Below are 144,179 nucleotides of genomic sequence, written 5' to 3'. Positions count from 1 at the left end.
TTGGCATTGGCCTTAAAAAGTGCTGGCACTAGGAATGAGCTGAGCAGCTGTGAGGTTTGCTGGTTTGGCTTTGAAGTCTACTGCTGTCCTGCTTTTCCATGTTCATATTCCACTACTTGTGGGATAAAAGCGAAAAAGAACAGCCACAGGAAAATGTATAGGAACAGAATGGAGACCATGAACACAGCAAGTGAGTGAGGCCTGGCACCTGAGAAGAAATGCCAAGCCAGCAGTAACAAAAGGGTAGGAGAGATCTCTGTGCCCCAGTCAGCACGTCTCACACTTTAATGCGCCCACCAGTCACTGCAGAGCTTGTGAAAATACACATTCTGATTCTGTGGGTCTCAGGGGAGCCCCAGAGTCTGCATTTCTAATAAGCACCCTGATGGGGCTGATGTTGCTGATCCACGGGCTACCCTTGGAGTCGGCAGGCTCCAAAGACGTCAAGTGGATATGATTAGGTTGCCCTCTAGCGATAATCCCATGGAAATCCAAGGAGTTTCTACTTTAACAGAAAACCTGGTCAATTAAGATTTTTTTAAGAAATTAAGATTATTAATACCAAATAATTAGAAATTTACACAACTTTACAGAAAAGAATAAATATTATGCTCTTTAGTATTTGTTTCACTTCAAACTCCCCGTTACCATGTATGAAAGGAGAATCTTTCACTCCCAGTCTTCTGCCAGCTTTCAAGACTGGGAATACCAGAGACATCTTTATCCCTTTATCCCATCTTTATCCCTTTAACCTGTATCCAAATAGTCACAACTACTTCCTGTAATACCATTTTCATCGTGTTGCTTCTTGAAAAACCTTCTGCAGCCCTCCTTGGCCACTGTGTTAAGTTCAAACTCCACAGTCTGGCAGCTATGAACCTCTGCGACCTGGCTCTAATCCTCTCTGGCCTTGTTGGAATTGATGCTACGTATGCATTATAATCTTGCAATACTATGTTAAGTGTTATACCCTATACAAATTTCTTCTGTTTCACACTTGCAGTGAGCGCCACACCTGCCACGGGCCAGGTGCTTCAGGACTGTGGATACATGATGCTACCATCAAGTAGTTGACATCTCTTAATTCTGCTCTTTTTTATGTACTATTAGTTTATAGAAACACTCCAAGGTATTGCCATAGTCCCTGTATAACTATGTATAGTGTCTGAAACTTTTTAATGTTATTAATGTGCTATGTACACATACCTATTTTTGGAGGAGAAAGGGGGAAAAACTGTCTTCTTGGGCTGTGTGTATACAACCTAAAACAGAATCATTGAATTAAATTATAGTGAATTTCATAGCTGGTTATGTATTGACAAATTTTTTTACAGAGACTGAAAATATTCCCAGACTACCCAAAAAATATTTATACTAGTTTTCATTAGTACCTACTTCATTGGGTTTTATACTTTTAAAATATTTTTGTTACTTTGACAGATACATTTAGTGCCACCAGTAGCCTATCAATGCCATTGTGCAAATTAGAAGAAAGCAGCCAGACAGGCACATTTTTGTACACAGGGCATCTTTGTGTAAAGAAAAGGCGCCCTTCCTCTGGAGGGACACAGGCCTGTGATGGGGCGGATGGCTTGGTGGATGGAGCATGGGCTAATTTCAGCCCCCTGCTCCCGTCTTTAAAGTGCACAGTCTGTATCATCATCTGTGGGGCTCTGTATTTATTTAACAAACATTTTGAACCTCTGCTGAAATAGGTAAAATAATAATTTTAATATAAATATATAACGAATGCATTTCAAAGGTTTTTATCCTGTGCTTTAATTAACAAGGGATCCAGGAAGATTTTAATGCTGGCTCAAGGAGCATTTGCAGAGCTGGGCGCTTACAGGCAGTTGAATCAAGGATTGTTAGGATAAGATTCTGGGTTAGATAAAAACTGTGTAATATCCTACAGGGCCATAAACTGTAAGTCTTGCGGTTATCTTTTCCACGAGACAGATTCGTTGCACCTCCGCCAGACCTCTTGAGATTAACCTTTAAAGAGCTGTAAAATAGCCCAATTGATAGAAAGTAAGTCAAAGGACAAACTTAGCACTGCTCTGAAAAAACATCCAGAAATCTCTTCTGTCTAGTTACAAGTTTTACATAATTATTCTGACAGTTTCCCTCACTTGCAATCAGAAATAATCTTCAAAAATTATTCTTGATACAAAAGGCTGGTCTCATAATATTTGGTTAGCTTGACTATTCACATAAGTATAGCAAAAAAATCAGTTAACTGTCAGGCCAACTTGAGTTTGCTCTGCAAGCCATACAATGTTGCGCAACTGCCGCATCCGGGACGCCGGATTTAGCAGATTTCACCTGCGGTTCCTATTTAGACCTGACGGAATAAGAATCGTCCCGAAATATGACACTCCAGGTATGGTCTTGATTGCACAGGAAATTTTCCCATTATTTTCTAGTAAAAAAGGAGGGCAATTTATTATTAAACCTGTACAAATAACTACATTGTTACGAAAAGCAAGGAGATTCCACAAAAGTGTTTGTTTTCTGAATTCTGAGGGGTCAGTGAGAATTGGATACTATCAAAAATGTAGGAAAGTTTCAAAAAAGTTTGTACATTAACAACTGGAAGGACCTGCAACTAAGATATACAACTATGTATCGGGGGAGGGGTAGCGGGGGGGGGTGGGTTGGGAAATAAAGCAGAAAAAAAAAAAAAAGATTGGCAACAGTTGTTAGCCCAGGTGCCAATCTTTAAAGAAAAAAAAGTTTGTGCATTAAAAATGTACAAAAGTTTCAGTTTACAAAAGCAGAGGCTACTAAATTGAGAGTTAGCTTAAAAAGACAGAGAAAGAGCTTCCTCCTATTACTAAGAAAACTAGAGTATTAAAAAAAATACCAACAATATTCCAAACAGAATACCATGATGAAATTTCCCTCAGTTCAGTCTTATGGAGTAGATTTTTTGTGTGGCTGCATCTTGGGTCAGCAATCTGTTTTCATTAAGTATGTCTGCATTTGGACTAAAAAGAGTCCTGGAAATCCCCACTCAGTTCCTGGAATAGTCTGAGTGTTATCTAAGGAGCGTCAGCTCAAAAGCCTGTACACAGGAGTCCATTCTGGGAAGCATCAATAGTTTAAGGTACTGTTATAGTACTTTCTGTAGAGTTCTGCAACTGTCCTTTCATGAAAAACAAGTCCTACTTATAGCAGAGCCTTCAGATAAGCATCTGCAGGAAGCAGACACCTGTATGTCATGAGACCAAATAGGTAAGTAAACAATAGTATCAGAATGGAAGAAAGTGAAATCCTTTATTGGGGTCAGTATATAACTATTTTGTAAGGGTTTCCCCTGAGAATAAGAATAGATTAGAGACGGCAAAATTTAGAAATCCCCAAGACCTTCTCATGAAACAGACACATTTTAGAATATTGATATTAATAACATTTTACCAATACAAACTTAATCTAGGGAAGGCTGAGGATTTCTTCTGATTTGACAATTTTTTTTTTCAGTGAGGAAGACTGGCCCTGAGCTAACGTCTGTTGCCAATCCTCCTCTGTACTTGAGGAAGATTGCTGCTGAGCTAACATCTGTGCCAATCTTCCTCTATTTTATGTGGGATCCGGCCACAGTGTGGTTTGACAAGCAGTGCTAAGTCTGCGCCCAGGATCTGAACCTGCAAACCCTCAGCTGCCAAGGTGGAGGGCGCGAACTTAACCACTACACCACTGGGCTGGCCCTGATTTGACAATTTTTTTTTCCATGCAGTTCTTACAACAGTGTTGAGCTAATAGAGAAATATGGAGCATACCGAACAAACCCAATTATTTCTAGCATCTCCTTTTATAAGGAGAATACATAGAAAGAATACATCTTTGTGATTTCCAAGAGCCTTCTGGGAAATTTCAAAACTAAAGTGTAACAGATAGCTCTTTTTCCTTTTTTAACTTTGAGGCTTGATCTTGGGAAGAGAAAAAGAATAATCAGAGGATATTTGAATACTTGATTAAGCTAGGATCATAGGGGCCTGAGAATCAGTACCTGACTCCTTATTTAACCAAGGTGAAAATGTCTTTAAATAAACATAGAAGAGGACAGCAGGATTATACGGAAACTTAGCTCTTTCACAAGTGAGGAACATTTTGTGCTTTGTTTTGAATAATCAAGGATATTATTCTGGAAAGCTTGGGAGTCTCTGTTCTCTGGGCAGACTACTCCGAAGGTAAAGGATGACCTTTTATTGCTACTTGGTAAAGGGCTCTAGGACCGATCTGTCATGTAACAGACAGAAAGCCAAGTTCTAGTTTTGCATTCATAGAATACAGGGAAGTAAAAGTTTAATGATGTTCCCCCACTTTTAAACAATTACTTAGTGAATAAACCCATCAAAATGGGCAAACTTTGTCAACATTTAACATACATCATGGTTTCTTTTGACTCAGCTAGTATAAACTACCACAAATGAACTCTGCTGCCCTTGCACTGTTATTCGCTCCAAGTTTATCTTTCATTATCATCTTGCATATTCCGAAACAAATTTATGTATTTTTTTTGGACAAAACTACTCTCTTTTTTCCTTAAAAACAAAAATTCATCCCATTACTTTGCACACACAGTTGTAATTTCTGTCACTATTGCTGCTAAGAGAGTCTCAACCACACGTATTAATTATAACCTGGAAACAAAGTAACTAACTTATATTTCAAATAGAAAACTGAGAGGCAGCTACCTGAGGACGATTTGTTACATGTAAGCGTTTCAGCAGACTAGCAAAGCTCATGGACACACATAACACAACTCTCTACAGTCACAGCCACACACGTATGCCTTATTTTCACAACTTCTTTAAGTTGCAAAATGAACATTCCTTAACATGACCCAAACATATAATCACTCATTGTGTATATAAGAAAATCCCACAATAAAAACCAAAACTTAAATCATGCTTAGTAATCAGTGTTCAGTATTGTCTTACTTAGAACTTATTCAGGTATCAAAATATTATTCGTGAATTAAATTGATTTACTGTTACCTAAGGATCTTGGAAATTATGTTTAAGCTGACATACTATAAAACATAATTATTGTTATAAAAACATTAGTTGAAATTATGATTCAACTTTCTTGTACGCAAATATACATTTTAATAATCTTAAATATTAGATAGGAATAATATTAGCTTATTTGATAAGCAACCAATATAAGAAAGTTATGAAGTTCAAGTTAACTAATCTCTTTATGAGAAAATAAACCTAAATTTTTTGAAAAAGTAAAATGTATAGTTATAGCTTACTTAATACTGAGCAATCAGAGAAAAAAACATAAAACTATTTATTTACTTTCTTATGCCAAAATTGTCAAACCAGTCTTATTTGTCTGAAGAGTCACCTTAAATATATAAACTTGGATTTTTAAAATGTTTCTGACCTAGCAGTTTCTATAAAAATGATTTTTTCCTAAAAGTTTGGTACCTTTAAAGTATTAAAATTATCATTTATTTTTTGTAAATGTTGAGACTATTTGATTTATGTAGGCACTTATCTTTCTCTATAAACAATCAGAACCGAACTCCTTTAACTTAAGAGAGATAATTATTAATAACCTCTGGATGTAGGGAAATATTTCACACTTGCACAATTAGCGGTTACCGCTATTCTAAATTATAGGCACATAGACTTTTAATAGATAGGGAGCATATAGCTTCAGTTCCATGACTTCAGCTACAGAGCAAAAGTAAACACAGAAATACAAAAACTCACCCAACCTGATCTCAAATATTTGGCTGATTGAATTGAGCTCACAAAGATACAAATAGACCAACAAACAATCAAACAAACCAGATTCTCTGTAACCTGCCATCTAATGGAAAATAAATCTGCACCTTCCATTCAACAGAGGTCCCCAAATCATCAGACCGTATCAGCAAATTTCCAATCATTGCTGCCATTAGTGGGGAATAATTGATTGGTCTTGCATGAACCAGAAACAAAAACTTAACCACAAAATAAGGAAGAAAAAAAACACCGGAATCAGTAAAGTTAGTTTTATCACTGCTTGAAATTCACTCTGGAAGTGAAGAAAAGATGAGTCTGGCTTAAGCAACCCATGGATGCACTTCTCAAGCAAGGCAGTTAATTGGCTCTGTCAGGTAAGTCCATTTGGATATCTCAGGGGGATGACCTTTGAAAGTGCTAAAGTAAATTTTCAGAAAGGTAAAAGCTTGACTCTCATGCAAATATGAAATAGGCACATGCCAAAAATGTTATTAAATCCATTAATTGATGTGGGAAGCAATGTTAATATTGGCTCACAAAGCGCTTGAGGAACTGGAGATTTGTACACAGCTTAGTATCCTGCAAGACCGTAAACTGTAACCTTTGGTGTTATCTTTTCCACTGGACAGAAATTATTTGCATCTCCACCAGAGAAAACCCACAAGTGAATCTCCCCCATGGAATGGTGAAACAGCCCAGTGAGGAGGAAGTCAATGGAAGGTGCAAGCCAAGCACTGCTCTGAAAGAGCACGTAGAAATCTCTTTTTTCTTGTGGTAGGATTAAGGTTATAAAGACAAATAAGAAGTTCTCATTTATCATGTAATAGTTTATTGTTGTGAGTACATTTGAGCCAATTCTAGTGACCCTGTGGACAGCAGAGAGTGTGACAGGCTCTTAACATCAGCCCTGATACTTCCCCCACATTGAACCCAGCCTACATGGGGTTAAAACTAAAACCCACCACCCCCTTTCCTGCTTCTCTAGCTCCACTCACATGTAAATACCTGTTTCTTTAAACTTTGACTTTTTGAGCTTTACAACTAAATGGGAGTTACAAATTGTTAAAAGCCCAGGTGGCCTGGAGTTGGAGGCACACTAAGGTTTAGCTAATCATGTGTCCTTGAAGTTTGCCAGGAAAGCCGCTGTCTCAAGAATATCAGGGAGCGGAGGCATCCGAGACCTCAACTCCTTGACTCCCTGCGCTCGAACCCGCCTCAAACAGGAAGATGAGACAAAGGTGAAGGACGCCCAGCTGCCATCCTCCTATCTCACCATTCCCCCCGCCTGGCTGCAAGCAGCCTCTCAAGGCCAAACTCAGGCTGGTGGAAAAGCGCTGACCTGCACAAGCTACATGTTCCCCCTGCCCTACCCAAAACCCCAAATAAAAATTCCTACCCCTTCCTCGTCGGGGAGCTAGCAATTTTTGAGGCATGAGCCCTTGCTTTGCTCCCTGTGCCTGGCATAGTAAAAACCTTTCCTCTTCCACTCAAGACTCTGTTCTTGTTATTTGGATTGGCATTGGGTTCGGGGACCGAACTTTCGGTTACAAGAGGAACCCTGCCCCATCTTTCTGCGCCATCCTCTCACCTTCCGGTGCCGTTATCAGACAATGTTCTGCTTCTATTCGCAGGGTTTTCATGACCAGTTTTTTGAAAGTGGGTGGCCAGGTCGTTCTTCCCATCTGTCTCAGTCTGGAACCCCTAGCTGAAACCTGTCCACCATGGATGACTCTCCTAGTATTGGAAATCCCAGTGGCACAGCTTTCAGCATCACAGCCACACGCAGCTGCCACTGTATGACAACCTCAGACGGGTGGTGTGGTTCCCTGACCGGGAAATGAACTCCGGGGCCAAGGTGGTGAGAGTGCTGAACCATCGGGTCTAAATACCTTTCCTTTAATTGTTACTGGAGCTAAGTACTTTTGTGGATTTCTCTTTGTTTTCCCCCGTGTAAACTCTTCTTTTAAAAAATTATTTTATGACAACTAGAAGGACCTGCAACTAGGATATACAACTATGTACGGGGGGTTTGGGAAGATAAAAGCAGGAAAAAAAAAAAAAAAAAGAAGATTGGCAACAGTTGTTAGCTCAGGTGCCAATCTTTAAAAAAATTATTTTATTGAGGGCATAATGGTTTATAACATTGTGTAATTCCATGTGTACATTATTATATATCATTTCTGTGTAGACTGCATCATGCTCATCCCCAGTAGTCTGGTTTTTATCTGTCACCATACATATGTGCCCTTTTACCCATTTTGTCCTCTCCCCAACCCTCTTCCCTTCTGGTAACCATTAATCTGTTCTCCTTAACCATGTGTTTCTTTATCTTCCATGTATGAGTGAAATCACATGTTGTTTGTCTTTCTCTGGCTTATTTCGCTTAATATGATACCTTCAAGGACCACCCATGTTGTTGCAAATGGCACAATTTTGTCTTTTTTTAAGGCAGAGTAGTATTCCATTGTGTGTGTGTGTATATATATATATATATACACTGCGTCTTCTTTATCCATTCATCAGTTGATGGGAACAGGCGTTGCTTCCACGTCTTAGCTGTTGTGAATAATGCTGAAATGAACATAGGATGCATGTCTCTCTTTTTTTTTTTTTAAAGATTTTATTTTTCCTTTTTCTCCCAAAGCCCCTTGGTACATAGTTGTGTACTTTTAGTTGTGGGTCCTTCTAGTCGTGGCATGTGGGATGCCGCCTCAGCATGGCTTGATGGATGGTGCCATGTCCGCACCCAGAATTTGAACTGACGAAACCCTGGACCACCGAAGCAGAGAGTGTGAACTTAAACTGCTCGGCCATGGGTCCGACCCCGCATAAGTCTCTTTGAATTGGTGATTTCAAGTTCTTTGGATAAATACCCAGCAGTGGGATGGCTGGGTCATATGGTATTTCTATTTTTAATTTTTTGAGAACTCTCCATACTGTTTTCCATAGTGGCTGTATCAGTTTGCATTCCCACCAGCAGTGCACGAGTGTTCCCTTTTCTTCACATCCTCTCCAACATTTGTTATTTTTTGTCTTGGTAATTACAGCCATTCTGATGGGTGTAGGATAATAGCTCATTATGGTTTTCATTTGCATTCCCCTAATAATTAGTGATGTTGAACATCTTTTCATACGCCTGTTGGCCATCTGTATATCTTCTTTGGAAAAATGTCTGTTCATATCCTATGCCCACTTTTGGATCAGGTTGTTTGGTTTTTTGTTGTTGAGTTGTATATTTTGAAAAATAACCTGTTGTTGGATATATGATTTGCTAATATTTTCTCCCAGTTGGTGGGTTATCATTCTGTTTTGTTCATGGTTTCCTGTGCCTTGCAGAAGCTTTTTAGTCTGATGTAGTCCCATTTGTTTATTTTTTTATTTTGTTTCCCTTGCCTGAGTAGACGTGGTGTTCGAAAAGATGCCGCTAAGACCAATGGCAAACAGTGTACTGCCTATAGTTTCTTCTAGGAGTTTTACGGTTTCAGGTCTTACCTTTGAGTCTTTAATCCATTTTGAGTTAATTTTTGTGTATGGTGTAAGATAATGGTCTACTTTCATTCTTTTGCATGTGGCTGTCCAGTTTTCCCAACACCGTTTATTGAAGAGACTTTCCTTTCTCCATTTTATGTTCTTGGCTCCTTTGTTGAAGATTAGCTGTCCATAGATGTGTGGTTTTATTTCTGGGCTTTCAATTCCGTTCCATTGATCGGCGTGTCTATTTTTCTGTCAGTACTACGCTGTTTTGGTTACTATAGCTTTGTAGTATATTTTGAAATCAGGGAGTGCGGTACCTCCAGCTTTGTTCCTTTTTCTCAGGATTGTTTTGGTTATTTGGGGTCTTTTGTTGTTCCATATAAATTTTAGGGTTCTTTGTTTTATTTCTGTGAAGAATGTCATTGAGAGTCTGATTGGGATTGAATTGAATCTGTAGATTGCTTTAGGTAATATGGGCATTTTAACTACGTTTATTCTTCCAATCCATGAGCATGGAATAGCTTTCATTTCTTTATGTCTTCTTTCATTTCTTTCAATAAAGCCTTTCAATGGTTTTCAGTGTATAGGTCTTTCACTTCCTTGGTTAAATTTATTCCTGGATATTTTATTCGTTTTGTTTCAGTTGTAAGTGGGATTGTATTCTTGACTTTTCTTTCTGCTGGTTTGTTATTAGTGCATAGAAATGCAAATGATTTTTTGTATGTTGACTTTGTACCCTGCAACTTTGCTGTAGTTGTTGATTATTTCTAATAGTTTTCTGGTGGATTCTTTAGGGTTTTCTATATGTAGAATCATGTCATCCACAAACAGCAAGAGTTTTACTTTTTCTTTTTCAATTTGGATCCCTTTTACTGCTTTTTCTTGTCTAATTTCTCTGGACAAAACCTCCAATACTATGCTGAATAAGAGAGGAGAGAGTGGGCACCATTGTCTTGTTCCTGTTCTCAGAGGGATGGCTTTCAGTTTTTCACTAAGTATGATGTTGCCTGTAGGTTTGTCGTATATGGCCTTTATTATGTTGAGGTACTTTCCTTCTGTACCCATTTTATTGAGAGTTTTTTATTATAAATGGACATTGGATCTTGTCAAATGCTTTCTCTGCATCTATCATGATGAGCACATGATTTTTATTCCTCAGTTTGTTAATGTGATATATCACACTGATTGATTTGCTGATGTTGAACCATCCCTGCATAGCTGCTATAAATCCCACTTGACCATGATGTATGATCCTTTTAATATATTGCTGTATTTGATTTACTAATAGATTGTTGAAGATTTTTGCATCTATGTGCGGCAGCAATATTGGCCTGTAATTTTCCTTCTTTGTGTTGTCCTTGTCAGGTTTTGATATCAGGGTGATATTGGCTTCATAGAATGAGTTAGGAAGCATCGCATCTCCTTCAATTTTTTGGACTATTTAGAGAAGGATAGGTATTAAATCTTCTTTGAATGTTGAATAGAATTCTCTAGAGAAGCCATCTGGTCCTGGACTTTTATCTTTTGGGAAGTTTTTGATTACTGTTTCAATCTCTCTACTTGTGATTGATCTATTCAGATTCTCTATTTCTTCTTGATTCAGTTTTGGGAGGTTGTAGGAGTCTAAGAATTTATCCGTTTCTTCTAGGTTATCCAATTTGGGGGCGTGTAGTTTTTCATAGGATTCTCTTATAATCCTTTGTATTTCTGTGGTATCCATTGTAATTTTGCCTCTTTCATTTTTAATTTTATTTGAGTCTTCTCTCTTTTTCCTTAGTGAGTCTGGCTAAGGGTTTGTCAATTTTGTTTATCTTCTCAAAGAGCCAGCTCTTAGTTTCGTGATCCCTTCTATTGTTTTTTAGTCTCTATTCCATTGATTTCTCCTCCATTTCTTTATTATTTCTCTCCTTCAGCTGACTTGGGCTTTGGTTGTTCTTCTTTTTCTAGTTCTGTTAGGTGTAGTTTAAGATTACTTATTTGAGATTTTTCTTGTTTGTTGAGGTAGGCCCATATTGCTATAAATTTCCCTCAGTACTGCTTTTGCTGCATCCCGTAAGAGTTTGTGTGTTGTGTTTTCATTTTCATTTGTCTCCAGGTATTTTTTGACTTCTCCTTTGATTTCTTCATTGATCCAATGGTTGTTCAGTAGTATGTTGTTTAGTCTCCATACATTTGTCACTTTCCCAGCTTTTTCTTGTAGTTGATTTCTAGTTTCACAGCGTTGTGGTCAGAAATGATGCTTGATATGATTTCAATCTTCTTAAATTTATGGAGGCTTACCTTGTTTCCTGGCATATTTTTGAGACTATTCCATGTGCACTTGAGAAGAATGTGTATTCTGCTGTTTTTGGATGGAATGCTCTCTACATATCCATTAAGTCCGTCTGGTCTTCTGTTTCATTTAAAGCCACTGTTTCCTTGTTGACTTTCTGTCTGGATGATCTACTCATTGATGTAAGTGACCTCTGCCATGTAAAGTCTTAATTCACCTGCTTTGAATCATTCCTAGAATGAAATCTGGGTATTTAATAAATAATTTTGGTTCTGTTATTTGCATCTTCTTAACAGACAACTTTTGTCTCTTGTATTATCACAAATGTAATTTCCTGACTTTTTTTCCTTTTGACATGTACAAAATATGTTCCTTTAAGCAATTATAAATTTAAAAAAATATCCGAACATCTTAGAACTGATAATATCTTTCATATCTTCATTCATAAGTTTATTTCTCTTTTCCAGCTGGTAGAGTTAGTACTTTATAGATTTCATATATTTAAATTTTTTTTGGTGAGGAAGATTTGCCCTGAGCTGACATCCATTGCCCATCTTCCTCATTTTTTTTTTTTTTTTGCTCGAGGAAGATTAGCCCTTAGCTAATGTCTTTGCCAGTCCTTCTCTACTTTGTATGTGGGATGCCTCCACAGCATGGCTGATGAGTGGACTAGGTCTGTGCCCAGGATCTGAACCCATGAATCTGGGCCATTGAAGTGGAGCATGCAGAACTTTAATCACCTGGCCACCAGGCCGGCCTCCATATGTTTTAACTTTTTAACCTACTTGTAATAGTTTGCAGTTTAGGAAGTCAAAAGTTTTGGCCATCTGCTACCCAGCTGTAGACTTGTTCCAACAGCATTCATTAAATAGTTTCCTTTTCATGTTTGTTGTACTATTCCTGGTTTATAATTCATTAAGTTCATTTAATTGTTGAAGTTAATTTCTGGAGAGTCTTGTTTAGTTTTTCTTGTGATTTTAAAGTAATTTTCTTTGTAGTATTCATTTTAATTAAAATTCTGAAAGAATATCTTCTAGAACTTTGTAAATTTGTGGTAAGGTTTATCCAGAAAAAAAAAGAAAGAATATAAAATATTTCTCTATACTTTAATGATGATGAACTCAGCTTAAATAGTTCCCACTTTGATTTTGAAGTTTTCATTGATAGATTTTCTGGTTCCCAAGTTAAATTAATGTCCAAGTTTTTTGAGTCTTCTTTTGGTGGCAATGGGATCATCGTTGTAAATGAAATCTCACTTTTTAGTTATATTTGCTAGCTGTATTTCATTGAAATAAAGAGTGTGGTAGGTTTTCTGGTTTCTCACACAGGAGACTCTGGTTAAGGTATAAACCCAACATAAGACTCCAGGCCCTGGGGTCACCAAGACTTCCTTCCCAGTTGAGGTGACAGAGCAGAGCTGTTAGGAGTCCTGAGGTCTGAAGCTTGACTCTGCCTCTCCCTAGCTGTCTGAACTTAGGCAAATTAGTCAACTTCTCTGTGCCTTGGTTTCCTCAGCTAACAAGTGTGAGTTAAAGTACTTGCCTCACAGGATTGTCAAGAGGATTAATTGAGGTAATATATGTAAAGCTCTTAGACCACATCTGGTTCATAGTAAGCACTCAATAAATGTTAGTTATTGCTATTATTCTTATGATTAGGATTATTAAGGATTACCTAACTCTTAATTGAAGGCAGAGAAATAGAGAAGCATTGCAGAGGATGGGAATTGCATGTGTTTGGTGATTGGCCCTGAACAGCCAGGTTTGTCTTGAGTCTTTGATATAGAAGATGTGCACACACTTGCAAGGCACCAGGCTGTCAAAGCACCTTCCGGAATCTGGAAAAACCTGGCCTAGGGTCCTTTTTTTGATCCTTACTGCTGTTTCCATAACCAGTGAATTTTTACTTTATAATGTGAATTTAGTAAACCTTCTTTATTTTTTGTTCATTGCACTTTAAAAAATAGAATTGGCCACATGTTTCATGAAGAAAATCTGATTTTATACTCCATATGCAAAGCTGCTGTCATAGTCACTGGCTTTGCCAATGTTTATTATGCATTGTGTTTTGCTTCAATCGGCATAATTTCATGCTACATTAGCCATATAAGGAGGATTTATGGCAAATGATTTCTAACAGTTTCAATTAGATGCCAGGTGTGTGATGTTGGAAAATTGTAATGGGAAGATTCTAACCTTGTTCACAGAGCACCCTAGTTACCCCAAACATTATTTTAACATCTGTTCAAGTGACATTCATTACCAAGCATTTGCAAAATTGTGAATGGAATACTGATTTCCAAAGACAAGGCAATCAACAGTTGCTTGATTTGGAAACCAAATGGCTTCTGTTATTTTGCATGACAGTGTCAGAGTGTGGCTGCAAAGAATGCTGTTCTGGTTTGACTAAAAGAAAGCGGAACTGACTGCAGGATTATCTAGCAATCTTCCCTTCCTCTCCACACCCCATCCATCAGCAAGTCTGGCTGACCCTTCCACCTGGCTGTCGCTTCTGTATGCCCATCCTCTCCATCAGCTCTGCCCTGCATCAGCTTTGCTCTGCCTTGCTCTGCGTCAGCTCTCACCTGGGCTGTTGCGCAGCTACCTACCACCCTCTTCCTCTAGCCTTGACCCCTCTGATGGCTTCTCCACATTGCTCCTGCATGAGTGATTTTTCTAACATACAGATCAGATTATTTTACTTCCCAGACCAAAGTTATTCATTGGTTCCCTGCTAGCCATATGATACAACTGAAACTTTCGCATTTGGCATACAAAGGCCCTCAGGGTTATCATGAGGTCCTATTAAACCTCATTTCCCTCTGTTCCCTTCCATAGGCTTCATCCTCTGGAGTATGGAACTGCTCGTGGCTCCCTTTACTCACCCTTCACATTTCTGATCAGTTGCTTTGTCTGTAAAGAATTCCCAGATCCTGCCTGGCAAACCTAGGGGGTCTTCCCTTGTGCTGCTCCTGCACTTTGCACATAACTCCATAATAAGAAATAAAACACGTGGTTACTGTCTGATTAGTATATCTCTCCACTAAAACTGCTCCCTGAAAGCAGAGGATGTTTCCTTCGTTTTCATCTTTGAATTCCCAGGTCCTGGCATGTTGTGGACAGGCAACATCAACAAGTTTTAAATTGTTAATAACGTAAATGTAGACTTTTACAATAGTTCACTAAACATCTAAGTAAAAATGTTTTTTAAAATAGGAAGTATCTTTCATCGTGTATTTACTATTTGCCAGGCACTTAGGCAAATGCTTTTTATTTTGTTACATCAATGTTTCCCAAATTTCAGTTTAATTTTCTTTAATTTGACTCATTTTTACTAGTATAAACGTACTTTAAAAGAAAAATCTATATTACTGCCACGTGTGGAAAACTAGTATCACTTGCCATAAACAGAAAGAAATAAGCATACTACGTAATATAAACAGAATATATAAATGTAATATAAACATATATCAAAATGTTCTCCAATGAGAAGAAGAAAAGTGTTTAAGATCATTCAGGAAATAAAGATATTCAGCTCAATTTCACATAGGTCTTTAAGAAAAGATTATGAGTATCTACATTAATGAGAATGTTTTAATTTTGATGAAAACTTGTACCAAGAATTCTAATTCATGTGCATTCGTAGTTTGAGAGGTGGTTACATATAATTTACTCCTTTGACAGTTCCTAACAAAAGTGATATAAGTGATTTTTGTTCCACAAATTTTGTTTAAAAGAAGCTATCTGAAGAGAGTGCCAGAATTTGTACTTGCATTGAGTTATTTGGTAATGACGCCCAAAATGATGAGAAAAACATTCGTTATTCACTCTAGGCTGCCAACAGGATTAGAAAGACACTTATGAGAATCTTTTTTTAAGTTTGTGTGTGTGTCTCTCCTTTTTTTGGTAAGGAAGATGATTGTCTCTGAGCTCACATCTGTGCCAATCTTCCTCTATTTTATGTGGGATGCTGCCACAGCATGGCTTGACAAGCGGTGCTAGGTCTGCTCCTGAGATCTGAACCTGCAAACCCTGGGCTGCAGAAGCAGAGCGCTTGAGCTTAACCACTACACCACTGGGCCGGCCCCTGTTTGTGTCTCTTTTTAGTTCAAAATTTTCTCAGCAAGATTGCTGGCTGAGTTCAAACCAATTTGTTCAACTAATGAAAGGAATCAAACTCACCATAATCAAAAAGTGCCCTCCCTGGGTCTGGTTTATGGCCGTTGTGCACACTTTGCCTCGCCCGTGGAATAGAGCTTTGTAGGAGTAAGTTCAAGTTGTTCAGATGAGCAAATGCATCTGCAGGTTATGCTACTTTAGAAAGTCATCCAGTCATGCATATTAGCTCGGAGAATAAAGATTTCTTTCAGAATGACTTTCTCCTCACGACTTGGATGGACACCAGGAAAACCAAAAGCTTCAATATGAAACATTAGCTGTTTGGAGTCACTGCCCATCTCTACATAGAGCTTTAAAAAGTTGAGAATTCAGTTAAAATGGACAAATTTAACAATTTAAGCAGCTTTATCAAATACCTAAGTACTTCTCTTTATCTTTAGACATTTGAGAGCATCTCTGTGTTTCTAACAGTGCATAAATCCTTGAGATTTTAGTTCTGGAATGATAGCTTGACTAGATAGAACCAATCCTCTTGGCTTTAGCCCTATCTGGGTTCGACATCTGATCATCAATGTAATAGTTCACACTAGTGAACCAGACCCACTGTGTTACACTCACATACTTGTGAAGAATTATAGCAAGAGATTCAGTTAGTGAAGGTTTAAAATGCATCATGTGTGGTAGGCAAAATCATGACCCTCCAAAGACGTCCATGTGCTAATCCCCAGGATCTGTGAATATGTATCTTATATGAATAAAGGGATTTTGCAGAAGTGATTACAGTTAAGGACCTTAAAATGGAAGATTATCTTGGATTATCTGTGTGGGCCCCATTTAATACCATAAACCCTTAAAAATTGAGAACCTTTCCCCACTGTGGTCAGAGAGAGATGTTACAACGAAAGAAGGATCAAAGAGATACAACTTTTCATAGGTCTATGAGATTTCATCAAAGGAATGTTTTGATTCCTAACTATTACTGATTATTACCAAATTATTACCAAGTAAAATAAAGTAATTAAACCAATAATAATTACCACCTCCTATTCCTCTGGCTTAGTTTGAAAGGAAATAAGCCAGTTAAAGCTGATGTAATAGCTTTAGAGGGGACAGACTGAAGTTGGGGGTGGGGAAATCCATCTACTCACTTCCATCCTTGTGACCTCCTTGCCCCTCAAGGAGCTGGGGAGCTCAGAATAGTCAAGATGTGGACCAGAAGGTGCCATTAAAATTCTCAACTGTCATCAGCCACACCCATCGTGAGGTGAAGAAAGCCCAGATTCTGAGTGTTGGGCTTTGGGAATAAGGGGAGGAGAACAGGGGTAGAAGGGGCCGGGGAAGATAGGATGGTAGTTGAATCTGTGTCAATTCTTTGTTCACAGGTCCCAAGAAATTGGCCTCTTTCTTTTTATAAGGATTTAGTGCTGAGCCTTATACATTTGGTGCATGTAGCCAAGTTAGGGAAAATTAAAGTAGGCTATGTATAGTTCTGGCTAATTTAAAAGTTGATCTCCAGTAAAAATGTATCCTTTTAATAGTTGGAAATAGCAATAAAGATTTCTAATGAAAAAATGGAGTAAATGTGGATGAAGAAATAGAGAAGGCTGCTACGCAAGGTAAGATTTCGGGGTTTTTTCCTGCTTAGGATTTAAGAAATGTGAGCATGTTTATTTAAGAGAAGAAGCTGATGGAAAGGGAGAGATTGAAGACATAGGAAGAAGAGGGAATTTGAAAAGCAACGTGTGTGAAGAGATAGGGAAGTGGATCTGAAGCACAGAGATGGGACTAGCCTTAGATGGAGAGGGCCACCTGTTTTGTTAGGGAGGAGCGGGTCAGAGAAGGAATGTGTGGGTGCAGATACAAACCATTCTGTGGGTCAAGGATGGAGAACTAGCTTTCATGCTTGCAAGACTCCATTTTCTCTGTGAATGAGAACAAAGTTGTAGCCGAGAGGATAGATGGCAAGAGTGGTTAGGAGACTCGTGGAGTCATGAGAGTAGAGGTGGAGGAGCCAAGTAGGGACAGGATGTAGGACCACTGAGTTGTGCTGAGGATACACCCAACATTGGACACCATAGATGGGAGATGTGTATACATCACCTGGGACAACAAACTGTTCTGCTCAAACAGCCTCGCACTTCTGAGTGTGGCAACTGTGGATGTTTTTTGGATATTATGAGACTTTGATGTATAATAGTCATGATGGCCTTGAAATTGCTGCTGATTTACATAGTACTCTTTGAGTCTTTTGATACCTCCTTGATATGTGTCATCAAAGTTTTATGATACTAAACTAGGTTGCAACTAACAAAAGTGGTCAAAGAACTAAGAGCGAGACTGTATTTACATGAAATCTCCCAGGACAATGTCTACAGTTGGGGGGGAGGTGACCAGGGGTCTATGAATGAGGAAAGGAAGAGAGCGCAGTATAGTCAGATGGTGTGGGTCTCAACAGAGCATGATTTTTTAAAATAAGGGTATAACAAGGAGCCAGGAGATGTTTATTGCTTGGGGGCCTCTTGATGTAAGGAATGGGGGAAGAGAATAAATATTTATTTAATTGTTAGTGAACCAGAGAGAAAAGAATGCTATTTGGCTCTTCTCTCTCTCTCTCTCTCTCTCTCTCTCTCTTTAATGGCTACTTTAGCTTTGTTCCTAGTTTAGTCTATGTGTTTACCAGGGTCTTTCCATTCTGGCAGGTTAAAACTCAGACATAGTACAATTTTTTATAAATTCTTAGGGTCAAATCTAGTTACTTGACCTCCATAATCAGTCTAATCCATTAGACCTTTGCTATTTCTCAGAGCTGGACAGTGGATCTCCGCTGTTGCAAACTTTTGGTTCAAGAAATTCCCACAGGCTATCCATCTGCTCCCCTCAGTCCAGGTCACATGACTGTGGTGGAAGGAAGTTACCCACCCCCCCCCCCCCCCATGTCAGGAGCCCAACACCACCAGGCTGCACAGGCAAGTGTCTCATCATGGTGTCATTGGTTCTTCTCTTTTCTTCTAAAGAACTGTTATAATTTCCCCTTGTACTAAGTAGCTTTTTGCTATGTAAAAAGCCTTAAGGATACAGTTTGTGGCCGAGAGAAGAGAATAGCCCTGGAAGGTGAGACCTGGTGAGATGGATTGCTCAGTGGGCTTGGGAGGGCATAAAACACAAGCTCCCTGGAATTTGTAGAATTCATTTGGAAGTCTTTGCTATCAAGCACATTTGTGATCCAGAGTTATAGTGTATGCACAGTTCAAACGGCAGAGTGGGTGTCCTCAGCTGACCTATGGGTTACTCTCTAAAAGCAGTACATTTTATTTAGTTTATTTCTGTTTCCATCTATGTAAGTAACCAGCTCCCTTTTTTCTTTTTCTGCTTCTCTGATGGAATCTGTGCCAGATCATTTTTTCTAACTTTGAGATGATATTTGTCATTAAAAGTTATCAAATACAGTGTATATATTTTTCTTAATCCTGATGCTTTTGATTTGGTATTTTTTGTAATTTTGTAGTGAGTATGTCTCTCAGACTGTAATTTCAGCTGTACAGGAAACATTGTTTTTTTTAACAACTCAAATTTTGTTTGAGATCCATTCTTGTTGGGGCTCATGGGAAATAAATTGCAGCCATTTTGGGGATTGTATCAGGGGTCCTGAGGCTTGTTACAAAGTGTAAAGGCTTTGGGTTGAGTCTGACTGGTCAAGTCACCGGTCCATGTGGGGTACCCTGAGAAGTCCACTGTCCTCCTGCATGTGGGCTTTCCAGCCCTGGCGGCTCTCTGAAGATTTCGTGCCTCACTTGCAACCAGGACTTTGCCTGCGTGGCCTTTGGTCCCGTCTGCAGTGATGTAGCCTACAGCCACGTGTCTCTCGAAGTCTGCTCCCTCTCTGACCAGCTGTCAGGAATTTGGGCCCTGATATCCTCTGCTCTGGGATGCACAGTCTCATTGCTCTCGTTTCCTCAGCCTGGGGAAGTACTGTTCTTGGCTCAGGATTTCTTTCTCCCTTCATGTTTCCAGCCATGAGGACATGTCCATGATCTTCAACACCTTTCCCAAACTTAGGCTTTTGAAAACAAAATCAGAAGGAGAGGATTTGGGTAATGTTAGTTTCGTAGGCCTGGAGTTTTCTTTGTGGAAAGTTTTTTTAGCCATGCATTCAATTTCTTTAATAGATATAGGGTTGTTTAGGTTATTTGTTTCCTCCTGATAGGCTTTGGTAATTTGTGTCTTTCAAGGAAGCTCTTCATTTTATTTAAGCTATCCAATTTATTGGCAAAAATTTGTTTATATATCCCCTTATTATTCTTATAATATCTGTAAAATCCTTAGAGATCTCTCCTCTTTCATTCTTGAACTTAGAAATTTTTTGTCTTCTCTTCTAGCTAGGTGTTTATCAATTTTATTGACCATAAAAAGTGAGCTTTTTATTATTTTTTCCTGTTGTTTTTCTATTTTATGTGTACTGATTTTCACTATTATCTTTACCATTTCCTTCCTTTTACTTACTTTTGGTTTAACTTGCTCTGCTTTTTCTAGTTTCTCAATGTGGGAGCCTAGATTACTGATTTTAGATCTTTCTTCTTTTCCAATATAAGCATGTAACATTATAAAGTTCCCTGTAAGCAGTACTTTACTCATATCTCACAAATTTTGATATGTTGTATTTTTATTCTTATGTAATTCAAGATATTTCTAGTATCACTTGTAATTTTTTTCTTTGATCCATAGGTTATTTAGAAGTCTATGGTTTAATTCCCAAAATTTGAGAAATTTTCCAGATATCCTTCTGTTACTAGTTTCTAATATAATTCCGTAGTGATCAGAAAACATATTTTGATTTCCTTATTTCAAATTTATTGAAACATATTATGGCCCAGAATCTCGTCTTGATCTATTTTCATGTACACTTGAATGTGTATTCTGCTGTTTTGTGGTGGAATGTTATGTAAATGTCAATAGGGTTGACACTGGTTGACACTGTTGTTTAAATCTTCCTTACCCTTATTGATTTTTTATTTGTTTACAGTCGCTTAGAGGAGTATTGAAATCTCCAACTATTATGGAGAATTTGCCTATTTATCCTTTCATTTCTATCAGTTTTTGCTTCATGTATTTTGGAACTCTATTATTAGGTGCATATAAATTTAGGTTTGTTGTGTTTCTTGAGGGATTAAGCCTGTTATCATTATGAAATGTGCCACTTTATCTACGGTAACATTCCTTGTTCTCTCTTCTACGTTGTGTGATATTAATATAGCCATGCCAGCTTTCTTTCAATTAGTTTTTGCTTGGCGTATCTTCACCTATCCTTTTACATTTAAACTATCTATGCCTTTATATTTAATGTCAGTTTCTTGTGGACAGAATATTTCTGAGTCTTGATTTTTTTTAATTCAATGTGATAATCTCTGCCTTTTAATGGGAGTGTCTAGACAATTTATGTTTAATGTAAGTATTCATATAGTTAGATTTAAATCTACCATCTTTCTGTTGTTTCTAAGTATCTCACCTATTCTTTGTTTCTTTTCCTTTTTTCTTGCTTTTCTTTGGATTATTTGAGTATGCTTTATAATTTTATCTCCGTTATTGGCTTATTAGTTATATCCCTTTTTATTTTTTTTAAAGTGGTTGCTCTAGGTTTTACAGTATACATCTTTAACTTATCAGTCTACCTTCAGCTAATATTATACCACCTCACATATTGAAAGAATCTTCCAATAGCATATTTTCTTTCCTCTTTGTCTATTGTAGTATTGCTGTCGAGTGTTTCATCTCTACATATATTATAGTCCCAAAATATGTTATTATTTCTGCGCCAAACACTCAATTGTCTCTTAAAGATATTCAATATTAGAAAAAATTATGTTTTATATTTGCTCAGATATTTGTCATATCCTATGCTCTTCATTCCTTTATTTATGTCCAAATTTCTGTATGGAATCATTTTCCTTTTATCTAAAGAACTGTTTTAAGCATTTCTTGTAGTGAAGTTCTGCTGGTGATTAATTATAGCAGCTTTTGCTCACTTGAGAATTCTTTGTTTCATCTTTAACTTAACTATTTTCTCTGGTTACAGAATTCTAGGTTGGTATTTTTAAAAATAATTTTAACATGTTGCTCCATTGTCTTCTTGCATGCATAGTTTTTGATGAGAAGTCTGCTGTACTCATCTTTTCATTCTGTGCATGGTATGTTTTTTTCCCTCTGGTGGCTAAGATTATATTAAAAACTATGTCCAAAACTTGTGAGAGTGGCAGAATTGCATGAGGAACTGAATTTATGGCTCCAGAAAGTCTCCTTTGATAAAATCAGGACCCTGAGATGTGAGATGGGGACATTTACACTTGAAAACATTGAAACACCAGAGTCTCTTCAACATTCTGCCCAACGGAAGCAGACCTCCTCTCTTGCTAGAGGATAGGAGACCCCCACCATCTGGAGACCATGCAAAGGTCTCATATGGAGCAGATACCTTTTAAGATGATGCATGTCCTTCTCAAAATCCACCTTTTTTAGTCTCATTGCATCTACACAAAGAACTAGGTTCAGTCTCAGAATGGTCTAAGCAGGCAAGTACTGTCCCTGCAATGAGAGAAAATGGATTATTCCCTCCTCCCCCAAAACCTGCAGGACTTAGGGACTATATACCATCAGGAACGAGGACAGCAAGTATGGGAGTGGATACGGAAGGTATTGTTTGAGGGGGCAGGGAATGGAATATAAATCATCAGGAGTTTATTGATATGGTAGTTTACATCAGAATGAGTCCCACAACTCAAGATTTAACATCCTGGCAAAGATGCCTGTGCCCAATCTTAATACACCACTGATGTGGCTCCTTGAAACTTGGAGATAGTGATGACCCACAATAAATGAGGTAGAGTTGCCAAAGCTGCCCTGACAGTATATTAGGAAGAGTTCAGAAGGTTTAGAAAATCATATTAGAATAGATTCCTCATGTAGGACCAAAAAACCCACCAGCTCATTATGTTCCCTGGGAGGACATTCCCTTCTCTAAAATGACAAAGAATGAAAAGGAGTGGCCAGTACACATACGGAAAAATACTCAATCAGGATATAATGATTAAGACCACAATAAGAAACAAATTTATATTCATAAAAAAGCTGACAATCCTTTTTACCCAGCTGAGATGATCTACTAAAGACCACCTTAAATTTTCCTGAACTTTTAACAAAGGGTCTTAAAGCCACAATTTTGATTTGATCTTTACTCTCAGGGCATTATTTCTTACTTGAAATTTTTTTGCCAGATGGAGTGATGTTTTTTACTTTCTAGCCCAGCAAGTCCCAGCTCTTCTATCTTTCTTCTAAATTGTGCTTCTAAACACAATTTAGCTCATTTCTTGTTTTCTATGCTTTCAAGTTAGTGTAGGAGACACTATCACTGATTGTTGAGCTGCCTTATGGCACAGATTGCCATTTTTCTTGCTGCTATATAGTAGTTTTCTCATTGCTTCTTCAGCTCCCATTATCAGTTTGCTTCCCATTTTTTGACTTCACTAAGAGATTTTTCAATACATTTCTAGCTTCTGCCCACTGCCTAGTCCCACCATTAGTGCCACATATTTTAGAGTTTTGTTATAATAGCACATCACTTCTGGTACCAAGTTATGTTTCAGTCATTCATTGCTGCATAACAAACACTCCAAAACTTAGTTCCTTCAAACAACAAGTATTTTATTTAGTGCACAATTCTACAGGTTAGTAATGGGAGCTGAGTGGTCTTCCTGGTTTGGGCCAGGCTTGGCTGTTCTCAGCTGGCCTTGCTTGTATGTTTGGGTCTTAACTATGATGCCTGGGATGGCTTGGATAGCTGGGTATCTGGAGCCTTCATTCACAACTCTCTCATCTTCCTGCAGGCTAGCCCAAGCTTGTTGCTTTGTCGTAGAAACATTACTAGCAGCAGGAGAGCAATTCCCCATACACAAACTTTTCACGTCCCTCCTTCCATCACATGAGCTGTTGTCCACTAGCCAAAGCAAGTCACATGGCTGACAGAATTGAAGACAGGGAGGGGAATAATGGGGGCCATGTGAAAACAATCTACCATAAGACACGTTTTTTTCTTTGTATTAATACATAATCTGGACATCTGGTGTCAAGATGGAGGCATAGGAGGACTCTGAACTCACCTCCTCCCATAGACACAACAAATTTAGAACTACTCTTGGAAAAATTATCCCTAAGAGAGAACTGAAAACTGGATAAAAAGAACCCCCACAACAAGGGACATTGCTGACTAAGGTGGAAGAGGTAGAAATTCCTTTCTGAAGAGGAAAAGGTCACATTTTAGCCATCACACTTCATGGCTAGGAGCAATCTTAAGGTATGAAGCTTTTCCTGGAGGAGTATGGGATCTGAGCAGGAGAGCTTTGCCACAATAAGCAGCTTTTGGACTCAGCAGAACCAAGATGAATGTCATAATATCTGGCTTTGCCAGCTCCTAACAACAATGGGGGGAAACCGCCAGAAAAGCTATTGGACATAAGGGAAACAAAAGCCTGCTCTTAAAGGGTTGTTTTGGAAAGCAACCTAAAATCACCAGAAAGGAAGGTACACAGTGTTTTGGTGAAAAGAGACTCACCTGATAGGCTCTGGGTGCACCTCACTGAGAGGTGAGATCTCCCCAGGGACTGAGACATTGGTGGCAGCCATTATTGTGGCCTAGTGCAGGTGTGCTGACACAGGCCCTGGCAGACCCATTGGAGTTCTTCCCCTGGCCTCTTAGCCCAGGATCTGCCCCTCCCACTAGAGCACTGATTTAGTCCAGCTCAGCCAGGGCAGGCTGCCTGCCCTAGGGACTGGCCCCACCCAACAGCAAGCACTCAGGCAACTTGTGGGCCTGCATAGGCGAGGTATGTGGGACCTCTGTAGCCAGGGCAGTGGGTCTGCCTCTGTGGGGCAGGGAATGTGTAAGGGGCAGGGCATGGACAGGGGGCAAGCCTGTCTTGGCAGAATGTGTTGGGCCTCTGCAGCAGGGTGAATGGGTCCACTTCAGTTGTGGGGGGTGTGCATAGAGAAGGACTGTGTTGAAGGAGTGTGTGGGTGTGCAGGCACTGGGGCTTGTCAGCTGCAGCAGACTTGTGCTTCTCAAACAGCCACATAGGGAGTTGGACCCACCTTCCAATGCCTGAAACAATTGGGTGCTCCCATGCCTGGGACCAGCCCCACTCAGCTGCAATCCTGAGAGACCTAACAACAGCCTTGCAGGCTGGAGGCCTACAGCAATTGTAAGCCCCTGAGCCCAGCAACCAGCCACACTGGGGGCCTACTCACTTAACAGAAAAACTGCAACAGGACTGTACTATTAGACCTTTCAGCCAACTGTGCAGGGGCTCTCCATGCCTGATAAACTGACTGAAGGGTCCACAGCAGCCACACACAGCTGAGAATTACAACCAGCCAGCCAGGGAGACAGCCTAGCCTCCCTGGGCACCTGAAGCAAGAGTAACCCGCCACAATGCAAGGACACACATATCCCACACAGGGGACACTCCTGGAACACTTGGCACTGGTCACAAGAGGGAAGCACAGTGCTGGGCCTCATAAGGCATCTCTTACATAAGGCTACTTCCCCAAGATTGGGAGATGTAGCTGAATGACCTAAAACAGATTCAAGCACAGAGAAAGAGGGAAATGAGGAAGCAAAAGAATATGTTCCAACTAAGGAAATAGGACAAAACCCCAGAAAAAGAACTAAAGGAAACAGAGATAAACAATCTACCTGACAGAGTTCAAATAAAGAGTTGTAAGGATGCTGACTGACCTTGGGAGAAGAATGGATGAACTCAGTGATAACTTCAACAAAGAATTGGAAAATGTGAAAAAGGACCAATCAAAAATGAAGACTACAATAGTGCAAATGCAAAATTCATTAGAGAGATTCAACAGCAGAGTAGATGGCACAGAAGAATGGATAAATGAGCTGGATGAAAGATTAGAGGAAATCACCCAAGCTGAACAGATAAAAGAAAAAAGAATTAAAAGAATGAGGACTAAAGGACCTCTGGGACAACATCAAGCACACTAACATCCATGTTATAGATGTCCCAGAAGGAGAAAAGAGAGACAAAGGGGAAGATAATCTATTTGAACAAATAATAGCTGAAAATTTTCCTAACCTAAGGAAGAAAACAGACATCCAAGTACAGGAAGCACAGAGAACACCAAACAAGATAAACCCAAAGAGGCCCACACCAAGATACATTATAATTAAAATATCAAGAGTTCAAGATAAAGAGAGAATCCTAAAAGCTGCAAGAGAAAGGCAACAAGTGACCTACAAAGGAAACTCTATAAGGCTATCAGCTGATTTCTCAGCAGAAACCTTACAGACTAGAAGAGAGTGGCACAATATATTTAAAGTGCTGAAAGGAAAAACCTACAGCCAAGAATACTCTATCCAGCAAGGTTATCATTCAGAATGGAAGGAGAGATAAAGATTTTCCAAGGCAAGCAAATACTGAAACTAGCCTTACAAGAAATGCTAAAGGGACTTATTTAAGTGGAAAACACAAGACAACAAATAGAAATGAGAAAATTATTTTTTAAAAAACCCAGAAAAATCACTGGTAAAGGCAAATATACAGTAAAAGTAGCAGATCAACCACCTATGGAGTTAATATGAAGGTGAAAAGACAAAAGTACCCAGATTATCTATTTCCATGATAAGAGGGTAGTGGATACACTTACACAAAAAAAGAGGTTAGGTATGATATCAAAAACATAAAATTTTGGAGGAGGGGAGTAAAAGAGTAGAGCTTTTAGCAAGAGGTCAAACTTAAGAGACCATCAACTTAATATAGATTGCTATATGTGTAGGTTATATATGAACCTCGTGGTAATCACAAACCAGAAACCTGTAATAAACTCACACAATCTTAAGAGAAAAGAACTCAAATATAATACCAAAGGAAAGCCATCAAACCACAAGGGAAGAGAGGAAGAGAAGAAGAAAGGAACAAAGAAGAACTACCAAAACACTCAGAAAATAAAAAGTAATAAAATGGCAGTAAGTACATTTTTATCAATAGCTACTTTACTTATTTATTTGTTTATTGCGGAGGAAGACTCACCCTGAGCTAACATCCACTGTGAATCTTCCTCTTTTTGTATGCGAACTGCCACCACTGCATGGCCACTGACAGATGACAGATGAAGGTCTGTGCCTAGAAACAGAACCCAACACCAAAGTGGAGAGCACCGAACTTAACCACTAGGCCACTGGGGCTAGTACCAATAGCTACTTTAAATGTCAATGGACTAATGCTCCAATCAAAAGACATAGGGTGGGGGCTGGCCCCGTGGCCGAGTGGTTAAGTTCACGCACTACGCTGCAGGCGGCCCAGTGTTTTGTTGGTTCAAATCCTGGGTGTGGACATGGCACTGCTCATCAAGCCATGCTGAGGCAGCTTCCCACATACCACAACTAGAAGGACCCACAACGAAGAATACACAACTATATACTGGGGGGCTTTGAGGAGAAAAAGGAAATAAATAAAATCTCTAAAAAAAAAAGACATAGGGTGGCTGATAGGATTAAAAAAAAAACACAAGACTCATATATATGCTGCATACAAGAGTCACACTTCAGACCCAAAGACACTCACAAACTAAAAGTGAAAGGATGGAAAAATATACTCCATGCAAATGGCAGTGAAAAGAAAGTTGGGGTAGCAATACTTATATCAGACATAATAGACTTTAAAACAAAAACTACAACTACAGAAAAAGAAGGGAACCACATAATGATAAAAGGAACAATGCAACAAGAGGATATAACACTTGTAAATATCTATGCACCCAACATAGGAGCACATAAATATATAAGCAATTATTAACAAACATAAAAGGAGAACTAGATAGCAACACAATAGTAGTAGGGGACTTTAACACTCCACTTACACCAATGGATACATCATCCAAACAGATCAATAAGGAAACATTGGCTTTAAATGACACATTAGACCAGATGGACTTAGTGAATATATACAGAAGATCCCATCTCAATACCACAGAATACACATTCTTTTCAAATGCACATGGAACATTCTCCAGGATTGATCACATATTAGGCCACAAAACAAGTCTCAATAAATTTAAGAAGACTGAAATAATACCAAGCATCTTTTCTTACCACAATGGTATGAAACTAGAAATACACTACAGGAAGAAAATCAGAAAAGCCACAAATATGTGGAGATTAAATAAAATGCTACTGAACAATGACTGGTTCAATGAAGAAATCAAAGGAGAAATAAAAAAATTCCTGGAGACAAATGAAAATGAAAATACGACATGCCAAAATCTGTGGGATACAGCAAAAGCGTTTCTAGGAGGGAAATTTATAGTAATTCAGGCCTACCTCAACAAAGAAGAAAAATCCCAAATAGACAATCTAAAAGCGCATCTAAAGGTACTGGAAAAAGAACAACAAACAAAGCCCCAAATAAGCAGAAGGAAGGAAATAATAAAAATCAGAGCAGAAATAAATGAAATAGAGACTGAAAAACAATAGAAAAAATTAATGAAACCAAGAGCTGGTTCTTTGAAAATATAAACAAAATCGGCAAATCCTTAGCTAGACTTACCACGAAAAAGAGAGAGAAGGCTCAAATAAATAAAATCAGAACCGAAAGAGGAAAGATTACAATGGACACCTCAGAAATACAAAAGATAATAAGAGAATACTAGGAAAAGCTGTATGCCAACAAATTGGATAATCTAGAAGAAATGAATAAATTCTTAGACTCATACAACCTTCCAAAACTGGACCGAGAAGAAGTAGAGAATTTGAATAGACCCATCACCAGTAAGGAGATCGAAACAGCAATCAAAAACCTCCCAAAAAATAAAAGTCCAGGACCAGATGGCTCCCCTGGTGAATTCTACCAAACATTCAAAGAAGACTTAACACCTATCCTTTACAAACTGTTCCAAAAAATTGAAGAGGAGGGGAGGCTTCCTAACTCAGTCTACGAAGCCAACATTATCCTGATACCAAAACCAGACATGGACAACACAAAAAAAGAAAATTACAGGCCAATATCACTGATGAGCATTGATGCAAAAATCCTCAACAAAATACTAGCAAATCGAATACAACAATACATTAAAAAGATCACATCATGATCAAGTGGGTTTCATTCCAGGGATGCAGGGATGGTTCAACATCTGCAAATAAATCAACATGATACACCACATTAACAAAATGAAGAATAAAAATCACATGATCATCTCAATAGATGCAGAGAAAACATTTCACAAGATACAGCATCCATTTATGATAAAAACTCTAAATAAAACGGGTATAGAAGGAAAATGCCTCAACATAATAAAGGCCATAGATGGCAAACCCTCAGGAAATATCATTCTCAATGGAGAAAAACTGAAAGCTATCCCTCTAAGAACAGGAACCAGACAAGGATGCCCACTGTCCCCACTCTTATTTAACATAGTATTGGAAGTCCTAGCCAGAGCAATCAGGCAAGAAAAAGAAATAAAAGGGATCCACATTGGAAAAGGAGATGTGAAACGGTCACTCTTTGCAGATGGCATGATTGTATATCTAGAAAACCCTAAAGAATCCACTAAAAACTTTAGAAACAATAAAGGAATCCTGTCAAGTCGTGGGATACAAAATCAACATACAAAAATCTGTTGCATTTCTATACACTAATAAGGAAGTAGCAGAAAGAGAAATTAAGAATACAATCAGGGGCCAGCCCCATGGCCGAGTGGTTAAATTCACGTGCTCCGCCTTCAGCAGCCCAGGGTTTCACCAGTTCAGATCCTGGGGGCGGACATGGCACCGCTCATCAGGCCATGTTGAGGTGGCGTCCCACATGCCACAAGTAGAAGGACCCACAACTAAGTATATACCACTATGTGCTGGGGGGTTGGGGGAGAAAAAGCAGGGGAAATAAAAAAAGGATGATTGGCAACAGTTGTTAGCTCAGGTGCCAATCTTTAAAAAAAAGAAAAAGAATACAATCCCATTTACAATGGCAACAAAAAGAATAAGATACCTAGGAATAAACTGAACCAAAGAGGTGAAAGATCTGTACACTGAAAACTATAAAACATTGTTGAAAGAAATCAAAGAAGACCCAAAGAAATGGAAAGATAGTCCGTGCTCTTGGATTGGAAGAATTAACGTCATTAAAATGTCCATACTTCCTAAAGCAATCTACAGATTCAACGCAATCCCTCTCAAACTTCCAACAATATTTTTCACAGAAATAGATAAAAGAATCCTAAAATATATACGGAACAACAAAAGACCCCGAATAGCCAAAGGATTCCTGAGAAAAAAGAACAAAGCTGGAGGGATCACACTCCCTGCTTTCAAAATATACTACAAAGCCATAGTAACCAAGACAGCGTGGTACTGGCACAAAAACAGACACACAGATCAATGGAACAGAATTGAGAGCCCAGAAGTAAACCCACACATTTATGGACAGCTAATATTCAACAAGGAAGCCAAGAGCATGCAACGGAGAAAGGAGAGTCTCTTCAATAAATGATACTGGGAAAACTGGACAGCCACATGCAAAAGAATGAAAGTAGACCATTCCCTTACACCATGTGCAAAAATCAACTCAAAATGGACTAAAGACTTGAATGTAAGACCCCAAACCATGGAACTTGTAGAAGAAAACACAGGCAGTACGCTTTTTGACGTTGGTCTTAGCAGCATATTTTCAAGTACCATGTCTGACTGGGCAAGGGAAACAAAAGAAAAAATGAACAAATGGGAATACATCAAACTACAAAGCTGCACAGCGAAGGAAACCATCAACAGAACGAAAAGACAACCTAACAATTGGGAGAAGATATTTGCAAACCATATATCAGATAAGGGGTTAATATCCAAAATATACAAAGAACTCCTGCAACTCAACAACAAAAAAACCAACAATCCAATTAGAAAATGGTCAAAAGATCTGAACAGAGATTTCTCCAAAGAAGATATACGGATGGCCAACAGGCGTATGAAAAGATGCTCAACATCATTAGCCATCAGGGAAATGCAAATCAAAACTGCAATGAGAGCATCTCATGCCCATCAGAATGGCTATTACTAAAAAAGACAAGAAATAACAAGTGTTAGAGAGGATGTGGAGAGACGGGAACTCATACACTGCTGGTGGGAGTGCAAACTGGTGCAGCCACCATCAAAAACAGTATGGAGATTCCTCAAAAATTAAGAATAGAACTACCATATGATCCAGCTATTTCACTGCTGCGTATTTATCCAAAGAACATGAAAACACAAATGTATAAAGATACACGCACCCCTATATTCACTGCAGCATTATTCACAATAGCCAAGACTTGGAAGCAACCTAGGTTCCCATCAATAGGTGAGTGGATAAAGAAGACATGGTATATACACACAAAGGAAGACTACTCAGCCATAAAAAAGGGTGAAATCTTGCCATTTGCAACAACATGGATGGACCTTGAGGGTATTAAGCTAAGTGAAATAAATCAGAGGGAGAAAGTCAAATACCGTATGATTTCACTCATAAATAGAAGATAAAAACAGCAACGAACAAACGCACAATGACAGAGATTGGATTGGTGGTTACCAGAGGAGAAATAGAAAGAGAGGAGGGCAAAAGGGGCGATTAGGCATGTGTGTGTGGTGATGGATGGTAATTAGTCCTTGGGTCACGTAGATTACATGATGTAATCCACACAGAAATCAAAATAGAATGATGTACACCTGAAATTTATATAATGTTATAAATGAATGTTACCTCAATTACAAAAATTAATACATAATCTGTGGGATGATTCTGTGAAGCCATGTGAATCCTGTTTCTCAAGTTTTATCTGATGGTTTTAGCATCCAGTGATGTTACATAAAGTGGTGACTTTTTTGTCATTCCTTCTACATTTTTTAGCCGACATTCAGGAAAGAAAAGCTCTTCCTTTCTCCCTCTTCTCTTTATCTCTTTTTATGACTGTCACTATGGACTTATGGGTTTTTAACATTCCATAGTTTATAATCCATAACTTTAATTCTTTTTTCTTCTGGTTTTTGTTGTTGTTCAAACGGTCTCCAGTTTGGCGTGTGGATCTCCTTCAGATCGACTTCTACGTCCTTTTGCCGTCACTTCATTTGTCTTTGAGCCCGTCCTTCTTTTGGGAATGAGATGTGGATGCTTCATGCTTACCTTGGACTTCCCCACCTTGGGTGCTGGAAACAGCCAGAGGATTCCTAGTTTCTCCAAGGACCCTTATTCTTTTTAATGGGCCATGGTCTTTAGAAAGCAAGAACTAGACATTAGACATGTTCAGTGTTCTGGAATGTTGTTTTTAGACCCTTTTTGTGGACAGAGCTAGGAAAAACACACAGACACACACACACACACAATCATGAATTTATATTGAGACCACTATTCAGAGCTGGCAGACAGGGTCCTCCTTCACTTTTCCCCATTTCATATCCAGGTGTATGAGGGAATTTAATTTGTGATAAAGATAGTACTTCAAGTCAGGGAGGAAAATATGGCTCTTTCAATACATTGTTTGGGGGACATTTGACTGTCAATTTGAAAACAAATGAACAAATCTCTACTTAACACTGAACAGATTCCAAAAGAGCTAGTAAAATAAGTATGAAAGTATTACAAAAAATATTGAAGAAAAAATGTATGATCTTGGGGACGGAAAGCCCTTCTTCAGAAAGATAAAACCCAGAAGTCATAAAGGAAAGCCTGACAGGTTTGCAGATGAACAGCCCTGCGCAATATTCTGGTAAGTGCAACAAGTGGGATCACTGGGTGCCACTCCTTCTGAGTTTTCAAGTTTGAGAGAGAACATCACGTATTCTAAATAGGAAATTGATGTTTAAATTTAAAAATTCACAACAAATCAAATAACTCGCTGTCTCCTTGAGAGCCTTAAAGGAAGGGCAGATTCCAGACAACCACTTTATTTTTCTTCCTTCCTTCCTTCCTTTCTTTCTTTTTGGTGAGGAAGATTCACCCTGAGCTAAGATCCATTGCCAATCTTCCCCTTTTTTTGTTGAGGAAGATCAGCCCTGAGCTAACATCTGTGCCAATCTTCCTCTATGTTGCATATGGGATGCCCCACAGCACGGCTGATGAGTGGAGTCGGTCCGTGCCCAGGATCCGAACCTGCAAACCCAGGCCTGCAAAAGACAGCACACAGAACTTTAATCACTCGGCCATGGGGCCGACTCTGTTTTTACCCATTTTTAAATTGCATTTTATTTTATTATTTGATTGTGTGTCCTATTTTTGTTGAGGTCACATTGGTTTATAACATTACGTATTTTTCAGGTGTACATCATTGCATTTCAACTTCTGTACAGACTACATTGTGTTCACCGCCAAAAGTCTATTTTCCACCTGTCACCGTATACATGTGCCCCTTCAGCCCTTCCACTCTGCCCACCCCTTCCCTTCTGGTAACCTCTAGTCTGTTCTCTGTGTGTGTGTTTGAAGATAACCGCTTCAAAATGCTGCAGAGCAAGAGCCACACAAGCAGGAGGGAAGAGGAAGAGTGTCCAGCAGAATTTGTTGAGTGTCCTTTGGCAATTTTGAAACCTTACGCCTGCTCCAGGCCTTGGTCACCTGATCAGGCCTCAGCCTCCAGGAGCCTGATTTTTCTTTATTGAGCCTGTTCAGCTTCCCTGGGAGGGGAAGGGCGTGGGGTCCATCGGGCACATCAAAGGGGCTGAAGAGGCACTCAGTGGACAGCACAGAGAAAGGACTAGGGATGCTAAACACATCTCAGAGAGAGAATGATAAAACTCTCCCTTTGTGACTCTGCCAGGGTTAGCCTGGGTAGAGATGATGTGACAGGCCTTGGAACCACATGGCAACATGTGCCCATGGCTCAAGAGTCTAAAGGACGTACGGTGGCTCCTCAAAAGATTAAACATAGAATTACCATTTGATCCAGCAATTCCACTCCTGGGTATACACATAACAGAGCTGAAAGGAGAGACTCAGTCAGATACCTGTACACCAGTGTTCGTAACAACCTCATTCACGACAACCAAAAGATGGAGAAACCCAAATGTCCATCCATGGATGAATGAATAAACAAAACGTGGTAGATAAATATAACAGAACGTTATTGGGCTTAAAAAGGAACGAAATTCTGAAACATGCTATCACATGGATGAAGCTTGAGGACAGCATACCAAGCAAAATAAGCCAGTCACCAAAGGAGAAACATTGTCTGATTCCTCTCAGAGGATGTTACAGATTGAATTGTGCCCTTGCGCAATTCACACGATGAAACCCCAGCTCCCAATGTGATTGTATTCGGAGATGGGGCCTTTATGAAGTTAATGAAGGTTAAATGAGGTCAGATGGGTGGGGCTCAGATCCTTACAAGAAGAGACACCGTCCTTGTCCGTGTGCTCTCCCCACACCCCCCCAGCATGTAAGGACACAGTGAGAAGGTGGCCAGGAAGAGGCTGTCACCAGAACCAAGCTGGCACCCTGATCTCAGACTTCCAGCCTCCAGAACTGTGAGAAAACAATTGTTGTGCAAGCCGCCCAGTCTGTGGTATTTTGTTATGGCAGCCTGCACTGACTAAGACACAGATGCAGGAGGGACCCGGAGCAGTCAAATCCATAGAGACAGGGAGCAGAACAGCGGCTCCCAGGGGCTGAGGGAGGGGGATGCGGAGTTATTGTTTGACTGGTACGGGGCTTCAGTTTAGGATGGTGAAAAAGTTCTGGAGCTGGACAGGGGTGATGCTTGCACAACAATGTGAATATACTTAATGCACTGAACTGTACACTTAAAAATGGCTAAAATGGTCAATTTTGTGTTATGAATATTTTACCACAATTTTTAAAGTAAAATTTTAAAAAATAGGAAAAACTCCAACAACAATGACAAAATCTAAGAGGCATCTTATGGACTTTCTGAAACCCTGATTCTGCATGATCATCCTAGGCCAAGGTGCCACCTCTCTTAGCTGTGGCCACAGTGAAGATGTCCTTCTACCAGGGCCTTTGGAATGCACACAGTTCAGCAGGTAACAAATTGGAGAACATTTTGACTTCTTTCTAAATGAGCTCTGCTGTCACTGAATTTGAAAGTCTTTTTCCCAAGAGGGGAAGGAAAATTGAGAAGAAAAAATGTTTGCAGCTGGAGCCTGAATTAGCAGTTTTGTCTCCAAAGACCGGAAGACACCTGGTCCCAGCAGACTTTCTATTGAATTTTATGTGGCTTTCAAAAATAGACTAATTCTTAGCTGACTAGCAAGATTTAGTTTTGTTTGGTTGTCTAACACAATTTTATCTAAGCTCAAGCAATCACAATATTTTATTTATTTTTTAGCAGGAAGAAGAATATACAAGATTACGGTCATATCCGTCCTACATCCAGTTGTGTAGTTTTGACAACTCAGGAAGCTTCTAACACAACAAAGCACATATTATTTGAGAATGCGTGAATCAGGGTGTGCAAGTGAAACAGTCTTCAAACTAGGGCGTCGGGCTACTCTGAGTTGGCTCTTGGACCGGCAACATCAGCATATTCTCGGGGCTTCTTAGAAGTACAGATCTTCGACTCCACCCAGACCTGCTGAGTCAGACCCTGCGCTAGGATGCTCATTAAGGTCTGAGGAGCACTGCCTCGGAGCGCTGTCTCTCTGAGGGTGGTCTTTAGCTCTCCCTCAGCAGAATTGCCTGGGAATACTTGGTAAATATGCATATTCCTGGGTCCTGCCCAAGACATGCGAAAATTACCCCGTGTGATTCTTAGGCAAACCAGCTTGAGAACTACTGCTGTGGTTCTCAAAGAAAGTAGTTAAAACAGCTACTCTCCTGATTCAGGTTCTCTCTCCCACCCCCAACCACCCTCTCCTGTGGGAACCCCGGTTCTAAGAAGGTGAGGTTCCCCAATGACCCTGCAATGAGGGGAGAGGGAAGTGACGCTGTCTGTGGGATTGGAGGGGCTTTGAGTCTACACACCCGGTTTGAATGGATTTTTGAGGACGTTTCGATCTTTCTCGCTTCCTTCTCTCAATCTCAGTTTCTGTCATAGGTGCGCACATGGTGGGGTAGGATAACGAAGGGAGTTAGGAGAAGACAACCTTTGCACGTAAATCTTCCGAGGGATAGGCTGATCCGACGTGAGGCTCAGACCTTTCCCCTGGTTTATCTCTGAGCCACTGCCTGGCGTGTCTTCAGGTCTAGGTGTGGCTGTGGCCACCTTCCTCCTGCCCACTTGTGCAACTGTGCTGGTGATCTGGCAGCTTCTTCCTCAAAGAGTCTGCTTAGGGTAGAGACACGTGTGACGAGACCAAAGGGGCCTGGGAAGGTTCTCGCACCAGCTTGCAGTGGTGTCCGTGTCAGCATGTGAGTGCCACTTCTCTGTGTTCACACGGTACACGCAGACGTCCTGGGAACACCACTCCAAAAGCTGTTTCAGCTAACACTGCGAAGTGGATTTGTCGATTCAGGTCTTTCTGAGCCAGGTGCCCAGATGAGATCAGAATTCTACTGGCCCAAGATAAAGGCCAGGAGCCTGGGAAGAGATGCTCGCAGCATGGGGATACAGGGAGGGCACGTGGATAAAAGAAAAGGGACACCAGTGAGAGCTGTCACATACTTCGTGCTTCTGAAGACTGACCTTGGTAGGCTTAGACGAAAGCACATAAGACACCTGCTTCTCACCCACCACCCTGACTAGCTGTGGGGCCTGGATAAAGGTGGCCAGGAGTTACCCAAACTGATTGCTGGAGCTTGAGGAGACTGTGCAGAGTCTCTGTCCTGCCCCTTCACTCTACAAATGAGGATCCTGACGCCCCCAAAGATCCAGGCAGCCTCAGTGAACCGTAGAGTGCTGTGGAAGTGTGTTGGAGGAGGTTGTCAAGAGGACATGACCACCAGTTGACCCAAGAGCTGGACCCGGGCAATTGGAGGCTCCTTACTGCCCTGCATCCTTGGAATGTACATTCCACCTACTATTCCCATACTAGCAGTGGTTTCAAGCATGTAGCCTTGAGAGAGTAAGGTGTTGTTGAGACCATCTGGATGGAATACATGGCTGAACCCAGTTACGGCCTCTTTATAAACTTTTAAGACTGGCAAGAGGGTGAGAGATCTACTTGCCTTGTGGCCGCCCGAGACAAGTTTCATATGCAAGTTCCCTTGCTTATTAAACCTGCCACCTACCAATCTAAGCGGTCTGCCTCTTTCTTTGGTCTCTCCTTGCCCTGGGTGTGTAGAGGCTGGTTTCAGATTTCAGCCAGGGAACTCCTGAGGCTGGGAACCAATGAAGTGGCAAGGTGTGACCAGTGCTGTGACTGGACTCTCAGTACAGTGCTCTCTCCAATGTACCTTTCTGCCTCCGCACTAGAAGCCAGAAGACAGGGTCTGTAAGGGCGGAGTCCTAGTCTTACACATAGTAGTGAATTTATATCTGCAACCCAGTGGCAGGTGGCCCATTAACAGCATGGGCTTTAGTGTCAGGAAGACATGGGTTCAGATCTGACCTTTCTACTTATTTTCTCATGGGACATATGGCAAGTGGCACTTCTGTGAGCTTCAGTCTGCACATCGTAAAATGGAGATAATACTATCTGAATTGTAGCGTTTTGGAAGATTTAATAAGGAAATGTGAGTAACGTTTGTTGTTTCTCAAATTTGAATGAGCATATTTATTACCTGGGAATCTTGTTAAACTGCAGATTCTGGCTCAGTGCTTTCTGGGGGCTGCTGAGAATCTGCAATTCTAACAAGTTCCCCGGTGCAGCTGATGCAGTTGGTCCGTAGACCACACTTCAAGTAGCAAGGATGTAAAGTACTTACCAAAGACTTACATTTTTTTTTGAAATTTGTAACAAAATTTTGAAATTTGTTCTTGCAAAAAAAAAAAAGTACAAAGAATACGCAGGGACTCTTTACCCAGCTTCCCCAAATGCTAACATCTTATATATAATCATAGTACAATTATCAAAACAAGGAAATTTACATCGACACTATACTATTAGCTAATCTTCAGTGATTTTTCAGATTTCATCAATTGCCTCACTAATGTCCTTTTTCTGGATAGGAATCCATCCAGGGTCACATGTCGTATTTAAATGTCCTGTCTCTTCAGTCCCCTTTGATCTGGGACAGATTACATGAGAGGCAGCTAAAACAGTGATAACCCACTCGAATTTCTTACTGTCTTTCTATTCAAGTGGTTCTCGCACATTAGTGTTCATAAGAAACACCTGGGGAACTTGGTGTACATGGTCACTCCCAGAGGAATTGAATCTGTAGGGTTTGGGTGATGTTTGGGAACATGCATTTTTAACGACATCCCAGGTGACTCTGATGCACGTGGTTAAGGACCAGACCTTGAGAAACAATGCCCAAGAGTGGCCCGCGCAGCCTCAGTTAACGCTTGCTGTGTGATCTCTCCTTGTACGAGGACAGGCTGTCTCCATTTCTTAAAAACATTTTTTAAAGCATTACATTGTCATGGTAACATTTCTATACAGCATATAGTCCTGATTCCCCATCGCTACCCGCTTTCATAACGCAGGTGGAAGCACAGCATCGTGCCCTGTTTTGCACTTTGCCTTGTCACCCAACGTGCCCTTTTGTTTTCCACATTTTCTGGGCATTTCTGGGTTGGCTCCTCCTCAAAGTTTGCCACAAGGGGGCACCAGTGACTTCTTCCTAGTACTAACAGCACTAACTCAAATTGCCAAATTAGCAAGTGTTTGAAGAAAGAGAACATTTTATGGGCCGGACTTTACCACCTGTGGCCTCAAAGATCTCTATCTTTTCCCCCCTGATTACATTAGGATGAATCCCAGAACCACTGACTTTGAACCATCTCTCCACTGATAATAATCTTTAATTCATCTGCATGGGGATGTGGCGTGTGCAGGCCCGGAGCAGGCCTGGGGACTGCTGCCTGAGGGGTTTCGTCTGGGCTGTCCTGGGCAGAAGGGACACCTGTGAACAAGGCAGCAGTTGTCTAGAGGCTCAAACACAGAATCGCAGGCTTGACACGCTTTCCCCGTCAGGTCCTAGTGATCTTTTTTCATCCCTTTCCCCTGGACCAGTGAACGGAAATAACACTATACCCACCCTCCTCATCCCCTAGTCCTGTCAAAGGGGCTTAGAGAAGCAGGGCCCCCCAGTGCCAGTGATTAGTTATCATTCAGTGGCAGAGAGGGCCCAAATCTACAACAGGGCTAGACTAGTGGTGTGCCAGTAAATGTTTAACAACCAGCACTCCAAACAAACAACCGTTTTTAGTGTTTACCAATTTCTCTGGAGATACATACTCCCATCATGGCTGATTTCAAACTATCAGCATGATGGCATTGGGCGCTGAGCTGGGAAGGAACGTGCAGAAGCCTGCCTGTAAATAGTATGTCTACAATGTAGATACAATAGACAGACCCTCAAGAGCGTGAACTAGAGTAAATATAGTAAAATAACCAGGAGGTAATGAAGTTTGACTGTTTATTATCTTTGATTTTTAAAAATTTTTAATTTTGGTAAAACATATATGACATAACATTTACCATCTTAGCCATCTTTAAGTGTACATTGTTGTGCAATCCATCTCCGGAACTGTTCTCACCTTGTGAAACTCAATCTCTATACCCATTAAACAACAACTCCCCGTTCCCCTCCACCCAGCCCCTTACAAGCTCCATTCCACTTTCTGTTTCCATGAGTTTGACTACTTTATATCCCTCATACAAGCAGGATCACTATATAGTGTTTGTCTCTTTGTGACTGGTTTATTTCACTTAGCATAATGTCCTCAGATTCATCCATGTTGTAGTGTGTGAAGGATTTCCTTCTTTTTTAAGGCTGAATAGTATTCCACTGTAGGTATATATAACACATTTTCTTTATCCGTTCATCTGTTGATGGACACTTGGTTTGCTTCCACCTTTTGGCTACTGTGAATAATGTGGCTATGAATATGGGTGTACAAATATCTCTTTGAGAACTTGCTTTTGGTTTTTTAATATATATACCCAGAAATGGAAATGCTGGATCATATGGTAATTCTATTTTTAATTTTTTGAGGAATTGCCATACTGTTTTCCATAGCAAGCTGCATCATCTTACATTTCCATCAATAGTACACAAGGGTTCCAATTTCTCCACATCCTGGCCAAGATTTGTTATTTTCTTTTTTTGTTTTCTTTTTATAGTCACTATCTTAATGAGTGTGAGGTAATATCTCATTGTGGTTTTGACTTGTGTTTCTCTAATGATTAGTGATGTTGAGCATATTTTCATATGCTTGTGGCTATTTGTATATCTTCTTTGGGGAAATGTCTATTCATTTGCTCATTTTTTGATTGGCTTATTTGTTTTTTGCCATTGTTGAGTTATGGGAGTTCTTTATATATTCTTTACATGAATCCCTTATAAGATATATAATTTGCAAATATTTTCTCCCATTTTTCACTCTGTTGATTGTCCTTTGATGCACAGAAATTTTTTGTTTTGAGGTAGTCTAATATATTTATTTTTACTTTTGTTGCCTGTGCTTTTGGTATCATATCCAAGAGATCATTGCTAAATCCAATGTCATGAAGCTGTTCCCCTTTTTTATTCCAAGAGTTTTATAGCTTTAGGTCCTACGTTTAGGATTTTAATCCATTTTGAGCTAACTTTTGTATATGGCATAAGGTCCCAACATCACTTGTTGAAGAGACGACTCTTTCCCCATTGAGTGGTCTTGGCACTCTTATCAAAGATTATTTGACCATAGAAGTGAGGGTTTATTTCTGGGTACTCTATTCTATTCCTTTAGTCTTTAGTCTATATTTATGCCAGTACCATACTGTTTTGATTATGGTAGCTTTGAAATAAGTTTTGAAATCAGGAAGTGTGAGACCTGCAACTGTTTTTTTTCAAGATTGTTTTGGCTGTTCAGGGTCCCTTGAGACTCCATATGAATTTTACGATGGATTTTTCTATTTCTGCACAAAGTGCCATTGGGAATTTGACAGGGATTGCATTGAATCTGTAGATTGCTTTGGGTAGTATTGACATCACAACAATATTGTCTTCCAATCCATGAACGCAAGCTGTCTTTCCACTTGTTGTTGTCTTAATTTCTTTGAGCAATGTTTTGTAGTTTTCAGTTTATAAGTCTTTCACTTCCTTGGTTGAGTTTATTTTAAGAATTTTATCCTTTTTGATGCTATTCTAAATGGCATTATTTTTAAAATTTCTTTTTCAGATTCTTCTTTGTTGGTGTACAGAAACACTATTTTTGTGTGTTGATTTTGTATCCTGAAACTTTGCTGAATTTGTTTATTAGTTCTAACAGTTCTTTTTGAGGAAGCTTTAGGGTTTTCTACATATAAGATCACGTCATCTGTGAACAGAGATAATTTTACCCTTTCCTTTCCAATTTATATGCTTTTTATTTCTTTTTCTTGTCTCATTGCTCTGGCTAGGACTTCTAGTACTATGTTGAATAGAAGTGGTGAAAGCAGGCATCCTTGTTTTGTTTCTGATCTTAAGGAAAATCTTTCTGTCTTTTACCACTGAGTAGGATGTTGGCTGTGGGGTTGTCATTATAACCCTTTATTATGTTGAAATAGTTTCCTTTTATTACTAATTTAAGTGTTATTGTTGTTTATGTTTTTTTCTGAGGAAGATTAGCCCTGAGCTAACATCTATTGCCAATCTTACGTTTTTTTTTTTTTTTTTCGCTTGAGGAAGATTAGTCCTGAGCTAACATCTGTGCCAGTCTTACTCTATTTTATATGTGGGCTGCTGCCACAGCATGGCTAATGAGTGGCGTAGGTCCACACCCAGGATCTGAACCTACAAACCCAGGCTGCCAAAGTGGAGTATGCCAAACTTAACCCTTAGGCCATGGGGCCAGACCCTGTTGAGTGTTTTTATCATGAAAAGGTGTTAAATTTTGTCAAATGTTTTTTCTGCATCAATTGAGATGATTATGTGTTTTTTTCCCCATCATTCTGTTAACATGGTGTATTATATTGATTGATTTTTGTATGTTGAACCATCATGGCATTCCAGGAATAAATACCACTCAGTCATGGAATATAATCCTTTTAATGTCAGCCAAATTCTGTTTGTTAGTATTTTGTTGAAGATTTTGCATTAACATTCATCAGGGGTTTTGTTCTGTAGTTTCCTTTTCTTGTATGATTACTTTGTTTTTATATAATTTATTTATGTGTAAGTTTATATAATTTACTTTTTAATAGTAGCCATTAAACAAGCAGTTTATAAAATTCCTGAAAATTTAACAGTTGAGTCCCGTGAGTCAACCTGAGCTGCTTCAGCACGTTACTGGCTAGACTTCCCACGTCTCTTCTCCTTTTGCAACTTGGGTCACAGTGAAATGAGAGGCTCAGTTAATTTCTCATAATAATAGGAAGAGCAAGAAACAAAAAGTACATCTGTATATCAACTTATTTGGCAAACAAACAAAAAACCAGAACATGGATTAACCTGTGAGTTATTTTCCCATTCCCCACCTGACCGCATCATCTTGACAGCATGAAATTCAGTCCTTTTTAGGGGACGGCACTATATTTTTTATCTTTTTAAAAAAAATGTTGGCCTGAGTGAGTGCCATACTTGCGTGATCTCATTTAATTCTCCCAACAATGTAAGTACTATTAGTTTCCTCGTTTTAGAGATAAAGACACTGTAGTTTAGAGAGGTTGAGAAACTCACACAAAGTCACACAGCTAGTTACAGTGGTACAGTCAGGATTTGAACCAGGGCTGCCTGGGCTTCAGTGGCTCTCTGGCCGCACACAGGCACATGCTAGAATGCACATCGCCCCATCCGATCCTTGGTTGTTGCTACGTAACTGTGCAGAGTTTCCGCAGCTCTGGCTGCATCTAAGCTCTGTCCACACCCTCTTAGAAGCATAGAGTAAATTTCAGCTGTCTTACAATGCCACTCGTGGACCATGGGAAACTCTGGAAGAATCTCAGGCATTAGTCACCTTAGTCATTTTTGGGGTGATTCCTACTTGGTCATAATATAGCATCCTTCATGTATATTGTTGCAATTGATTTGCTAAAATTTGTTAAAGAATGTTTTCTGTATTGATGTTCATGAGGCACATTGTCTGTAGTTTTCTTTTGTTGTAATTTTTTTCAAAAACCTATTTCTTTCGGAGGGAGCTTTGCTAATTTGTGTCTTTTAAGGAATTTTTCCATTTAATCTAAGTTGTCAAATTTATTGGCACATAGTTTTAAATATTTCCTTATAATTTTAATTTCAGTAGAATCTGTAGTGATGTTTTCTCTCCTACTTCCGATATTGGTAAATTGTGTCTTCTTTCTTTTTGTCCTAATTAGTCTGGCTAGAGGTTTATTAATCTTATTGATCTACGCAGAGAATGTGCTTTCGGTTGCATTGATTTCTCTACTGTTTTACTTTGTAAAAATTTCCTTGATTTCCATTCTGATCCTTATTATTTCCTTTCTTCTGTCTGCTTTAGGTTTAATTTTCACTTCTTATTCCAGTTTCTTAAGGAGGTACTTTAGAACTCTTCCTTCTCCTGATTGGGTTGTATTTTCCTGCTTCTTTGCATGCCAGATAATTTTGAATTGGATGCCAGAAATTGTGAATTTTACTTTGTTGAGTGCTGAATATTTCTGTATTTAAAAAAAATTCTTGAGCTTTGTTCTTAGAATTGGAGAAATTACTTGGAAATGACTTGATTCTTTTGAGGTTAGCTTTTAAGATTTACTAGGCAGAACCAGAGCAGCCTCCGTCTGGGGCTGATTTTGCCCCACGAGTGAGTACTCTAACTGATGCCTCACGACTTATGAGGGTCTCCATTCTCTCCAGTGGGAACAAAAACTGCTCCGAGCCCTGAGTAAGCTTTGAGAATCGTTCCCTCTAAATCTTTCTGGTGGCTCTTCCTCATCCTTGTGCAATTTCTTCACACACATGCATTGTTATGTTATGTTTACAACTGAATACTCAAAGAGGACCTCTGCAAGTCTCTGGAGTTCTCCTTCTTTTCGGCGCTCTGTGGTACTCGTCCCGTGAACTGGAGCCCTTTAACCTCTTGGACTCCCAGCTCAATCTCGTCAACTGTTTGAGACTGCGGGCTCTGTCTGAGTTCCTCCCCCCTGCAGTGCACCCTCAGGACTCCCTCCAGGGAGCTAGCAGGGGGAACCACAGAGCTCACTTCACTTGTTTCCTCTCTCTCAGGGCTCACTGTCCTGTGTTGCCGATGTGTAATATCTAAGTCCTTGTTTTATGTACTTTGTTCAGCTTTTTGTTTCAAGTAAGAGAGTAAATCTGATCTTTGTTACTCCATCTTGATAAGAATTAGAAGTCACATTCAGAGGTTTCAAGCATAATTTAGAGAATCTTTAACAATTTGATTTAGGAATAAATAAAGATTTCATAATGTGTTTTAGAAAAAAAGTACATATATGTTTCTGATGAATAAATACATTTTTGTACAAATTAGAGTTAATAAAATTAGTTTTAACCAACTGTATGTCTTCACTCTAATTTTATCATGATATAAAAATACTCATTTGTACATGATTTAAACTCTCTGAATGTCCTATATTGGTTTTATTGATAAAGTACTTTATTCTTTCCACAACTTTTTTCCCCACTAGATTACCAGTTCATTACAAAAGATATTAAGGGATATGAATCAACAGCCAGATGAAGAGATACATGGGGTGAGGTCCCAAACAAAGGAGCTTCTGTCCCTGTGGAGCTCGGGGCCCAGCACAGTGGCATGTGGAAGTGGTCTGGTTCCCCATCTTGGGAGCTCTCCAAAAAAGCTCCGCAAATTTTTTAAGATTATACAAACATAAGGTTTGGTTTTACTAAATGAGATTTAATAATTATATTTTTTAAATTTTTTGTCTTTCCCAAATTCAGGAGAACCACACTGTTAGGATTCATTTATGCCTCAACTGCTGTGTTTCCTGGAATGGCCAACAAGTACCACAAAGATTTATCACTTCTCTTTATTAAATGGAGGACAGTGGTGAGAATTTCTTCCACCTTCCAACCTCATAAAGAAAGACGGCAATATTTCTTCATGGAGGTGAAGCCTCTGGTTTTTATCACTCTTAGCTTTGAATTCACAATCTTCTACATATGGTTTGTATTATTTATCCACAAAAGCAATACTTTGCACTTGTCCTCTCTAAAGCTAACCTGTTACTTAAAACTATGGCCTTTAATTACCTATGTGGACTCAGGAGAGTGGCTCGGAGATACATGCCACCCGGGGCACGTTGCTTTATTCCTCTTAGTCTGATTTCTCATCTGTAAATTGGGGGGAAGGTGCCATTTACACGGGACCACACAGTTAATAGCAGCACAACCTATTGCTAACGCCCGGTGGCCTCGGTTCTGAGGATCACCTGAGATGACGCAGACGTTCTGTGCAGTGTGGTGCTGCCACTGAGTGCTCAGTAAACATTAGCTGCTATTAGGGCTGGAGCAGAGAAGGTGGAGGGGAAAGTGGTCAAAGCTGGTCTTTGTAAACCACGTGAAAAAGTTTGGAATTCACCCAAGGGCATTGAATATCGTCAGATTTGAGTTTTAGAAAGAACGCTCTGGCAGCAGAATGCGATGGAGAAAGGTTTAGAATTGAGACCAGAAGCAGGGAGGGCAGTTAGGAAATGGCAGCCGTATCCAAAGGAGAGGTTATGGCCCCTGAACAGATGTGGCACCCGAGGAGGTGGAAAGAAATATACCAATTGAACACATATAGGACATGAAACAAGGATGACTCGGGTTTCTGGCTTAATAAGATGGGTAAATGGTGCCATTTATTAAAACAGAGAACGCTAGAGAAAAACCAAATTGCACGCGTGGGTTCTTCTTTAGGAACAAGGAGGAAGAGGAAAGATGACCTTAGTGTGGAACATGTTTAACTTGAAGTGTGTTGAAGACATCCAAGTGGAAATGATCAATAGACAGACATACGTGTGGCTTTGGAACAGCACTGTCCAACAGAACTTTCTGCAGCGATACCTTGCTCTGTCCAATATAGTGGCCACTATGTCAAATGGCTAAGTATTTGAAATGCAGCGAGTGTGACTAAGGAGCTGAATCTTTAATTTCGATTAATTTAAACTTAAGTAGTCACATGGTTAGTAGCTAGCATATTGAACAGTACAGGCTTGGAGTTGAGCCTAGAGTCAAGAGTGCAAATGATAAACAATAAAATTTGACTTGAGTCAAATCAGATTAGTGTAAGGGAAATTAGAGTTGGTTTTATGATGGCTACCTTGGAAGATTTATTGTAGAGAATCCCTAGTTTGACCATAACAGCGTATGCATTTTAGTTCATCCAGTAAACCTGTTATGAACTTATTTAGCTAACTTCTACGCACAGTCAGTGCCTTAAATTCACTCACTGTAAACTTATATCGTTCTTCCTCCAATCATAGATATCTTCCAATCATAGATATCCTTCCTCCAATCATAGATATCTTCCCAGAATCAAATGTGTGTGTGGACGGGTGGGGTGAGGAGGCTTGTTTCTAGAATTTCAATATTTGGTGAACTGCATCGATGCTCACACTATGTATATCCCTTGTAAAGACTTTAGTCATAACCTGTCTCATCTTTCCAGACTAGAGACCAAGTGTTTTCAGTCTATCCACAATATAATTCTCTTATCTCCATGATCATTCTGGATGCTTTTTCTGGAAACCTGACAATTTTCTTTCTTGATGTAGGTAAACCAGAATTTAAAAACACAAAATTTCAGCTACTTGTAACAATGGCTTGATACAAGGTAAACATTTTTGTTTGTGCTTTGCTTTTTACTATCTTTTGGTTAGATATTTGGCGCCACGGAAGTATCATGGTGGAGAAGGTTGAACAGTGGCCTCAAAAATACATCCAAGTCCTAATCCCCAGAATCTGTGAATATTGCCTTATACGGCAGAAGATGTAATTAAATTAAGGATCTTGAAGGGCTGATCCTGAATTAGCTGGGTGGCCCCAGGTGCAGTCACTTGTGTCCTTGTGAGAGAGAGGCAGAGGGGATTTTCAGACACTCAGAGAAGGCAAGGTGAAGACAGAGGCAGAGTGTGGAGTGAGGCCGCCATCCACCAAGGATGCTGGGCCACCGGAAACTGGAAGAGGCAAGAAACGGACTCTCCCCTAGAGCCTCCAAAGGGAGCTCAACCCTGCTGACACCTTGACTTCAGCCCAGTGACACTGATTTTACTTTTGTCTTTCAGAACTGTGAGAGGATACACTTCTGCTGTTTTAAGCATCTTTAGTGGTTATTTACTACTGCAGCCACAGGAAACTAACACATGTGGTCAGAATACTGTTCAGTAAAGACTGATGCTGTGCAGTACTGACAGTCCTACATATTGCCCCCTTTGTTTTATATAACTACAAAGCTGGCCGGAGCATTCTAAGACTGGGTTCTCCTTCAAAATGCACTGTTTCACATTTGCCTATGAGAAACTTTTTTTTTGCTTTTGTATCTAATTTGTTCAGAATATACCCTTGTGACAAAATTCTGGAACTGTCATCCGGTTCTTCCAATAATGTATTCCACAGATAGTTTCCAAAGTTGGATAAATGTTACATTTACTTACAAAATCTCAAGTAAGATGACTCCATTAGACATTTAATCTAATGTTAATTCCAATTTTAATACCATTTAAAAAAATTCTGCTTAGCCTATTATTCAATGCATATCCTACTAGAATGTCAGCTACCTGAGGGCAGGCTGAATTAAACAGTGCCTGGCTTAGTTAATAAATATTTGTTGAATCAATGTGCTATTTGTCTATTCATCCTCTATTGCTGTTATTTTCAAACTTCTAAAACATAGCCTAATCCTTTTGTTGAATTTATATAGAATATCAATATATAAAATAGATTAACAGTATACCTGCTCGAGTATTAGTGAGGAGTGTGAAATCCTGCTTACCTAACATATTGCACATTAATATTGTAGCATATTGTACATTGTTATAATATTCATGAAAAAACCCCTAAATTTGCAGTTCAGAAAACACTGTTTACATAGTCCTTTTGGAAAAAAATGAAATTCTTATCAATGGTAATAGGTCACAGTTTGGGAAGTTTTTTGGGCTTCTGCTCATGAAATGGACAAAGGCATAATAGCAGTTTTCTTTATGCACACAACAGGAACAAAGGTTACAAATAAGTTATGTCAAAAATCTGTTGCCAGGCTTATCCACTAAGCAGGGGGAGACAAACCGCAGTGGCTTTGGAATCTGGCAAATGAGTTCAAGTCCTGGAGTGTCAATCACTGTATAACGTTGATGAATGTCACCTATAATACGGTGATAATCCTAGTAGCTACCTAAAAGGGTTATTGTGAGGATTAAGCGAGGCAATCACTATGCATAAGATGTTACTTTGTAAATATTCAGTAAGTGGGAGTTACTAGTTAGACTAGATGTCAAAGTTCCCTTGATAACCTATTTCTCTTTCTCTACGATCTGGGCGTTTAAATTGCTCGTTTGTATTTATGTCCTTCACCTCAGGCTAGTACAACATCGGTAGTGGAGTACATGGACAGATGGCAAGAAATTTAGAGACTGAAGGCTCAGTTTTGAGTAAATTTCTTTATTTTTTAAATGTGAGTGATACTATTTTGTATTTTCTCTGCATCCCAGAGTTGGTACGGTCAAAGAGAGTAAGTGCTACCTGGATGTTGCTCACCACCTGCCTGTCTGCCTCTTTTCTACCCAGTGCAAGACTTATTTCAAATTCCTACAGGGTATGCTTGGCGAGGACTCATTTTACTGTGCCCAATCCATTTATAAATTTGCCTGTGGTCAGTAGGCAAACTAGGTAGACTTGGGGAGGCCCAGGCCTCATTCTATCTGCTAGGCTTTGTTTAGAAATCTTAATCCTAATTATTCTTGAGTACATTTAAAACAGTAGTTTAAATTTTTTGTCACACCGATCAGCCACTAGAACTGAAGGGCAGTTTTTTATCTTTTCTCTTTAAAGAATGTAGAACAGAACAAACACAAGTAGTTATCACAACTGGAAGTCCACCTCGCTGAGACAGGGAATTCTCTTCAAGGTAGGTATAACTCTAAAACGCCCAATCAGTGATAGCTGTATTATCACACCAAGATTATCCCACTCTTGGTGATCTCTCCCAGATTCACACTTTAAACCTCATCTCTGAAGATGAATCTCAAGTCTGACCTCCAGCCAAGACCTCTCCTCCAAATTCCAGACTTACGTGCAGCTGCCTACTTGACATCTGTTTGGATGTCTAATGGATATCTTAAACAGTCCCAAACTGAGCTTCCCCCAGATGCACCTCTCCCACAGTGCTCTCCAACTGTGGCCAGTTGCTCAGGCCAAACACCCTGGAGTCATCCTTAAATCTGCCTTCTCTCATGGACCTGGCATCTATTAGACAGTGAGTGAATTTTACTGGGTCGAACTTTAAAATATAAACAGAATCCCACTGCTTCTCACTACCACCCTTGTCACCGTTGCCTCTCACTTAGATTATTGCCCTTTGCTTCCTACCCTGGCTCCCTCAGCAGTCTTTGCTGAACACCAAAGCCAGAGTGAGCCTGCTAAGATGACATCACTTCTCTGCCCCAAATTCCTTTCTCAAGTAGAGGAAAAGCCAAAGTCCTCAAAATCAGCTATCAGGTCCTCCACACCAGCCACACTGCCTTCCTTTAGCAAAGCAGGCACACTCCCACCTCAGGATCTTTGTACTTCTTCTTTCGTACTTCTTCTTTCTGCCTGGCATGCTTTCCCTCCTTCGAGTCTCTGGTCAAATGTAACCCCCTCTCTCTGTGAGCCCGTCCTGGCCCACCTACGGAAACTGCAACCTCTGCCCCACCCTGCCACTTCTCCCCCTTCCTTGCTTACTTTTTTCCTTAATATTTACCATAATACAAGTTAAAGTATACTTATTAATTTTGTTTTTATCACCCAATGAGATTATAAACTCCATGAGGGCAGGAATTTTTTCACCGCTGTAGGACCTGAAACAGTTCCAAGCAGAGTTACAATTCAATAAATAATTGCAGAAAAAGTGAACTTAAAGTTATCACTCCCATTCCCATGTCCCCCCTTCACTGAATAACTTTAATTAAAGTCACACAAAAGCTCTTGAGTTGAAAATAAAAGCAAAAGACCACTACACATTAGTTTGTCAACATGTAATGCCCTGGGTTTATTTTGTGAGAATTCTATCACAATTTTTCCAGGTGGGATTAAAAACCTTAAGGATAATGTATGCCATTGGACTGGGCATTCAGACTTCGGTACTGACAAAGCACTAGTAGTAGTCTGTTAAGTACCTTTCTCTTCACAGAAGAGAGGTCAAATATTTCCAAAGGAAGGCACCCGATATTTGTGGTTCTGGCCTTGCAGCCTTCTGGAGAATCTTAAAAGGAAAAAAGCTGGCTGGCTGTTTTTAGAAACTGGAATGATGATACACGTACAGCAATTACTGCATTCTTCTCCCTTATATCCTTTTTGTAAGAACAAGTAAAGAATGAAGTCTTTTAAACAATTCGACAATAAAAAAGTACAATTTTTTTGTGCTAAAAAAAGGGCAAGACAACATAAACTCCAGTTGTAAGGACTCCATTTGCATACTTGATTTAACACTTTTTGGTGTGGAAGGAAATGGGACTACTGGGCTGTTTGTAGAGCAGCAACATAACATTAGTGCTTTAAGTACCAGAAACTGCCCACAGCTTTGCGGGCAAGTGGGGATGGGAAGATTCAAGAGACTTCATTTTAGCTTGTTACTTGTCCTAATGATAGACCAGGAAGATCCCCATTCAATAGTACATTCCCCATTTTTTAAAAACTGATGCCTTTTTTTTTTGTAAAATTCTGTATGTATGTCACCATTTTTTTCACATGATACACAGAAAACTCAGGGACCCAGAGGGGAACCAAGTTATGTTATACCATTTACAAAATACCAAGGAGTCCACAGCTACCTAACACATTTACTACAGCACAGGAACCAATGAAGGTACAGTGTACAAAAAACTGTAAACACGGCACAATAAATAGATAAAACAGCAGGTTCCGCACCATGCACATGATGTGATGACACTTCATCTCTATACAATCTCACATCTCACACTCTTTGTTGCAGTTTATTTCCCTCCCACCCCCCGCCCCCAAGTGCAAAGCATCACAAATGAACATTTCTGTATTCAAGTAACATATATACAAGGGTATTACAAATATGCAGTACTGTACAGATAATTGCTGTATTCTTAATTTACAGATGTTGATTTTTTCCTATTAACAGTAAGAAAAGAAAAATTGAAGCATGAGAGATGAGCATTGCTGTCAAGTCCTCACAGCTGCCACAGAAACGCATGTGCTGCATTCCATCATCCCTTGCATTCAAAATGCTACTGATGCATAGCACCTAATCCAGTCCTCAGGCTGCAGGTCCATTCCTGAGGAAGCTACGTCACCTCCATCGCTACTGTGTTGTCTGCTATGTTGTTTAGTGCTGGCTTTTCTGATTCATGATTTTCCCTGTTGAAATAAAGTTCAATAATTTACTTACCTGAAACAAATTTAACAAATCAAGACTATCTACCCAATAAACAGCTTAAATATTTTTAATAATAGGAAGAAATTTGACTCTTTGGGACAAGTTAGCAAGTAGAGGAATATAAAAGTTTATAGCTTATCATCAGGAGTATACAACCAGAAGTCAGGCTCACGCCCACTATAAACTCCATGGTTAACTCTATCACCAACAAGTATAGTGGCACCCAAACAACCTAGAGGCTAAAAACACACGAAGAATCCCCAAGCTTGAGTTACAGTTTCAATTTCCTCCTCTGCTAAACCTTGCACAAGAGTGTAGAAAAAGGAACAAATGCGACTGAGGTCCACTCATGCTGGGACTGTAAGTCAGAGCTCTATGCACGGGGCTGAGGAGGACGGCTGCTGGGCCAGCAGGCGGAAGGGCGGGGTCTCAGACATCCCGGCACCTGTACTGCTAAGTGTGCTTAGAGAAGTCAGCAAACTTACTCTGGATCTCAGTTTCTTCATCTTTAAAACAAAGGGACTAAAATAAGTGATATAAAAGTTTACCACACACTGTGAGTGTTCTACAGTTACATAATTCTATAGCAATGAAAACTATGTATTATATATTTAAGTAATAACTATAATTGATGCATTAGCTATGACTAGCCCCAGAATACTAATAGGAATGGATTAGTATTGAGCAGACGATGATTATTACTTCAGTTCAGAAGCAGACTGGGATGCATGGGTTTGGAAACTACAGGCTATGGTCTGTTGCTACAAACCCTGCTCCTCTCTCCCGGCCACTCCTGGCTGAGGAAATCTAAGTCCGGCATCCAAGATTTTCTAAGTCTGGCTTCCTCCTATCATTCCAATTTCAACTACTAACCTTCTGAAACCTCTACACAAACTAGTTTACTTGTTAACCTCTGAACGCATTTATATTTCCCCAACTCTCTCTCTTCCTCTTCTCTGCCCAACCAAGATCAAATCTGATTTTATTTATTTATTTATTTATTTATTTTTGAGGAAGATTAGCCCTGAGCTAACTACTGCCAATCCTCCTCTTTCTGCTGAGGAAGACTGGCCCTGAGCTAACATTCATGCCCATCTTCCTCTACTTTATACATGGAACGCCTACTACAGCATGGCTTTTGCCAAACGGTGCCATGCCTGCACCTGGGATCTGAACTGGCGAACCCCAGGCCGCCAAGAAGCGGAACACGCGAACTTAACCACTGAGCCACCAGGCCAGCCCCAAATCTGACTTTATTCTGCAACATTCCCAGAATATCCCTGGTGTGAAAAGCTTTCTCCTTAAATTGAAATTATAGCCATAGACCATACAAATAATCTGACAAACATACAATGCTTTGCGATACCTCTAGATTGATTTTCATTTATGGTTTACAATTAACATTATTTAACTTTTCATACTTTTTGCTTATCTTCTAACTAAAGTGAAAACTCTTTTTTTTGTTTCTCCCTCAGTACTTTATAAACAGCAAGATTTTAATTACATTGTATTTAAGAAAGAATAGAGCCTGAGCAAACATTCTAAACCACCTACTGAAACCTAAGACGACAAGTTAGCACAGAAAACAATAATTGGATTAAAAGTTGACCTGCCACGAACACTGTAAGTGTTTACATTTACATTATCAAGAGTAGCTCAGCATACCAGCCCTGGTGGATTCTATCAATTCTGACTACATGAGAAACTGGGAAAGAAATCACAAAAAAGGGAAACATTCTAAAGAGAACTCCTTCCATCCAAAGATGGAAGAAAAATGAGAGCATTTATAAGCTATTATTATACTAAGAAAGTGATGTTCAAATCATGTATGAAATATGCGCTATACCATCTAGTTCAAATTCTCAACAATATGAATTACAACAATTATTGGTTTAGTCCTTGAATAAATAAGGAATTCTCATTTATACATTTCTCATGTATATAAGGAAAAGAACAACAACAAAAAAGCCACAAAAAAAATAAGTCGAGAGCAATATCAGAGAACTTAAGATAGATCTCTTATTTTTCAAACACTTTAGGCTTCAAATAACTGCTCACCTTGGAACTGAATCTACAGAGGATGACGATGGAACCTTCGAAACTTGACAGTTTGCTGCGGCAGCCAGCTTTAAGGCAGACGATGGAACAGCACTTAAAGTCCTGGGTAGATGTCGTGCATTTATGGGGGCAATAGAGTTTACAGTGGCAACTGATGAAGGTACAGTTAATCGAATGTTGTTCCCAATCAGAACCTGAGTTGTTGCAGAATTGGCAGCAGTTACTTGATGACTCAGTGCACTGTGGGAACTTGAAGTCTGTGTCATGTTTGAAGGCTGTAACAAAGTTGAACCTGCCGTTGATGGACTTGTATGTACAAGTGCTGTTGGTGTAGTACTACTGAGGTGTAAGCCCTTGTATACTCCTAGAGAAAAAGAAAGAAGCATCTAAACAACGTGCAACACTGCTGTCTATTACAGATCTATGTTACAAATATTATCACAACAATCTAAACGTCTTTATCCCTACCTGAGGCTGGAAGGACACCATTCACCCCAATCCCAAGCACCACATCATCCTTCATCTTGAATCCCATCAGTTGTTCTGACGTCACCAAAGCAGAAGCAGCAAATTGAGCACTAGCTGAATCCAAAGTCTTGGAAATAAAACCCTAAAAAGAACACACAAATCTAATCAGCATCACTTAGTCTCAAATTAATATTAAAGCTACAAAGGTTTACCAAAATCAGTCTGAATATAAATGAAAGTGGCAAGCCACTGAAATATCTGCATCTCTTTTGATACTCATAAATTTGAGGAATGCTCAAGTAATCTTATAACTCAAAGATTATGAATTTTCATCTTCATATATGACAATATTTAATGTGGACAAGTAAATTACCAAAATAAACCTTGTATAATGTGGAAACAGTAAACCTCCCATACAAAGTGTTGGACAAGAAATATGCTAGTAAAACATTTCAGTGATTTGCAAATACAAATAATGGATAAATGAGTACGTAAACTTTTTTCACCTTACTTACACATATATACACACATAGCCAAAGACATCTTTGGGATAGTAAGATAACTATGCCTTTAGAATGGAAGTAACAAAATATCACATCATATCTTAGCCCAGAAATTAAGAGGTCCCTTGAATGTTTTAAATGAATTTTTCCTCCAAGATGCTGAGATGCAAATCTCAGTCTTTAAGCCATAAATGTGTTTAAATGGCAAACACTTATCACGCTTTAGGTTTAAAAGTGATTTCTTTTAACAGTAAAAGAGGTTATTTTAGTATGATAATTTTAAATAAATTTTAATAATGATTAAATTACCCAAGATAATGAGCTGGGTAAGGTTATATTTTAAGAGGTACATTCACAGACTACAGGTCAGACTTGCAGACAGGGTCTCCATCTCATTTAACTATGCTTTTAAGCTTTACTTTTTAAAATAGGGAGCAGAGGCAACAGCTTCCATACTCACCTGCAATGTTCTTTCTAAACCCTGTATAGAATGGCTATGATGTAGATTCAGGCGAAAGCCACTTTTCTGCTGGTTAGATGCAAGGTTCTATGACAACAGTTGGTAATTAGAGATGAACTCTGGTGGGAAACAATGAGGGATAATCATAAGACAGACAAATCCCTCACCTGTGAAGTGTTGGTGGAGGAATTACTATTTGCTTGCTGTTGCTGAATTTGCGCAAGCTGCTGTTTCTGCATTAGAGCCAGCTGCTGTTGGTGTTGCTGGTATTGTTCGGCTGTAAATGCTGAACATAAAACGAAGAAATACTTTATGAAAATGTACAGAAATCATACATATCTTACAATACTAAAACAAATTTCAGCATTAAAAAAATTTGGGCAAAATTCCTGATCCTGCTAAAGATCACTTCCAAATGAAAATTTCAGCATTTTTACAACCACATTTAACAAGAGTGGCATGAGTTTAAAGAAAAGCAAAATTAAACTTCTAAACAGAGGAAAGAGAACTGCTCACTTCCCAAGTTTCAGAACCATTATTTTTAAAAGCTGTGATACTTGTGCTAGACAGTGTAAAAAGGTAATATCAGCTTTTTAAATCCACATATTTGGAATTCAACTTTGCACTGAGCTTGAGAAGAAATCTGATAATTACCATTTGGTTTCTAGTTTACTCAGATTACTGTCCCAATGCATTCAGATGATCCCTAACCATTCTGTGTATAAATACTAACTGTTCTACATATTTTTTAATTTCAGTCATTACAAACATTTTCTCTATATGACATAAGGTTGTTGATTTATTACCTTTTTTTTTTTTAAAAAAGAACTCATCCTTTAAGTTTAACAGGAAGAAAAGAGGCTCCAAATGTTAAGGTTAATTAATCTTTCCCCACCCAATTAACCCACCTGGAAAAAATCCAGTCAATAAGAACGGAGTTGTTTATGTTGATTTACTGTACAGAATGATGTCTGAGGAAAGACACTGTGTTATGCTACTTATGTTTGTCTATGGAGAGCTCAGTTCTAAAAAAAACAAACAAAAAAATGTTCATTTATTACCCCCCAAAAAAGTGTGTGCAGTTTTTAAAAAGGAAACCTTTTTCTTTTCTTTTCTTTTGCCAATTAAAAAAAGGAAAAAAAAGGCACATACAATTACAACATCTGACTTTAAAGGCTTCTTTAAGAAGCCTGTGATGTTTGGGTAAGAATTATTTAAAACAAAAAGAAAAGATTATCATGCATCCCTGGGTACCAGGGAATCTCTAAATCATGCAAATTTCCTCAATCTAAAGTTTAAGTTTTCAAAATACTGTTACCTAATTTGTTGTCTTTAACTGCCTTTTGATAATTTAGAGTATCATTTCATCAAGTTTTATAATTTTCACTTATAACTCACGAAGAATCTTTATCTCCCAGGATACAGCTTCTGCCTAGTACAACTTCAAAATGTTTAGGCAGAAATTCTACCATGTTTTGAATGGATCAGAAAACTGTGAAATAATAGTTAAGAAAACCTCAGAAGTTATTAGCATCTACACAGGCTCTTACACTTGAGCTGAACTAAGTTCTTGGGCTACAAGGGCAAAAAAATAATTTCTTGTTGGAAAAGTCCTACTATTGATTTTCTTATTTTGTGTGTTCCAAATCTGGTTAGTTGCCATCTGTCTTTTGATGAGTTTCTTTTCATATGATGGTTGTAAATCCTCAGATGTGAATTCTCAAGGAAGACATTTATTAATAGGATAATCCCTAAATATTGACATAAAGGTAACTTTCTACCAATGTGACCATTTCCATACAAGAGAAATGTGTTGAATCAGAACTTGAAGAAAATCTACAAAAATTAATGCTGCCCTAAAAGAATGTTTATAATTAACATATTTATGTTTAAAAAATCCATAAAAAGCAATTGTTTAAACCTAAAGATCCAAAATTTATTAGACAATTTTGCTAATGTTTTTGAGATTTACACTTTAAACTTCCTAAGTTTGAGTGAGTTGTCTAAGTCTTGAATTTCCCAGTAGGAGATGATAAGTAAATGTTTTTAAAAAAAGACCATTTCTGGAAGGTCAGGTGGTTACATATGTAGAAAAATAATAATTTAGCACTCACTGAAGACCTATATACAAAACTCCATTTATATGAATGAAAACATTCTTTTGTAGAACTTTGCTCGTGTTTGTGTGTATTTTATAAAAAATTTAGCAATAATAAATCGGAAATCAATTTGAATGAAGGTTCCTAATATTGTTGCCCTATTTAAATCAACACTTTAATCCTTGGTCTCTAAGGGTCTTGTGAATTTCACTTTTTTCACAACTGTTAACTTCCTCCTAATACAGATTTAAAAATAAAAATGCAACCAAAATTTTAGATTACTAATACTCATCAAGACTTTAGATCACTATGTTAGCCTATTTCTTAGATATCTCTATATTCTAGAGTCTAGTTATGAAATTTTCCCAGGACATTTTTGATAAATGATCTAGAAGAAATGTACAGAGCAATATGCAAGCTGGAAGTGGTGGTAATAAAAGCCAGGGGTCTGGGGGCCAAGAGATCATGATTTTCTTAGTTCTCAGCTCAATCATAACTAGCTGAGTACATCTAGGCAAGTTACTTAACCTTTTGGGGCTGAGTGTGCTCATTTAAAATCTGAAAGAGATTAAATTAGGTGATCATTAAAGTCTTTTTCAGCTATCAGATGCTAAGATTTTATATTTCTTCTGAGAAATAAAATTCCAATTCAAAAGGCTGTATGAATAAATAGGAAAGCTTGGACAAAGGTAAGGCAATAAACTGGGTAAATACAATCTGAACTCGGCATTACAATATTATTTATACAGAAAACTGAGACGATCATGGAAGCCATTATAATTCAAAATCTAACCAAATGCTAAGTGGAAATAAACAAAAATGATCATATTTCCCTAAATCTTTATCAAGGTTGAAAGTTTCTAGATTGTATGTCTATTTCCAGATATGGTGTGGTAGTCAAGTTTGTAGTTCACACAGTTTGCAATTCACACAAACATGGACAAGATGGTTTTGTAGACAGATGACCAAACCAGTCTCAGAATCATTTCACAGAACCAAACATATTAGATCAGGAGGGATCCTGGGTGGGCTCCTCCTCTAACCTTGTCCTAGAGATGAAGACACTTTCATCTGAGGCCACAAAGATATTCAGTAGTGGAAAGAGGAAAAAAACCAACCCTGAAACCAACGACATTTCAAATATTGAAAACAGGCAAAAGTTTTAGATTTAATATTATTCATAAGAAATAATCCAACTTTTTATATAACAACAACAGTATGAATCAAGTGCTTTAAAAAGATCTCATATATAGAGCACCTGACCAACAGGAGTCCAGGTAGAGAAGAGTCATGTGAGGGACATGATTAAAAGCTGAGGACAGGGAAGGAGCATGACAGGACGTCAAATATTTGAAGGACACTATAATGTTGGAGAGCAAGAAAATTTACTCAGTATGCTTCCAAAGCCAAAATGGGAACCTGTAGATTTAAACTTTACGGAGGCAGCACTTGTTCAATATATGGACAAACTTTCTAAATAAGATTCTCAACTGTAGAATAACTTGATCTGGAAAGCTGCTGAATTTGCCCTCACTAGAAGTGTCTAGGCAGAGGTCTGAAACTACCATTGTTTTGGTGTCTTCTAACAATTCTCTAGGGTAGGAACTGAGATGACGTAGTCTAAGGTTTTATGAGTCCACTTCTTATACAGGGAAACCACCATGTGGTACACCAGCGCCTGGAAGAAACTACAGTTCAGGCTGCTGTCCTTTAAGCCACATTTCTGTGGCTGGAGCAGATCAACCTCAATGACCAAAGAAGTGGGGGTGGGGAGGGTAACAGGTACTTAGGAAAAAAATAAACAATTTTAAAATTCAGTTTGAGAAGATGGATTCTAGATTATCAAAATGTACATTTTGTTTAAAACAACAAACCCAAACACCTATTTTAAAAGATACCCGCCAATCATAAATTTCTTTGAGTCGTACACAGGTCAAAAGTTATTTTAATGCAGGAAAAAAGGTAACTTTAAAGAAATAAATATAAATGAAATGATTCCAGACAGTATTAAAGTATGATCCCTTAATCAGTAAGCTTGAATTGATAGTTTTGAGGTTCATGAGCACCTATCAGTCACCCAGAAATCCAATCTGAAAACAAGTTTGTTGTAATTCATTTGATGGCAAAACATGACCAAACCTGAAAGCATTTGGCTGCAAATGACTTAACATGAGATTATTTGTGGTCAAATATTCCACTTAGTGTGAATATTCTTGCACTTTACTACACAACTACAGAACTATTGATGTATTTTACTACGGGTGTCACTCCAGTCTCTGACGAGGATATAGTGCTGAATTTTGAAACACATCTGGATAAGGATTAAGGTCTTGAAGACTTACAAAATCTAACAATGAAAATATACCCAGTGCTCAAATCTAGAGTTCCTTTTCTATAGTAAGATTAAAATGTTATGTTACAAACTGAAGTAAATTACATTAAGCCACAGATATTGACACTTAATACATATCATTCTAGCTACATATTTCCTATTCACTTATGAAAATAAACCAAGTCTTTAGCACAGATATGTGAACTTAGAAAAATGACTTAGAATGCTGATGAATTTTACTGGGAACTAGGAATTCAAATCCTGAACATAATGGTGGTTTTAAAATCACTTTTCTGTTTTTCGTCTTTCTGAATTACATAGAGTCCTTTCTTTAAAAAAGTATTAATTTTTGTCTTAATGAAAAAAAGTATTAATTCTGATGTCCGATATCCCCCAAACTCAAATACATGCAAATGAATACCTAGTCACTGAATAAACACTAAATTTTCAAATTAAAAAAAAAAAATTAGAAAATTGTATTTGGAAACTGTCTAAATAACATATTAACCAAATATTAAAAATATACAAATTATCTTTAAGTACTAAAGCCTAGTCCTAGAAATTCTAAATACCTATATAGAAAGTCTTCCCAAGTTCTTCAACATTGTCATTCTGTATTGTATCCAGAGGACCAAACATTCTAGCACCTGACTAACCAGACACCTAACACCTGACTAACCAGACTATCCCCTGGCCATACAACTAGGCAAAATGCCCCAGACCAGAAGCAAACAAAAAGATTCTGAGTAGTTGAAATAAAGGCTACAGAAGTTGGTAGGTTAAAGCTCATGCCCTTTACTAAAAATAATGGGCTCCTGACATCCTCATTTAGAATTTCCTATTTGAAAATGAGAACAAATAAGCCCATATAGATTATTTAGAAAAGGGACAATCAGTCCAGAGGGTATCACTTTGTTACAGCATAGGTATAAATATTTATATTGAAAACAATGATAGAATAATCAAAAATGGCTAAATCAAAATCCACACATTTGGGTTAAGCAGCAGGCAAGTGCATTAACTGACTTGTATCTCATACAATGGTTAAGTTCTAAAGTCAGCAGGGTAAAAATTAAGCCTTGAAAGTTCCTTTAGGGTGTACCACGATGGAGACTCATCTCTTTCAAAAGGCCCGACCACAGCCCGTTTTTCCTTTGGCAGCAGACTCGATCAGAGTTTCTGTGGCTGAGTACCAGATGAAATAGTTTGGTTTATATCTGGGGGCCATGTTATATGAAAAAAAATTTATCTTTAAAACTATAATCACACTAACCAAGGTAAGATGCTTAACCTGTGGATGAGGAGGCAATGCAGGCACTTATGCTGCAAGGGGAGTAATAACAGATTCACTTCTCCCATTCCCGGAGTGGCCCACACGGAGAAGACATTCTTTTGATAGAACTGTATTCAGAATCCTGTATAACATTTGAACTACTAACTTTTGGTTTTTTCTCCAGGGGCTTACAGTTGAATTCATTTAAGTTAAATGCACATATGATACGACTCCACTGTAATATACTTTATAGAGCATAAAGAGAAAAGCTTTCAGTTTTTGGAATACTCACAAATATAAAAGAATAAAGCATTATCCTATAGCAATCTGTAGGCATCTATTCTCTAGAAAGACAGGAAGACCTAGTAAACTGAGGGAAAACTGAAAATGATTGCCACAGAAAAAAAATTGATAAACCCATTTTTTAAAAGTTGTATCACATTTTAGGGGAAGGAAAATGATTAAAAAGAAAATTACACAGTTACTAAAGATTTTTTTCAGCTAAACTGTGGGTAACACCACCGTTCAATGTTCACCTTTTCATATTCTTTGGCAAACTAATCAAGTAAGTTTTACAGTATCAGTGGTTAAGTAGTACTAGAAAACAATTCACATAAAAAAGATCATTAGAAGATTCTTATGATAGTTACACAATTCAACTTCTCTTTTTAAGAGGTGAGGAAGATGGGGATTGATGGAACACGCCAATTTTCTGTGAAAAGTCTCAAAAAATTTTATGCAGTTTAAAAAAAGGTATATACTAGTTTATATCTTTAAAATCTCTATACTCACTATATATAACTCCTCTTTCATACTGAAAAATTCTTCATTTTGATTTTTAAGACTATAAAAGCAGAGAGAAATTAACTCTTCATGATACACACTCTGAAATTAGTGGGATTATATATAACCTGTTAGGCCTCAGAATAATTTAGATTATCGTCTAGTTGATTTCTGAAACGTGATTATTTTTCTTATGAGCTGAAAGACTTCCATTTCATAGAAGTACGTTTTATCTAACTACAAAGTAAATCACTTTATGGAATCTCTGGAGGTCTTTAAGAATAAGAAGCATGTTTTCATATTTATTAGAAAGTTTAACTGTTGCCTTACCAGATGATTAGCGGGGCAGAATAAATAAATTTATAGTCCTTTCAAAAACTATATTTAAATTGTCTTTACAAAAATCTGTAGTAACATAATTTTAAGTGAATTTCTATAATCTATATGCCTCAAATAACACAAATTTATGCTTTAAAACAGAAAGCTAAAATTTTAGGAATATTTTAAGTAGACAGTATTTATTTAGACACATTTCACATTGCAGCCATAATGCTAAGGTAGATATTATCTGAAAATGTTTCCAAAATTACTAAAATAATCCATTAACTTAAATACTCTTTTCTGAAAAATTAGTTTCTTTCTTATAAATTATTCTGAATTACTGTGTCAACAGACAGGGTTTTGCATATCTATCAATAAGCTAAGTAAAAGACTAGAGAAGTGTACAAGTATAAAACAGTAACAATTTATGGTCCATTTTCTTCTCATATTATTTGAAAATATAACTGCTACATCTTGTGGTTCACAGAGTGCATCCAGGAAACAAATGTCATACATTAAAGAGTAATAAACCACCTTTGTATGTGGGTATGTTTAAATGAAGACACACGTACAAACAGACTCAAATAAATACTTTAAACTTAGGTCTTTTTTTTTTTTTTTAACTATTTTGAGAGAAAAGAACTTTTAGGTGTAATATAATAGACCACATATTCAAAAAATTGATGAACCTGACATTTCTACAGAAACGTACATCATAATAAGTAAACGTACCAAAGTGTGCTGAACCACTGCTACTTTTACTTTGCGTAGAGGTACTGCATGTCTGGGTCCCAGGTTGTGCTGTTCCTGTTCGATTTATACTCCTATATAATTTTCTACAGGAGAGTTCATCATTGTCACTGTCATGTAGGGATGGTGTCCGAGGCCTAAAATGCCGCCATCTACATGATTTGATATTGACTAGTATCTGACTGAGGTCTTTAGAGAAAGATTTGTCCGAGGTATTTGTTTCTGAGGTATTGGCAAACTGATTGACTGGAGAATGTTGTGGTGAGGAAAGCATGTCCAAATCCAGACGGTGAAACACACTGTCATAGTCCGAGTGAGCTCTGTCCAGTAAGACCCTATGAAAAACAAGGCAGGAAACAGAGATTGAAATAGCTATTCAAAAATTACATAGAAAAGGTTTTTCTTTTTCCTCCCAGCTCCCAAAAAGCCATCTCATACTGAATATTTAAAAGTTATAAATTTGATTATTTCAATATTTGGTTCTATAGGCTAAAATCTCAATTTCTAATAAAGGTTCTGTATTTACTTTATAACGATCCAATTAAAGAGAACAATCTATCTTAAAGAATAAGGTATACTGTCTATTTTACAATAGCAAGAGTCTTCCAAGAGTTCTATGGGTTTCTCTACCAGTATAAGTTACTGATAACATAAGAGTATTTTTCTTTCCAAATTGCTTTTCATTCAAAGATTTTTACTTCCATTACAAAGCAACAGAACACTTTATAAAATGTTGCTAACATCCCTGTTCTCTATTTAAACAAAAACTTCATTTTGGGGTGGTGGTGGGGGGTAAGGGTATTTAAAATAAGTACCCTTAAAATACCTTAGGGTATTTTATACCATTAAAATTTCTTATAGACGAAATATTGGAGATACACAACTCCAGAGGACATATTTTTGTTATTTATATAAACTTTATAAATGACTCCATCTTAAAGGCTAACACCCTAACATTGATTAACGCTTAATGCCAGTATAGAATAAAATACAGTCAACATAGAGAATTTTCACTACTATTGAAGTCAATGTAATGATGGGGGAAAAAGTACTAAATAAAATGTATTTTAGTGCCCAGATAATTCCAAGCTAATGTTTAAGTGATAAAAATTGCAATTAAAATTCAAAAGTGAAAGAAACATATGTATAAGCCATTAATTTATCATAAGCTATACCCTTAGGCTTCTTCCTGAAAACACCTTGATATTTCACATTATATATGAAGAAATTTTTCCTCAATTTTACGCATTCTGCAATTCCTTCCTTCCCCCCACACACCTTCTCACATAAAGGCAGCTAGAGTACGAAGGGGTTCTATCATGTTTAAACAAAGGAAGAAGAGCGATTAGATGCTGACTGGGAGGTCAAAATCAGATCATGCATGCAAACTCAAGCCTTTTCACTGATGAGTTAAACAACTCAGTAATACTAGATATACGACATTTCTCAGCCTATTTAATCATTTTTCTCAATTATCTCCCAGAACTCTTGAACAATATTTTTTTTTCTGAGGAAGGTTCGCCCTAAGCTAACATCTGTTGCCAATCTTCCTCTTTTTGTTTGTGGGCTGCTGCCACAGCATGGCCACTGACAGACGAGTGGTGTATGTCCACACCTGGGAACTGAACGTGGGCCACCAAAGTGGAGTGAACCAAACTTAACCACCAGGCCACTGGGGCCTAGTGATATTTTGTAATTCTTTTAACTTAATGTGATTTATGCAATTATGACTTACACTTGCCTTCATCTGCTGCATTTTCTCAGACTTCTATCCCTGAGGACACAGATATCTGAAGTTTACAATCTTGGGAAGAAAAGCAGATCCACGAGGGACCCACTAGTTATGCATTAAAACCTATGGCTGTATAAGAACCAGGTAGCAAAGTGGCAAAATATTTCAGTCAAAAAATCAGTGAAGAATGGCAAATTGGAACAAAATGAGCTATTTAGAAGGATTACCTCACTTTAAACTTTAGATTTGATTACTCTACTGTCTAAAATATCCCTATGCTAGGAATACAGAAAATACCTTACCTTCCCCCGCGCCCAACCCGTCTTCGTGCAAATCCAATACACCTTTGGGGTACGGTGAGGGTAGTTAAGCAGTATCTATATCGTACATCCCCTAATCCTCCATCTTTAGGACTAGTCCAAGGCCAGTTGCCAGTTTGGTCTAAGTGAGGCTTAAAAGAGAAATCCAAATTATTTTATTGTCAGTTAAACGTAAACAGTTTATTATTTAAAAAGAAAGGCTGAAACTTACAGCATAGTACTGACAGCCTGCTTTCCTACGGAAAGCAAAAGGACCATCGGGGTCATTCTCTTCCTCAGCTTCCGAAGAGCCAGACAAAACCTTTAAACAAAATGAAGCGAGTCAAAACATGTGAGTTCCTACATCCCCTCTCCATCTTCCCAGAGAGACCCTTACACTCGCCTGGGAAGGAGGCTCTTCATCTGAGCTGGGAAAGTCGTACTGATTCACGTCTTTAGCAGTAAAGACGGGCAGTGCAGCAGGACCCGTCTGCTGAGCAGCAGCAGCAGCAGGCGACGGTGAGACTTTGGGCTTCTTTTCATATTTACGTTTAGGTCGGATAAGATCAGCTTTATCTTGCTGTAATAAAGTCATGAATTAATAAAACACTAGTACAGCTTGGAACTGTGTTCAACAAACCTGCAGTTTTGGGAAAGTTTTAAAAAGAAGTCTAAAAAGAAGGCATTCATACTCATCAGAGATACAAGACTGATGTTTTGTCATCTTATAAAGCCTTGGAGGTTGGTCTCTGTGAAAACACGAATATGCTCCTATAACCTAAACATAATCTCATAAAGTATTTTGTTTCAATTAAAGTACAAGAGACTAGAAGTATTCTAGCTTCTGAAATCTATAACTGCAATTAAAATATTTACTGCTGGTTGTGTATCTTTCTCTTAATTTTTTATGAAAATTCTACAGAGAATTTAAAAAAAGGGACATCTAGTCTTTACTCTAAAGAATTAACAAATCAATATGGGGAAAATAATGAAAATGATTTTATATATACACAAAGCAAACTTCAGATAACTGTGAACGTAGCAGAAAATAAAGCCATAATGCTGAGGTGTTACAAAAATAAATAGTAAGGATTTGCCAGCTGAACGAGGCTTCTTGGAGTGCTGAATTTTGAACAGTTTTAGAGCATAATGATATGAAACCATTAAACAAGAAACAAAAATAAAATATAGATGCAAGAGTGATTGAGCTAATGAATATAGTGCATGTTAGAAACGTATGGCAGGTGATGGCAAAGGCTAGGTGAGGTATGAATTTGATGTGGAGGAAGCAATAGTAAAGAAAGATTAGAGGCAAAAATGATATTTGTTGGGAAGAAAAAGATCATGGCAAGTGTGGTTATGTAAATATGTTAAATATTTATATCAGGTTTTATGCATTTATATCAAATTTTATGGCATTATGGTTTTTTGGGAAAAATTAATGATTAAAAATTGAATTATTACACTAAAAGATCTCTCTTTTTACAATTTCCACTGTTGTATCGACAGGCCTATCTTGAATCAAAAGCTGGCTTTGCAGCAAATTTCACGGTAGAGTTTATATGTATTTTTCTTTTTCACTCTGATTCTAATGATAAAACAGCACTCTATTATCAGGTACTATTATCAAGAAAATTTTTATCACCTTATTAACTTTAAACTCCTTCACATCCATTGCTTCCTGATGTTTAAATTGACTGCTATTAGTAATAGGGATGATGGGGATGGCATAAGTAGGTTTCATTGGCTGTCTCTGTGCCATAACCTCAGACATGATCTCTCCATTGTAGTCACCCAAATTATACCTGAAATTATAAAAAAGAAAGTTTAAAAAGTTAGTTCTGTAAGTACTTATCCTTATGACTATTAACAACTAACAGATATATAATTATAAACACTGATTAGACTTCAGGTAAGATTACAGTTAAACTTTGACTATTTGCTGAATGCTTACTAAAATTAAAGACTACGTAAAAATTCCTTTGTTTCCTCCTTTACTTTTTGGCTTACAGCTTTATCTTAAATAAATAGATGAGTGTGGGAAAAAACCAAAGGTTTGAATTTTAACTTAGCAATTTTGGTGAAAGATTTGGTAAAGATGTTGAAGTTAATGCCTCAAATGGCAAGGAGGAACTTTCTACTAATTTGAATTGCCTGTGCTATAAAACTATTTTTTCTAAAATGAATCACAAGAATTTAATAGTGGTTTTCTTTGGGCATAGGGACTAAAAAATAGGGGAGTGAGGCTTGAAGTTTTTATTGTATGCCTTGCTGAATGGTTATTTGAGTGTTAAGATTATGGGCCGTTTCCCTTCCCTTCTATATATTTCTGCTAAAAAACCCAGTATATGTTTAAAAAAAAAAAAAACCCTCAGTACCATCTAGTGAATGAAATAAAAACTTGAGAATTGACAAATGTTCTCCCTCACTGCCCCACACACAACTCAAATAAGGACAAAAGAATAAGATTTCAAAATGGAAATACTTGGTGTATATTTTTTTCTTTTTAAAGATCAGCACCTGAGCTAACATCTGTTGCCAATCTTCTTTTCTTCCCCCTTCTTCTTCTCCCCAAAGCCCCCTAGTACGTAGTTGTATACTCTAGGTGCAGATCTTTCTGGTTGTGCTATGTGGGATGCCGTCTCAGCATGGCTTGATGAATAGTGCCAGGTCTGCACCCAGGATCCAAACCAACAAAACCCTAGGCCACTGAAGCAGAGTGCACAAACTTAACCACTTGGCCACAGGGTCAGCACCTACCTGGCAGATTTTAATTTTACTGAACCGAGTCACTTTTAAAGAAAATAAAGAGAGGAACATATGCAGAAGTATAGAAGGTACACCATACCACACATTTAAATAGTTTCTATTATTAAAAGAAGATATTTCTGGAGTTACAGATAATTGCTTATGAAATAAATCAACTCAATATAGAAAATGCTAATGGTACTATACTTTCTAACACTATTAAAATAAACTTTACCTCTTTTCCATAATTTCCAGTGTTAAGTGCAATAGCTCCCTTTTACTCTTTTCTCTTCTTTTTATCATCTCTAGAATAGTAACAGCCCGACTTAGATCTCGACGCAGCTTAAGCATTTTTTCATAAGATGCTTCATCATTTTTGCGATTCTGCAAACATGAAGTTGCTTGTTTAATCTCAATAAGCACTTCTAACTAGTGGCATTCTAAGCATGGCTGTTGATATATAAGAATATATATATTTGAAGGATTACATTAGAATTTAAAGACACTGAAAGGGAGCATGAATCACCAGGAAATCAATTTTGTATATGATTTTTAAATGGATTAACATTAAAATATGTCACTAACAGCTCCATAATGAATCTTAAGATTGACTTATTTTAAATTAATATTTTTCATTATCTTGTATAAAAGTCTATTTAAAACACAAATATAATTATTATTAGTTTTTGGGTGGTGAACATGACTGTAATCGACACAGAATTGGAAATATATTAAATATATTCAGATGAAAGTTATATAATGTTATAATCCAATGTTACTGCAAAAAAAAAAGAAAAAAAAAAACCCCACAAATTAAAACACGGCCTTCAGATACTGAGATATTCATGCCTAACAAATAATTTTTCTCACATCTAAAGGAATTACAAAAAATTTTTCCTAAATTCACTTACTTTTCGAGTCTGCATTTTTTCAGTACGTCTTCTAAAAGCCACATAAGGATCATTTGTGCTAGAACCATCTCGCTTCTCTTGTTTTACTGATGGGATGAGAGACGGCCCTCGACAGTTTTTTCTCTTTTTAATCCAGTATTCATAAACTTCTCTAATTAATTCATCATCTTCTTTTAGCAGCAGTTTGGCTTCCTGCAGACTGACTGGCTAAATGTAAAATCACTATGTCATTTTCATATAATACATATATAAGATTCAAAAGTACTTGTAAATTTAAATGACAATAATCAAAGTAACAGTATTAACAACAGCGAACATGTGGACTCATTATACATGTGAGACACTGAGCCAGGTGCTTTATATACGTTATTTTATTTATTTTTCACATCAATCCTATGATGCTTATCTCTATTTTACAGATGGGGAAACTGAGGCAGAGAAATTTAAACATATTGCTCAAGATTACACAGGTTAGTAATGAGTAGAGATGGGATATGAATTCATGCTAATTAACTCCAGAGCCTGCTCACTTAGCCTTTCCCCAACATTATACTGTTTCCACAGAAATGTAAGTGTTTGCAGAGATATATACACACACACACTTATTATATATACAATGAAGTTGTACCTGCTGACCACTGCCTTTTTCTAGACGGTCAATCATCTCCTCAAATTGCAGTGGGCAGATGTCCATTTTCTTTTTCAGTTTATTCACAAATACTTCATCTTCAGAATCCAAATCATAATCAGGCTGTTCAGCATCCAAACTAAAAGCTGACAGAAGAAACCATAAGCAATCATTTACTGTGCGAATCCACTAACAAAAACCTCTCCCAGATGTCTACATAAGAACAGGACCTAGATTTTCCTAAAGAACTAAGAAAGAATTATTTTGGAGTTTGTTTTCAGACTCACAATCTAAGCTTACAGATACATGTTTCCCACATTTAAAGTTTAAGAAAGGAGATTATCTTTACTGTTAATATGGATACAAGTGATAAAAGACAATGGATGAGACCCCTTTCCCCCACCACCAAAGGCAAATAATCTGGAAGCCCATTACGAACATAAGAGATTATTAAATATATTGGGCTGAACTATATGAAAGTTTTGTAGCTCAAAAGTGATAAAATATCAGCAGTTTCGTATGATTCGACATAATATAAAAAGATAAGGTATTTAAATAAGATTGTTTCCAGAGTAAGTCCTATTTTATAGATTATTTAACTACTTTACCAAAAGCTTAGGGAGTGGTATTTAAAGCTGAGGTGTTAGAAGCCAATGCCAATAACAGTACTAGCTATCATTCAGTGAATGCATTCCTGCTAAGGAGGTTTGTTCCCTCATGAGAACCAATGTCATGGTGATAGAAATGTGAGGTATTTCTTATCTTTGTCAAGATTTGGAAAAAAGGGCAAGAACCACTGCTCTACACTGTATTATCAAATGTCATTCAATTTCTTATCAAAATTAAACTAGATTGAAGATAATTTAAGTAAAATATTAAGTAGCATGATACTAAAATTTGTTTCACATCTTCCCCTCACTTAATTCCTCCTCTTAACTTCTCATCACCGCAGAATCCAAAACCTTGGAATTGTTTGAGGCCCTTCTGGACCCTGCCTCTCCAGTCTCACCAGTACTTTACGACTGAGCAGGATCAAATTTCACACAGCATGCTATTTCACGTCTTCAGGCCTTGACATTAACTATTTTCTGCCTGCCCACCTAGCAAATGAGTATTTAATCTTTTTAAAACCCAATCTGACATAAACTCCTGTGGAACCCTTTTTTGACTGCCCCTTACCCAATAAGTGGTTCCTAACCATTTTTATCTTTTTTAGAAGCTATGAACCGTCTCCACAGAAAAACAGACTTTATTAACATTCAACATCTTGCAATTCAAATATCCCTAAAAGCTTGTGGCAACCAGAGTTAAAAATTCCCATTCTAGATCACTCCCCTTCTTTTGTACTATTTTCTATACACACCCCATAATCTACTTGTACAGTATTAGAATATGATTGATCCCCGTGAGAGAAGGCATTATTGTGTCTTTTTATTCATCTCTGTACCTCTAGTGCAGAGACATTAAACATATTCTCTTGTATGCCAACTTGGCTTGCAGTACTCTACTGAAAAGCATTCTGATATTACCTCTATTCAAGCACGGGAAAAAACCTGAAGAACTCTGCAGTCATCTATTAGTCATGTCTGTGATAGGTACAAGAGGGGATCATTTGCCCGCCCAAAATCTGCCATCCCTGCTGCAAGTTTAACATAGTATCTGGCCCAGAAGAATCCAATAAATACTTGTAGAACTGAATATATTATACCACTATGTTTCATTTTCCATTTTGACCTATACCGCACTTCTAATTAAAATAAGTATTTTGGCTCCTTCATAAAAATCTCTATATGTTAACATCTCTGCACTCATGTTTCTCACATCCATAGGCCCTCTATGATTTTCCATGATCTAATTCTGTTTGTTACTGCTATGTAAACAGAGCTTTTAGAGATCTCAAAGTAGATTAAAACTGACTCTTGGATTAAAAACACTTTTTTTGGGTCCCTAACTAAATTGTTCAATAAGGTACCCACTAGTCACATAAGGCTAATTAAATTTAATTAAATTAAAAATAAGTACCTCAGTCACATTAGCCACATTTCAAGTGTTAAATAGCCACAGCAGCTGGTGGCTAGTGCTGTACCAATCAGCACAGATTACAGAACATTTCTATCATCAGTGAAAGTGCTATTGAAGAGTGGTGATCCACACAATCCAGAGGCAACTGATAAGGACCAACTAGCAATATTCTGCCTTCGTAAGGGTATATTTTATATATTTTTAGGGTCTCATTTATACATTACTTCGGCATCCTCCACTATAAAATTTATTTTTCTTTAGATCAAATGACATTTACAAAGCTTAATTATTTATAAAAACTAATAAACAAGCTCGCCTAGTATCACCTTACTTTTTTGCATTATCAAAATACATTTGACATACCTCTGGCATACATTATATGATCAATGACAAGTCACATCCAACATATTATGGAACGGAATCAAGACTGGAAAGGAAGATTCCTATCCTAGGGAGCTCAGTGAGCGCCACTGAGGTTAACGAGTATCTGAGAGTCAGACTGCTCTTGCCTCTGCAAGAAGCTTTTCTTTTGGTTGGTGCAAACACGAAGATCTTAAAATATAAGGAGAACCAAATCTTGTTCAGATATAAAATATTAAAGCCCTAGAGAAAAGCTAACATGCAAAAACTCACTTTAGGAATTCATTTGACCAAAATACTATAACCAATGATTAAAGCGTAATTTAGCTTCAGCCAAACCTGCAGCTTCCAACTGACAGCTCAACTGCAGCTGATAAAGACGTAACCTATTCATCCCGTTCCTAGAAACAGGAGTATCTTCAAATTTTCTGGCCCATGTTATTGAGTGTGTTCAAAGTAGAAAACAGGGTCTAAAGAGAAACAGGCAAATGTGTCGCCTCTTCCAATTAGGTTCTGCCAGTTTGAAAGAGACCTAGCTAGCCAATAATTGGTAAATAATAGGAGCCATACGGTAGAAGCTGACTCCTTTAAAAATATCCTGATAGGGATAAACTTAGATACATGTATGGTTACACAAAACACAGTATACTATACAGATGGAGGAGAAAATGCTATAGAAAATAAATCCAAGCAACAAGAACGCAATAGTACATATAAATTGATTAGACTACTTTTAAAGGAGATACAAAGTGGTAAAAACCATAGTATTTGCCCTCTTACTTAGAGTCCAGTAATAGAGATGAAATATATATATATATATAAATGTCTATGTAACAAATGCCATATTATGGCTCAGACTAAGTGTGCATGGGCGCGTATATCCATAACTCCAAATAGTGTTTTAAAAATACAGGAAGCAAATAGTTAAAGGATATTTGGGTCCATGAAATGGCATAAAATGTGGATTAGGAACAGAATGTAATCCCTGACTAAAAAGAAGGTACACTATCCAAGGTTAGGGGGAAATTTCTCAGACCAGGAATGGTAAATAGGTTTCAACTCAAGGACTAACTCTCAATGACTGGTAATATCTACTTACAAAGCTCCTGAAATAAATTCTGAGCAGTAGAAAAAACTGCTGTAATAGTGATATCTACTATGGGGTTGTAGGTATTTGACATCTTTGCCTTAGACCTAAGAAGACAAAGCTATCACTGGCTAGCTGGAATATGAAATTGTTCAATTTCTTTAGATTTATAAGCAACAGGGCTTCAAGTTACTTCTAGAATATACTTGGGGAGAATAAATGGAGATTACCAGATTTGAAAGATTTGAAATCCTTTGTAGATAAAGTTTGTGGTTGATGCTCTAGATTTTATGTCAGAAAGTAGTGCTAGAATAACAGGAGAGGAATGTCTGTTGTAGGGGGATGTGGAGGCAGGCAAAGAGAAAGAGAAAATGCAATCTTTCAGAATAAGGGCATAAAGACAGGATACATCTATTCTGAGAGGTAATAAAAAAGTAGGTTCTACAAGGATCTATTTTTTTAAATCTTTTTATTTAAAAATAAATTCAAACTTAAAAAAGGTGCAAAATAAAAATAGCACAAGGAACATCTGCATATCTTTTACCCGGATTCACCTACTGTTAAAATTTTATTCCGTATGTTTTATCATTTGCATGTGCATGTTCCCTCCGTGTGTATCTGCGTGTGAGTGTATTTATTTTTTGAGCCACTGGAGGGTAAATTAGATTCATATTGGCTCTTTACTACTAAATAATTCCAAGAGTATTTCCTGAGAAGAATAGAGAGATTCTTTCATATACTCACAGTACAGTCATCTACTTCAGAAATTTATACTCACACAACAATTTCATCTCCTGCCTATATTCCAATTTTGTCTGCTGATCCAATAATTTATAACATTTACCTCCGCCAGCACGGCCAGTCTAGGATGAGGTATTATTTTTGCTGTCTCTTTATCCTCCTTGAATCTGGGACATTCCCACAGCCTTTCTGTGTCTTTTAAGACACTGACAGTTTTTTGAAGAAACAGCTCTCTCTGCAGGACTGTAGTAGTAGCAGTCATAGTTCATTCCTCAGACTTTGCGTCTGTCTGATTTTTTCCCATTGTGATTAGATTATACACTTTTAGTTGACATTCTCAACCTGCTCAGGGTACCAGATCTAGAGGGATACAATGTTCATCTGTCCCTCACAAGTGAAGATAATTTTGATCTCCAGTCAAGAAAAGCCCGATTATTCCACTGTTAAAAACTACTGGTTTTTCCCCCTCCCTTGTAACTAACAAGCAGTTTGTGGGGAAAGCTTAAGACCATGCAAATACCCTGCTTCTCATCAAAATTTCCTCTTATATTGAGCACAGATTGATGATTCTTGTGTGAACCAATCTTGATTATGGTGTGGCAAAAATGAATTTCCAACTCCAGCACTCTCTCCACATTGTGCCATTCAGCTCTTGGCACTCTGCTGTAAAAGCATGAGACTGCTCTTCTCTACCATCTATCTATCTATTTATTATCGGTGTGGACATATGAATAACTACTTTTTCAATGGTTTAATAATTCATTATTGTACTTAATTATTCCATTGCTTAAATTGTCCCAGAATTAGCCAGTGGAAACTCCTGTGTCCTTGCAATACACCCTTGTCATTTGAGTGCTTTATTTCTGGAATAACAAGACATTCCAGGTTCGTCTTGTACCTACCCTGCCCCAGCCTTGGAATCAGCCCTTTCTCCACAGATTCTTGGTCCCATTTAGTGGGGACTGAATTAAAGAACAGGTGTTAGGTGTTCTCATTGCCACTGAATATTTTTGCTTCTTGGCCATTCCAGTGCACAGAACTAGAAATACATATATCTATATCTATACACAAACATATACACATACAAATATACACCCAGACTGCCCTTTTAAAAAAGCTTTCCTGTGAGGATTAACAGGAGAGCCTTGAGACTCAAGCGGAAGGGAGAGAGAATTGTTCCTGTCTATTCTCATCAGAACTGCTTTGTCCTTTCTTCCAATATAAATAGGAAAGGAGAAGTCGTAGCTGTATAATCTGGAAGCCTTACAGATCACCAATAAAACAGAACCAACATTAAGACCCTTCAGATGAGGAGGTGTCGAGTAGCACTCAGAGAAATAGCATAGAAGGTTACCTACAGTCTGTAATTAAAGAAAGGGATAATGGTTCTAATATGGGTTTCTTCCTTCAGAGCTCTGACTAGGATTAAAGGAAGGAAATTATGATCTCTTTCCTACGCCAACTGAAGACAAGAATAAAGTTGAGATTTCCAAATTAATGTTCAATGAAATGTTAACAGAAAACATGTAATGAATACATTTAGAAAATGCTGGGTTAAAAGAAACGTTTTTTCCCCTGCTTTTTCTCCCCAGTGCCCCCAGTACATAGTTGTGGGCCCTTCTAGTTGTGGCATATGGGACGCTGCCTCAGCATGACCTGATGAGTGGTGCCATGTCCGCACCCAGCATCTAAACCAGCGAAACCCTGGGCCACTGAAGCAGAGTGCAAGAACTTAACCACTCAGCCACGGGGCCAGCCCCCAAAAGAAACTTTTTTTAACCACAAGACTCCCAGAATCTACAAAAATGGTAATACGCATTATGACTCTGGGGGTGGGGAGGGGAATATAATACACAATAATTCTCAACCATATTTGATCATTGCTTTTTTAGAGAATACTAATTATCATCTTAAAAACTCCAAGGAATACTTTGTGTACTGTTAGTTTAAGAACATTACAAAATAAAAACTAGGGGAACTGAAATGAACAAGTCCATATATGTAATTTGAGGCAATGTACCCTTCAGCAATTTACTGGACCACCTAGCAGTCAAGACTCAATTTTAACTTTGCAGAAATTTACATTATAATTGGCTTTTTCTTATTTATTGTAGAATACTAAAAGCGAATACCAATTTTTAAAGAATTAATATCAATTTCACACAATCTCTTCCAAAAATAGAATAAGACGGAACACTTCCCAACCTGTTTTATGACGCCAGTACTACTTTAACACCAAAGCCAGACAAGATAGAACACAAGAAAAGACTACCAACCAATATCTTTCTTGAACTTAGATGTAAAACTCAATAAAATTTTAGAAAATCCCACCCAATAACGTACAAAAAAGTTAATAAATCACAGCTAAGTGGGATTTATTCCAGGTATGTAAAGCTGGTTCAATATTTGAAAATCAACCAATGTAACCTATCATATCAACAGGCTAGAGAAGAAAAATCACATGATCCTATCAACTGATGCAGAAAAAGCATCTGACAAAATTCAACATCCTTTCATGATAAAAACTCTCAGTACACCAGGAATAGGAGGGAATTTTCTCAATATCATAAAAACTAAGTACAAAAAACCTACAGGTAACATAATACTTAATGGGAAAAGACTGAATTCTTTCACTCTAACATCAGGAACAAGGCAAGGATATCTGCTTTCACTATACCTTAATACAGTATTGAAGTTCTAGCCAGTATAAGGCAAGAGAGAGAAATTAAGGACATACAGATTGGAAAGGAAAAAATGAAACTGTGTCTATTTGCAGTCTACAACATGATTTTCTATGTAGAAATTCCCAAAGAATTTGCAAACATCTCCTAGAACTAATAAGTAATTTCAGTTAAGGCCACAAGACAAAGGATCAACACACAATTCACTTGCATTTCCACATACTAACAAAGAACAAGTGGAAATCCAAATCAAAAATGCATTACCATTTTCAATTGCTCCAAAGAAAATAAAACACTCAGGTATAAATCTAAGAAAACATGAACAAATCTGTATGATGAAAGTTATAAAGCAACTTTTGGCCAAGAAGCAAAAGCAAATCAATGGAGGAGGGATAGCTGTTTCAATATATGGTGCTAGAGCAAGTGGACATCCAGAGGCAAAAAAACCCCACAAACAACAAATAAAGAAAAAAAACGAACCCTCGCCCTAAATATCACACTCAAAATCGATCATACACATAAATGTAAAACATAAAACTGTAAAACTTCTAGAACAGAACATAGGAGAAAATCATTGGAACCCAGGACAAGGCAGAGTTCTTCGAGCTGATACCAAAATCACGGTCCATAAGAAGAAAACTGATAAACTGGATCTCATCAAAATTAAAAAATTTTGCTCTGTGAAAGACTCTGTTAAGAGGATGAAAAGACAAATTACATACCACAAGAAAATATTTCCAAATCACATATATGACAAAGACACTGTGTCTAGAATACATAAACAAAACAAAATCCTCAAAACGCAAGATGAAAACAATCCAATTAGAAAATGGACAAAAGACACACAATCATTCCACCAAAGAGGACATAAAGATGGCAAACACACAAAAAGATGTTTAACATACTAGCCATTTAGAGAAGTACAAATTTAAAGTACAATGAGATATCACTGCACCTATTAAAATGGCTAAAATAAAAAACAGTGATAGGGCCGGCCTGGTGGCATAGCAGTTAAGTGTGCACGTTCCGCTTCGGCAGCCTAGGGTTCACTGGTTTGGATCCCAGGTGCAGACATGGCACCACTTGGCAAGCCATGCTGTGGTAGGTGTCCCACATATAAAGTGGAGGAAGATGGGCACAGATGTTAGCTCAGGGCCAGCCTTCCTCAGCAAAAAGAGGAGGATTAGCAGATGTTAGCTCAGGGCTAGTCTTCTTCAAGGAAAAAAAAAAACAAACACCAAAAATAGAACAAAGAATCCTAAAATTCATATGGGGCAACAAAAGACCCTGAAATGCTAAAGCAATCCTGAGAAAAAAGAACACAGCTGGAGGCATCACAATCCCTGACTTCAAAACATACTACAAAGCAACAGTAATCAAAACAGCATGGTACTGGTACAAAAACAGGTGCACAGATCAATGGAACAGAATTGAAAGCCCAGAAATAAAACCACACATCTATGGACAGCTAATCTTTGACAAAGGAGCTGAGAGCCTACAATGGAGAAAAGAAAGTCTCTTCAACAAATGATGCTGGGAAAACTGGAAAGCCACATGTAAAAGAATGAAAATTGACCATTCTTTTTCGCTATTCACCAAAATAAACTCAAAATGGATCAAAGACCTAAGGCTGAGACCTGAAACCATAAGGCTTCTAGAAGAAAATGTAGGCAGTGCACTCTTTGACATCAGTATTAAAAGGATCCTTTCGGATACCATGTTTTCTCAGACAAGGGAAACAATAGAAACACTAAACAAATGGGACTTCATCAGACTAAAGAGCTTCTTCAAGGCCAGGGAAAACAGGATTGAAACAAAAAAACAACCCACTAACTGAGAAAAAAAAAGTGTTTGCAAGTAATACATCCGACAAAGGCTTAATATCCATAATATATAAAGAACTCACACAACTCAACAACAAAAAATTAAACAACCGGATCAAAAAATGGGCAGGAGACATGAACAGACATTTCTCCAAAGAAGATACAGGGAAGGCAAATAGCCACATGAAAAGATGTTCATCATCGCTGATCATCAGGGAAATGCAAATCAAAACTACACTAAGATACCACCTTACACCCATTAGAATGACAAAAATAATTAAAACAAATAGTAACAAATGTTGGAGAGGCTGTGGAGAAAAAGGAACCCTCATACACTGCTGGTGGGAATGCAAACTGGTACAGCCACTATGGAAAACAGTATGGAGATTCCTCAAAAAATTAAAAATAGAACTACCATATGACCCAGCTATCCCACTACTGGGTATCTATCCAAAGAGCTTGAAGTCAGCAATTCCCAAAGTCCCATGCACCCCTATGTTCACTGCAGCATTATTTACAATAGCCAAGATGTGGAAGCAACCTAAGTGCCCATCAACAGAGGACTGGATAAAGAAGATGTGGTATATATATATACAATGGAATACTACTCAGCCATAAAAAAGAACAAAATCGCCCCATTTGCAACAACATGGCTGGACCTTGATGGAATTATGTTAAGTGAAATAAGCCAGATAGCGAAGGACAATCTCTGTATGACTCCACTCATATCAGGACTTTAAACATGTGGACAAAGAGAACAGATTAGTGGCTACCAGGGGAAAGGTGGGGTGGAAGGTGGGCACAAAGGGTGAAGGGTTTCACCTACAACATGACTGACAGATAACAATGTGCAACTGAAATTTCACACGATTGTAACCTATCATTAACTCAATAAAAAATTAAAAAAAAAAAAAAAGACCAAAAAAACAGTGATAACCCCAAAGGCTGGCAATGAAACAGGAGAAACTGGTCGCATATACATTGCTGGTGATAGTGTAAAATGGCACAGCTACTCTGGGTAATACTGTGGAAATTCTTGTCAAACTAAAAATAGATGAGCCAGCAACTACACTCATAGGTATTTATCCCTGAGAAATAAAAACTTATGTTCACACAAAAACTTGTACATGAATGCTGACAGACAGCAGCTCTATTTGCAATAGTCAAAAACTGGAAACTACCCAAATGTCTTTCAATGGGTGAATGGTTAAACAAACTGTGGTGCATACGTATTACAAAATACTTCTCAGCAATAAGAAGGACTGACTACTGAGAAACGAAACAACTTGGATGAACCTCAAGGATGTTATACTAAGAGAAAAACGCCAATCTCAAAAGGATATATACTGCATGATTCCATTTATGTTACAGTCAGAACTAACATAATTATACAGACGGAGAACAGATTAGCGGCTGCCAGGGACTAGGGATAGGTTTGGCTATAAAGGAGTAACAAGAGGGAATTTTGTGGTGATGGCACACCACTGAGGATCTTGATCTTGGTGGTGATTGTACAGGGCTACACATATCCTTTCGTGAATCTATAATTATTCAAAACCAACAGTTAAAACGAAATTCAATGGCGGCTAACTAATTTAGCTGATGGTCTATATTAATAACGCAATGTATACATATTTCCAAAGACAACATACTTCAAATTTGTACTGATTAAAACATTTTTTCCTCTAATAAGCTACAATTCTGCTGCCATTTTATTACTATTATTTGATTACCATGTCAGCAAAGTCAATTCCTTTTTTAATACAGCATCTTTTGACTTTTCTGACCATAATTTAATCTACTAGTTACCAGCAAAATGTGTTCTGTAGATTTTGGTCATCAATAAGCAGTCTATCCATGAAACACACATTCAAATTCTTTTTCTGATAATAATGATAATGTAAATTGATGAATTTTTTTTTAATTCTATATATTTTTCTTTTTTTGAGGAAGATTAGCTCTGAGCTAACTACTGCCAATCCTCCTCTCTTTGCTGAGGAAGACTGGCCCTGAGCTAACATCCATGCTCACCTTCCTCTACTTTATACGTAGGACACCTACCACAGCATGGTTTTTGCCAAGTGGTGCCATGTCCGCACCTGGGATCTGCACCGGTGAACCATGAGCTGCTGAGAAGTGTAACGTGCGCACTTAACTGCTGCGCCACCGGGCTGGCTCCTGATTAACGTAATTTTATGTTACCCAACCCTGCTTAACCCCAACCTAACAGCATGCATTTGTATTCCACAGCCACAGGCTATATCATCTTACAATGTGGCTCCAGTTAACATATATAGGAAGGATCAGATGTGTAACTCACATTGACATGATTTTCCAGAGAACTAATTTTTAGGTTCTAATATTGATCAAATTTTTTAGAATGTCTGGATTTTATATGTAATTAAATATGTGAGTGGGCAAGAAAACACATACCACTTATTTGGCTCACTTCAAAGTAACCTTTAGTAAATCGGAAAAATAAATTTTTTTCCTAAAGGAAATCAATAAGGTTAGGTTCAAGTCACAGTTAGAGAGAAAAAATACCGCAAGTTTAAAATTTCAAATGCCAATATAGTACTGATAAGAGCCAATATGGGCACCATGTTTATTTTTGGTTTTCATATTTAAGAAATAGTAAAATAAGTGTTTAGAATTCAGGACAGAAACTAGATCATATGAAGAAAAGGTTAAATGAGTTAGAAACTATTTAAAACTACACTCTATGTCCTTAGCAAGAACAATAAAAATTAAATGATTTATACTGTCCTGAAAAAAGTTCAGACAGGTCCCTGGAATAACGTCTTGATCACAAAGGTCAACAAGACAACAATGAAAGCTGTAGCAATTTTACCTTCGTAACCTTTCAACTATGTGTCTAAATTGTCAACCACTTGGGGATTGGGAGAATGAAATACATTCCCTTAAGTCTACAAACTCTCAGCTGTTCATCACCAAAAGTGATAGCTATTACAGGATCATTTCTAATAAAGAACTATCACTGTCGAGTGAAACAAGCTACCAATTAGAACACTAAACTAAAAAAATTAGTAGCAACAAAGATCAGGGGTTGACAAACTATGGCCCATGGGCCAATACTGGGTTGCCGTCTGTCTTTGTCCACAAACTTTTACTGCAACACAGCCACGTCCATTCCTTTACGTGTTATCTACTGATGATTTTGCCCCACAACAGCAGAGCTGAACCGCTGTGAGAGAGACTGAATGACCCACAAAGCCTAAAATATTTACTATCTTGAGAGAAAAGATTTACTAACTTCACAAAAAAAGTCTGCTGACTCCTGACTTTCATTAAGTTCTTTAAGGCTATTAATATAACTATTTCTGAACAGTAAAAAAAACTTCTATACCTGAGGTATATTCTTTATCCTACTTGTCTAAAGTAGCATAAGATCCCATGTTGAGATGAAACGAGAAATCTTAGATGAAAATGCTATCCCTTTTTGTCAGGAAGAAATCTCAAGCACAATTTTAGAAGTTGAAAATGGGGCTCTAATAACTTTCAAGCTGATGCTGGTCAATGAAATGGGTACCGACAATGGCCTTGAACAGATAAAAATCTGCCAAGAGTTACATAAGATAGTAAATATAGAAAATATAATTATTAAAAGAGTAATTACTTACGCTGTATGTGAATGAGCTGCTTTGGCATCTTAAATTCCCCAGGATATATAGACTCATAGTAAGCAATATTACTTTCTGCCTCTGGAACTGGTATAACCATATTATCCCTCTTCTCGCCATACACCTGCTGTGCTGAAATAGCCCGCTGAAGATGGTGTTCCTAAAAAGAGGAAAAATTGGTACATTTATGTATTAAAAAAACAGCAAACAGAATGTATAGCTTTATGAAGAGGTTTTTGTTCATTTGTTTAGTCTTGAAAGGATGCTGCTAACAACACAGTTAGTGGTAAAAACATTTTAAGTATAAATGAGAAGACTTTGTTAGATATGCTGTATATTTCCTCAATTTAAGAAAAGGTACTACACCAAAATTGAGTTAAATTATACAGAAGATTCTAAAAAGTTGACTAAAACTGTTACTTAAACTGTGCATTTGATAGATGAGATTAAAAAAAGAAAAGGGTTAAAACATTTGAACTTACTGTATGAAGAAAGCAGGCTACGTATAAAAAATATTTTATTGATTCTCATCTCCTATTCAAACACTGCTTTATAAACTTAGAAAGTACTTTCATACAAATTAACTAATACAATCATTTCCAAGGGTGGAGATTATCATCACCATTTTTAGTTAATGATACTGACACAAATTCAAGCCTGGTCTTTTGTCTGGAGTAATAACCTTTCTTATGAACTTCCAGAGCCTTTTTTTGAACAGTATTGAAGTAAGCACAGGGAATGAAAAGTTCAGGCTCTGCAGTTTGTGCCTCCAGGCAAGGCACTTTATCCAGCCTTCCAAATGTATTTCCTCTAGTAAGAGAAAAACAGAATCGACTTTATAGAGTTGATTGGAGACTTAAGTAAGATAAATGCGCATAAAATATTTAGTTTAATGCCTGGCATTTAACAGGTGCTCAAAATAAGGTTTGGTTTAGTCACCACACAGGAAGACTTTACCAGTTTCTGATACCACTAGCTGTCATAAAAATATCTGTTCTCACTCAGCCTGATCATCACCGATTTTTGGCCAACATTTTATTAACCTTAAACTAGTTTTTTAAATATATACAAGTTCAAGGATGAAAAACATTCCAACAGTATGGAAAAATTCCAGTCCTCATAAGTAGCCTCTGTTAATAATATATACTAATAAAATATATATTTTTTAATTTACAGATAGGACTCTACTACGCAACATACAGAGCTTTATCCCTAGGGCTTTGGTTCACTCGCTATATCCTGGAGATCTTTCACACTGATACCTCTACTACAAATTTTACAACAGCTGCACTGTATTTCACTATATGGATATACCATAATTTATTTAATCAGACACTAATTGATAGGAAAAATACCCTGGAAAGAACCTAAATGCCTACTCTTGTCCCCAAATGATGCAAAAACCATTCCTGTACTTTTGAATACAAGACATCTTTGTGGACTTGTGAAAGCATCTGGAGGACAACTACAAATGGAAGTGCTCAAAGGGTATATGAGGTTACAACAACATATATCCCCATCATCCTTGTAGTAACTTCTTACCATCCCTTTTGAATTCTGAAATCACCCATCTTGTTATTTCAGGTTAACTTTTTGACAATGATAGTAAAGTTGTTCTTCCTTTAAACATTGCTGCTGTTTGCTCATTTTCAAAAGAGCTGCTTTTCTTTTTCCCATTGATGTTTAAATACGTAGATTATTTCCTTTTTAACATTAAGGAAATTAGCCTCTTGTAATAAATTTTACAAATATTCTCCTAAAGTTTGACTTCTGATTTTGTTTAGGTATTTTTTCCAGGCAGGAAAGTTCTATTAGTCAAATTTATCAATCTTTTCCTTTACGGTTTTGCCATGTTTACTAACAGGTATAAGTCATACAGTCACAAACTAGGCAGTGTAAAAAAAATACTTTTTATAACTCAATGTGATCTTTGATTCAGGCTGCCTAATGGCTCCTGGGATCTGGTAGAAACTTTGTGTAGGGGGGTGGAAGAGATGACTGATGGCTGATTGTACCCTCACACACTTTGGTATAGTTTGTTGTCATATCTACTGGCCCTTAATGCCCACGAACACAGAGCGCTTCTGTGAGCCCCAGCTGGGAAGTCAGTCGTATACATGCATCCTCTTCTACTCTCAGACACTCTTAAATGTCAAGAGAAATTTTCTTTGACCTATGTCCCCAATACATATATCAAACTCAAGGAGGAAGTGAGGAAGCAAGGCACGTTATTCTTGATTTGCATTTTGTTCCTAGTTTAGAACACTTAATCTATCAGCATGTCTTTATGTAGGTGAACATGTGAGAGAGATGGTTTATCTTTTTATTTTTTGTATGAGGAGAGATAGCGAGCCACCTGTCCTAACGCCATGCATAAAATCACCTACTCTCCCTAATGATTAAAAACGTCCCTTTATCATAGAATAAATTCCCCATGCACTTGGGAGTATTTCCGGGTTCTTTTTTCCTACTTAACTGTCTCCTATGCCAGTATTTAACAAGTTTTAAACAGTGTAGCCTCGTACTACATTTATTATCTAGTAAGGCAATTCTCTCCTAATTCTTTTTTTGAATTTTCCTGGCTATCTCATTTATTTTTCTAATTAAACCATAATAAAAAATACTTTCTAGGTGTAAAATGGGACTCCTAAGGTGTTTTGATTTTTATAGGCAATGCAGTATGGTGGTTAAGAACATGGGACTTTGCAATCAAGAGTGCTCTGGATTTAAATGCTGGCTCCATGGTTTACTAGCTCTATGACTTGGGAACTTGGGACAAGATATTTATTCCAGCAAATTTTATTATCTGTTAATGTACACTGTGTACCTACCATATGGGATTGTGGTTAAGATAAAATGTGAGACATACTAACTACCCAAAACATGGTAGCAAACGTATACCTTTCATTATGAGAGAGACAAGCTAAAGGGTTTTCCATATGCTTAGTTACCATTTATAGTCTCTCCAGTGTGAAAAGTCTTCTGTAGAAAGATTTTTTCCTTCTGTTTATATCCATTTTCCCTAACTGTGAAATCAAATTATCAATATTAAACACTCACTGCTTTAAAAAAATCTTATTTGTGGTTTTTTGTTTTATAAAATATTTCACACAATTTCCTCCTATCTTTAACAGTCAAGAAAATGATTTCCCCTTAATACATGGCATTTGGGGTCAAGTGTCATGATGTGTGCAACATACTTTCAAATAGTTCAACCCAAAAAAAACATTTTATCATAGAATAAGGAAAAAATACTTCAAACCATTAACAATTATAGAATCTAGGTCAAGAGTATACAGTTGTTCATTGTATTATTCGTTCAGCTTTTAAGTTTGAAAATTTTTATAACAAAAAGTTAGATAAAGAAGAAAAGGGTACTAAGGACCCAAGATATGTGCAATATACAACAAATATGGTTAAGTTCTTCTAAGTCTTAAAAATCACTCCTCAACAACTGGCGTATAACTGTAACCTTATATATTCTTATTTACTCTCACCTCCTCTATGTACCAGGACTCTAAGACAGGAAGGAGACCAAACAGAGAAGGCCAGTGAGGCTGGAGTATGGTGAGGGAGGGAGGAGAAGAACAGAGGCATCTGCACAGGCAGTTAGCACCAAATCATGCAGAGTCACAGGTCATGTGAAGGATCTGTCCTTTTACTAAGAACAATGGTTGCTGAAGGGTTTTAAAAGATCACCCTGGTTGCTGTATAGAAAATGGATCATATTCCATAAAATGAAATATACATAGCCTTTAAATGGCTCAAAATAATATTTAATGGTATGGGAAAAATGTATCTATTTATTAAGTAAAAATGACATCTGAAAATTGTATGTTCAGGATATTTATTGTGTTTAATCTTTTTTAAAAGAAAAAGACAATTGAACATACGCATATATTAAAAAAGTCTAAAAGTAGAAGAACATATATATAACAGCCCCTCTCTATACTTCTGTATTCCTCTCCCCTGGTTTATTTTTCCATAGCACTTACCACCCTTTGACACGTCGTATACTTGGTTTTTTCACTGTTGTCCCCCTTTCCTCCCCATCCTACTCCTCTACCCCTACCCCAATCAAAGCATCATGAAGGAGGGATTTTTGTCTATTTTGTTCACTGCTAAATAGCCACCATAAAACAGTGTTGGGCACAAAGCATGGTGCTTAAATATTTGTTGAATAACTGAATATGGATTTACGTATCTGTGTATGTACATACACACATATGCACACATGCATGCATACACACATACACACAAAGTTAAGTATATACACCAAAAAGTTAACAGATTATCTCCAGTTGCTATAATTTTGAAATGCTCTTCTGTAAGTTTATTTCTTATATGGTCTAAAATGTACTAGTACTACGTTTTGACAAAAAAAAAATATTTGAGTACATTTCACCAAATGATTTTCTGAAAACAATGGTATTTTCTAAAAGACAATTTATTTGGTTCAGTAAAACCTTCCCCATTTAAGTCAGTTTAGTTCAAGAATAAAACATTATACTTGTAGCTTCCCAGGTAAAGAAAGTATTTTTAAAATCCCAAACTACATACATCTATTTCTAAGAAAGAGAACATTAAATTACATAATAGTAACATTATAAGTGAAAATGAGATTTTTGCTCTGAGTAGGAAGATGTAGAATGGTGAAACAAAGTAACAAATGAAATAAAGTAGAATGAGTTCTGAATTCAATTCAATAATTACTTATTGAGTGCCTTGACTAAATACCTAAAATGATCCAACTCTAAATTACAATTATGTAAAAAATTAGATGTTCCATAAAGATAATATCTTTCAGAGAAATTTTTGAATAAATCTACTTGCAGCATTGAGTAGGCCAGTATTCCCAAACTGTGTTTGCTGAAATACTTAATTTCAAATTATCAATAGATGGTCCAATAAAGAACGTGACAATAAAAAAAAAACAAAAGAAAACAAAAAGCTATAGAGAACATCTGATTCTACACTTAGATGTTTTTACTTTAGGACTTCTAAGAGCTTTTAACATGCTCATGTAAATTGTGGTTCTTCCTGAAGCAAGATAGAGTCATTCCAAATCTATGACCACAGAATCACTTTTTCAGAAAATATCTATTAACTGCTCATGGAGAACTTTGTAAGGGAAATGCTGGTATAATACAAACACTAGTGATATGGAGCAGAACATCTGGGTTTAAGTTTGTTCATCACTTAACAGTCTGCATTTATTGAGTGCCAATGATGTGCCTGGCACTGGGAATACAATGATATATAAAATAGACATGGTTCCTGATTTTGTTGAGCTTACACTCTAAGAGGGAGGACAGATACTAATAAAATAGTCTTAAAGTTAAATTGCAAAGTGTGATAAGTGCTATGAAGGAAAAGTACAATGTGTTATGGGAAATATACACATACAGGAAAGGGATTTCAAGGACAGTGTCACTTTCACTAATGCAAAGTGACATTTAAGCTAAGATCTGCAGGAATGGGAGTTATTAAAAGATTGTTTTGAGAAAAGAGAATACCTCCATTTGAAGATCATGTACTAGTTTGATCTCGGGTGGGTAAAGTTTCTTTATATTATAGAATATTTATAATAATTGGGCTCAGTTGCAATTTAAGAGTAAAATCACCAAAACACCAAGAACAATTTCCAGTTTTTCATAAAACAACACAGGCATAAACTCTCAAATAGGTCTGATCTTACAGGGAACAAAGTAAATAAAATTAAATAATCTAAAGAATTTTTTAATATTAAATCTCATATAAAATGGAATCAGATGAACCATAACTTATGATTAAGGAAACTTAAAAAGTGAGTAATTCTAGATAGTATGTTTTCTATACATAGCAATATAAATAAAAAAGATGATCAGAAAAGACTGAACAGCGGTCTTTGGAAAGTTCAGAGGCACACTTTCGTGTCTCCATGAACCCTGCTCCTGTGGCACTGGGCTCCTAAATCACTCTTTTGCTACTTCCACTGGCCTAGTGCATTAAAGAGCATCGGCTTTACAGACAGGCCCAAGTATGAATCTTAACTTCCTCATCAGACGTCAAGTCCAGCAGGTCACGCTGCTGTTTTTTTGCATATTATATATATATGTGTATGTGTGTGTGTGTGTATATACATATTTTCTTTTTTACCTATCTTTCCCTCTCTTTCCAGCAGTTAATGTTTTTTTTCTTTTACTCTCCTCTTTGTTATTTTTGCCTACCTCCAGAAAAATTTTGCCTTTTCAGATGGCTTTTTACGGTCTCTTCGTTAAATGCACTGGGAGTCAACCCTAAAGGGTTAACTTGCTCTAAACTGGGCATATCACTTACATTTGAGAAATCAGAAAACATCACTATTGATTAAATAAGAGTGACATTAGCTCTCTGTAGATAAAATCTATCTGAAAGGACAATATTACAAATGCGTCTTAACCTTCTCCTCTGTGCCTCTGCTCACACGGATGGGTCTCTGCTGACATGACCATTCACCACGCCCCTACCCTACCATGGAAAATCCCCAGTTTTTCATAGTGTGGTTTAAAATTATCTTTCCTCTGCCTCCCCTCCGGGCAGAAGTGCTCCCCCATTTGTGCTTCTACAGTACTACATTCCCTACTCAGAAATCATGCTCTAATTATTTGTTTACATACTGATCTCCTAAATGTGAGCTCCTCAGGATTAGACACTACATCTAATTAACCTCTGTATCTTTTCCTTTAAAAGATATATTCTCTTGAAGTATTTGGGGACTCTAAATTCTTTTAAGGATGAGGACTAAATAATCTTTGTAACCTGCTCAGCATCTAGTACTATATTTTGTTTTACTGCAGACACAATACTTTATAAAATATCATGACAGAAAAATGAGACGGATCAGTCTAAAGAAAATGCATGAAAAAGATATTTCTACTTGCTCTCTAATAAGTTCTAACAATTACTACCAAACCAAAAAGAGCTATTCAAGGCTATATTTTGTGAATTCCCAAACAAAGATTAAATTATATTCACTTATTCATTAAATTTTTATTTAAGCAAATAATGACCTTAATACTTAGCCATAACAACAATTAAGACCACATTTAGACCTTTTGGGTTACTGAATTAAAAACAGCTTATTAAAAGCAACAATAATGTATAAAACTCCTTATGGGGAAATAAGTGATGAGTAATTTGTAAAAAGCCACTTAAGAAGTTTAAATGCCTGATTATCTGTGTATGTAGAGCTAGACTCCATTGCTACTTGAACAAAAGGGCTGAACTGAATTATTTTCTCTCCTGTTTTCTAATGACATTTCTAAGAACCAAAACATCAATGCCTATTCAGGAACACTGCTCCAACAAGTATTCCCTAGTACATCCAAACACCCAACTCTTGCCTGGCTCATTATAAACCCCTTCTCACTGGTTTTCCTTCTTCCATTTTTGTCTATTCTTCACAGGACAAAGTAATCTGTTAATATACAAATCAGATCATACCATTCTTCCATTCAAAATATTCCAGTTATTTCCCACCTCACTCAGAATAAAATCCAAAGTTTTAAAAATTGCTTACAAGGTTCTATATGATTTGCATCCCCTTTCCTTGTTACTTCTCTGGCATCATTTACTATTCTCCTCTTCACTCACTCTGCTCTTGTCATACTAGATTTCTTGCTCTTTAGCCAACTCATAATAGCCTGCTCCCTCACCTTCTTCAAGTCTTTGTTCAAAAGTCATGTTTGCCGACAGATCATTCCTTACCAGCTCTCCCACTATACACACACCAGAACGGCTAAAATTGAAGAGCCTGATGTCATCAAATGATGGTGAGGATGTGGAATAACTAGAATCTCATATACCATTAGTGAGAAAAAGGTGTGGCAGATCTCATAAAACCAAACATACACATTTCACATGGCCCAGCAATCCCACTCCTATGTATTTACCCAAGAGAAAAGCAAACACAATCCCACAAAAAGACCTGAATATGAATGTTCATACAGTTTTATTCATAACAGCTGCAAAGTGGAAACAAACCAAATGTCCATCAATAACAGAGAGATGAATAAACTGGTATAATAATATAACGGAATACTATTCAGCAACAAAAAGGAACTATTTACACACACAACATGAATAAATCCCAAAAAACATTGGGATGAGTAGAAACAGCTTTACAGAAAAGTTTATTTGGGTGAAGTTTTCAAACAAGCAAAATTAACCTATGGTGAAAAAAGGTCAAAACAGTAGCTGCGTCTGGGGAGTTGAGCACGGACTGATTGGCATGTGGAATGAAGAAATTTTCTGGGATGATAGTAATGTTCCATATCTTAATGGAGGCTGGGTTATGCAAGTATATGAATTTGTTAAAATTCAGTTAATATACACTAAATATTTGTGAATTTCCTTGCACGTAAATTTTACCTCAAAAGAAAAAAGTAAACAACTACTTAGAACTCTAGCTAATGATACGTAAGCTGAAGTATTTAGGGAAACATGCAGTGATGTTTGCAATTTACTTTGAAATGCATAAAAAAAAATGCTTTGATGGATGGACAGATGGATATGTGTGTGACAAAGCAAGTAGAGTAAAATAATGGTAGAATCTAGCTAGTAGGAATATGGATGGTCACCGTAAAATTTCTGAAACTTCACTATACGTTTGAAAACTTTCATAATAAAATGTTGCAAAAGATACGGAATCTCCCCCCTCAACCCCAGAACACTCTACCCCCTACCTTGCTTTATTTTCCCTTATAGCACTTACCTCCCTATAGACTACTGAATTTACTTATTGTTTTATTTATTGTCTGTCTTCTCTCCCCAGAATATAAGACCCATGAAGACAGAAATTTGTCTTTTGCTTTGCTTTATCCCAGGTCTAGAACTCTACCTAAGACATACAAGCATCCAATAAATATCTGTTGAATAAATAAGACAGTGAATTTTGCGCCAGTTATTTTGGGTTCACAAACTACACTGGTTTGGAATAGACTTCATAAAAAACTAAGATTAAATTTCATAAAAACGAAGAAAAAATTAAGCTGAACACATTTTGCTCTTGTATTTAAATACTCGGGGGGAGTGAATAGTTAAAATAGTTGAAAAAGTACCGACTATTTGGCAAGAAAAAGAGCAATTCAATATTTATTATTTTCTACAAGAAATAAATGGTAAAAGAGTCTAAGACTACTACCCTTTACTCCTCCTCCCACTTAAAGCTAAGTACTCTGAAATTAATTTCTAGAGTATCAAACAGTAAAGGAAGAGCTTTGCTAAGGTACAGGTAAATAGTCCAGTCTTGTTATTTCTCCTCAGCGTGAAATACTTGTCAATTTAGTACTTTCCTTACAAAATATTCAGGGCTTAAAGTTACTAAGTAGTAAGGACAAAGGCAGTCCTGGGCAAAATTAAGTTTGATTTTGATCCTTGCCTCCCCTCATGTCCCTTATTTGTACCCCTTACATCCTTTCAGACTTGGGTGGTTTATGCTGTACTCAAGAGCCCGCATACCCAACGTGATGCCTGGCAATGTGAAGGGGAAGGACAAAAATTAACTTCTTTCTACTCTCAGAACAGTCCCAATCTAATCAGAATGTTTCCCTAAAAATTAAATTTAAAAGAACTCAAAAAGCTCTTATTTGTGGTTATAAGCTCATGCTGATGATTTCTATACGTCCAACATACCTCTGGACAGCTAGTCATCTGCCATCATTTAATTCCTTTTTAACTCATGCAGTCAAAATATAAGTGATGTTTCTCATTCTTTTTGGATTCACATCCTAAAGCAACAGTATTGAATAAACTGAACATCTAATTTAGACCTGTCTAAAACTAAACAGGTTTATATAACCTAATACAAACAAAAGCTGTACCAAGACTTAGGCCATAGCCCTTGTATATACTCACTCTTGGAATTCCATCCACTATCGTGGCTTTAACTATTATTTGTATGCTGATGACACGCTTCAAAAATCTTAATTTCTAGCCCAGATTTATGCTTAACTTTAGGCACCTCTTACTATATGTTCCAGACATAGCTCACACAACATCAACGTCCCCATTTGCCGACTCTCCAAATCTATTCCTCCTACTGGATTACCTATACCAGTGATTTGCACCATCACAGATCCAGTCTATCACCCAAGCCAGAAGCCTTGATTTTTCCAGCTTCCTCTTGGTTCCTACTTCCCCATTTCCAAATCAGGCATCAGATCCTATAGATTTCTCATTCACTTTATGTCTAGAAACTAATCAGGGCTTTTTCATTTCACTGTCACAGTTCAAGCAGCAACTAGCCTTCTTTCCAGTAGTATCACACTATTGTTCAATTCCCTCCAACAGCTACTGACAGTGGTCTTTCTGAAAGTTTGATCACGTCCCTCTCACACTTAATCCTTGGCTCTCTGTTGTCTCGTGGTGAAATCCAAACTTCTTGGCATGGCAAACAAAATCCTTCATGATCCAGCTCCAGCTAAGTCTTCCAATCCAACATCTTACTATTTTCTACTCTGAATTTCATACTCCAGCCACAGGGAGCACCTAATAGATCTTTCTAGTAACACAGATATGTGATGTTCCTTGTCTTTAAGTCCATCTAAACCTCTCTCTATTCTTTATAATTCTATTGGGATGTCTACCACTCTTTTAGAAAGTTTTCCACAACTACTACACAACACTATCACAACGCTAACAGAAAACAGGTAGAGGTGATTTTTAAAATGTCTATTTCATAAAGATTTCATTAAAAATTTTATGAAATTAAAAACTGAGTAAGTCAGAATCCAGAAAGAAAAAAAAACTTCCTGAGAGGGGTTTCACCCCTAAACTACCTGGCTCACACATACCAGCAGGGGCAGGGCACAATAAGTAGGGAAGAACACCAAGAGTAGGAATAAGCTCAATAACAAGATATTTTAAAAAAGGCATTCATCTTGGAAAAAACATTAAGCTACTTGGGAGAAGTGATTTTGTGAAGTCCTTTTTAGCTTTGGGTTAGGAAGCCTTAGGCTTTAATAATGCCACCTTCCCAGGACTAAAATATTAACAGCTAATATATACTGAGAACTTATTGCATGCCAGGCCTGAGCTTCACATACCTTCGTCCATTATTTCATTTCAAGCTCACAATATATATTATATGTATAATATATGTCGAAAAAGAGGGGCAACTATCATGCCTATTTCACAGATCAATAACCAGTTCACACAGTTAGCTGAAGTTACACCCAGCTGTGACTTGAGTTTGAGCTCTTAATAATTTCACTATACTGACTCTCAAAAAGATGTAGATTTGTCATAGATTGCTTATTAGCTGCAAGGGAAAATTAGTAACTATATGGTGGAGAAACTGGACCACATCTTCAGTGGATGATCAAAATTAACACTGTCAATGAGGGATTATAGACAAATGTGCCTCCAGAGGTGATGCTATGAGAATACAACATCCCTTATGCAATATTTTAGCTAGGAATGCAAAATTTGAATCTGAGAAAACATGAGACAAACCCAAAATGGGATCACTCTATTAAAAAAAAATCAAAGGGATTTTAAACTTCAAAAATGTCTACATCATAAAAAATTAAACACCCACCGAAATATTTAGGGGTAAGGGCCATTATGTAGGCAATTTACCCTCAAATGGTTTGAAAAAAATGTATGCGTGTACATGTGTATATGTATGGCAGAAAGAGTGTGAAAAAAGATAAGCAATAAAGCAAATGGGAATGTTAATATGGGTGTACTCTTTTTCTTGTAACTTTTCAGTATGTTTGAAATTATTTCCAAATGATGGCTTTTTTCCCTTTTTTTAAAGCTAAGAGCAAAAGGCAATTAAAAGAAAAAAGTAGGCTCTGTAAGCAAGAGGAAGAGATGCAGCTACTTTTCCCAGAATTGCTGCCAAGTGACTGCATGATCAGTGAAAGTTTCTGGCTCTTAATTTCCTTATCTAAACTAGCTAGTTTTTGATTAGTAGTTCTAGGAATATCATCAGGTACTATGTGAAGAGTTCTGCCATTAAGTAATTTGGGGAAATGCATAGAGAGGGATAAACAAGGTTGAACACTTTTTTACAGAAGAATCCTCATAGATTTTACAGCTGCCAAAATGTAACATGATTTCCTAAATGAGGAATACAGGCGTCAACATTTTCTAATTCTTTATTGACTACTGTTAGTGTGATTTACCTAAATGTTTGGTGGGACCAAGTCTTTAATTTTCAGTATTAAAAAGAATGGTGAGTATTAAAATAAATCATGTGGTATTAAATTAAACTATGGTATACAAAAACCATTCTCTTCTACAGTAATAGAGTTTATCAATTTTGGGAAACATAACCTTGTGACTCCACTGTTCAACTCATACTGAGGTATTTTTTGCTAAGTTTATTTTTGAAAACGGGGACTGCATTTAGACTATGAAATCTGACAACAGACTCCCTTTTATGGATAATAATACAGATTACGGGTTGGCAAACTATAGCCAGGGGGGTAAATCCGGGCCACCACCCATTTTTGTAAATAGTTTTATTAGAACACAGCCACGCTCATTTGTTTACATATTGTCCGAGGCTGTTTTTGACCTAGAATAGCAGAGCTGAGCGGCTGTGACAGAGACTGGAAGGCCGGCAAAACCTAAAATATTTACTATCTGACTCTACACAAAGTTCACAGACTCTTGAAATAGATATAGTTGCTTATGCTCAGTTAAATTTTTCAGATTCCAGTTTTTGGTAAGGTGGATCATCGGCAGACACTAAAGCATGCTCTCCCATTCACATGTGTGCAAATGACAAAGAGGGAAATGAGCTTATTAAGTAAAAATTGTATCACTACGTTCAGACCCTAGGTTAGACACTTTATCTTCATTCTGAAGATGTACTAGAATCCCTATCTTACAGGGAAAGTGAAGCTCAGTAAGATTAAGTCACTGGCCTGGAGCAGTGACAGCAGGACTTGGATTGAGCTCTGACTCCAGAACCCCATGATCTTTCTACTGTAGCTTAATTCCTCCTTCTTGTCTTCTTTTGCCTTCCCCATGTATGGCTCAGTTCTGGCTGGTATTCAGGGGAGGACTCAGAATACTGAGAGAGAAGCAGAAAGGACTTTAAACAGCTGAAGAGATGAGCAACAGCATCATGGCTACAAGGATCACTGGGAAGCTACAACCAGGCAAATTAAGGAAGTAATCACAGATTTCCTAACTTCTCTTTAGAGGATTCTCCCGAGAGTGCTTCACTAGATTAGAGCTCATAAAGCTTAACTGCTGGTAACACCCAGGCACCCTGGATATGAAGGATGGAGCTGAGGAAGATTAAGTCACAGCAGAGTCAAGACCAGGTACACAGGCTTTCCTGTGTAACTAACTACTCTTAATTGCCTATCATCCCTACACGTACAGAGGTTCACTAGAAACGGTAAAGTACATTTTTCTTTAACAAGTATTGTTTTATCTTGCTGAATGAACAACAGAAAAACAGTAAAATTTGTTACTTCTTCCTCTGGACTTCCAACACTTTGCTTCTATCTTTGACACCACATTTACCATATACGGAAGCAAAATAATCCTCTTTTTACAGAAATACCAGTAATACGAATTTCCCTCTATGAAGGGAATCAGTTTTTAATTCAAAGAAAATTATGAAGGAACTCACGTGACTTTAGAAGTACTTTACTTAGGTACTATCATATAATACACCATAAAAGAAGTCAGAGGATACTAAATGATTTACCACCCTGGAGAGATAAGGACCTACACGATGAACTAAGAAAGCTGAAACAAAGTCTCAAGTTAGCCTAAATTTGACCATGCCCTGTTTTTCTATCAAAAATAACAAATTTATCTACTGTATCTTCCTGTCAGTCAGAGTAGCAATCAAGACTTAGCTGTTGTTACATGGCTTTTATTAATACTTTGTTTTACCCATCAAAAATATAAACCTTCAGCGTTTGTTTGAGTGCTAAGATTTGTGCATGTTCAAGGTAATTGTGGAAAAGTCCTATAACATGGCTAAGTGATAGTTCATACACTGTACTTATTATTCACTTCAGACTAAAACTAAATAATCTTCCAAAATTTTCTTCCTTTTCTTAACTAACACCAAATCCCTTGTTTCACCAACGCCATAAAACTTCCAGTGTAATTTCTAAAGCTGCATCTTCCTGTAGTGGCTAAAAAATAAAAGGGGCTCTGATAGTCTACTCACTTCCCCTTTATTTGAAGTAATTTACACAGCGGTACATGAAAATAAATCATATTTCAAAATTTCAAATTATTCTAATTAATTTACTATTACTGGGTGCCACAAATTATTTTCGTGTGTGTGTGTGTGAGAGAGAGAGGGAGGAAGACTGGCCCTGAGCTAACATTTGTTGCCAATCTTCTTTTTTGGCTTGAGGAAGATCACTGCTGAGCTAACATGTGTGCTAATCTTCCTCTATTTTATGTGGGACACTGTTACACAGTGGCCTGACGAGTGGTGCCAGGTCCACACCTGGGATCCAAACCTGCGAACCCGGGGCCAACGAAGTGGAATGTGCAAACTTAACCACTATGCCATCAGGCCGGCCCCCGTAAGTTCTTTTCTTATTATAAAACATACAGTACAGAAATAAAATTTCTGACTTTATTAAACTTCTCAGCACAGTACCTAGCACACACTTTGTAGCTCTTCATAATATACATAATGATATAATGAAATATAAATTTAACCATTTTTCCTTACCAGTAAAGGGCAGAAAACGCTACCTGACTTCTAAGGTTGCACTGAGGATTAAATGAAGTTCTGTCCATAAAGCCCTGGTGCATTATTATTGTAACAGGCAAATTACAATAAAAAATAGCCTAAGTTATTAATAGAAATTGTTTTACTGTAGCTATATATGAATGAATAAATAAGACTAATTCCAAATTTACCTTGTGTTTTCTTAAAAGATATCCTTTCTCCTACTAATCCTACAAAAGACATTTTAAACCTCCAGTTAATTTTTACTGGCAGATTGTCACTGTTAACAAAACACTCCTAACCTCTGAAGATAATCAAATCTCACTGCAGAACTTAAGGACTTTATATAACAAATTCAGGCACCATACTATAGTGACTATAGTCACTTTTTCAGCTTTTACAAGAAAATGAGATCTCTCTACACACTTTAAAGTACCAAAAAAAAAACCCAAAAAGCCCCAGCACATTGTAGTCATAAGCAAGCCTCGTTCTCCCAGCTTTCCGGATCAAGTTAAATTAACGGCAAATAATTCATTTCAAAGATTATTTATACCACACAGTTCATCCCACAATGGATATGAGACAACTCACTGGAACATTTTAAAACTTTTTTTTTTAAAGATTGGTACCTGAGCTAACAACTGTTGCCAATCTTTTTTCTTTTCCCTGCTTTTTCTCCCCAAATCCCGCAGGACATAGTTGTATATTATAGTTGTTGGTCCTTCTAGGTGTGGCATGTGGGATGCTGCCCCAGCGTGGCCTAACGAGCGGCACCATGTCGGTGCCCAGGATCCGAACCAGCAAAACCTGGGGCCGCAGAAAGAGAGCGTACGAACTTAACCACTCGGCCACAGAGCCGGCCCCCATTTTAAAACTTTTAATGCTACGTGAAAGAAACCTGGTTTCTTCTTTCCCAGGGAAATAAGAGAAAAATGCATAACAACTTTTATTTGAGGAGGAAGGGCAAATAGTTGCAAAATTTGAACAAAATACCTATAGTAGTAGTTTCAGGTCCAGTCTTCACACATTTAAATTAGTATCGCTTTAGTTGGTATTTACAGCCATAGGAGAAAGGAAATTATATTTATTCTCGCAAAGTTCTTTAGGCTCATATAAACATCACACAAATTCTGTTACTTCATAGCAGAGATGAAATAACTAAATAAAGCTTCCAGATCATATTTAAGACAAGTTTACTATAAAAACATTAAGGAAACCATGCAAAGAGTTTATTATCTCAGGAGCTGCATTAAATTGATCAGAATGAAAGGTTGATTCTTCTAAATCTAAACAAGAATAACTAACGTACTTTTTGTGATCTCATTTCAAAGAAGTAAACTGTGGCAGACACTGACAGTTGGTTTTTTTTTAACCCTATAAAGGCAAATGAACTTTCCAGTAATAAATGGTAGCAGGAGCGGTGTTACACCTGTAATTAATTAGGAATTGTTTTTCCAATCAGGTCATATTAGCCAAAATATGTCTTCTAGTGAGATATTCATATTTATATTATAATCTGACCAGACCATGGTCAGAATGCAAAACTTACTTTTTGAGTGAAAGATAGACCTTAAGCTCAGAAGAGATTAAACATGGTCTAGTGAAGCTACACCTCTTACCCACCTTCACAAATGTCCTCTAAAAACCAGAGGACAGTTAGTACACCACCAAAAGTGTGAGTTATAGAATTTAATCTACAATAAACATCCTCTTTTCCTCATCTTCTTTCCCCAATATACAAAGATGAATACTGAAAGTGTAACAGACAGTCTGTAGTTCTGTTCATCAAATTACTTCTGACTGCCTTCTGGGCACACAGTACCATCGTGCTTCCCGTCCCTTCTGTAATGGTGGCCATAGGTGACTAATTCTGGCCAATGAGTTATGAGTCAAAGCGACTTATGTTACTTCTGGACCAAATTATTTAACTGCAGGTGAAAGATGTGAAATCTTTCAAAGCACTCCTTCCACCTGTCACCATGTTTGAGCCACTGACTGCTGCATCAGACTGGTCTCCCAGCTGATCCATGATAAAATGTGACATAAACTAGAAATACACTTTTGAGGCTGTTTGTTATCATACCATAACCTAGCTTACCCTGACTGACATAAATTGGTCCCAGAAGTGGGGTACTGTTATAAAACAAAGACTAAAATATATGCCATTAGTTTGGAAGCCAGGCAGCAAGGAAACTTCTGAGAGGCTGGAAGAATGGCAATCCATATTAGGTAGTAGAAAATATTTGGTATAAGTCAGATATGATAACTTGAAAAGCAGACAATATATTTAATAAACCTGTAGCTCTAGGAGAAGAGGTTAAAAAAATGAACATTAAAATGGTGTGTGGATTGCTCTGTGTTTGGTATTACAAGACAGAAACAACATATTTAAACTGAGTAGTTTGTAAGCAGGAATAAAAGGGAAGAGTCCCAAAATTTGGGGACTTGGCAGTGTCTGAAGAGTGGCTCTCAACCCATGCCATAAATTAAAAAATCAAGAAGGCCTTTGACTGCGGCCGGCCCCGAGGCCGAGTGGTTAAGTTCGCGGGCTCTGCTTCGGCTGCCCAGGCTTTCGCCAGTTCGAATCCTGGGCACGGACATGGCACCGCTCATCAGGCAATGCTGAGGCAGCGTCCCATACGCCACAACTAGGACCCACAACTGAAAATACACAACTGTGTACCCGGGGGGCTTTGGAAGAAAAAAGGAAAAATAAAAAAAAGAAGGCCTTTGACTAACAAAGGAAGAGTAATCAACCTTGAGAGTAAGGTTCAAATCACGGCTATGGCCATAATACTCACACTTAAAACACCCGAATTGGTTAGTCTCAGAGCAGAGATCCTACTCAAAGTGTGACACTCAGTTAACCCTTTCAGCTGAACAAAATGCTCAGGGGACAAAGAGGTAGACAGAGACACTAAGGGTGTAGCTCTTCAAGCAAAAGTTACTAGGTTTATGGTATTAGCATTCAGGAGACAGACATCTAGCAAAGAACTGTGAACACAGGCTATTGGCACACTGAGCTAAACTGAAACACATTAAAAGCCTAGAAAAGTTGTGCTGCTAACAAACAAAAATCAAGAGCCCAGATTAAAATCTGATTGATTTAAAAGTACACTTAGGTCTCCAACCTTCTACAGGCAGGAAGCAGGTTGTACAGTGCCTTAGCCTCCATGGGGCATATTTTCCAATACCTACTTCAGATGAGGCTAAGAAAGATAATGGAAAAGGAAGAATCTAGATATCAATGCCAAGAGCCAAAAAACCAATGGACTGGGGAGCACCTCCAGGAGAGTGGACTTAGTACCTAAACAATATTCCCCATACCCAAGGGAAGGGGACCATATAAAGTCAGCGTGGTGGGATTTTTGAGTTTCTATGGATTAAGGATTGCTGTGTTTCCCTCAATCTTCCACTATCCAAATGGGAGTGTTTACTGTGGTTAACATGTCCCTATTACTCCAAGGTATATTGCGTGTGTGTGTGTGGGGGGGTGCAGACAATACTTTCATTCATAGATCACCAGATCAAGAGGAAATATATCCAAACCCGATGTAGACAATTATGCGTAGCACAAGGAAATTCTAATACTTCAAGCTTGATGCTGTTTAGCTGGGACTTTTGGGGTGAGTTCACTGCGGGAGGAAATGAGTATATTTTGTGGGAAGGAGAGTAATCCAAATCTTTGGTTGACCAGAAGGGCAGATCTGTCATTAGCAGTGTTTGCTAAATTTTTTTGTTTTTTTTTTTTTTTGGTGAGGAAGACAGGCCATAAGCTAACATCTGTGCCAATCTTCCTCTACTTTGTATATGGGACACTGCCACAGCATGGCTTGACCCAGTGTCGTGTAGGTCTGCACCTGGGATCCAAACCAGTGAACCCCAGGCCACTGAGGCAGAGCGCGTGAACTTAAACCACTACATCGCCAGGCTGGCCCCAGTTTGTCAAATGCTTTTGTTCTTTGCCTTCTGGTCATATGGTAGGATTGCACCTCCTGGTCCCTTTATGGTTAGGTGGAGCTATGTGACTTGTTCTGGCCAATAAGCTGTGCACTGAGGTGACATGTAACTTCTGGCCAGAGCATTTGAATAACTGACACAAGACATGAGATCTTCCAGAGTTCCTTCCTCTATTACAGTGCCCAGCATGTGCAGGATGGAGGCTGCTCTGTGCAACAGATCCTGGAGCAAGTTCATGTACAAGAGAATCCCCAAATCAACCCGATGGACAACGCAGTGTTAGAATCAATCTGTTATAAAGCCACTAAGATCCTGGAATTGTATATTTACAGCACAACCTTGCTATCCTGTCTTATAAATAGAGAGAAACCCTTAATGTCACTGAACATTTGAGTCACTGAACATTTGAGTCAGAGACAAGCTTATAGATCAACTAGTTCAAGTTTCTTCTACAAACATTAATGGTGAGGTCTGGTGGTGAAGTGACTTGTCTAATCCCATGGTAACCACATGGGGTAGGAAAATCTGATGGAAACACTATTATCCTCATGTAATTCTAAATTACAATGGGAGCTATGCTCCTAATCTCTAAACACAGCCCTGGGACAGACTGAACTGAAACATATGAATAAATTAATACTAAGCCAATCCAGTCATTCATTCAACAAATAATGGAGGCATTAAATTCCAATGCTAAAGGCACCTGGAACTTGAGTCATGTGGTAAAGACTAATCAAATAACCACATAAATGAAATGGAAGTTTACAAGAGTAATTGCTAAGAAAGATACGATATGAGTATGTAACAGACCTATGCTAATGGATAGATACCTAAAGAAGTGCCCTTGAACTGAGATCTGAGAGATCAGTGGGAGACTGCTAAACCAACCTGTAGGGGAAAAATGTTTCAGTACATGGGGAAAAAAACAAGAAATGACTGTGTGGTTGGAAGGAACTTGAAGGCTTTGGAGGAACCAAAAGGAGGTGGCGGCCAGATCACATAAGGCCTAGTATATAAGCCTCTTTAAGAGCAATGGGAGCACTTCATAAGTTTTTAGCAGGAAGTGACACAATAAGATTTCAGTTTTCAAAGGACCATTGGTTGTGTTAAGAGTACTGGAGGAGGCAGTAACTGAAGTCTCGAGAAGACTTGTTAGGAAGGTACTGAATGAGATAACAGTACCTTGAATTAGGAAAGTGGCAAGGGAGATGAAACCATTTGAACTATTTAGGAAATTAAAAACCACTATACTGGAATTTTTACTCAGGGTATTTTAAGCTCTTGCTAGTCTATCTGAACTTTCATCCTAGTTCTCTAATTTCTCTACTGTGATTCATAGTAAATCTGAACACATTAAACTGAGTGAAAGGACAGCATAACACCAATACGTTATGGCTAGCATAATGTATTTACATCACAAGGATGCCTCTCCAACAGGCCCCAGCAACACTTTTAGAAGATACACATATGTGAAGGAGGAATGGTCATCTTGTTTCATGCCACTTCACATAGCAAACAATAGATTATATTCCATTATTTCCCAACTGATAAGGCAGGCTACATAGTGAAAACTTTCTAGATCTGGATCTTAGATATCAGAAATGCTTTTTATTCAAACTTGAGATTCATTCCAGAAAGGCTATAAGGTAAGCTGGGCCCAGAACTAAAGAGATATTATAGTTACTTAATTGGTTTCTTGCTAGTGATACAAAGTATTAGGCACCCTTGAGAAATAAGAGTTTTAGATATGAATAAAAATTAAGGTTCAATGGAGAAATTTCACAGCAAAAAAACCAGTCCCAAAAATACAAAGATCAGGAAAAAAAAAGTTAATCCTATCACAAGCATTTCTTTATTATTTCTATCTTCAAAAAAACAGACCAAAAATGTTTTATCACTACACAAGTTAGGAGGAATTTCTGAAGTGTATTCTATAAAATCACAGCATAAAAGTTTAGACAAAAGATAAAATAGAACTCAACAGATGTTTTTAAATAGTATATAGAAAAACCCAAGACAAAGGAATCAAGGAATATACTTTCATGGAGTTGGTTCTATGATATTTCCTGGTATACAGGAAAAAAAAGATTGCTTCTATTTTATTGGAATTGTATTAAAAATGAAAAATTCATTAAGGGAAAAAAATTCACTACTGAATCTTCATATATAGCATCAAGAGACCCCCATGGCAGATGAAAAGGAAACTTCAAAGACGGTAATAAAAAGGCAATTGCAACCAAAATCTTGATTTTCAAAACAGTTTCAGATCAGAGAGAAGAATTTCAAATGTAAAAACCTTAGAGTAAAATAATTTATTTTGATTTCACATGATTTTACTTATATATACTTCAAAAGGGGGGGAAATCAGAGGATTTTTCAGGAACTTAATCTTAGAAGTTGGCTTACACGGTTTTATTAGACTCTGAGTAACAGCATATAAACGACCCAAACTAAACATAGGTATTTCTGATCTTTACAACAGGGACTGAAAAAGATTGCCTCAGATTATGATTTATTTACCATGTGAAGTGTAAGCTCCTTGAAGGGAAATACACGTCTGTGGACCTTATAATATTTAGCATTATACTTTGTAAGTCTAAGTTTACAAATATTTGATAAATCAACACAATATAAAATAAGTACTTTTAGTGAATTTCACAAAATCTATTTTTGGAAAGGCCATGATATTTTCTCTGGCTTAAAATTTTGGCTTAATTATTAGAACGTCTCATGTACTTCCCAATCTTACAAAAACAAAAACCCATAGCTTAAATCTTATTTTATTAGCCTTACTCCAAAAACTCAGTTAAAACAGGAATCTGATTACCATTTTAGAACACAAATGATCATATCATAAAGTATCTAGATTTTTCCAGAACTATTTAAACATTAAAGAAACATTTGTGCCAGAACAATATTAAGTTTTTATGATACAACACTTTCTGCTTTCAAAAGGCTTGTAGTGTAGTAAAGGAAACAATCACATCAATGAATTTGTTTTCTAAAAGTTCAGGTGCAGTAACAGGGCTTTGAAAGGGTAAGTCAAGAAAGGCTTCATAAAAGTTGAAAGCAAACAGGAGTTTGCTGAGTGAACATGGGGAAAAGCAAGGCATTGGGGATAAAGAGGGGTGATGCAAGCAAAGACAGAGGTGAGGAACTAAGAGAACATTAAGTACAATAAGTAGTTCAGTTTATTGAGCATAGAGCTTGCGGTAGCCAGACTCCAAGATGGCCCCCAATGATCCTTACCTCTTGGTATTCACACCCTTGGGTAGTCCCCTCCCACACTGTACCAGTGTTGGTCTGTGTGACCAATAGCATACGGCAGAAGTGATGGTACGTCACTCTTAAGATTAGGTCATAAAAGACGGCAGCTTCTGTCTTAGGCACTCTCTTACTTGTGCACACTCTTCTCTTGGATCACTTGCTCTGGGGAAGCCAGATGTGAGAGCACACAGGTAGTCAAGAGATGCCAGTGTGATGAGAAACAGAAGCCTCTGGCCAACAATGTGAGTCAAGAGTGGAGGCAGATTCTCCAGTTGAGATGACTGCAACCCTGCAGAGCTTTCTGCAGACACTGAGCCAGAACCACCCAGTAAAGCTGCTCCTAGATTCCCAGCCTTCAGAGTCTGTGAGAATAATGTTTGTTGTTTTAAGTTGCTAAATTTTGGATAAGTAGTTGTGTAGCAATAAATAACACATATGTTGGTACTAAGAGTCCTCACTGTATAACAAAAACCTAAAATGTTGAAGTGGCTTCGGAACTAGACCTGGCCTTTGAGGACAGGACTAGTGAAGAAGCTGTTAATAAAATCCTCATGTTTCATAAGGCTGCAGGTGAGGGCAGAAAAATGAGGTAGATCTATCGGAAACTAGAGGAAGGAAGGGATATCCCTGTTAGGAAGGGACAGAAAGTTCAGGAACACTTGTCACCTTTAGCTATGTGAAAAGCAGAATATTTACCTAACGAACTGAGTGATTTAGCTAAGATTTTCAAGCAGAGTGTTGAAAGCGCTGCCTTGTTTTTCTGCTATATATGGTAAAAAATGAGAATAAACTAAATGAACTGTTTAAGAGGAGCCAGAACTTGATGGTTTTGAAAAGCTGTAGTCTCTCCAGATTGCAAACAACACTAAAGTTGAGAAATGGATTCTGAGCCAAGATCAAATCCAGGGCACTGACAGAAAAACATGAGGGAGTGACCGTAATCTTTTGTTAAGACCTCAGAAAGATCAAAGATGGTGCCTCAGAGTCCTTATTCAGTTAGATAAAAGGCCTGCTAAAGAGAACTACATGCTTAAAAGATTCTCTCAATCAAACATTAGGGCTTTCAGGAAGCTTAAATGTTGTCTCTCAGCAGGAGTTTATGGTAGTAAAAGGCTTATCTCAAAGAGATTTATGGGTATAACTTTCAACTAATGGAACAGATCCCAATAAAATTCATAGAAGACCCAAAAAGTTTTTAAAAGAATTATTCAGAAACATTGCCAGCTTGAACTAAAAGAGACAAGAGATGATACCAAATGAAAAGAGGCCTTCAGAGTCCCAAAATTTTGGCAGGTAGCAAACATATTCTATTTTTCATGAAAAAGGAAGGGTGAAAAGAGTAAAAAACCAAATATTCAAAGGGCAAACCTGAGAGCTTTGGCTGAATTATACCCAGGAACTGCCACTCAACCAAGGAACCACCATCATTTCCCTGACTGGATTTCAGAAATGCTATGGACCAGGGGCTTCCTTGTGCCTACTACACACACCCCCCCCCCCGCCCCCGACCCATCTCCCTTTGAATAGGAATAGTTATTGTTGTTATCTAAAGCCTGACCCAATACTATATTTTGGGCATGGGGGGTGAGGGGCAGATATCTCTCTACAGCTTCCTAGGTTAAGAGAAATTTGTACTTGAGAAGCTGTACTTAGGAACTACATCTGAGAAGCCTCAGTTGTACCTGAAACCAATCTGGATGAGATTCTGGACTGTGAGCTGATACCATAATATGATGAGACTTTTGGGGGCTTTGGGAGGGGGTGAGAATGTTCTACATGAGGAGACTCTGGTATGATCCCTGTCTCCTGGCATTCACAGCCTTGTGTAGTCCCCTCCTACATTTACCAGGGTTGGTCTGTGTGACCAATAGCATATGACATTAAGTGATGGTATGTAACTTCCAAAATTAGGTCCTAAAAGACAGTGGTTTCTGTCTTGCATGCTCTCCCATTTGTGCTCTTTCTTTTGGATCACTCCCTCTGGGGGAAGGCTGCTGCTATGTTGTGAGGACAATGAGATAACAATGGAGAAGCTCATGGATAGAGTTCCTCCAGCAAGGAACTGAAGCTTGCTAACTATGTGATTGAGCTTGGAAGTGACATTCTCCAGACTCAGTCAAGCCTTTAGAAGATTGCACCCCTAGCCAAGAGCTTTACTAGGACCTCGTGAACGACCCTGGGCAAAGTAACAACCAGACTCATATTTTAAATAGATCACCCTGATGACTTTGAGAAGGTTGTAAATTTAAAAAACTAGAGTAGGAAGACCAATTAGGAAGCGACAATAAACCTTTCAGAATAAGAGGGCATGCTAATCTTTTAACAGGAATTCTTAGATCCAAATCCATTGATTTACCTGAAAAAGCAGCTTTTAGAACTAAAATTCACTAAAATGTACAGTATCTGTTAAAATGTGCAGAAAACTTTTTTTTAAATAGCTGACAAATTCTTCAAAACATTTTATACATCTTAGACATCCGCTGGGAAACCGAGCATGTATTTAAGTTGAGAAAACAATCCATTTGAGTTGACATCCTTGTTGACTCAAGGCCATGTTTTTTGATCCCTTCCTTGCTTATTATCTCACATTGTATAATAAATACAAGTAGATATGTATAAAAATCAGTATTCACTTACTATCAAAACACTCCATAACAGAAATCATTTGTTATGATGGAAATTTGTTGAAAATTTTTAAACCTACCTAAAAAACACATTTCTATTCTTCAAGACCTAAAAACGAAACTAAGAAGTTAAAAAGATCTGAGCACTTACTATATGTAAGGCACCATGCTATACACTGTACACAGGATTTTTCTTACACCATGCTTCAAGAGACCTGGGGTAAGTATAAGTAGAATAATGACAACTTTAACTGAAACTCAACTCCCTAGCTCATGTTTTGAACCCCAGAGAGTAGCTGTTTTCAACCCCATCAGACCCAGGGCTCCCTCTTTTCAAATTCCTTCACTATTTTACTTATACACGTTTTTCAAATAATCAACCCAAGGATCTAATTGCAAAACAAAGGAGAAATAGAAGGAAAGTTATTTATAATAAAATACATATTTCAACATGTAAATGCTTGGGTATGTACCCAGGAAGACAAAACGAAGTAATCACAGATGCTTATGCTCTACAAGCAAATCATTGTAAACGTTATAGCTAAAACCCAGACCTTTATGAGGTCTGTACTACTGTTGCCTCAAATACCGCAAACGGTATTGATAAAGTTATTTCCAAAACAGTAACAACTCCTGTCAAAGTTTTCAACAAAATAAAGTACAACATTCCTAACTTTATATAGAAGTTGCAGTCCTGGAAATTTCAGTATACATCAAAACTGTACAAAAAAAACTTTACATGTAAAATGGAATTAGGTCCTAGACTCAGAGAACTTACAAGTGGAAATTTCACCTACTGGGATGTTCTGTGAGACAGTCAAAAGTCACATGGGCAATTCTTTGTTTTGCAGGACTATCTTTGGTGTGGTAGAACTTACACTGTCCCTGGCCCCAACAGCATCTCCCCCAAATTGTGACAATCAAAAGCATCCACACAATCTTCCAGAATTTCCAGAGGGTGAGAGAATGGTACAGTCCCTGTTGAGAACCAATGTAGAAGAGGGAGAGGTCTCAGATTTTCAACCCTGAGGTCCATTTACTGAATCCTGAAACAAACGTGGAAGAAAAATCCTTCCTTGTAAAGACATTTATACAACTGTCCAGCTAGGAGTGATAGATACTCCTTGGAGTTCATCAAGCCACCAGTTTCTACCTAGTGGGGCTGCCCTTTCTTCAGGCTATTGTGCCATCTCTAGTGGCACGAATGGTCCCATACAGCTCAGAATTTCCAGTAGGGAAGGGATCTTGAACTGTTGGATCTGTTTGGCCGGATAAATCTCATCATTCTTCATACCCATTATCAACAGAGTCCAAGACTTAACAGCATTACTATGGCTTTTATCACCATTCTGATCTCAATATCCCCTAATCTGACCCAATCATCCACCCTTCCCCACCTTCTCAAACTCTTCCAACTGTTCTCTAGAATAAAGACATATCAGTAAACTTGTCTTTATAGTCTCAACTTCTTTCAATGTTCCCTCATCTTCTTGCCTAACTGAAGCCTGTTTTCTTCCAGAAACAGTACTCCCTGTAGCCCTTTCAAGCAGAAGTTATTTTCTCATGTCCCATATACTTATAGAGGGGTTAAGCGTTCATCCTCCTTGCTTCCCATTGCCAGTCTCACACCCCTCAGAAGTTCTTACCATCACTCTCTCCCCCTAAAGCTGTTGTATACACTCTTTTGGTCACAGTCACAGAGCTCAGTCTTCTCAACTACTACTACACTTCTGGTACCATTCGTAGTGACAATACCTACATGGATGATACAGTCTAATACCATGACTTTCTCACCCACGCTGATTCTTCCCTCTACTCCACCTCAGCCACCACTCCTGTGGTTATACTCTAGATCTTGCCTTCACTAATAACTGTACTACCTCTGAAAGCTAATTCAAGCCTCTCACTCTTAACCACCACCCTCCTGACTTAGTTTCACCTATTTTGGCACTCCAACTCTAACAAACCTATCCCACAAGCCTTCTACTCCGATGAGTCCTACCACCTTCCCATTATTCATCAGCTCCCTGCAGGCTTCCTTCTTACCCTGCTCAACCAGTTTAGATCCCATGATCTATCACGATAATCTACCTCACAAACACTTTTAATCCCCTCACCCCCCTCTTACTCCTTTGTACTTGCTGGACAAATCACAATCCTAGAAAAATCCTATTATACCTACTTTGTGCTTGAACTCAAGTCCATCAATCCTACTACATTTCTCTAGAAGTCAGCTTTCCCACATATACCTTTGCCTCCCGTAAGGTCCCCCTTACTCTAAGATTATGACCTCACCTCATACGTCATAGAGAAAATAGAACCATAGGATAAACTACCTCATTCTCCCTCTGCTAACTCTACCAACTGATCTACATGTTTTCTTACATATGCCGTCCTTACTTTTAAAAAGAAAAAAACATTTCTGCTAAGTTAGTGACCAACCCCTCCAAGAAACTGATCCAAGAGAGGCACACAGGAAATAGTTTTTAGGAGCAAAGTTCTTGAGTAGAGGAGGGGATAAAATGTTTTTCTCCTTTTTATTGACATCATTCCAACTATTAAACTAGTTCTAGTAACTCATTTTTACTCATAGTAGCTATTTTAAGATTTCTGTCTACTAATTCTATTACCTGGGTTATTTCTATGTCTCTTTCTATTGATTAATTTTTCCTTAGTTATCAGCTGTAGTGTCCAGATTCTTTGCATGTCTGGTAATTTTTTCATTAGATGCCAAATACTGAGTTTTATGTTGTGGGATCTTTTAGTATTCCTTTAAACATTTTTGAGTTTTATTCTGGGACACAGTTAAGTTACTTGAAATGAGCTTCATCCTTTTGAGGCTGGTGTTTAATCTTTATTAGGGTGAGTGGAGAACAGTCGTTAGCCTAGAGCTAATTTGGCCCCACTACTTAGGAAATAAATCTTCTGAGGAACTTTTATCTGATGCCCCATGTATTAGGTCTTTCTACTCCAGCTAGTAAGGACCCTATGTATTCCCATCCCTGTGTGAACTCCCAGAACTGTTCTTCCTACTTTCCAGTTGCTTTCCTCCAGCCTTGAAAGTTTCCAGCCAGAGACTCAAGGGCACCTCTCTGTGCATCTCTGGTACCGTGCCCTGAAGCTACTCCAGCCTCCCCAAACTCTGAATTTTCTGTCTCTTCAACTTAAGGAGGCTGTCAGGCACTATTTGGGATCTCCTGTATCTGTGCTTGCAGCCTGGAAATGCAATAGAGGACTCAGCTTTGTGTCCCTCATTTGTGTCTGCTGGAACTTTGTAACTCATTTTTAAAAGAAATCATTTGTTGATCCCCCAGGCCCCTCCAGCTACTACTCTATTTTTTCTGCTTTTGATAGCAGAACTATCACAAAGAGCCATCTATACTTGCTATGACCCCTTTATCTTTCATTATTTTTTCTCTCCCACCATTCCACTAAAATATGCCAAGGGCACACATCTAATCAAATAAAATGGTCACTTTCCCCTTGCTCATCTTCTTGGTGAGCACAGCCAACCAATGTCCTTCCTTCTTGAGAAACTTTCATCCTCATTTTCTTCCTACCTCTCTAATAGCTCCTCCTCTACCTAAGCCCCAGAGCACAGGTTTAAAAACCATCTATATCCCCCAAACTTTCATAATTTATAGTACCAGCCCATGACTTCTAAGTTTTACAACTTCAGTGCAAACTGGTCTAATGCACTACATTCTGCATATCCAATTAAATACAGACAAGTAAGAGGCACTTCAAACTGAACAAATCCATCCTTTCTATACCCTTCCTTCTCCAATTTTCCCTATTTCAGTAAGTGGCCCAATCATCTATCTGGCCAGTTGCTTAACGTAAAAATCAGGGATTAGTCCTTGGTGCTCTCTCTCCCTCTACTACATTCAAATCTACCAGCAAATTCTATTAGTTTTACCTTCAAAATACACCTCAAATCCATCCATTTCTCTTCATCTACACTACTACCACCCTAATTAAAGTCACCATCAACTCGCACTCTTGCCCAATATGACTCATTCTCTACAAGGTAGCAAAAATACTCTTGGAAAAACATAATTCAGATCATGCCACTCCCTTGCCTAAAATTTTCTAAGGAACTTAATTTCAAAACAATACAAATTCCTTGTAGTAGCCTATAATACTTTACCAGATCTGGAGCCCCTGACTACCTCTGGGTCTTCATCTCAGACTACTCAACCCTTTTTTCACTTTGCTCCAGTCATACTGGCCTTCTGTTCTACCTTGGGCTCTCTGCATATTTGGGTCTCCCTGCCTGGAAGGTTCTTCTTGCAGATCTTCACACGGCTGGCTCATTCCCACCATCCAAGTTTCAGGTTGACTGTTCCTTGACCATCTATGCAAAGAAACCTCTATCCTCCCCTCTCCACTTGAAATTCTGTATTATCTTGTTCCACTGCCATATAAGAGTTTTATTTTTTATTTTTATTCATTTGCTTTTTAGCTTTTGTCTGTTTTCCCATTAGAATTCAGTCATTCAATTAAACAAATATTGAACGCTTACTACGTGCCAGGCACTATTTCAGGTGCTGAAAACACATAAGCGAATAGACAAAAGTTCCTGCCCTTAGAGAACCTAAATTCTAGAATTGTAAGATCCATAAAACGAATGCTGGTTTTTCACTGTTTTATCTACAGGGCCTATAATAGTGCTTGACTCAGCAAATGTGCAAAAAATATTTGCCATGAAAGTGAATAAAAATGAATTTATCAATATTTTGTTTTTGTACAACATATTTCATCTCAAATATCCCCACTTAGCTATTAGAACAATGATTAAATCTTTGCTTTAGACTTCAAAACAAGCATATTTGTATTTTGTTTCCCCTTCAGACTCTATTACTTTACAGGTAAAGCACAAATTTGCAACCATCACTATAAAATTCTGGCTCTAATTTCAAATTCTCATAACAGTAATAGCATTCTGTAACATCTATACTCATTTATATTCTTTAAATCCTTTAGTACTTGAGGCTTCCTAGAATAAACTGGAGCTGATTATCCATGCACCCAGACTACCTTTACTTTGCGTAAATTATGTATAATATGCAAATTAAGTTACTAACTAATTCAAGATTTAATGACTATTCTATAAACACATAAAATACATTTGGAAAGACTTAAACATACTGGTAACATAATATACCCATTACAAAAGGAAATTCTCATGGTCCTACCTCATTTTGCAGTTAAAAACCTGGGTGAGTGGGAGCATGCATGCAACACACTCACACAGTGTCGGAAGCTGGATGTAGCCTTAGGTCTGACAGCTCCCAGTTTGAGGCTTTTCCCAACTAATAATTACCTAAATTTAAAGACACAAGTTTTCACAACTATGTCATACAACTCTCTAAGGATAGAGAACATATCTAACATGCTTATATCAGACAATTCCAAATACAAGGGACTACATAAAGGTAAGCAGTTTTTAGCATCAACAAAAAGGCCATTTTAAACATTCAATAAGTATTTGATAATAATGAAATTCACCTGTAAAGCACTTTTTACATATACTGACTTATTCATTACTCAGTGCTACCTCGTAAGGTAGGTCAAAAGACTGATAACACACATGAAGAAACTGAAGTTCATTCAGTAAGGTTAAGGGACTTGTCAAAGGCCACAAAAGCCAATGTACATTTTCTCAGAGGATATACAACTGCTATTCGTGATTCTACAATTATCAAAATAATTAATCTCAATAGATAAAAAGATTTGAACCTATATTAAACCATCCACAGGACATTTTAAACCTCAGGTTATCTTTGCCTCTGGATTCACTCTAAGGCCACATCCTATTTCTTCAGCCAGCACTTGCTATTCTGAAGGAAATTCAACCAAAATGGTTTGCTTCAATAATCCACTGCAAAATTCATCAAACTATGCCACCATGTGTATCTGAAGCTGGACCAAACTTTTTAAAGATAACCTCCATAACAACGAATAATTGAACAAGGGCTTTATCTTCTAAAAAACTGATTATAGCTCCATTCGTGCAACTCAGATAACGGGTCATAGTAGATATTACTAACTACAACAAGTTTTTGTTTTTCATCTACCTACTACCGTGGGGCTGGTGGATAAAATTCAATTCAGATATTTAAAGATGCAAAGTTAGGTATCCACTATGTCTGTATATTACATTACACAAAATACTGTAATAATTCAAATCACTACCTACATCCCAGGCTTTAAGTTAATAAACTTGATCAAGAAAGATTTGCCACAATTGATAAATGTGATGAAGACAACATAGTTAGCTTCAAGTAATTCACTGAAAGTAATTCTAGTAAGTTGTTTAAAACATCTGAATCACTTGTTTTTCTCACTGATTTCCCCATAAATTGATTTATTCTTACAGAAGTTATTGTAATATACTACTGTAAGTCACATTTTAAGGGTTCAAAACTTTAAAAGTAAAAGACATACTCTATGTAGTTCTGTCTCTGTATTTCATACACTCATACTGCTTTGCATTGAGACTCACAATTCATTTTATTCCCAAATTACAATGTAAAACTCTCATTTCCTTGTTGGTTGTCTTCTTCTAAGAACTGGAATCACAAACTATACCATCATACCATGGTATTATTGCTCCTTTTAAAATGCTACCCTCTACTTTAAAATTAGTGTTTTAACCAATTGCTGATAACAAGTACTCTTAACTTTTCAGGAAAAGTGAATCATAAATATAGTCAGAATCCACCCTTTTCATATACAAACAGAACTCTTGCCATTACGTACATACGTACATACACATATATATCTTCCATCTGTTTCTTGACCATTATTGCTATTGCATACCATGATGTAGTAGAATGCAAAATATAAAATTAAAACTTAGTCTATTTTAAATAACATATTAGGAGTGATTTTATATTTAATCCCAGCCACAAATTCATGAACCTGTAAGCATGAACTTTGTTTACAAAATTTAAGCTACCCTTTATTTATTTATTTATTTGGTGGGGAAGATTGGCCCTGAGCTAACATCTGTGCAAACTTCCTCTATTTTGTATGTGGGATGCTGCCACAGCATAGCTTTATGAAAGGTGCGTAGGTTCTCGCCCAGGATACGAACCCACAATCCCCGGACTGCAGAAGTAGAGCATGCGAACTTAACCACTATGCCACCAGGCAGGCCCCATAAGCTACCCTATATTTAGATGGTACTTTTAATTAAGTCCTGTTAATTAACAGAAAGAAAAGGCAGTTCAGCACAAATTCCATTACAGACTATAAAGCACCCACAAAACATCATTAGATACATAAGCCCATTAGTTTCTCATTATTATTTTTTTATAAGAAAATGAAATCTAAGTACAAACAGAATTAATCCAAAATTTCAAATATAAAATAGTACACTGAAACAAGAGCTAATTATGAACACTTCAGGAACCTAGACACTACATAGTTTTCAAGAGGCCCCCTTTGTGGTTGAGTCTCCAGTCTCTTCCTGAGTTGCCTATAGCCTTTCATTTTTCAATTATCCTTCTATTAAGTCTATATGATAACTGCCACATTGATAGAACTGAAATGACTGAAATTTTTAGGACAGTAGATCTTCACCTTGAGCTTTCTGCCCCACCTCATTACAATACTGTGAGAAACTGACGACAAAGATGAACTTTCGCCCTAGAAACATATACCATCACAAAATTGTATATGCATGCTGCAGGAATCCACTGACTTCCAGAATCATTTCCATGGAATCCTCAGAACCCCAGCTTAGAAACTTCTATTCAAAAATATCTTGGGCAGGAAAGAAAGTTCAAACTAGATTTTATTATTGCTTCTCAATTATTTCATTTTATCTAGACTAATTATTTGCTACTTAATGCAAACAGTCCAAATATTCTCAATTCTTAATTCAAACTATCTGCAAAAATTAAACTTTGCTTCTACGAAAATTGAGATTTCAGATATTTCACTTCCAAGATAGTGGACAGAATGGAAAAAAAATCTAGATTTTTACAGCTCCAGATAAGACCTAAAAAATCTAGGTTTACAAAATTTTAAAAGAAGAAAGATCGAGGGGCTGGCCCCGTGGCCGAGTGGTTAAGTTCGCGCGCTCCGCTGCAGGCGGCCCAGTGTTTCGTTGGTTCGAATCCTGGGCGCGGACATGGCACTGCTCATCAAACCACGCTGAGGTGGTGTCCCACATGCCACAACTAGAAGGACCCACAACGAAGAATATACAACTATGTACCGGGGGGCTTTGGGGAGAAAAAGGAAAAAATGAAATCTTTAAAAAAGAAAAAAAAGAAGAAAGATCGATTTTTGGTCTCTTTCAAAAAATGAGAAATCATACTTTTAAACTTAAAGTGATTTAAACTTATTTTTATAAACAGAAAAACTAGATTTTTGTTATTTTGAAAATGTAGTGCTTAACTATTTTTTCTCCTATCAGAGATATGTACATATTTCCAATTTTCCCCTAATTAAAAATAAGAAACAACTGTCCACTTTATAAATGTCCTTAATTTGGGTTTAATAACATTGCATACTGGGCCAGTAATGAAGGATGTAGTTTTAAGAGGAGAGAAAAAGTAGGTGTACGAGATTTTGTCAGGTTAGAACCCTATGAAAACAAGGTGTTGGATTGTAGAGGCTAGAGCCTACTTCTAAGTCTCAAAAGTAGCTGTGCAGGGTAATGCCAATGTGATACCACCATTAACATCTTAATTACATCACATACGCTACCCAAACCAGGTTAGGTAACAGAAGAAAGGTTAACCCTCCAGCCCTTATAATGGAGCACACACTCCAGACATCCCAATGAAAAGGTTCAACTACTGTGCGAACACGGTAGCACCAATTTGTTAAGTATCACTTTAAAATCAGCTTTTTCAGAATGTCTGTCCTAAAGGGAGAAGTATCCATAAAGGAGAATTATAACATAAAGTTCCAATTTTAACCAAAATATGTCAAACTTAATAAAAGCATTCGGTATCACTGATATCTTGGAAAAGTTACCCTTTCAATTAAACGAAAAGCCGTGGCACTAAACTTACTATTTTAACATTTCTAACTGCAAAGTTAAAACGTTAAAGTTAAGATTATAATGTTAAAATAAAAACCTTAAAAATATTATAATGGTGTAACATCTACCTCCCCCAGCTTGTTTAAACTTTTGTCTTCTTTAACCCCTAAAGGGACTCATTTATGTCATATTTAGAGCTGATAGTCTATTCTACTTAAAGTTGTTTCTTAAAAATTAAGAGGCATGCCTAATTAACTCAATGTATGCAGCTTACATTATTAAAACTGTTTAAACGGGAGTACATTAAGAAGTGTTATTTTGCTAGTGTTAAGACCTAGCATTTCTGTCAAGTTTACCAAAGAATCAAAATATGGTAACAACTATCAGGAATACTTCACATGACAATTCTGCAGATACATTTTGATCACGAAATGCTTTCTTAATCTGTCATCTTTCGTGATCAAGATAGGATTATACTTTTTCTAAACTAGATGTTCAATTTAGGTTCTAGGTCTCTCTGATCTAAGAGACACCATAACTAATGTGTCAATCAAAGGCAAAAGTTTGTTTTAACCCTCCATCTTAATAAGTATATCACGCTTCAGCAAATTATCAATAAGTTTTTGTTTTTCTAAGGTCAACTCGGAATTCAATTACCTTTATTTACACTTAGTATACATTTGTGTAACATGCTACTTTCAATATTGTGTCTATATGGCCTGCTCCTACTACAATCATGAACCACAGGGCTGCAGGGCAGCTGATGACCTGGTACTGTTTCCATTTTTCTGTTCGGGTCAGTATCTATTCCCGAGGTCTATGCCTCACTGATCATAGTTTGGTTGCTTGCGAAGTGAAACAAATTCTAAAGATGATGGAAAAAGGCTGTGTGAAGGAAAAAACAAATCCATTATGTCTCTCAAAAACAGGGACTCCACGTTACAAACTAATGCTATCTATCACACTATAAAATGTCAAAATTATTTCAGTGAAAAAAGTTATCTGTAAAATTTAACAAGCACTGATACTTCAGTTGAGCCCAGCTTTCAGACTGCAGCTCTCGGGACTGTGCAAAGTGTTCACAGAAGCAAGACTTTAAATTTCTGAAGTGTACTGTAGTGCTGTCTTGCTTTTATCTAGGCTCTCCCCTCCTTGGCTGCAAAACAAGAACTACAAATTAATATCCAGGGCATTGTAGCACTGACACCCCAACCTGAAAGTATTACCCGTAAAACTTATGAACAGAAACAAAAATAAAACCAAAAGACAAGATTCTGCAGTCACAAGCACTTTAATTTTTAAAAAACAAATCACTTATTTAAAAATAAACAAATGGCACCATTCTACTCTAAAGTTGATACAAGAAAAATAAAGAGGTTCTGTCTCATAGGTCAGGTGCTGGAAGTCAGTACTACACTAGACAATCTCAACTACTATATACACTTAACTGATCTAAAAAGTTAAGATTTAAGACACTACTCTCAAAAGTAACATTCGACTGTCATAACTATTTTACTTGAAAAGGTTAAACAACCCAAACAGTTTAAATAGCTTTATTATCAAAATCAACATTACAAAGCATAATTTCTACATTGAGAAGTCTTACAGTACCAAATAGAGGCATTACAGTACAATTTTCCACAACAGAACTGCAGCGCACAAATCCAGCGACTCCTTGACTCCTTGAACTGTCAACACACTGCACCCTGTTTAAATGGCTGTACCTGAAAACCAAGGTATGCAACTCCTTAGGATCAGCGGTCATCAGGTTATACTGTCAAGGATCGGGGGAAATGACAGAAGATTCCACTAACCCTGCGTCTGAACGCAACTTCCACAAGGTAAAGCCACAGCCGTGATAAAACGTCTACTAGCTGTAAACAGTTAAACACTGAAACCCATCCAGTGGAGACCCCTCAATGCTAAGATTTTTGTGGATGAATTCACTCAACTTGAGTTCGGTTATGGAAAAGAAAGAACCCTCTTTCAAAATTGACATCCATAACATCTACTTAAATTGGGTCTTTTCTCCCCCTATGTTGAGAAACCAGAAAGCGGGCGAACTCAAATTTTATTTTTCAAAAACCTCCCAAATAATTAAAGTCACAGGCTTTAGAAGAGGTACGTTCTCCAAAAAAGCGTCTGCAACATTTTCTCAAGGGTCAAAGAAAAAGTCAGGGATAGCAGCTGAGGACCCTCCCGCCAACCAGAACAGGGAGGGATGGATGCAGACGTCCCGGCAAGGAGACGGGAACGAGGTCTCATCTTCCAGGAAAGCGAGCCGCCGGGCACACGGCCGGGCTCTCGGCGCTCCGCCGCCCGCCCCGCAGCCGAGCCCCCGCCGGGCTGCCCCGAGCGCGGCCGGCTCTCCGGGCCGCCGGAAAGCGCCATCCCCCCGCGCGCAGAACCCGCGCTCCCCGGCGCCGGCCGCGCGCGGAGGCCCAGGCGGCCCTGCAGCGCCACCCAGCGGCCCGCGGCGAGGCCTGCAGCGGGGCCCGCTCGGCGCCGGCCGCCGCCCCCGCCGCCCAGCCCGCTCCCCTCTCCGGATGCACCAGGCCCAGCCCAAGAACTAAGAACACAAAATGGCTGCCGGCAGCTCCGTCACGTGACCTCTTTGTGCCTTTCGGGCTCCCGAACTCCGCGGGACCCGGGGCCAAGGGGCCGGGGTCGGCGGGTGGCCTTCGAGGAGGCCCCGCCGGGCCGCGGCGGCCGGGGCTCGAGGCCGGGGGAGGCGGGATAAAGGCCCGGCCGGCGACCGGGAGTCGGGGCGAGGAGAAGATGGCGGCCATTTTGTGTGGTAGGCAGCCCGCCGCCGCCGCAGGCAGCAGAGGCAGCGGGCCTGGCGGCGGTCGGACAGGGGAGTTAACACGTACCGACTCCTCTTCCTTCTCCATTCCGGTGGGCATCTGCGGCACGGCCCGGTTAATCGAGGCGTACTCGTGCAGGTCGGGCAGATCCTCACAGCGGAACACCGGCAGCGGCTTCGAGGCGTCCAGCGCCCGCGCCCGAAACGACAGTTTACTCATCTCAGGCGCAGCAGATCCCTCTCCGCTCTGGGGAAACGGCCCCGGCCAGCGGGATCATGGAGAACCGGGGGTGCGGTCCCCACTCGCCTGCCGCTGCCGGGGACTTGAGGGGCGGAGCGCAGAGCCCGCCGTCCGGGCACTACCGGCAGCGGGAGGGTGGGAGGCTGTGCCGCGCCGCTCCTCGCTCGCTCGCTCTCTTCAATACGCCATGGCCAACATGGCGGACATTAAAACTCCACTGTGCGCTCTTCAGCCAACCCCAGCCATTCCCCACACTGCATCGCGCAGCGGCGCGGGCACGCGGGGGGGGCGCGGGCTCGAGGCCGGGCGCCGGCACGGAGCGCGCGTCCCGCCAACCCCCGGCGCCCGCCGGCCCGCGGCCCGCGCCTCACCGCCGCCCCCGCCCTGCCGGCCCGAGGGCGGCCGGGCCGGACGGGGCGGCCCTCGCGCTCGGACCCGAGCCCCTGGCCGCCCGCCTCTGCCCGCCGCGCTCCCGCTCGCTCGCTCCCGGCCGGCGCCCTCCTGCCGCCGAGGCGCCGCCGCTCCCCGCGCGCCCGCTGCCCGGGAGGCGTCGGCCGAGCGCGGCGGGCCGGCACCTGTCACCCGCCGGGGCCGCCCGGCCAGGGGCTGGGGGGCGCTGCGCACGCGGGCAGACGCGGCCGGCGGTGCAGAGCTGCGCGTTAGGTCTTCAGAAGGAAAATGCAGACGGAATAGGGGCAGAGGGCTACTTTGGGTGAACTTTTACCGGCAATTATTTTTACGTCTAATGGATAGGCTCCGCAACAAATGCTCGGTCCCTTCTCACCCATGGGGCTCAGGGCACTCTGCTCCAAAGTAGTATTTTTTAATCCAGTATTTTAGCTACCTATGTCCGCTCTTTTATTCTAATTGAAGCAACGGGAATAATTATTATCGGACACTGTAACCTTCGGGAAGAAAAAATTTAAAGCAAGACCTTCAAAATTTGTTTGCACGGAAAGAAGATGCTGCTTCAACGCGGCTATGAGTTCGCACTTACTCTTATCATTTGTTCTCTGAAAAACTTTATAAAATTGAGTCATATGAAGACCTGTAGTGATCCTGCCAAACGAAAAAAGGAATAAAAAAGGGAAAACTGTATTATCAGAAGAGATTCAGATGGATGCGATAGATTGTTAACATTTGGTTTATGTTATGCAAGAAAATGGGTATCCAGAGAGCTCTTTCCAGTGGAATATTTTAAAAATCAGAAAGACTGTTGGGGTGGGCTTAATAAGTTTGGCAGCGAAATTTCAAATGTTCATCGAGATACAAAAATGTTTCGTCAGTCTGCTTTTCTCCTTGGGAGCTGCATAGTAGAAATAATCACTATTCTTAAATACGGGGTTGGATTGGAACTGTTCTTAGCTTGAGGCGTACAGACAAACCACTCTTTTTCAGGTTGGTTTAGCTACACTCTACCGCGTGGGGAGAAGACACGGAGAGCACAGATTGCAGTTATCCAAAACTATCCTAAAACTCTAATATTGATAACTCACCTCTGTGAGGCACGGGGCCTTTCTCTACATTTCCTATACTGAGACTACGCATTTATTCATTCAGTGAGCAAACGTTTATTGAGCCCTCATGGCCCTCTAAGTATGCTGCTGATTACTTAGCATCCACAGGGCTCTTGGAGGAGCTTACTTAGAGAGTGGGAAAAAGATCTGTGGATGGCAGTTGCCACCCCTGAGGAAAGTGCTTTGATGAAAGCCCAGGCGATTGTGGGAACCCGCAGGAGCAGCGCCCAATCCATGGGGAGTGGCTCTAATGAAAGCATTCAGGGAAGGCTGTTTGTAGGAGACGATATCTGAGTAAAAATTATATGGGGTAAGTATGGGTTTACCTTGCAAAAACACGAAGAGGAGAAAGATATCTTAGGCAAGAGAAGCAGCATGTGCAAAGACTCAGAGCCATGAGAGAGCATGCCACGTTCTGGGATCCTCGAGAACTGCCAACTGCACTGTGGAAGAGGACACCTATTGAGCCAGCTGTGGCAGTTCTGAAAATACTGGCTGAATATTAGTATATAGTCCTCTGCAGCTACAATATTAGATTTCTGAAAATTCTTGTAGTAGAATTAGGTTGATCGAGCAACCTAAGACTTCATAGAACAAAATAGAATCTCAAGTCATGAGTGAAGCACCAAGGAAATGAATATATATATTTTAAGCTTCTTTAAAAAAACAGCCTATGGATAACAATTTCCACATTCTACACTGGTAATAACGGGCGCTATACGACTAAGGTCCTTGTTATCTAGAAATTCTAAAATCACCCTCCACGCAAGTTCAGAGAGATGCTTACAAATTGAGCTTGCCTTATTGCAGATGCTATGCCTGCTAAGAGACACTTTCTTTCTGCAGTGGTTCCCCATCCAGCTCAATGCCCTGATTTCTAACTCTCCATCCTACTAGGTTCCCAAGAACCAGATGCTGGAGTCTGGAGCCTCATATTCACTTCACTTTCTTCCCTACCTAAGGGGCAGGAATGCAGCAATAAAGATTCAGGTTTAATTTTCCTCAGCTTCTTTTATCCAACAAAGAGTTTCCTTGCAAAAAAACGGCTGATCTTGCACTGTCTTTTGCTTTAACTTTTTTCTATTCCCAACCTAAAGTTCCCTCTTTCTGTAAGTATCCCCAACAATAGTGATGTGAAATTCTCAATATTGCAAAGGATACATACTAGTGTAAAGCTGAATATATTAACTTTTCCTTAAAGCGAAACTCTTGGTTGGGAAGGGATTTTCAATATTTAAAATAGTTTCAATTCATGCTACAAATATTTATTGAATGATTAGGCAACACACAGTACCATCATGGTAGAGGATACAAATAAGATACTGATAAAGGGACACCCAGTAAAGCAAAAGACCAGGACAGGGCAGTATGGGGAAATGCAGTGCCCTGGGAGTTCAGAGAAAAAGCAGTTAGTTCCAGCTGCATTGATCGGACATCATGGAGAAGATAGCATGTGATTTGGTTCTGAAGGATGACTAATATTCCAATTCATAATGGGCACAAAATGGTAGAATAAAGAGTATTCATGGGAGAGAGCAACTGTGTGACAAAACGGCAGGAGGAGGCAACTGCCAGGTGTGTTTAAAGATACGAAGGTTTATTTGGCCAGAATTCAGTAGGAGATTCTGACAACAATCCAGGTGTAAGGTAAAACTGGTAAGAACTTGGGTGGAGGGAGTAGGAGTAGAAAGGAAAGAGACATAATTTTTAACAGTAATAATAATTACTTATAATAACTTCATCCTGAAATGTGATTCATTTCAAATACAGAACTTCTGCTTAAACCATAAAAAGGAATGTATCAAATGCACTGCAGTTTGTTGTATGTAATAAACCTGAAATGTGGCTCTAAATATTAGTTTATGTCCAAAATGTGCCCAAGTCCTAAAATTTCTTTTTTGAAATTGTTTCCAGGATTTGCCTTCTTATTTCCATTCCCATTGTCTTAACCATAGTCCCCGCTCTCATCATTTCCCACCCAGAAACAACCTCGAATTCAATTTACCCTTGATTCATTCATTCCTTCAATAAATCTTTACTAAGCTCCTACTTTATGGGACGCTGTGCTGGCACTCTCCTGATAGTGGTTAGTGGGAACCCGTGGTGGCTGGCAGAGGCTGTGGGTCCTGGGATATGAAGAACAAATCAATGTTCCGAAAACCCCACTTTCATCTGTATCCTCCCTTCCCCAAGCCATTTCTTTCTAACTGCTCTTTAGTTAGCCCATCAGATAAAGCCAAATTTGTTTTGGCATGGTTGTCAAGGCCTCGTCATTTTGCCTCAAACTATCCAATATCATTTCTCATTATTGCCTAAGATGAGCTCTTCACTCTGATCACTAAGTCTCATCACCATCTTCAGAAATCAACATGTCTTTCCTGCCTCCAGGTTTTTATTCATTCCTTTCTCTCTAGTCTCCTTGTCCCACTTCAGACTGTCTACTAGCTACTGAAATGCTACCCACTTTACAAGAATGTTTGGAGGATTAAATAAAATAATCCACATAAACCATTTAGAATCATCTCTGGCCTACAGAAAACATTCAATAGATGTAAGCTATTGTTACTATCCTTCAAAATCCAACTCAAATATAGTCCTTGATGAAATTTCTTTGACTACTTAACCTCTCTGGCCCAAATTTCCTAATCTGAATAATGAGTGTGTGATTTGGGTGAATTCAAATTAATTCTTAAGCCTACATCAATCTTTCTCATCTCTGAACTCTGATTACAGTTTCAATCAGTAAGAATGATAACTACCATTTATTGAACATTCACTATGGGCCAAGCAATGCAGGAGTACATTTTAAATGCATTGTCTCACTTAATTTTCATGACAGCCCTGAGGTGTGTCCTGTTAGAGAGACTGCAAGACCTGCCTCTGGGCACAAGCTGGCGAGAGGCAATGTTAAGAGTGGAATCCCTGGTGTCTGATTTCAGAGTGGAGCTCCAGAAACCAGAGAGTAAAGTCAAGTGAGGAGGGAACTAGAAGTGGGGAAGGAGAGATGTTGAATGAAGCCTACTCTTTCGAGAGGTTTGGCAATGAGGGGAGGGCAGAGAGAGAGAGAGACAGACAGACAGACAAGGGGGTATTCAGATCACGTGTTTGTTGTTTTTGAAAGTGGGAAAGATGTGAGGGTGTTTGTATGTATGCTGAAAGCAAAGAAGCATGTAAATGGATTAATTTAGGACGTCTTCCTCTGAGACAGGAAGGAAGGAGGGCAAGAATGGACAATGATCCAAAGAAGTTAAATTCTCTTTGATAGGACAATAAGACTTTAAAAATCTTGATACTAGTTTTGGTAGCAGGAGTCCAGAGAGACTAGGCAAAGTGAGAGCTAGGCAAAGTGGTTTGTGCTGGAGAACAATGATAAGACATGATCTCTATAGCCTCACAGAACTAATAATAAAGCGAGCTACTACATTTGTATTTAATTGGGAAAATGTGAAATTAATTTCTTTAAAATGTGTGAATGCACAATGATCTCAACATTAAAAAATGATATAGTGCTAGAATTGAAAGCATTATGCAAAAGTACTAAAGACTGAATTAATACGTTTTTCACTTGGAGTAATCATTTTTCTTAACTTTCTGTGTTTTATTTTCATAATAAGCTGTATAAAGAAATGCCATCAAACAATTCTTCCAACATAACATTTAGGAAAATTAAAACTGAAAGCCCTTTATGATGCATTTTTTTTCCACTTAGGAAATTTTGGAATGTAAATATTGCAATTTCACAGAAACAACATCTGAACTACTGATTTCTCTGCAGAGTTGACTTGCATGGAATCCTGTACATAATATTGAAGAACTATGCTTGATATAAAATAATTCAGAATGTGTCCAGAAACAGTCTATCTCTACCTTAAAAGAAAAAAGGGCAAATTGTTAATCTTAGCAACCTGTAGCAGAATGGACTCAAAGTTATTTCAGTTTAACTGCATCTCCAATATACATGACTAAACCAAATTGAGCCTGTCTGAGAAGGAACTAGAATTTTTAAAAATCCACAAAATGGTTCTAGCAGAATTGGGATTAAGGAAAAAAGATAGTGAAATATAATATATCTTATTGTGTAAAGTAAAATCCTAAATTTATGGAAAATCTGTTCTAAGCACAGCAAGGATTTTGCCAAAATTTAGACACCCCCCAAAAAAGGTGATTGGGTTAATTTGACTATTTTTAGGATTTGCCTTCCTTAATTCCCAGGTCCCATAAATCAACTGATTTCTTCCTCACCATCCTGGTAGGCAGCTGATGAGGCCTCTGTGGCAATACTTTAGTGAAGATACTCCCGATGCAGTTGGACAAGTGGTGGGAGGTATAAATAGGGAATCTAAAATAACTAAAATAAAAATAAAAATAACTAACTGTTATTGCTCAATACTTTTTTTAAAAAAGATTTTATTTTTTCTTTTTCTCCCAAAAGCCCCCTGGTACATAGTTGTATATTTTTAGTTGTGGGTCCTGCTGGTTGTGGCATATGGGATGCCGCCTCAGCATGGCCTGATGAGCAGTGCGATGTCCGTGCCCAGGATCTGAACCGTTGAAACCTTGGGCCACGGAAGCAGAGCTCGAGAACTTAACCACTAGGACACAGGGCTGGCCCCTGTTCGATACTTTTGAACAATACAATATGTTTAGTACTTAAGAGAGGAATGTCATACATTCCAGCAATTGACTCGCCAGAAAAATAAAAGTCCATCTTAGAAAATAAGAAAAATTGAAGAAATAAACCTTATCTTTCCAAAAATATTTGGTAGTATTTATCTAAACTGGATTTTGTTAAATTACTGTTACCTCATTTAATCCAATGACTGGCGCTTACCAACAGACTACTGTGTATAGTCCAGGTGTTAGTCCAAGGATGTAAGGGGCAGAAGGATATAAAAGAGAGAGAGGGGAGGAGAGGAGAAGGGTGGAAGGGAGGAGGAGGAAAAGGAAGGGAAAGGGAGGGAGAAGGAAAGGTAGCAACTTTTAGGTGCCTTACAATCTTAAGCACGTACAACATACTACTTGAGCATTAGTTTCACTAAGCAACATGTACAAATCAGTATGGTATAAACTGTACATGAGATGTGAAGGGATGAAACTTAGAGAAACAAGAGAAAAAACTGTTAATGAAGTAGAAATTTATGTTTAAGTTTAAGTGAAATTTATTAGTGGGTGGTCAACAAAGAAAGATTGACAGGGAAGAGGGCATTCAAGAGAGAGAGACTATTGCTTCTATGACCCAAGGAAGGAAATTATTTCTATTTTCCTTCTGGAACTTGAGGCACAGAATTATCTTTTTTATTATCTAATAAGTTAACATTAGTGAAATAAAGTTTCACTTTCACTATATTTATTCTTCTTTATGATACTTTGAGTAACATGTGCCAGTTGCTTAGATAAGCGCTCTGAATCCAGTTCCTCCTCTCGTCCAGAACAAGGAAGGGAAAGTGAATGATTTCAAACCCAAGGAATGAGTTTATAGTGTGAGGAATGATTCCTGGAGTGAGGGAAGGGCATGGAGAATGGGCCCCAGGGAACACCAACATCTAGCAGAAGCACGGAGAGAAACCAGGTGAGGTCAATATTTAAGGAGGCGATCAATGAGAAGGACCAAAAAGAATAAAGAGGTCACTGGAAATCATAGCAAGCATGATTTCTATGGGACGCTGTGGGTGAGAAATCGACTCTGGCGAGGTGAGCTGTGAACCGGAGCGGTCATATGCAGAGTGGTGCCTGAAGAATGTTAATTAATCATTTACCAGGCAAGCCAAAGCCGAGTAAAAATTTGAAGTGATTTCCCAGTGCCCTCTTATGATACTTTTCTAGGTAGCTGCTCACAGGAGTGAAAGCACCTTGAGGCCAAAAATCAGCTTAGCTTCAGGACACAGGCAGGGACACAGGGTAGCCATCATCATCAGCACTCCCCACATTAGACATTGGAAGAGAATGCGGTCCATTAATTCATGAGCCTTCTCAAAATCCTGGTGACAGGAGGAAGTAAAACATGTCTTCCATCTTTACAGTTGCAGAAACTAGTAAACAAAAGACCAACCTGACCTGTTTAAGTGAGTCACTGACAAGGGCACAAGCCACATCCAGATCTTAAGATTTCTTCTAGATTAGGTTTTCCAAACACTGGACTCATAAGCCAAAAAAACAATGCAAGTACGCTGTGGTAACGCATATATCTGGCTATATATTTTGGTTTAAATTTATTTATTCATCATAAGGTTAATATTTTGGTGTTTTTATTTCTTCCAGTCTTTTCTGGTTTCGTTTTTGTTTTTCACTTGCTTGTTTTATAATATTAGAATAATGCTGTATATTGTTTTGTGGTCCAACTTCTCAGTATAATCTGAGAATGTTCCCATCTCATTAAACATCCTTATAAGATTATTTTTTAGAAATACTTATCCCATGTATATACCATAATTTACCCAAGCATTACCCTCTTAAGGGACATTTAGAATGTACTGACTTTTCTTTATTATAATGAACACGTATAATCTTAATAGAGCATTTAAAATAAAAAATGCATTTAAATTTTCACGGTGTAAGAATGAATGAATGAATGACAGAATGAATGTCTGCTGTTCTTTGAATAACAATAGTGTCAAGTCTACAGAAAGGAAAGTTGGCAATTTTACCGTCAATCTGAGTTGATGGCAGAGTCCTAGGTCCTACATATCAATATTTCTTCCCAGATATTAGCTTAGCATTTTTCAAAAGTATGTTCCAGAGAACACTAATCCCAGATGTTATGTTCTGAGATGAGAGTTACATAAAGAGTTACATATAAAACCAATAAGTTAGCAAAATACTGCCTATTACATCTTTCTCTTTAAAATATGCATGGGCTCACAACACATAGGCTCCAAGATGTCCTGCAGAAAAGAGATCTATTTCCTGATGCTTAGCACAGTATTTTCCAAATTTATCTGACCATGCACCCCTTACCATGTACTATCAATTATTACGTGTGGTTCTATATAAGCGCACCTTGGGAAATTCTATTCTAGGCGACTCAAGGAAATAGAAGTTTTTCCAATCAAATTATCCTTTTAATTACTTAAGAGGTCTGACATGTGAGCTTTGAAAAAGTATGAAGATCTTATAAATGTAAAATACTATCTTTGCTACAACTTCTTAAGATTTTTATTCTGCTAAAAACAGTGCAAATATTTAAATAAAACCAGTGCAAAATATTTAAATAATATAAAACTGGACAGAATTCTAACAGGCACTAGACTTGAGCAGATTGCTATACTTTGGCAATGGATTCAGTATTTAATACCAAATTAACTAAAACGTTCAGCTACATTTCTTTGCCAAAGTTTCTCTACTAAAAGGAACGCGTTGAACTTGTATTTGGAGATTTTACTCTAATTTAAGCTCTTGGAGCTGCCGTTCCTCCATCCGTAAAACAGGAATCACGACAGAATCTGTCACCCAGGTTTTCACATTGATTCAATGAAATCATTAATGCAAAGAGTTTAGCATGAACTTGACACCAAAGTCATGCTCAATAAACATGAGCTATTTTTTAAGGATATTTTTATCCTATTCCTCTGAATACATCATTTTGCTTTTCTGAGCTTTTTTTCTATGTGTGGTATAAAACATAACATTGATTGTAAAGGCTTCAAAACTCTTAGCTAAGGAAACAAAACAAAACTAAGAAATCCTCAAATGAACCCAAAGACCAACAAGATACATATATATAAAACTAATTTCTGTAAAATATTATACTCATCTCCTAGAGTCTTTTTGTTTTGTTTCCATTTAGTATTGTATCATTCCTAAGTGAAAATCCACAAGGGGCTCTGCTGCACCCTTCCCCCTTTCGCCAAATGATTCATCAGGCGGTCACCCAGGCACTTCTGCGGCTCCAAATCAGGTCAAGCAAGCTTCCCAGGGGTCAGGGCCTCTCTGCACAGGTTGCTACTGTTTCCCTCATAGTGAGTGCTTTGTGCAAAAACAGTCAAATGATAAGTAACATTTTGCATTTAAAGTAGCAACAGAGTGCAGACACAGCATTACGCACTGGAATGAACACTGGCTTCCATGTTTGAAGATCTGGATGCTAAACTAAATATGTATCTACCATTTACCAGCAGTATGACCCTATGGAAATGATTTAATCTCGGAGCCTTGAGTATCTCATATGCTTGGTCTAGAACAAATGAGATAATAGAGTGAAAAATCTTTGACAATTGCAAAGTGCTACATAAATATAAGGAAGAATATATATTTTATTTCAATTTCACCATAGTGGTTAGAAAGGACATATATATACATGCCCCAAAATAACATATTGGAACAGAAAATCTGTGATGTGTTCAAATCATGCAGTTGATCACAGATTTGATTGTTAGACTAGGGCCCTTTGGACATTTCCTTAAATAGGAAATTTTTAAGACAACACCAAAATTCACCCATTTTACTTGTTTTTCAATAGTCTTGTTGGACCTCTTTAATTTATCTTGCTGTATTTTTTCAATTACTCTAGAAAGTATCTAGCACTCATAATGTGTCTAGCACAATATATAAGATTAGAAAATCTATGACGTTTGAATTGTTTTGAGATGAAATGTACCTGTACTATAATTTTTACAATTATAAATTTTTATAATTTTAATGTAATTTTCTCAAAATTTTCTCTTTGTTATCACTCCATTTAGAATAGAAAAATCAATAAAAATGTTTTCTTCCTGAATTTTCTCTGCTCACTAATTTCTTCCACTTTTAACTCAGCATTCTGGGTTTCTAGTAGATGATACGCAGGAGTTTTAAGAAAACAAATTGCTAAAAGACAGAGTGTAATGTGGTGCTTAAAAGCGCTAGCTCCAGAGTCAGACGGTTTGGGTTTGAACCTCAACTCTGCTCTTTCCTAGCTCTGTAAACTTAAATTCCTGACTTCTATGCATTTCAGCTTCCTCCTCTGCAACGTGGCAATACTGCATACCCTCCAAGTATTATCTGGAATAGATAATAATCCATGTAACCAAATTTACTGAGCTCTTACTTTGGGCTTGGAACTTATAGGCATTATCTCATTTCATCCCTGCTAAATCTTACAAGATAGCTTCAGTGCCTGTTGTTATAGTAACATTTCAGTAAGTATTAGACATTATTAGTTCACAAAAAAGCTGAGTGTTTTTCTTAAAGAAGAACTAAGGGATAGTTTCCAGTGGAGGATGGAAAGTTGGTTGCCCCTGAGTAGGCTGAACCAGGTCCTAATTACCTTCATTTTAACAACAATGCTAAACTGGATTTACACTAGCTGTTCAGTCCTTCTTCCCCTTGAACAAAAACACTCAAAACTCCGATCTTAAAAAGAAAGAAATGCTGAGTGAAGAAGTATTCCTTCTTGAATAATTTTTCTAACCCTATCCTTTCTCCTTCCATTCACAAAAATGCTAGTGTGCACACATACACACATTCTTCTTTACATCAGGCTTGTAGGGACACCCTGTGTGCCTCTGCAGTATCTAGTTACCCTTCTTCCATCTTCATAGAACTCTCTTTGCCTTTATATTCTTGGATTGTTCCATAATTTGTGCTTTTTCAAATAAGTAAACTTTCATGGTCTACTTGAAAAATAATGGTTCTTCTTCTACAATATATACAGCTATGTTGTATAGTTATACATTGTATAATGGTTTTCCTTAAAATTCTCTTTTCCTAATTCTCAGTGGGAATAAAAGAACAAAATAATTTTAAGTATAGAGAAAAGAGTTTAATTTTATAATGGTATTGTCTCCATCATGTGGATTTTTAAGACTATTTTTTGCCTCTCCCAAGCCCCAGTACCTAGCTGTATATTCTAGTTGTAAGACCTTCTAGTTTTTCTGTGTGAGCCTCTGCCACAGCATGGCTACTGACAGACAAGTGGTGTGGTTCTGCGCCCAGGAACTGAGCCTGGGCTACTGAGGTGGAGCGCACCGAACTTTAACCACTAGGCCATCAGGGCTGGCTCTTAAGACTATTTTTAAAAAGCATAAGGCTTTTTAAGCCATAGTACCTTTTCATAACTGAGTCATCAGTGAATTAAAAAATATTCCATGCTTGGGATCTCACCTGTATTACACAGTGATTTATGAGCATTTTATTTTAGAATATGTAGGTTCCAATCCTGGTTCTGCCACCAAACAGCTGTATGACCTTGATCTTAATCCCCCTGGGCCTCAGTCCCCTGAACTTTGAAAAGAAGGACCAAGACTTGATGATCCCTTCCAACTCTTCCAACTCTCAAATTTTATGACTGTCTCTCCTTTTCTATAGTTGGTAGGAAAAAGTGGGGATACACGAAAAATTTTAAAAGTAAAAAGCTAAGAAGAGAAAATTAAATTTGATATGATTTCTGTAGAAAATATGCCTTTAGTATTTCCTGACTATATGTTTACATAGTATAGAAAGCCTTTAAGAAGGGCATAAGAGCAAATAAAGTCCTGGAACATATGCTCTAGGAAGAGTAATTTCACTGAGTGGGTCAAAGATGTTATGCTCTGTTAGCTGGTAATTAGTAACACTTGATGCTTAAACAGAAGGTTCTTATAGGATGCTTAGTAGCAGTAGCTTTGCCATTAGTATGGTCAAGTGTGATCTGAGAAATCCATGTAGCTTACGAATATATCACTAAAACTGGAAAATAAAAATTCAGAATGATTATGAAAAGAAAGATATAAACTTCAAAATAAAAGCTAAAGCAGAAATGATCAAAATAATTAAGTCTAGTAATGAAAGGTCTGTAATTAGTCTGATATTCCCACTGGAAAAATGCAGGGAATTTCTATGTCAACAAACTAAATAACACAATAGTATTGTCTAGGCAATGAGAAAAATATCAACAGGAGTAACAACAACAACAATAGTAACAATTTAACCAGTTTAACAATTTGAAAAGTAGGATGAAAATATGAACAGTATATTTAAATCTTACATCAAAAAACTAGATTATGTTTCGCTTACTTTAATGTTTTCCTAACATTGTTGCATTTATTGGGCCCCACCTCTGTGCAAGCATTATGTTATGAACCATGGGAGATACAAAAGAACAGATGTTATTGCCCTTAAGGAGCTTAGTTCCTGTAAAACCAAACAGGGTATGTCCTGTGTGTCTATCCTAGCATATCCTGGTTTGAAAGGTAACATTGTAAATAATTTGATATTTTTATATTTTCAGATTTACAATGATCGAAATAAAATAAATAGGAAATGTTTCATAAATTTACAAAGAAGTTTATTTTCATCTCTTTTCATGATATTTAAGAAGTAATTTTCATGTAAACTATCTAAAAGTTTATTCATCATTTCAGAGTTTCCTTAATAAAGTTGGAAATCAATATTCAACAATTATGGAATAGCCAGCCATCAATTTATGTGGCCATTTAAAGTGACAAGCATAAGGTATTATGTCAATACATGGAAAGAAGCATATACAATAAAGTGAAATGAGTGAAGGAAAGGACCACCCGCACAGGGGTCACAGCCTCCTAAGCCTGTATGGTGGACACTGAGAGAATCAGGAAGAAACAAAGAGAAAGAAAGAGAAAGTGTCTAAGTGTGCTGTGTATGAAGCAGCGTGATACCATCTTCCTCGCACACTTGAGAGAGTTTTTCTGGTGGGTGTGAAGTAGCATTTGAAATGGCAAATTCTAGAGCTAAAAAAATCTACATGGAACTTCCAATTTTCCACTCTTAACATCGCTTACCATCCAAACTTTTAAAAAGGTTAGTAAGAGGTGGATTTCATGAGAAAAATCCCAGGAAATTTAGTCTAGGTAGTCTTAAATTTTGATATGAAGAAAAAAATTTCATTTAGAAGTCCAAAAATTTCATAATCATAAAATAATCAAAATTTAAAATTCCACATATTTGGTATGTAAAATAGACTGTATATTAAAATTTCTATTCATTATTTAACTAAAATTTTATTTTAAGACAATTCCCAGTTTTTCACTCGTTCCTTTGACATAGTGTGGCTGAACAAGCATAATTTAAAAAAATGCAAAATCTTAAAGAGTAATATAAAGGTTTTCCAATTGAAATGTATACATTTTCAGATTTACATGAACTCTAAATTCCTCCTCATTTGAAAAGAAATAATACATATACAACTGTCTTTTTTTATGCTCTCAAAGAAACAGCAATTTCATTGTCATTAGCCAGCCTGTTTTCTTCTTTTCTCTTTTAATTTCTAATCATTTTTGGGAAAAGAATACTAAATTATTATTAACATAAGTAGCCTTAGAGATGTAAATTTGTAATTGTCAAGAAATATCACAGAAGCAAATCCCTTATGCATTCTTTCAACTTTTGAGTGCCCTTATGCTGCCCCCTGCTGTCCGGTGTCCACACTAACTGAAAATTGTCCCAAACTTTCAACCTTTTCTATTCTCTTCCCGTCAAAACTTACCTGGCCAGAGATCCAGACTATTGGAGTTTTCCTCTACCAGGCTAAGGGGTAAACAGATTAATAGAAGAAAGAGGCAGTTCCCTCCTTTATATCTCACACCATTTTCTGGCACCACATCCAGATTCCTTAGGGTGGGATTCCAGACCTTCCTGTGCCGGTTCTATGAGACTCACATTATGGGTCTCGCTGTCCTAGGCTCTAACCCTGCATGTTACAGCTTACTGTCCACTCACGCTGGCCTTCTAGCTGATATTTCCAAACGCTGTGTGTTTTTCTCCTCCTCACCTGTGCTCATGCTGCTTTCTTTACCTGGAATGTCTTCTGTCAGTTTCTGCATGTTGAAAACCTACGCGTCTTTCAAGGCTCCTGTGAAAATTACCTTCTTCATGAAGTTTACCCCAATTCCTAAATGCTTCTCTTTTCCCGTTCTCTCTTTAATCCTTTAAGACTCAGCACAATGTTGCTGTTTTTTTTTTAATGTAGTAGAAGTTCAATAAAGATTTATTTAGTGAGTGAAGAGCAGATAACAAAGAAACTTTAATTCTTAGAAAGGTTACCTGATGTATTGACTTTTAATAAAGTACCTGGAGAGGATAATGGGATCCTCTCTAATGGTGCAACATCCACACACCTGAATGGGGTGATCTTTTTAATTCCCGTTACACTGTGTAAGGCCTATTTTGATCCCTGAAATCAGGGGTGTCTATGAAAAGAATGAACCTAGAACATATATTGAGTGCTTATGACATGTCAGGCACTGTTCTGAGTGCTTTAAATGCATTAACTCATTGTAGTCTCACAACAGCAAGTGAGGTAGGTAACATTACCTTGTTTCATAGAAGAGGAAACGAAGGGTCTGGACAGTTACGTAATTGACCCAGAGTTATACACACAGTAAAAGGCAGAACTAAGGAAGTCAGAGCAGTCAAAGTTGTGTACTTAAAGTGTTCTCATAATGTCTTCAATAGAAATGTGTATGGAGAGGTTCTAGTCAACTATTTTGGAAGTTAAAAAACCTCAATAGAATAAGCTTGGAAATTCTGATCATGTAGTCAGACAAAGCCACGAGAGAGATTCAGTGTCGATTAAGTGTCTGTTAATATCTGCAAGAGTTTGCAAGACAGAATGTGAAGGAATGTAGGATTGTGCCAAGTTCAAAGGTCTCTACATTTAGATATAAAAGACAGTTTTATATTCTAAAAGATCAAGCAATGCAAAATCTAAGTATTTGTCATTTGATGTAGCTGCCTGTGTGGGGACCAAAGATTCTGACCTGACTTGAAAAAAAGTAAAGATGTGATCAATATCTTAGGCAAGTAGGCTTTGAGAATACTTTTCTTCCCCTGATATAGCGAATATAAATAAGGCTCAGCATGTCACATCAGTGGCTCAGACAAGGATCTAGTGTGCTCCAACCAAAACCTTTGCTTATCGAGAAACCTCAATAAGTTGAGAAGGCAGACCAAAAAATTCACTTAAGAAGGCAACACCTAAAATTGTTGGTAGGACATAACTGTTTTCTTAGTAGGTAAGAATCTTGTAACTCCAGAAAGATTTAGAGTAAATACAGAAATGTTCTTTTAGTGTAGGTAATTGTTCTGTTTAAGAACATTTGACCTAGCGGAGTAAGAGGTCAGCCTATTAGACTTTTAAGTACAACTCCTACAAAGTTATATGTAGTGTTGAAACATTAAAGAGAAGTTAAGAATTACCATACTGTTTAGAAGTTAAATTTTATGAAATATGTAAGACTTTCTTAATTTCTTGAAAATGCTTACTAAGTACCAAAGGAGGCAATCACCTGTAGTAAATTTATAAATGGAGTAAAAAAGTTGGGAGGTGTTTAATGAGGTAATGCTATAAATGATACCAAATTTTAAAAGACCATGATTTCTAAAATTTGCAAGCTTTATAAATATGATAAGATTTGTAGAAAAGTTTAAAAACATAAGGAAGAACTACCTTTGGATATGTAACTTTAAAAAATTTCATACTATTCTTTAAAAACTCAAATTAACTTCATAATAGTCTTTCAATATACAAGACTCACCCTTGAGGACATCAAGTAACATAACTAAAGAGTGGCTATTGGGCTGTTTTTCTCCAGCTAAAGTTAGTTTTCACTAGGCAGTCAATTTAATGTTTTACCCCCACAGAACTGGTTTGACTGTACAGTTATTCTTTATTTTGGTTTGAACTTTCCTAGGAGACGGATTACAGCTTTTGAAACATTGAGGTGATAAGTAGCAGCACTTAATATACTGACATCTCAAATTTTTGGTTTAGTGGCTTACCTCAGTAGCGTAACTCAGCAATTCTCAACCCAGCTGCGTATTAGAATCCCATGGACAGCTTTTGGAAAGTGCTTATGCCCAGATCCCATCCCAGACCAAGTAGAATCTCTGGGGGTGTGGTGCAGGCATTTTGTTTTTAAGTTTCTGGGTAATTCTAAGTATAGGCTGAGTTGAGAACCACTGGTGAAACAGTGTGAGCCTGCCACAGTCTGAAGGACCAGTCCTGACCAATAGGACTTCCTGCAATCATGGAAATTGCTATAGACTGAATGTTCATTCATATGTTGAATCCCACCAACCACCAATGTCCCAAATTCACATATTGAAATCCTAACCCCTAATGTGATGGTATTTGGAGGTGGGGTCTTTGGGAGGTGATTAGGTCATGAAGGTAGAGCTCTCGTAAATAGGATGAACGCCCTTGTCAAAGAGACCCCAGGAGGCTTCCTCACCCCTTCCACCATGTGAGGACACAGCATGAACCAGGAAGTAGCCTCTCACCACATAAGAAATCTGCCAGCACCTTGATCGTGGACTTCTAGCCTCCGTAAGTGTGAGAAATAAATTTCTGTTGTTTATAAGCTACCCAGTGTACCGTATTCCCTTATAGCAGCCTGAACAGACTAAGATAGAAATCTGCTGTTCAATAGGGTAGCCACCAGCCAGATACAGCTACTGAATTTTTAATTTTAATTAATTCAAATTTAAATTTACATAGCCATATGTGATTAGTGACTACTGTACTGGACAGCACAATTCTGGAAGTTTTAGGCCATTCGTAATGATCTGAGTCTATTATTATATATTATTATATAAGTGCTGAAAGACTCTTTTTGATACTGGACCACGCCAGTCCAAACTTACTCTTGCCTCTTTGGGGTACTTCACACTGGCTTCCTGACGAGGCCTCTAGTGGTGTGCAACGATAGCTCAAAGCCTATGGAGGCTCCTGGGAATGTCAAGGAAATTGAATTTGCTGATTTTCTTTTGTGCATTTATGTTGGCAGTTTGTTTCTTGGACTTTATACTTCAATGGAAAATGAGCAAAGGCCTTCAGAACTGAAAAATTCTTAAGTCTCAAAGCAGTGAAGCAATTAAGCTCTTGGAAAAGGTCCTCTTTGCTCCTTGTCACACTATATTGTTTTTCAACAGGAGGTTGTGACCCATCTTGCAGGATGGAGAGTTTCCAGTGGATTGGGGCAGTGGCCCGAGTTTCAGAGCTAAATATAGGTCACTGGCATGGCAGCCTCTCTTTCTCAGTCTCATCAAAATCACGTCCTACTAATGAATGTGGGGCATTGGTGGTTGGTGGGAGAAATCTTGAGAAAAACAAGCAAAATGCCATAGATACAGGAGTCTTTTTCAGATGCAACTTGCTGTTGAGCACAACTAAGCTCTATTTTTACCTGCTTTTAAAAATAATTTGTAAATTATGGATCACTATTTTAAAAAAGTTTAAAAATGCACATACATATGAATATGTATATTCATGCAAATAAATAAATAAAGGCAAATAAATCTCAAATGTATATTTATGTTGAAGCATAAGAAGACTCTTCCTTCAAATCATTGCTCAACTCTCACCTTTTCGATGAGGCTATCCGGACCACCTTATTTAGCGGTTCAGTATATGTTTATTCATATATTTGCCACATATTAAATGATGTCCTTTAAAGCTGGGCATATTTCAAAGCTGAAATATTTATCATGGCAGGTACTATCTGATTCTTTAGAGCAGTGTCTCAAAGGGGAGTCCCTGGACCAGCAGCATGGACATCACCTGGGAGCTTGCTAGAAATGCAACTTCTCAGGCCCCACCTCAGACCAACTGAACCAGGAACCCTACATGAGGGTTTTAGGTGATTCTGGTCCACATTCAATCTGCATTTTAGGTGATTCTGGTCCACATTCAAGTTTGAGATCCATTGATCTAGAATACATTGAAGCCCCCAAAAATGTCTCAGGGGACTAAACATCATACATCCCAAAGTTGGTAATGATCAAAACATTTTGGACGTAAAATTGACCTTGTAAGTTGTGAAACAGAAGTCAATATTCTATGTGGACCTAGTGTTACGAATCCTGAACTTTCCCACTTCAACAAGGCCTCACTGAATCTCTAGTCTTTGATCTTTTCTTTCCCCTAGAAAAATTCAATGTCTGAAAGAATTTCATAAGATGTTCCTGAAGAGATGAGATGCAGTATAAGTGCACCCTCAGCAAATTCAACATACAAAAATTCACGCATATACAATTGATAAATTAGGTGGGCAATTACTTATTTTATGAAAAGACTACTAGATTTATAAAATAATTCACTGGAGGGTTCATTCAAGCAGTGATATACAGGGCATTTAAAATATGTCAATTTATGGAATATATATTTACAAATATCTGATGTGACAGTATAGAAGGGTAGGTAAGTACACAGGCTCTGATTTCAGACTTCCTAGGTTCAAACTCCAGCTGTTTCATTTACTGTCTAACCTGGGACAAATCTCTCTCAGTTTCATTGTCTGTAAAATGGGTATAATAATTGTCCTATCTCCAAAGTTTGTGTGAGGATTTAAGGAGATAATGAAGCTAGCATTTAGCCTAGAGGCTGGAATGTAGTAAGTGTTAATAAAATGGTTTTTTTTTTCCCTGAGGAAAATTCGACCTGAGCTAACATTTGTGCCAATCTTCCTCTATTTTGTGTGTGGGTCTCCACCCTTGCATGGCCATGGCGAGTGGTATAAGTCCGCACCTGGGCCACTGAAGCAGAGCGCACTAAACTTAACCACTAGGCCATGAGGCCAGCCCCATTGTTTTTTTTTTAATTAGCTGCATCCATGACCAGTCTTGTCTCTATGAAAACAGATATTCATGTTTTATCACTCAAGAATGTTTATACAAAGCAGTTAAAGTTTATACAAAGCAAGTAGGAGCTAACTATATCGAGTGCTGGACACTGAGCAGGTGCTCACCCTTCCAAGAGCTCCTCCCTGCCAAACCAATCATGGGGATTTCAGTCTCCTGCTCAGTGACTGGTTTAGGGATGAGCAAGTCCTACAAACCTGGCCAATGAGTGGTAAGAAGTAATGTGCTGTGGGCCTCTGGGAAAGAATCTCTTCCCTTATAAAAAAGTGCAAAAGAGAAACTCTCCTCCCTTTGGAAATTGCAACATCAGGATATGATGCTTGGAGCTACGGCAGACATCTTGTGGCTATGAGGAAAGATGTTGCTGACATTAGGGCAACGTAAGAGAATGGGACCTACCAAGGAGCTTGATAACATTGTTGAGCCATTGAACCAAACTGGCTTGCCTCCTGATTACTAATTCAGTTGAAATAATAAATGTCCTTATTTTTTTATGCCACTATCAGTATTAAAAAGCAAACTAAATGACATAACACTTCTAGCTAGTATAGGTTAATTGGCTCTATGACAAAATACTTTGGTGATTTTATTCTTGATGTCATTTTAAATCACATATAGAGAATCCTTAATGAACAATTCCTTCTCCTCCAATCCATCTGTGGATAACAGAAGCCTTACTTTCCTATTCCACAACTGATGTGTTTTAATTACCCATTAGCTAAATACATAATTATATTATATTCATAAATTAAAATGTTTGATTCTATTTTAAAATTTTGTTATATATATCATCAAAATTATTACAGAAGATTTTAAAATAAAAATAAGTATTGTAATTCTGACATAATCCTTTAACACTGTATTTCCCAATTTATATTTACATTGACATTTACTTCATGACAATGTATGCAAAATGTACAAAACAAGGCTCTACCACATTAAAAAAATTTTTTCATTAAATAGACCTCACAAGGACACACCCAAAATTCCTACTGCCAGAGTGATCCTCTTCATCACTCTTCTCAAGCAAATTAATGTTTTATTTCTCAGTTTGCAACAGGAATTTGTAGTAGGTAACCATTTACTTATGTAGCATCTCTTTGGGCTATATCTAAAATCTGAGAGCTACTTTTCCCTCACTGTGTGAATATCTGGTGCCCAAACAATAGTCCTACAATAGAAGGACATTTGTTAAATCCTATATAAATAGATTTAAATTAAAAAAAAATTTTATTCCGGAAATCTTATTTGGCTTTCATTCCCAAATGGGAACCTCCTAACCTAAGTCATTAGATGTAAAGTATCTTTAGAACTTTGAACCATGTTGGACTATAATTTCCATGAGAACAGGGATCCTTGCCTTTTTTCTTAATATTCTATTCCAGCCTGTTAGCGTAATAGTACATAATAGGGAGGTAGAAAATCTAGAACAAACCAACCCCCAAATAAAAATAAATGTTGAACAAATCAAGTATAAAGTACACCCTTTCTTATTTTTCATAAACAAATCATTATCTTGGCTTTACTTTCTCTTTTAATTCTCCATTTGAGAATCTTTTTCGAAAGATAGAAAACAAAGCCATAACACAAACACCTATTTTGTATCTTATTTCCCCCTTTTTTTCCGTTGCAAAACCATGCTGAGAAAAGTAGTGAATCTGTATATTCTAATGGAAAGGACAGAAATACCCAAGAAATACCCAAGATAGCAGAGGTAAGGATGCACAAGAAGTGGTGGAATTAGAAACATATACAATTTCAGGTTTGTGTTGAATGTGGTTTTCAGAGGGCAAAATTTTTAGCTATTTTTCTTCCTCTAGAAAAGTTCATTCCAAGGTATATTAGTTTGGTCCTGGCTAATATTTTCAGCATTTAGTGTTAGTTCATCTTAATATCTCTGTAAATGTTTCTCCTCTTTGTTATCTCATCTTTCCTAATAGGTTTGGCTACCCTCAAAAGTTTCCTCAATCGAAAGACACTAATGAATACAAATTAATAGATTAGTAAATTATATTGGTTCATTACATTGTTTTAATAAAATTTTGAGTTTATTTCTGTTATTGACCAAATTCTACAATTTCAAGTTCATTTTTCTGAGGTTTATTGTTTAGAATTTGATTTACAATTCTCCATGTCTTTGGCATCATCTCTTTCTTCTTTCTGCAACCTATTTTTTGGCCATTTCAGTACTCATTAACCCCTCCCTCCATCAGAGGGATGGGCAGGGTGAAAAAAATGATATGATATTTTAATATACTCAATTTTGCTACTTGCTACTATCTAGGATAAAACGGTGTGCAAGAAAGAAAGAAGTGTGCAATTGTTGACTAAAATGACATTTCAGGATTTTTAAAAAATGATTTTTTATTGTTCGTGATCTAGAAACTGTTACTGTGGAAAATGAGTTAGATCCTATGTACTATATTTAATAAAGATTTTTTTCATGATGAAAATATAGTTTATTATAATAATTCTAATCAAAATCACACCAAACTGGTGAACGAAATGCCTACAAAAATGTTGCCAATTAAAAAAAGAATTAACAGCCAAAGAATCAAGAGCTAAAATGAAGCCTAAGGTGGATTTAAAAATGGAGAATAAGATAAAATATTGAATTGTTTTTGCCTCACAAATTTAAACCTCTTTACTTACATGGTGATGAAAGAGTCACATAAAGAAGCATATCTTTTATAGAAATGTCTATGGATGATTTTAAAAAGTGAAGCTTGAACTATAATGGTTACTTCATAGTCAATGATGTAATAGTCAATGATGTAGGAGAACAAAGAGCATTGCATAGCTACATATGGACTTCTAGCATCAGTTTGTTTTTAAAAGGGGGGCTACATTAAATAAACATTTTTAGTTTTCACAAATAAAGGTGAAAAATATCACCAGCTGAATAACAGAATATTTTAGCAATAAACATACTGGGAAGTATATTTTATTCAGTAGATCAACTTCCGAGAACTAAACTGTCCAGCATCGCCAGAGGGTTAGATAATCTATTTACACCTGCAGCGTCTCATTCTATAGATCATCTATAACGTCAGAACAAGTCTTGACGGGGCATTTAAATTTTACAGAGATAAAATGTTACAGTGAACATTTTCAAATTTTTATAGCACAATAAAACAAAATATAGGCATAATACATAGCTATTTTTGGAAGTTCAAGGAAAGAGTGCTATACAGATAAATTATAGGGGCACAAAAATCAAAAATACCAATCCTTGTCTTTTTCACACATTCTTTTACTTCAAAATTTTAAATGATCAGTGAAATGAGCATTTACATATATCAAAGTGGACAAAGCCATTTAATAATAACTCCAGAAATTTTCACTCTCTCAAGAAATAATCTATTCAGTCACATGGAAAGGTGCTCTAGGACACTGTTTCTGTTGTTTTTATTTTAGTTGGCAAAATAATATGCTTTTAGGTACAATTACTGATTCCTCTCACTTCCTTTTTTGAATGAAGGACACACTTACTATATTCATAAACAACTCAAATGTTCACAGAGCCCAGTCAATCCCATGTCATATCATAATGTACATTTTTGTTCTTGGGAGGCTTTGGGCCTAAATCTCATATTCTCTTATCAGATAACTCTCAATAAGAACAAAGATGGAAAAGATTTACCCTGCATGTGAGTACCAATATTTTTAAAGTTAAAAGCAGTTGTATACATATTCTTAAAAAATTATCTTATTCCAAAATATTTGCTTTTTAAAACGAGAGTATATATAAATTCGACTGAGGTATCACTTCAAAAAAAAAAAAACAATAACATAGGCATTATTATATGTCATACTACTAGAAAATTCCCAGGAGAAACTTAGAATAGTAAACTTAAGAAATCCCTAGGTTCAAAATGAAATTCAACTTTTACAATGTTCAGTGAACTAAAACTCAAACGTTTTGTTAAAGTGAAAAGACATTAATCTGTATGATATTGTAATGTAAGAAAAACGCAAAATGTCACAGAGGAAAGAGAGGGTAAGCTGACAGTTTATTATTGAAGAATTCTGATCTAGAGATAATCAGATCAGATAAAACACAACTGCAAAGTGCACGCTTGTCCCTGATGCTCCCTGGACTGGTTGTGACGACATGTCTGTTCTCACCCACAGTTCACAGTTCACAGAAAACATTTAAATAATACAACCGAAGAATTTCCTCTGACCAAATTAAACTTTCTTTAAGGAAATAAAGGGAAAAGATAATAGATCAAATCTTGCCCCACCTCTTCTTTTCCTCCTTTTTTCTTTTAGTGAAACTGACATAAATTGTTGAGGAGGACTACAGCGCCACCAACACAGATCAATGCAAAACAAAAAAGATCTCCCACCGTGTGCAAAAAGAAAAAAAAATAGAAAAATGCCCAAAATTACAAAATGTCTCCCAAATGTACCGTTTTGGAGAAAAACAAGATAGATCTGCAAAGATTATCTAAGGAAGAGCTTCAAAGAATTAATATCATGGAAGACAAGTTCAGATCTGATCAGCAAATAAAAGATCCACTATTTAGTAACAGCCATAACTTAATATAAACCCGGTTATGTCAATCTCCACCTTCATTATACCAAGGGCAGCTTTTCTGTAGTTTGTACCCAAGTAATCCATCAAGAAAACCACAATAGGCCTTTAAAACAAAAACAAAAACAACTACATCCGTGGTTTGCCTGCTCTGATAATTTAGTCCTGGACAAATTAGGTAATACATAATTTTTATAAAGAGGATATGCACATATTTGGCATTACCAACATTGCTGGCACAAAACAAGTCCATCTTGAAATAGCTGAGTTCCCCTGTAGTTCACAGTAATTAAAGTATAATTTATATTATAAATATTTAGCTTTAATAATAAAAAGAAATCCTAATTTTTTTCTTTTGGTAAAAATTAACCAGATAAGATTAGGTGGAATGTGCAGAGATCAAAGCTAAAGAAAAATACAAAGATTGGTTTTGTTAGAAGAAACACAATGCAAATCCTTTTTATCTGGTGGCTCATTCAAAGATTTAATGACATAAATGTTTAAAATTACAAACTTACCATTAGCGTAGGCAAAGGAGAAGCCAGTTCTTGAAAAATAATTGTAACAATATAGACTGGATACTTGTGTCCCTAGAAACAACAGCCTCCAGGCAGCATATGGATCTTCAAACATCTTTAAAATATTTGGTAAATAAAAAGTAATACTTTCTTCCATGATCGGTGGCTAAATGGGGTGGCTTCCCCCAAGATCTGTGGGCTTTGGGGAAAAATCGGAGAAATATCCACGGAAGATTAAGGCAGAGGAGGCAGCGGCAGCCAGAAGACTCTGGGGTTAACAACTTTGCGATGGCGAGCAGGCGCGCTCCGATTGGCTGGGAGGGCAGTGTCCCTACAGTCTGCTCTATCCCCCGCGGCCCCCGCCTCCTGCAGCTCGGAAAAAAATGCAGTGTGTGTGCCATTTTACACAGGGCTTTTAAAAGCACAGCCACCCAAACGACAAGAGTCTAAGCTCTCTATTAAGTGACACTGCAAAACAATGGCACCCACGACTGCCTGTTAGCTCAGGAAAATGCCCTTTCAACGTCTTAAGGAACACTCATTTCTTGTGTGTGTGTTTTTACGGAATATAATGCTTTTCTTAAGCAAATTGTTGATCACTTCACAAACGTCGATATAGAATTTGGATACAAAGATGGCCAATTAGAAACTATTTCCAACAAAATATTTTTGATTTGACATCATTAGGTACCTAAAGAAGCCAGTCATCCTCCAACAAAATTCGCGACTCCCTTAGCTCCGAGAGCTTTAATTCCTCGTAAAAATAGAATTTGTGAGCCATAATAACTACCATTTGTTCAAAGAATAAAAATAAAATAATGACTTTGGTGGTTAGATTAAAAACAATCGGCATACTTTTTTTCCTCCTTAAAAATTCTGTTTCAAAGACCTTTACTGGCTGACAGAATTCTGCCGTTCAGCCTTACAAACAAAATGGCTGTGGTATTGAGTGTTTTTGGATCCTCCCACTGTGCCTCCTCCTGGCCTCCAGGAAGTGGTAAAAATCCAAAATAAATACAGTACTAAAAGTACATTGTCCAGTCTGAAGTTGGGCGAAACGTTGGGGAAGGGGGTCTTCGAAATGTGCTGCTTTTATTAGTTTTCTTAAAAAATTGTTTTGAAAAGAACATCAATCACTAGAGATTTACTTGACTGTAATTTGAACTTCCTGCTTTACATATTTATAAGGCCTTTCACCTATCTTGGCAGGCTTTCAAACGAAGTGGGCTGGGAAATTTGATGCTCCATCTCCAGTTGTGAGCTGAGTCAGGCATTCGGTGGTTGCAACTGGGCTTTTAAATAAAAACGAAGTCTAAAACTTAAAAAAAAAAAAGTTAAACGAATGCTACACCATGATTGATTGCAAATGTAAAGTTGAAAAGTCAGCAAATATCAAAATTTGTCAAATACTGTATATATGTGTTAATTGAACACATCCCGTATAAAATTCTTTGCCAGCTAAATTTCTAATGAGCCAAGGATAGAACAGAGTTTAAAGGAATTGGATGAAGAAAGGGGTGGAGAATTGCCTACATTCTTCTGGACCACTTCCCTTGTACACACACACACACACACACACACACAGACACACGCACACACTTGTTGGTCTGGTACCTCTGTCCCTGCCTGGCGTTTAATAGGTAAGATTCTTAGAGAGACTATGTAATTTTGTCATCTAAAGCAGGACACCTTTGATAATGAAAGGGGCATACTAATTAGAAGACGACTGGAATAGACAGGGACAGACGGCAGACCAGGAGGTAGAGCTCACTGCGTGTTTAGAAAGACCTCCTTGAACTTTTGCCAGACAGGTCACCTACAGGTGTGGGTCCTAGGCCAATTTAGACAGAACCACAGCTAGACCTGGTCTCTGGGCTGTATCCACTGCATATGTTCTATCGTCAACTGAAGTAGACCAGGCAAGACTCGGATTCAGATATATGTAATGAACAACCATGGTAAGGAAAATATCTATATATCCATTTTATTTTGTAATGTCACCAATAGTGACCTGATGAAAGTAAATTTCAATGACATTTATTTGATTGTAATCAAGGAAACATCCTTAACAAGCCATCAAATGAAGAGATTAGATTAGATTCTTGAGAAATTTTTAAGCAGTTTTCCCTCCAATAGAAGAAATTTACTAGGGACCGTTTTCGCTATATACTCTCGTGTTTCCACCTCTCCCGCCCTGCCCTGTTCTCTCCCATCTCTTGCCCCCATACACACGCACACCCATATATTCATATGTACATACATACAATTATACACCTATATATGTACCCATGCACATAGATGTGCATGGGTACATATATGTATATACATATACTTTATTATCTGTAGATTAGAATCTTCTGTGCACTTTCCACAATATGTATATTTCTAATTATATACTTTCCTATGGGAGAATTTTCGAGACAATATTCCTGATTTGAACATCTTTTGTTTTGGTAAAGGTAAAATGCAGAGTAAAATGTTTTGGAAAAATTATCACTGTAAGACATAGGACAAATAATTCTCATGTTGTTTATTCAAATAGTTCTTGAGAGCTTAGAATGTGC

At 37.8% G+C, this 144,179-nt stretch overlaps 1 protein-coding gene across 7 annotated transcripts; it reads right to left on the bottom strand.

Annotated features, from left to right (window-relative positions):
* Nucleotides 1-49,776: 49,776 nt before the first annotated feature.
* On the bottom strand, nucleotides 49,777-141,955 carry EPC1 (enhancer of polycomb homolog 1). 7 transcript variants are annotated; one of them, XM_005606850.4, is made up of 15 exons: nucleotides 141,616-141,955; nucleotides 80,882-81,041; nucleotides 68,527-68,672; nucleotides 67,899-68,105; nucleotides 67,223-67,371; nucleotides 65,885-66,044; nucleotides 64,643-64,819; nucleotides 64,472-64,561; nucleotides 64,243-64,391; nucleotides 62,191-62,543; nucleotides 54,818-54,936; nucleotides 54,651-54,737; nucleotides 53,688-53,829; nucleotides 53,220-53,583; nucleotides 49,777-51,142 (listed from the first exon to the last, which is right to left on the bottom strand). In XM_005606850.4, exons 1-15 carry the CDS (start codon nucleotides 141,616-141,618, stop codon nucleotides 51,070-51,072), a joined length of 2,379 nt encoding a protein of 792 aa, XP_005606907.1. In that variant the 5' UTR covers nucleotides 141,619-141,955; the 3' UTR covers nucleotides 49,777-51,069. The 7 variants fall into 7 exon arrangements, 6 of the variants coding, with proteins under 6 accessions (XP_005606907.1, XP_023487772.1, XP_023487774.1 ...); XM_023632004.2 differs by lacking the exon at nucleotides 141,616-141,955 and adding an exon at nucleotides 117,299-117,841; XM_023632006.2 differs by lacking the exon at nucleotides 141,616-141,955 and adding an exon at nucleotides 107,604-107,712.
* Between the last annotated feature and the right edge of the window lie 2,224 nt (nucleotides 141,956-144,179).

The sequence above is a fragment of the Equus caballus genome, chromosome 29 (assembly GCF_041296265.1).
Source record: "Equus caballus isolate H_3958 breed thoroughbred chromosome 29, TB-T2T, whole genome shotgun sequence".
Classification (NCBI taxonomy): domain Eukaryota; kingdom Metazoa; phylum Chordata; class Mammalia; order Perissodactyla; family Equidae; genus Equus; species Equus caballus.
Note: the sequence above shows the minus strand (reverse complement) of the source record. Positions and strands in the feature narration are given on the sequence as shown.

What these genes read in the sequence shown, in the direction of transcription:
- EPC1 (XM_023632004.2), bottom strand. Translation starts at nt 117,451, where the DNA reads ATGAGTAAACTGTCGTTTCGGGCGCGGGCGCTGGACGCCTCGAAGCCG. An exon ending in TGGAGAAGGAAGAGGAGTCG is followed by an intron (nt 81,042 to 117,298) that starts GTACGTGTTAAC and finishes TCCTCTTTTTAG; the next exon opens with GAACACCATCTTCAGCGGGC. An exon ending in AAAAAATGCAGACTCGAAAA is followed by an intron (nt 67,372 to 67,898) that starts GTAAGTGAATTT and finishes TCATGTTTGCAG; the next exon opens with AATCGCAAAAATGATGAAGC.